The sequence below is a fragment of the Zea mays genome, chromosome 10, assembly GCF_902167145.1.
Source record: "Zea mays cultivar B73 chromosome 10, Zm-B73-REFERENCE-NAM-5.0, whole genome shotgun sequence".
Classification (NCBI taxonomy): domain Eukaryota; kingdom Viridiplantae; phylum Streptophyta; class Magnoliopsida; order Poales; family Poaceae; genus Zea; species Zea mays.
Window position 1 is genome coordinate 80,564,067 of NC_050105.1, and position 143,808 is coordinate 80,707,874.

The 143,808-nt window shown below is 48.1% G+C and overlaps 4 protein-coding genes and 1 non-coding gene across 5 annotated transcripts; 1 reads left to right on the forward strand and 4 right to left on the reverse strand.

The window, feature by feature from the left end:
• Nucleotides 1-11,729: 11,729 nt before the first annotated feature.
• On the reverse strand, nucleotides 11,730-14,134 carry LOC100286075 (60S ribosomal protein L34). Its single transcript, NM_001158963.2, has 4 exons — nucleotides 13,998-14,134; nucleotides 13,811-13,890; nucleotides 12,054-12,163; nucleotides 11,730-11,978 (listed from the first exon to the last, which is right to left on the reverse strand). The coding sequence occupies exons 1-4, from the start codon at nucleotides 14,074-14,076 to the stop codon at nucleotides 11,888-11,890; spliced, it is 360 nt and encodes a 119-aa protein (NP_001152435.1). The 5' UTR covers nucleotides 14,077-14,134; the 3' UTR covers nucleotides 11,730-11,887.
• LOC111590364 (small nucleolar RNA snR60/Z15/Z230/Z193/J17) lies at nucleotides 12,607-12,703 on the reverse strand. The gene has a single exon (XR_004853493.1). It is a non-coding gene; the product is annotated as a small nucleolar RNA snR60/Z15/Z230/Z193/J17 (small nucleolar RNA).
• Nucleotides 14,135-19,057: 4,923 nt separating the features above from the next.
• LOC100281074 (glycerol 3-phosphate permease) lies at nucleotides 19,058-22,223 on the reverse strand. Its single transcript, NM_001370688.1, has 3 exons — nucleotides 22,057-22,223; nucleotides 20,061-21,109; nucleotides 19,058-19,971 (listed from the first exon to the last, which is right to left on the reverse strand). The coding sequence occupies exons 2-3, from the start codon at nucleotides 21,016-21,018 to the stop codon at nucleotides 19,406-19,408; spliced, it is 1,524 nt and encodes a 507-aa protein (NP_001357617.1). The 5' UTR covers nucleotides 21,019-21,109; nucleotides 22,057-22,223; the 3' UTR covers nucleotides 19,058-19,405.
• Nucleotides 22,224-27,918: 5,695 nt separating this feature from the next.
• LOC118473515 (serine/threonine-protein phosphatase 7 long form homolog) lies at nucleotides 27,919-109,553 on the forward strand. Its single transcript, XM_035963253.1, has 5 exons — nucleotides 27,919-27,953; nucleotides 28,046-28,254; nucleotides 28,337-28,580; nucleotides 108,209-108,484; nucleotides 109,473-109,553. The coding sequence occupies exons 1-5, from the start codon at nucleotides 27,951-27,953 to the stop codon at nucleotides 109,551-109,553; spliced, it is 813 nt and encodes a 270-aa protein (XP_035819146.1). The 5' UTR covers nucleotides 27,919-27,950.
• Nucleotides 109,554-113,690: 4,137 nt separating this feature from the next.
• LOC100282755 (prefoldin subunit 2) lies at nucleotides 113,691-115,750 on the reverse strand. Its single transcript, NM_001155661.2, has 2 exons — nucleotides 115,621-115,750; nucleotides 113,691-114,442 (listed from the first exon to the last, which is right to left on the reverse strand). Exon 2 carries the CDS (start codon nucleotides 114,436-114,438, stop codon nucleotides 113,998-114,000), a length of 441 nt encoding a protein of 146 aa, NP_001149133.1. The 5' UTR covers nucleotides 114,439-114,442; nucleotides 115,621-115,750; the 3' UTR covers nucleotides 113,691-113,997.
• Nucleotides 115,751-143,808: the final 28,058 nt, after the last annotated feature.

Here is a 143,808-nt window from a genome sequence, read left to right on the forward strand (position 1 = left end):
ACACCGGACAGTCCGGTGAATTATAGCCGTACATCGCCGATGAATTCCCGAGAGCGACGAGTTCGCCTGTGAACGGCCCACCGGACAGTCCGGTGAATTATAGTTGTACACCGCCGTCGAAGTCCCGAGAACAGCCTTTTTCCTCGAGCCAGCCTGGCGCACTGGACACTGTCCGGTGCACCACCGGACAGTCCGGTGCTCCAGACTGAGCAAAGTCTTGGCTGCTCGAGCCAAGGCTTTTCCAATTGGTCTTTTCCTGTTTCCAGCACTTAGACACAATACATTAGTCTCTAAAACAATGTACTAAGTCTGAGAAACATACCTTTATCCTTGATTTGTACTTTGTCCACCATTTTACACTTAGGCACTTGTGTTGGACACTAAACCACCAAAATACTTAGAAATGGCCCAAGGGCACATTTCCCTTTCAATCTCCCCCTTTTTGGTGATTTATGCCAACACAACATAAAGCAAGTAGAACAAGTACAAAATCACTTCAAATAAGAACTCAAATTATTTTGATTCAAATTTGACATATATGGATCACTCTATGCCACCACTTGGTTTGTTTTTGCAAATCAAACTCAAATTCCTATCTCTAAGTCAAAACCACTTGTAGAGACATAAAGAGAGGTTTTCCAAAGAAATTTGATCAAGGATTCCAAAAACTCCCCCCTTTTCCCATAATCAACACTTCTCCCCACAAGAGGCCAACTTTTGACATAAGAGACAATAAAAGAGTTTTGACAAACCAAAAGCTCTAATCTACTATTTTCAAAATTTCTCAAGTGGTAGCTGATCCATCTATTGCTTTGGCCTTTATTTTCTCCCCCTTTGGCATCAAGCACCAAAACGGGATCAATCTTGGCCCTTTAACCCCATTGCCTCACCAAAATCATCAAATGAGAACACAAAGGCAATAAGAGTATAAAGATGAACTTGGAAAAGTTACTCTTTTCATCGAAGTGCAGTGGAAGTCTTGCATGTTCCAAGTCCACCTTTTCCCTTTCAATCCTCCTTTGAGGCTAAAACAACCAAACTCAAGTACACGGTTAGTCTCAAAGGGTCAAGTTGTAGCACAGCTCCCCCTAAATATGTGCATCACTTGCAAAAAGGACTTGTGAGGTCCAGGGAGTGTTTGTACAATTTGAGCACCACAATAAGCAACAAAATGCAGAATGAACATGATCAAAGGCATAAACACATGTATGCTACAATTCAATCCAAGTTCCGCGAATCTAGGACATTTAGCTCACTACGCAGCCTGCAAAAGGTCTTTTCATCTAAAGGCTTAGTGAAGATATCGGCTAGCTGGTTTTCGGTGCTAACATGAAACACTTCGATATCTCCCTTTTGCTGGTGGTCTCTCAAAAAGTGATGCCGGATGTCAATGTGCTTTGTGCGGCTGTGCTCAACAGGATTTTCCGCTATTCGGATAGCACTCTCATTATCACATAGGAGTGGGACTTTGCTCAGATTGTAGCCAAAGTCCCGGAGGGTTTGCCTCATCCAAAGTAGTTGCGCGCAACACTGTCCTGCGGCAACGTACTCGGCCTCAGCGGTGGATAGGGCAACGGAAGTTTGTTTCTTAGAATTACATGACACCAGGGACCTTCCTAAGAATTGGCACGTCCCCGATGTACTCTTCCTATCGACCTTACATCCAGCATAGTCGGAATCTGTGTACCCAATCAAGTCAAAGTTAGACCCCTTTGGATACCAGATCCCGAAACAAGGCGTAGCGACTAAATATCGAAGAATTCGCTTCACAGCCACTAAGTGGCACTCCTTAGGATCGGATTGAAATCTAGCACACATGCATACGCTAAGCATAATATCCGGTCTACTAGCACATAAATAAAGCAAAGAACCTATCATGGACCGGTATGCTTTTTGATCAACGGACTTACCTCCTTTGTTGAGGTCGGTGTGTCCGTCAGTTCCCATCGGCGTCTTTGCGGGCTTGGCATCCTTCATCCCAAACCGCTTTAGCAAGTCTTGCGTGTACTTCGTTTGGGAGATGAAAGTGTCGTCCTTGAGTTGCTTCACTTGGAACCCAAGGAAGTAGTTCAACTCGCCCATCATCGACATCTCGAATTTCTGCGTCATCACCCTGCTAAACTCTTCACAAGACTTTTGATTAGTAGAACCAAATATTATGTCATCGACATAAATTTGGCATACAAAAAGATCACCATCGCAAGTCTTAGTAAAAAGAGTTGGATCGGCTTTCCTGACCTTGAAAGCATTAGCAATTAAAAAGTCTCTAAGGCATTCATACCATGCTCTTGGGGCTTGCTTAAGTCCATAGAGCGCCTTAGAGAGCTTACACACGTGGTCGGGGTACCGTTCATCCTCGAAGCCAGGGGGTTGCTCCACGTACACCTCCTCCTTGATTGGCCCATTGAGGAAAGCGCTCTTCACATCCATTTGGTACAACCTGAAAGAATGGTGAGCGGCATATGCTAGCAAGATACGAATTGACTCTAGCCTAGCCACAGGAGCAAAAGTCTCCTCAAAGTCCAAACCTGCGAGTTGGGCATAACCTTTTGCCACAAGCCGAGCCTTGTTCCTTGTCAGCACCCCGTGCTCGTCCTGTTTGTTGCGGAACACCCACTTGGTTCCCACAACATTTTGCTTGGGGCGAGGCACCAGTGTCCAAACTCCATTGCGCTTGAAATTGTTGAGTTCCTCCTGCATGGCCAACACCCAGTTCGGATCTAGCAAGGCCTCTTCTACCCTGAAAGGCTCAATAGAAGAGACAAAAGAGTAATGCTCACAAAAATTAACTAATCTTGAACGAGTAGTTACTCCCTTGCTAATATCACCCAATATCTGGTCGACGGGATGATCCCTTTGAATCGTCACTCGAACTTGGGTTAGAGGTGCCAGAGGTGCTTCTTCCTCTTCAATTTGAACATCCTGTGCTCCCCCTTGATCATGCGCCTCCACTTGAGGTACCTGTTCGTCATCTTGGGTTGGGGGTTGCACCATAGTTGAGGAAGACGGTTGATCTTGCTCCAATTGTTCCTGAGGCCGTACATCTCCAATCGCCATGGTGCGTATCGCGGCCGTTGGAACGTCTTCTTCATCTATATCATCAAGATCAACAACTTGCTCTCTTGGAGAGCCATTAGTCTCATCAAATACAACGTCGCTAGAGACTTCAACCAAACCCGATGATTTGTTGAAGACCCTATACGCCTTTGTATTTGAATCATAACCTAATAAAAACCCTTCTACAGCCTTGGGAGCAAATTTGGAATTCCTACCCTTCTTCACTAGAATGTAGCATTTACTCCCAAATACACGAAAGTACGATACATTGGGTTTGTTACCAGTTAGCAGCTCATATGAAGTCTTCTTGAGGAGGCGGTGAAGGTAGACCCTGTTGATGGCGTGGCAAGCCGTGTTCACGGCTTCCGACCAAAAGCACTCGGGGGTCTTGAACTCTCCAAGCATAGTCCTCGCCATATCTATGAGCGTCCTGTTCTTCCTCTCTACCACACCATTTTGCTGAGGTGTGTAGGGAGCGGAGAACTCGTGCTTGATCCCCTCCTCCTCAAGGTACTCCTTCACTTGAAGGTTCTTGAACTCGAACCCATTGTCGCTCCTTATCTTTTTCACCTTGAGCTCAAACTCGTTTTGAGCTCTCCTTAGGAAGCGCTTGAGGGTCCCTTGGGTTTCAGACTTATCCTGCAAAAAGAATACCCAAGTGAAGCGGGAAAAGTCATCCACAATAACTAAACCATACTTACTTCCTCCTATGCTTAGATAGGCGACGGGTCCGAAGAGGTCCATATGTAGCAGCTCCAGGGGTCTTGATGTGGTCATCACATTCTTGCTGTGATGCGCTCCTCCTACTTGTTTACCTGCTTGACACGCTGCACAAGGTCTATCTTTTTCGAATTGCACGTTAGTCAAACCTATCACGTGTTCTCCCTTTAGAAGCTTGTGAAGGTTCTTCATCCCTACATGTGCTAAGCGGCGATGCCACAGCCAGCCCATGCTAGTCTTAGCTATTAAGCATGCATCTAGACCGGCCTCCTCTTTTGCAAAATCTACTAAATAAAGTTTGTCGTCTAATACACTCTTAAAAGCTAATGAACCATCACTTCTTCTAAAGACAGACACATCTACATTTGTAAATAAACAGTTATATCCCATATTACATAATTGACTAACAGATAGTAAATTATATCCAAGACTCTCCACTAAAAACACATTAGAGATAGAATGCTCATTTGATATTGCAATCTTGCCTGAACCTTTCACCTTGCCTTGGTTCCCATCACTGAATATGATTGAATCTTGGGAATCCTTATTCTTGACGTAGGAGGTGAACATCTTCTTCTCTCTCGTCATATGGTTTGTGCATCCGCTGTCGATAATCCAGCTTGAACCCCCGGATGCATAAACCTGCAAGGCAAATTTAGGCTTGGGTCTTAGGTACCCAACTCTTGTTGAGTCCTACAAGGTTAGTCACAATTTCCTTAGGGACCCAAATGCAAGTTTTATCACCCTTGCATTTTGACCCTAATTTCCTAGCAACTATCTTCCTATCCTTTCTACAAATAGCAAAGGAAGCATTCAAAGTATGATAAATTGTAAAGGGACCATTCATAACTTTCCTAGAAGCATGAACAAAATTTTTTCTAGGCACATGATGAACATTTTTCCTAGGTATATCTCTACCATGCATATAGGAAGAACTAGGAGCAAACATAGCATACGAGTCATGTGAATCAAAAGCATTGCAACTCCTATGAGACTGTCTTCTATCATTGTACATAAAGGCATGGTTCTTTTTAGTGCTACTTGCCATAGGGGCCTTCCCTTTCTCCTTGGTGGAGATGGGAGCCTTATGGCTTGTTAAGTCCTTGGCTTCCCTCTTGAAGCCAAGTCCATCCTTAATTGAGGGGTGTCTACCAATCGTGTAGGCATCCCTTGCAAATTTTAGCTTATCGAAATCACTTTTGCTAGTCTTAAGTTGGGCATTAAGACTAGCTACTTCATCATTCAATCTCGAAATTGAAACTAGGTGTCCACTACAGTCATCAATATCAATATCCTTACACCAAGTGCAAATCATAACGTGTTCTACACAAGAATTAGATTTATTTGCTACTTCTAATTTAGCATTTAAATCATTGTTAACACCTTGTAAAGTAGAAATGGTTTCATGACAAGTAGATAGTTCATAAGAAAGCATTTCATTTCTTTTAACTTCTAAGGCATAGGATTTTTGTGCTTCTACAAATTTATCATGTTCATCATACAACAAATCCTCTTGCTTTTCTAAAAGCCTATCCTTTTCATTCAAGGCATCAATCAATTCATTGATTTTATCAATTTTATTTCTATCTAGGCCTTTAAATAGACATGAATAATCTATTTCATCCTCATCACTAGATTCGTCCTCACTTGAAGAAGCATAAGTAGAGTCTCGAGTACATACCTTCTTCTCCCTTGCCATAAGGCATGTGTGACGCTCATTGGGGAAGAGGGATGACTTGTTGAAGGCGGTGGCGGCGAGTCCTTCATTGTCGGAGTCGGACGAGGAGCAGTCCGAATCCCACTCCTTGCCGAGATGAGCCTCGCCCTTTGCCTTCTTATAATTCTTCTTCTTCTCCCTCTTGTTCCCTTGGTCCTGTTCACTATCATTGTCGGGACAGTTAGCAATAAAATGACCAAGCTTACCGCATTTGAAGCATGAGCGCTTCCCCTTGGCTTTGGTCTTGCTTGGCTGTCCCTTGCGACCTTTAAGCGTCGTCTTGAATCTTTTGATGATGAGGGCCATCTCTTCATCATTAAGTCCGGCTGCCTCAATTTGTGCCACCTTACTAGGTAGCACCTCCTTGCTTCTTGTTGCCTTGAGAGCAAGGGATTGCGGCTCGTTGATCGGACCATTCAAGGCGTCGTCCACGTACCTCGCCTCCTTGATCATCATCCGCCCGCTAACGAATTTTCCAAGGACTTCTTCGGGCGACATTTTGGTGTACCTGGGATTCTCACGAATATTATTTACCAAATGAGGATCAAGAACGGTAAAGGACCTTAGCATCAGTCGGACGACGTCGTGGTCCGTCCATCGCGTGCTTCCGTAGCTCCTTATTTTGTTGATAAGGGTCTTGAGCCGGTTGTATGTTTGTGTCGGCTCCTCGCCCCTTATCATCGCAAACCGTCCAAGCTCGCCCTCCACCAACTCCATCTTGGTGAGCAAGGTGACGTCGTTCCCCTCATGAGAAATCTTGAGGGTGTCCCAGATCTGCTTGGCGTTATCCAAGCCGCTCACTTTGTGATATTCATCCCTGCACAATGAAGCTAGAAGAACAGTAGTAGCTTGTGCATTCTTATGAATTTGCTCATTAATGAACATGGGACTATCCGAACTATCAAAGTGCATTCCACTCTCTACAATCTCCCATATACTAGGATGGAGAGAGAATAGGTGACTACGCATTTTGTGGCTCCAAAATCCGTAGTCCTCTCCATCAAAGTGTGGAGGCTTGCCGAGTGGAATGGAGAGCAAATGTGAATTTGAACTTTGCGGAATACGAGAGTAGTCAAAAGAAAAGTTCGAATTAACCGGTTTCCTTCTCTCGTAGTCGTTGTGGTCATCGTCCTTTTGGGAAGAAGTAGACTCATCGCTGTCGTCGTAGTAGACGATCTCCTTGATGTGCCTCGTCTTCTTCTTCTTCCCTTCCTTCTGTCTATGGCCCGAGCCGGAGTCGGTAGGCTTGTCGTCCTTTGGCTCGTTGATGAAGGATTCCTTCTCTTTATCGTTGATCACGATTCCCTTCCCCTTAGGATCCATCTCTTCGGGCGGTTAGTCCCTTTGTGAAGAGAACGGCTCCGATACCAATTGAGAGCACCTAGAGGGGGGTGAATAGGTGATCCTGTAACACTTCAAAACTTAAGCCACAAAACTTGGTTAATTGTTAGCACAAAAAATTGCCAAGTGGCTAGAGAGGAATCCTCAACAAAACACAATAACCAACAAAGATCAATCACAGAGATGGCACGGTGGTTATCCCGTGGTTTGGCCAAGACCAACGCTTGCCTACTCCACGTTGTGGCGTCCCAACGGACGAGGGTTGCAATCAACCCCTCTCAAGTGGTCCAAAGACCCACTTGAATACCACGATGTTTTGTTTGCTTTACTCAATCCCGTTTGCGAGGAATCTCCACAAATTGGAGCCTCTCGCCCTTACACTTAAAGTTCACAAAGAAGCACGGAGCAAGGGAGGGATTAGCAACGCACTCAAGACAAGAAATCACAGCAACACCACGCACACAAGTCGCAATGAGAGCTCACAACACAACTCAATGAGTTCACCACTCAACTAGAGCTCTAATCGCTATCGCAAAGAATCAAAGGCGCGGAGTTGATGTCTTGGTGCTTAGGAATGCTTAGGAGATGCTTGGTGTTCTCCTCCATGCGCCTAGGGGTCCCTTTTATAGCCCCAAGGCAGCTAGGAGCCGTTGAGAGCAATCTAGGAAGGCTGATCTTGCCTTCTGTCGACTGGCGCACCGGACAGTCCGGTGCACACCGGACAGTGTCCGGTGCCCGATTTCCTTCCATAAATGGCGCAGTCGACCGTTGGCAGCCAGAGAGCCGTTGGCGCACCGGACATGTCCGGTGCACACCGGACAGTCTGGTGCCCCCTTCTAGCCGTTGGCTCGGCCACGTGTCCCGCGCAGATCGCGCGGCCGACCGTTGGCCCTGCCGACCGTTGGCTCACCGGACAGTCCGGTGAATTATAGTCGTACGTCGCCGATGAATTCCCGAGAGCGATGAGTTCGCCTGTGAACGGCCCACCGGACAGTCCGGTGCACCACCAGACAGTCCGGTGCACCACCAGACAGTCCGGTGAATTATAGCCGTACACCGCCGTCGAAGTCCCGAGAACAGCCTTTTTCCTCGAGCCAGCCTGGCGCACCGGACACTGTCCGGTGCACCACTGGACAGTCCGGTGCTCCAGACTGAGCAAAGTCTTGGCTGCTCGAGCCAAGGCTTTTCCAATTGGTCTTTTCCTGTTTCCAGCACTTAGACACAATACATTAGTCTCTAAAACAATGTACTAAGTCTGAGAAACATACCTTTATCCTTGATTTGTACTTTGTCCACCATTTTACACTTAGGCACTTGTGTTGGACACTAAACCACCAAAATACTTAGAAATGGCCCAAGGGCACATTTCCCTTTCAGCTCCGCTGGCACACCGGACAGTCCGATGTGCACGGACACTGTCCGGTGACTCACCGGACAGTCCGGTGAATTATAGCGGAGCGCCCTCTAAGATTCCCGAAGGTAGCGAGTTCAGCTTCAAGTGCCCTGGTGCACCGGACAGTCCGGTGCGCCAGACCAGGGTGCCTTTGGGTTATCTTTTGCTCTCTTTGTTTGAACCCTTTCTTGGTCTTTTTATTGGCTTATTGTGAACCTTTGGTACTTGTAGAACTTATAGACTAGAGCAAACTAGTTAGTCCAATTATTTGTGTTGGGCAATTCAACCACCAAAATCAATTAGGAAAAAGGTGTAAGCCTAATTCCCTTTCAGCGGTCAGCCGAGGGATCCCTGCATTGGAGCTTCCTAGAAACTGTAGCGGGTTTTCTAAAGCTAGTGGAACTTTGTAAAGGCCTCGTAGTGTTACCCTACCTCGCCTCCTTGGTAGAGGTGTATAGGATTCATGACCCCTTGGCAGATGGGTAACATGACTTGTGGGTAAAGATGTGCAACCTCTGCAGAGTGTAAAACTGGTATATTAGCCGTGCTCACGGTCATGAGCGGCTCGGACCCTCACATGATTAATTTATGGAACTAAATTCAAATTGTCATATGCATTGCATCGCGGGTGTTGTTATCAATTTTGATCTATTACTTATTTGGGTTGGTATCTACTTACACTTAGTAACTGCTAATAAAATTTTGACCAACTTTAAAAGCAATGATCAGCTTTAACCATCTTCTTTGGTAAGCCTTACATTTCACATGAGCTCCCACCTTTTGTAAGTTCATGCACACTATTCCCCACAACTTGTTGAGCGATGAACGTATGTGAGCTCACCCTTGCTGTCTCACACCCCCCACAAGTCAAGAATAGGTACCGCAGGATGAGGCGCATGGAGGATGTTGTGATGTGATCATGAGAGGTCTAGGTTGTCGTCTCCCAGTCAACTTTGGGTTGTTGGATCGTTGTCTCCATATGATGTAATTATTTATTTATTTTGTACATAACTCCTATTATATAGTGAAGATGTGACATTCGTTTCTGTACCATGAGTCATCATATGTGTGAGACTTGGTCCCAGCACACTTGGTTATTATTTCGCGTCCGGGTCTTGGTGCCCCTGAAACTTGGGTGTGACATCAAAAGGATTTAGAATTAGCAGGACCAAAACCGAGTATATGATATGTGATTTTGGTACTACAATTAGTGATGATGGAGATGTAAGTTTGGGGGGCTAGGTAGTAAGAAGGACACCTTCCGTTATTTGGAATCGATGCTACAGAGAGATGGTGATATTGATGAAGATGTTAGCCATAGAATCAAAGCGGGGTGGGTGAAATGGCGTCAAGCATCGGGAGTACTATGCGACAAGAGAGTGCCACAGAAGTTCAAAGGCAAGTTCTACAGGACAGCGATTAGGCCTACTATGTTATATGGGGCTGAGTGTTGGCCTACTAAAAGAAGACATATCCAACAAATAAGTGTCGCAGAGATGCGTATGTTGCGTTGGATATGTGGGCACACAAGATTGGACCGAGTGAGAAACGATGACATACATGATCAGCTAGGAATAGCGCTAATTGAATAAAAGCTTATTCAACATCGGTGGAGATGGTTTGGGCATGTCCACCGGAGACCCCAGAGGCACCGATGCATAGAGGCATCATAAGACGGGACAATAATGTGAAGAGAGGTAGAGGTCGACCAAACTTGACATGGGAGGAGGCAATCAAATGGAATATCCCAATGGAGTTGTGTTTGGATAGAAGTGCTTGGAAAGAAGCTATCCACGTGCCTGAACCGTGATTAGGCTTTTTTTTCCTTTTAGTGCCCTCAAAAGCTTTTCACCTCCCCTTTCTCTCTCTTTCTTCTTTCGGTGACATCTTGTTGGGTTTTACTCTAGACTACCCCAACTTGCTTGGGACTAAAACGCTATGTTGATGTTGATGAAGGTGGAGTCTGAATTTTGAAACATTCACTTACTTGTTCAATAACCAAACTCTACAACATTCTGACACCTCTGCCAATGTGGGACTGAAAGTTGCCTAGAGGACGGGTGAATAGGAGAAACCTAAAATTTGTCACAAATTGTAACAACTAGCACCTGATTAAGCATTAGAATGAGAATTAGGACAATCAGAATGAGGGAGAGATGTTCTTTTTGCTTAGGGTTGTTCAATTGATCGCGGAATTACTTTGGGAGCAACTCAAATACTATAGAATCTAACACAAGCAAGAGAATTAAGGGAGAGGGGAGAGCTAGAAATAAATCACAATACAAAATCAGCACAAAGAACGCGGACGATTTATTTCCCGAGGTTCGGTTCTGAAGAACCTACTCCCCGTTGAGGAGTTCACTAAAGACGAGTCTCTTTCAACCCTTTCATTCTCTCAAACGGTCACTTAGATCAGCTGGGTGTTTTTTCTCAATCTCAAAGGACACTAAGTCCCCGCAAAAATCACCGCACAATTTGACATCTCTTGCTAACTTTACTAAGTGTGAGAATGGGGATGGAAATGAGAATGAAACACAAGAACACAAGTAATGAATACAACAAGCTCAAATGAAACACTTCACAAGGCACTACTATTTCTCTAGTTCAATCCTGATGAATTTGGCACTTGGGAGGAATTGCAAGGCTTGAAGTTGTTGCAAGTATTGAATAGGAGTTTGGTGAAGCTCTTATGTATCTTGAATACAGGTGGAGGGATATTTATAGCCCCAATCACCCCATACGGCCGTTGTGAAAAGGCAGTCAAAAGTGTATCGGAGCACAACCCCAATTATGGGCCGAGCCAACGGCCCACAACTTGTGTGTCAGACCAGCCCCAAAAGCCCAAGATGTCGTAATGTGATAGACCGGCCCACATACAAGATACAATAATAATAATAATAATAATAATAATAATAATAATAATAATAATAATAATAATAATAATAATAATAATATACAAACTAAGGTACAAAGCATATATGACAAAATTAAACTAAGCTATTTTGCAGCTAAACAGAGGTACTGAACATATATGACCGAATAAAACTGAGCTATTTTGTAGCTACCTCGTTAAAAACCTTTGGTCAAAAGGAAAAAAGAGAACATCCAACTCAAAAATAATATCTAGTTTGATGTTTAGAGTTTAGTTAAGTAATACAGCCATACATACAAAATTACAAAATACAGTGATAAAATCCTACATGACCACAAGCACAATATGCAACAGGTTGAGCATCTTAATTATCATCACCATCAAAAGTGACGGTTAGAAACTTTGTTATTTTTTCTCCATATTTACTGTCACCTCACCAACAGTCATATTTTTTAAATTTTATTAAAACAAAGTCTATATAGAAACCATAGCAATACACATCCTCCAAGTAGTTTAAAGATTACGTACGATGAGGTTGTTTTTAAGGCGAAAATTGGAGCAAATGGGCAAACAACATTAACAAAAATATCTGACATCCACATAGACGAGTGATAAACATTGCACCGAGATTTTAAAAAATAAAAGGATCCGCAACTTCCGTTCAAAATTTAAACCATATCATCTCGCATATCTTGTGTAAGTATCAGGATTCCCCAAACCCACGAGAAAATTTCTTGCTGAAACAAATTCTAAGGGACTTAAACATTGTGGAAGATGCCTATATCGCCTAGTTCTTGGAGGCCTTATCCTTGGTTTTTTGGATCTTCAAAACCTTCTTCACGATCTTCTGCTCCTCGACCAAAAAGGCACGGATGATCCTGAGACATGCAGGTGACTTAGTATCACCATTAATCATTTCAATGGACGGGCATGAGTTGCGAAAGAATGGTCACCTCTCTCTCACTGCGGTACCAGACAGAACACCACCATATGGACGGTTCACAGTCCTGCGGTTCCTTGCCAACCTGGACCTCTTGTACTCAGCAGGTCTCAGGTGTGGAATCTGCAATTGAAGCATAGGAAATATTTATGAGCAGCAGTTAAATATTATGTAAATGACACAAACTTATACTGCAGTGCAAACTTAAGACTGCCTAATCTGATTAGTCAGTGTAGTGGCTGCACCTACGTGTCTTGTAGGAATAGCATGCAGCATACTGTTGTGCCTATAAGGTGAAGAATTCTTTGCAGATTCAACGGCCGGTGTGCAAAGAGAATTCATCCAAATAAAGTACGTATTAACAAATTACGTGTACAGTTGATGCAGTGAAGTACTCATACGGAAGCAATCTCTATGGACATGTGTTAATAAGGAAAGTAATAGAACTTCTGAATTAAATAAATTAACTTTTAAAAAATAGATAAGCATAACAAAGTCAGTATGTTCTAAAGATAAGTGATACACAAAAAAATCCTCCAAGATTACCATGCAAAATCAGGTGGTCCATAGGTTGTCAGTTAGGAGCGAAAGACAATTCAGTGTAATCATAGTCATTACCAAAGTAATCATTTGAACTATGCAACTGATCATCATCCAACCCTCACCGCCTCAAGAGTTGTACCAGCAAATATAGCATATAATAGAAGGTAGCAAAGGAGCAAACAGATTGATTGCCTTGAAATGAAAAATAAGAAAGCTAAATAGACAAAACAAGGTGGAGGGAGTATGCCAGTGCAAAGGGCCTCATAGAGAAGATTAGGCTTAATCGACATGAAAGTTCAGACATATGCTTGTCATGTTTCTCAGTAATCATAGGCCCAGTAGTATATGCCAGAAACTGAATCATAATAAAGATGCAAGCCAGCCATAACAAGAACTAAACACAATGAGTACGAATGCAAGTTAAAAGTATCTTTTGGGGGAAAACTTCAGACTTCAAAAGTAAGACAATGAGAAAAGAGACAACATTGGAAGGCCTCATAGAAGTTTAAGATTAATCAACATGAAAACTCAGACATGCTTGTCAATTGTAACTGTATAATCATTGTTCAACAAACTCAAAACAAAAAGGAAGATCTAGAGAAAGGGCACTTGGTACAACCTAACACTCAAGAAAAACTTGCAAAACACAATACATTGTGCTGAAATGTGTACACTGCCCTGGAATGAATAATAGAGTACCAGTACCAAAGATAGGTTGGCATGAACATCAAAACCAGCTACGGCAGCACATGTTACAATAACTCAATAAGCTAAAAGGCCTAAGGGTCAAACAAAAAACAAAACAAACATCAAACCTATGGTTTAAAACTACTATCAGAACAACACTCAGTTAAGACAAAGTAAATAAACAACGCAACGGCACAAATGTGAGGGATACGCTACAGGTACAGTTTGCTAAAAGCCTAGAGCAATCTTTTAGATCTAAGGATAATAAATTGTTCCAACTTCCAACCAAGAGCCCGAAACATGATTCAACAAGAAAAGGTGCATTTTAATCCCCAGTTTGCAATCACACATCATAAGAATATGAGCCTTAAGCTACACAAAATACAAAGCTGCGGTTCAAATACATGTTCCGTCAGGACCTCCTAGCCTAGGTTGACCACACTGCATTCAAATTGAAAATCCTTGAATAGAGCATGACGCAGCGACCTAAACCCTAAAGCAAGAATAAGTGGGTAAAATAGAAAGGTGGAAGGCTCATACTCCTTGGATCTTCTTCCCGGTGACCGGGCATTTCGGTCCGCTCGCGCGCTTCTTGGTGTACTGGTACACAAGCCTCCCACCTAATCAACAACATAAACAAATCAGCGGGAATCCTATTTCCACAACCCGCACGAACAGAAACAACGAGCGATCAATCGACCATGCGAGTGCGAAGCGCCGGTCTTACCAGGGGTCTTGACCACGCGGGTCTGATTGGATTTTGTGGCGTAGCTGTGGCGCTTCCGGTAGGTGAGCCGCTGCACCATTTTGCCGCCGGCCGCTGTTTCTCCCGGGCTCTCGCTCTCCGCGCGCTCTTCCTCTCTAGCGTGGCGGCGGAGAAGGGAGTGAGGAGGAGAGATGGAGGGGAGCTTTTATAGGATGGCTGATAGGCCTAGTGACCTAGATCTGACGTCGGGAGATGATTTGCCAAGCGAATGGGCGGTTCGGTCTGTGACTTGGGATTACCGGCTCCTTAGTGTATGGATGGTCTGAATTTGGTTTCAAGATTTATCGAACTGAAGTCCATTCTAGTGATTATAAATTAGATATAAATTAATTAAGCTAATATAATTATGTATATTATATATGTATACTCTACTATTGGTTTATAGAGAATATATTTTTGTGTTCTAACAAAAACGGCTTCACCGGGTTTAGTAGAGCTCAGGCTCGTTTAAAATAGCTCTAGTTATGTTTTTCGTTAAAATCATTTTTTGTTAACGGGACGTTTGGATCCCTTCATTTTAGAGGAATTGGAATTCACTCAATAAAGTAACTTATTTAGTTTGGAATTTGACATTCCACCACTTTCCAAAGTTCAGATATAAGTCTATCTCAAATTCATGGGGTGGATGGTGGGAAATGATTTTATTTATTAGTAGAATTGGTTTCTAATCTATAACTTACATGACACTCTTCGTCTCACTCCTCTATAGTAAAAATGTAGCACATAAATTTCTCCAACATCTTGCTAATAATAGTATACAAATATATTTTGCATAAAACCGAATTATCTTAATTGATATATCTGCCTAAAGTCATTTCGTAAATCGTTTGACAAAAACGACTTATCATGGAGCCAAAACCATTTCCAATATATTAAAGTGCTAGAGCAAAAGCCGATGGAACTAATATTTGTGGCTTCTTCTCCATAGTACAAAAACGGCTCTGACTTTTAGATATTTTTCGCATGAAACCGTTTAAACAAATGTTTGGTATGGATCTAGCTTTTTGCAGAGAAAAACCATAGTCGAAGCCCTGCCAAACAGACTCTAAGTTGTATAGTAGAAATATAACCGGCTATAAAATCAACTTTTACCTCAGTTTATAAATTTAAGAAAATCTTATACCTAAATTTTGAAATGTAATTGAATATTCTAAGCCAACAAAATAAAAAAAATCCAAACGGCATCTAACTTTCTCTAGTATTCTTCTATTAAAATTCATTTTGTAGTATTTTTTTAAATCTGCTTATATTTTACTACCTCCCGTTATAAAAGTTGACTTTTAGATTATAGTTCTGTTTCTTTCTCTTTTATCTTTATTATCTTGTATTAGATTTTACTTACTCTACTTTTTGTTATATCTCTCTCATTCATATAGAGTATAATGCTTGTGGGTTACGATAATACTAAATATTCGAGGGGAGCCACCACAATACAGCCTAAAAATGCATATGAATTCTAAAATCCAAGAACATGACAGGTTGGGGTAAAGAGGCGGCCAGCCTCTAAATTTATAGGACATAAGAGCGTCTTTAAGAGACTAGCTAAATAACTCGTCGAGCTAAATTTTGACTACTAAACAACAATATAACTCTCCAACGGACTAATCATCAAACTCGTCAAGCTATCCGACACTCTAAATTGGCTCCCTTACTAGCTAAAATTGGCATGTCACCCTGTCTAGCCAAACTAGATAGATAGTATGTTAGAGTGAGATGGTACATATAGAGTATAATATTTATGGAAAGATAAATATAGAGTCAAATAGAAAACAAAAAATAAAGAGTCATTTAAAGATGCTATAAGCCTAGATATATGTATATAGTAGTCAGACTATTAGTATATAGTCTAATAATTTGGTAGTAAAGTGTCGAATAGTTGGGGAACTATGATGTATTCGTAGCTCGATCTTGTTTAAATATGTTAGAGAGAAATTGAAAAATAATACAGTAATATGTACCTTTTATTTACTTTTATTTACTTGTTGTTTGATATAACTATTTTAAGATATATATTAAGTGTTTATATAGTTATATATAAAGATAATTAGAAAGGCCTCTATTTTAAACCTCGTCCTAGGTCGCTAAAATCTCAGGACTCGCTGAACATGATGTGGTTAAACAAGTCTTGGCATCAAGATTCAGAGCTTACATCTTGGTATATTACGAGTATCCAATGGACTTCTAAATTTAATATAAGGGTACAAACCACACCGAAGAATCAAACATGAACCGTACAAATATGTAAATACGTCAAAATGTCAGGCACAACTATGCCTCTCGTATTACTATTGTATCGTCGCGACACCCATCGACTTCCCCCTCCCACAGCCGAACACCTCGTTCCGACACCCATGGGACTTCCACGCGCAGTCTCCCCAGTCGCGTCATGGCCATTCCATTGCCATTTCTCCTCGCTTGTCACCGTCGCAGCGATGCTCGATTTGACACATCTCTGTTCCCAAGCCCATCTCGCTCCTTTCAGATATTTGTATATATATGTAGCAGCAGTCAAAAGTTTTAAGGTGTATTTGGTTTCCCTGACTACAATTTAATTTGTGTCACATCAAACGTTTGGATATTGGGTATAAGTAGAGCCTAGAAAACATTAGCCTAACGGGAAGTATCAATCCCAATCTCCATCCCCCATCCCCCACTACACAAGCGGCCATGCATCGACGAGAGGTGGCGCGACAAACAAATATCGCCTTGGCATGTTGTTGGCGTATGTCGCGTGACGTGACCGGTGTGGAAGACTTGTGGAACGATCAATACCTAGGGGGTGTTTGGTTTGAAGAATCAATCCATTCTAGATGAGGTGGTGTATCATTAGTTAATTCCATAAATTTAGTGGAATGAACTCATTCGTCTTATTATTACTAATTATTAGTACATGAGGAATGAAATGGTAATGGACCATCTCATTCTATTTCACAAACCAAATAAGAAAGTGAGTAGTGAGAAGATGATGGATCATCTCATTCCTCAAACCAAACACACTATCAGTTCATCTCCCTGCCCACCTGCACGCACATGTCGCCCCCGTGGCCTCCTTCGCCGCTGGACGGGCCCGTACGAAACGTGCTTCTCATCGGAGGACATGAGGGATGGCTTTTAAGGGCATGCACAACCCACATAATAACTCATATCTTATGTGGTATCTAAGGGGCACCTGTAAAAAACGTAACAGACGTATCTTCGCGAAGAAACGTCTCTGGCATGCTTCTCTAAGTTTATATATGGTTAAACATATACAACCAATATAAATGAGTCATATCTTGATGATTCTGGTGAATAAGATACATGTACTAGATATATTGGGTTGTATGAACAAATTTCTAAGATGTATCTAGTGTCTAGAGAACCACAACATAGTATCTATGTTGTACATGCCCAAAAGCAGAGGCAGTGCTATCTTATCTAGTCTATTTTTGTTGTCCTTATCCAATTATATGCATGGAAAGTTATCTGGTTGTTAGGCAAAGTGTGGAGGGTGAGAAATAGACCTAAGCGTTTCGCGTGGTGTTGGTGTTTCGAACCTTGTCTGACAAGTAAGTTTATTGTGTGCGTTCTGGTCTTCGGAGGGTATGAGCGATGTGCGCAAGATTTATATTGGTTCGGGGAGAACATCTCTACATCCAGTCATCGGCAGCTCGCGCTACATGCATCATTGATGATCAAAGCTCGTAGTAAGGGTTACAAGCAAGCGAGAGAGGGATGAGAGGCTTCCAAGTCTCTTGTTGGTGGTGGAGTTGGTTATAAAGTGTAGCCCTAGCTAAGTCTTGGTTTTGTCCGACGGGGCTCTGTTGATCTTTGGGCGTCGTCTTATCTCGAGGTCCGTCCTTCTGGGCGTGTGTTCGAAGAAGCCACCCTCTCGTGTTCGGCTCGGCTCGTGGTGGCTTCCACATTGTCGTAAAGAAAACACCAATCCCTGAGAGGAGGGTGAAGAGGCCTGGTAGCTAGGTGATATGGCTCTCAATCTCTGGGCTAGCTGTCTCTCTCCAAACTTGAAGGTCTAGAAGCCAGTGTTGTCTCAGAGTAATACGGGCTGTCCTCTGAGCAACGTAGAAGGACTCATGAGTTAGAGTGCTGAACTAATAAGGGTCGGCTATGGTGTCTCTCTGCTTAGGAAACCACTCTCCTATAGGCACATGCTTGAAACGACAAACTCTTGCAGCTGTAGCTCCGTGGAGGTCATAGAGACGAGGGTCTCCCTGAAGTGGCTAAACATGCTCAAGAACCACAGCCATGCTCTTGTTGGGCTATGGTGGATGAGGTGGATCCTCGCCATCTCCACCAACTGACGGTCTGACGGACCCAAGTTCTCTGTTTTTGCCATCTGAACTGAGTTGAGATGAGTTCTGTTCTAGAACAACTGACTGCTGATAGCTTACCACAGGGTCACAACCGGTGTTGCATTGCATTAGCCTCGAACACAACAGGGTCACAGAGATTAGAGAATGGCTTTGTTTTTTTGTTTCTCCCTCCAACGTCCAACCTGCAGAATGTCGATGCAGCCATGGTACCTGTGTGGCTCTGTTTCTAGCAAACGAGTGCCTATAACTTTCAAAATTTTCTAAACAATGTAATAAAGAAAAATTGAACTGAACAAAGATGCACGCCAACGTTTCTTGAGCCAACAGTTCCCTGGTGCTCCACTTCAAATTTCCCCCTAACCATCTTCGCACTGTTTTAACGTACAAAAGAAAGCCAAATTCTAAATTAAGCTGTTACAACTGTTCGAACTGCTGCGGCTACAATCTATAGAGACAAAATATTGTAAAAGTCGTAGCCGAATATTGTAAAAGTCGTAGCCGAATTAAAGCTGCAGCAAGTCACAGCAATATTGTACGAACCCCGACGGGCTGCGAGGTAAAAACCCCGACGGCCGACGCCATTAGCGGTCGAGGCTACTACGAACGAGGCCCCGCAAGACAGGCCCCGCTGTCTTGCGCACTGACGCCCTTGACAGGGCCGTTCGTCCTCCCTTCGATCTACCCTGATCTAACAACAATCACATACAATTACGTAACTGGCAATGCAGCCAGTGCAAGCCCGAGTTTATTGCCCAACAAACATATTTACAAGGTGCCTAAAATGTGCCTGTATTTGGGCTCTAGAGCTTTTGAGGTGTTTTCACCCCTATCTAGTAAGTAAAATCTGAAAACTAATCCAAGCACACACCTCTATCTTCTATTGTCTCTATACCAACACACACACGCAAAATCATCTGAACTGGCATTTGAGCAAGTCACTCAGCAGCCAAATCTGTTTCCCTCCTGAGTCTTCAGACTGGTAGCCATCATGAAAGACAGTGGAAGCAGCAACCGGCCACTATCTTAGATAGGCATTCAGCGCAACCAGCTTTGGATTTACACTTCATCCGAGTAATAAGTACCTTGCGCATCAGCAACGTCCTTGCTCGCACTGGTAGGTGTTTTCCCTTGCAGCTCGGCGCACACAAGCTTGGTCAAGAGGAGCCCGGCAAGGAGAGCCGCCGCCATCAGCATGGTGAACACAGCGCTCCAGCTCTTGGACGAGATGTACCCTGTCAGCAGCGGTCCAATGGCAGCTCCAATAGACCCCGTCCCGTCGATTATGGCCGTCACGGTGGCCAGCGCCCGGGAGTTGCCGTTCAAGGAGCTGTGGGTGCCGAGGTCGGCCGACACCGCAGTCGTGATCAGGGCGTACGGCCCGTTCACGAACATTCCGGTGACGAACATGAGGCAGACGTTCCACGCCATCGACGTGCTCCCGTACGCGCGGTACAGGAAGAGGGCGGGTATCGCGCAGTACATGAAGCTGGCAGCTGTGATCGCCCGCGCGTTTAGACGGTCGGAGATGTGGCCGGCGAGGACTCCTCCCAACACGCCACCGACGTCGAAGATCGTCGATAAGCTGCCGGCCATTGCATCGGAGAGGTACACGCCACCGATGCCTGAAACAAGGTGAAGCAGGGCTGTTAGAAAGCACATTCCTCCAATTTGTAGAGACATATTTGAAGGTCGAATATGGATGGAGACTTACGTGTATGGCTGATGTAGAAGGGTAGCCAGTACAGGAAGGTATATGCAACCAATTTAGAGAAGAAGAGGCAAAGAGCGAATGGCGCAACTCCAGGAATCCTCCATGCCTCCAAGAACCCCACTGCCTTATGCTTAACTTGTTGGCCTGGTTCCAAAAGGGGCTCCTTCACAGTGCCAGTGTCCTTCTCACAGTTCAATTCACCACTGCCAGCAATGTCTATCTCCATCACCTCAGGGCTAACCGGCAAGGAAACATACACCACCAACCCAACAAGAGCCATGACAAGGCTAGGGACGGCGAACGACCAGCCCCACCCGAACTCGAGGAGGAAGGCGGCAAGCAGCGAGCCAGCTATGTTCCCGATAGAAGTGTGCGCGTTCCATACGCCCATGATCAGCCCCCTCTTGCTCTTCCCGAACCAGTTACCGACAACCGCGACAACCGACGGCCACCCAACCGACTGAAACAGGCCGGAAACCATCTGAACGACCAGGAAATAGTAGAAGCTGTGGACGTTCAGCCAGTATCCAGCGCCGAAGAGAGCCGTGAACACGGCAGTCCCGACCATGCCGATCGTCAGAAAGATCCTTAGATCTATGCGGTCCCCGATGTGTCCGGCGAAGAACATCCCGATGGAATACGCAGCGAGGAACGCGACGTCTATCTCGCCGAGCAACGCTGAGCCGTCAGCGGTGTTGAACGGCAGCCAGCCAGTGTTAAGAGCCGGAGCCTCGCTCGTGTGCAGGTGCAGCCGTCCCCAGTGGGAGAACCCCATCTTCGTCTGGGGGTCCAGCGCGCTCTTGACGATGCTCGTGATCTTCCGAGTCATGTGGAAGCATGCGTATGCGAAGAATGTGAGGACCAGGACTAGCGTCTGGTAGGTTCTCAGCGAACCGGCACCTCCGAATAGCCTAAGGCCAGGAGGTTTCTTGCTCGCCATCTGTTGAGACTGAGCCATGAGGACACAAGTTTCGCTGAGAAAGGTCACCGCCGTGCAGCTAGCGCCGGCTGCAGGGACGCTTCTGGAACCAGCAACGATTACCTACCACCTGAAAGAAAGCAACCAAGGGAGATGTGATCAGGATAACAAGCCCGGCGCAAGGAGACACAAGATGATATGGTTGCTACTCTTAATTCGTAATAACAGTATGCAACCAACAATCATGCTCTAGAAGGTTGGAAAACAGTGATCTCAATCTCAATGCCGCCTCGTGCAGCCGTTTCATTTACATTACACCACAAAGATGCACCGAAATGATCCAAAGCATCTCAGCATATTTCGGGAGACAAATTGATCTGCTTATTTATTATTAGCCAAATTCAATGGTGACAGGTGCAACTGTGCAAGACATTTGTTGATCTTGTTCATTAGCAACCCTGACCCTGGATCAGAGACAATACAGCGATCAAATTTGCATGTCCCTAAACGCCCCACGGATCAAAATTTCATCGAATTCATGCTCATAACTCCTAATATTAGCCCAGCCGCATCTATACCAGCCGATAAACTAAGGATTATTCCCCCGAAGTCTCAACTCTGACTCCCTCAAGCAGCATATTCTCTGAAACCTGCACAGGGACAGGGAGGAAGTTTTCCAAGTGGACGCAGGTAAAAAGGTGATCTTGACACTCGGACGCCCAACGTCCCTGCAAATATTTCACAAGTCCAATCACGGGAGCCGTGCTGTGACCCCACCCTATTTCCAGCTCTCAACAGTCAACACGTATGATCTCACACCTGACGCAACGCACGACCCCAAGTCCAGGGCTGGGAAAACACAACCTTTTGCCCCAGAAACTCCCTATCGACCCGTCAGGCCGTCACCAAAAATTTCCCCACCCGAAACCCCTCCCCTGAACGAACCCATTGCAGCGGCACAAACCCACTGCACACACACCACCGTGAAAAGAAAAATAGCATCGGAGAAGCAATAGCACAAGCTGCGGATTCGGCTCAGAACCGCCGCGGAGATCAAGAACAGGACAGAGCACGGACCTGGTGGGGTGGGGGTGCTCCCGGAGCAGCGGCCGATCTTCGCCGGGTCGGACGGGCGGCCGATCTTCGCCGGATCGGATTGGGCGGCCGCGCAAATGCACACGCGACGCGGCGGAACCACGCAACGGGGACCGTGCGGTTCTTTCTTGTTCGTGGTGGTGTCCTCGAGCTCGGTTTGGGTGGTGCGAGTGCGAGTGGGAAGTCACCGAGCGAGGGCATTTATTGGAAGCTGTGCCGGGTAGATTTTACGGTGCTGCCCTTGGACGGAACTGGTAAGTTAGTAACGTGTTTTTTGGCCGTAGACCGCGCTCACTCACACGACGGTTTCCGCTGGCAGTTTGGTAAACCAAGGCGAGGGCAATTAGGTAAAGTGGGGGGGGGGGGGGGGGGGGGGGAACTACTAGCGTATGCGTATACAGAGTTCCCAAGTCCGGTTTGGAAACTCCACGGCCTCACTTTTTGTGTTATCTGGCGTCCATTGTCTCTTATCCACGTTGGAAGAAGCTGTTTATCCTGATTTCCCATGTGCAGTCCAATATCGTCATGTCCTTTTTAAAATATATACCTTCTAGATTTTATAAGTTAGATTATAGTTGAAGAGTAAGAGATAAAATATTACTTTGACATCATAAATAAGTTAGAATTGCTTGATTTATTTTAGCTTATTTGTGATGTTAAAGTGATATTTTACTCTTCTACCCTTATAATATAATCTAAACTAGAAAAAGAGTAAACGTATCCTAGGTCATTACAGTTTTTTATTTGTCATGGTCATGGATGAAACGCATGGAGCCAGGTGCACAGTGAGCGCAACGCCCGAATTTTTTGTATTTTAGCCCTTAAACAGAAGTAAAATCACGTTTAGACCTAAAAAATTTTTAAATGCAGTTTTGGACCCTTAGCTCGGCGCCATAGCCTGTGGCGCCGAGCTAACACAGCTCGGCGCCACAGCCTATGGCGCCGAGCTTCGTGACGTGGCAGCCCGCGTGGCACCTAGCTCGGCGCCACAGATCTTGGCGCCGAGCTAGGAAATATCCGCCAGACGCCTTTCTCTCTGCCCGTTTCCTCTGTTGTTCAGTAACCGCGCCGAGCCCACCGCCGCCGTTGGGAAAACGCCGCCGCCCCGTCGCCGTCGCCTTCTCTCCGGCCACCCGCACGCCCAGGTCCGGCGGCGCGGCCGCCCTACTCTCCGGCCTCCCCGCCCTCCCAGCGCCGGCGAGCTACGCCGAGCTCGCCCGCCCCGCCCGCCTACCTCGCCTGGGCCGGCCGCCGCCGAGCTCCCCGGCCACCGCACAGCCTGCTCGCCGAGCTCCGGCCCCGGCAGCTCCCTCCCCGTCCACCGCGCTGCCTGCTCGCCACCGGCCGGCCACCGCTCCAGCCCCGGCAGCTCCTTCCCCGGCCGCCGCGCGCTCACTGCCTGCCCACTGCCGCCCCTGGTATTTTTTTTTTAATTTCTTAGTTAGTAAACTCTTAGGGTTTGTTAGTGATTAGTAATTAGTTAGCTATCCAATTATTTATTGTTTAGTAAATAGTTAGCTTTTTTGTTGTTAGTGTTTATTAAAATAGTTAGCTAGTTTGTTGCGTAGTATATTGTTAGTGTTTAGTAAATTCTTAGTGATTATATAGCTACCATTTTCTTTAGGGCATTGATATTACATGTTGGTTTTTTTGTACGTAGGTGTTCGTCCGACTTGACCTTCTCCACCGTTACCTGGAGTTGTACGCGTTCTCAGGTATACATAGTTTTCGTACATTATTTATAGATTATGTAATTTCGTTTGATGTGTTCATTTAATATTTACTATATGGTTATTAGTTAATATATATTTATTACTTAGTAAGTTAGTAGGCTTAAGTATGTAGCCATTATTGAGTTAGTAATCCATTTTTGCAATAGATGGACAGCCTAGTAACACTATACCATGGAGGAAGGGTGGAGATAGATGCTTATGGGAGTGTTACTTTTGATGGTATGAAGATCGTGACCATGTTGTTCGTTGAAAGACCAACTTTTGACCAGCTTTTGGCTCGAGCTTGTGAGGAGATTAGTTGCGACATAAACGACCCTAGAATATCAATTCAGGGTTTGTTGTCCCATATTACATATGGAACAGTTGTCCGACGGTTGATCTCCATTACCTCAGAAGATGATTGGGTGATATATTTAAGAATTGTGAAGACGATGGTTCCACCATGTTTGGATGTGGTTGTTCAAAAGTTACCTGTTAGTCATTGCGGAGGTCCAGTGGGGTTGTCTCCACAAATGCCAAATGCATCTCGTATTGAAGCTCCTTTGGTAGAGCTTCATGAAGAAGTCGTTGTTGTGCCCGATGCTCAATCGGGTCCGCACGAGTATGGGATTTCTCGTCCTATTCCCGGCGTTTGTGGGGCTTCTAATGCGGTTGTACCCCCCCAAGAGATCCCATTGACCCAGGATCCAGTTCACGATCATCCTAGTAAGTGTCTTCGACACATTGTTCGTATCCATCATTATTTCGTTTGATTAGACTTTTTAATGTGGTTTTTCTTGCTCCGACCCGATGCAGGATCTCCACATATCGATAATGCTGATGTTCAGATTGATGTGCCTGTGTCATATAATATGGACAACATATGCAGGGCATCCAATAGTGTTGATGTTCAGATTGAGGATGAGGAGGAGCCATATGAGGCTGCACGGGCCGTAGATTCTGATGATGACCGTCCGGTTCAAGAAATGACCGAGCAAGAAATTGAACTCATAAGACGTTTGTGTCCGGAGCGAGACCCTGCAGTACATGAATTTAGCAGTTTAAGTCATTCCAGCCGTGCGTATGCTGAAGGACGTGACGATGAACTGCTAGAGGCTCCGGATAACGCCGACAGCATTGAGATTAAGGTTGGCTTACTTTTCAAGGATCTGCCTACACTGAGACGATGGCTACAGGAATATTCTGTGAACCGGAAGAGGCCGTTCAAGGTGAGACATTCGTATGCACAGCGTCGTTACACTGTTGTGTGCGAGATGCCAGAATGTAATTGGAGGGTATGTGCCCGAAGGCAGAAGGACACCGGAAAATTTAAGATCACCAAAATTGTAGGTCCACACACTTGTGCCCAGACAGAGCTGAGCTCTAAGCATCGTCAGTTGACATCTACCCTGATTGCGAAAAGGATATTGGGGATATTGAAGGGTCAGCCAAACTTGAAGGTGAAGTCAATTATGACCATGACTTCGGAGCTGTTTGGTTACAGGATCAAATATGGGAAAGCATGGAGGGCAAAGCAGCGGGCATGGAAGATGATATACGGGGATTGGGAGGAGGGTTATGAGAAGTTACCAGCATTGTTCAATGCAATGAAAGCAAAAAACCCAGGCATGCATTACGAGTACATCCCCAAACCTAATGAATGGAGGAACGGCAAAGAGATATTTTATCGGGCTTTCTGGTGTTTCTCGCAGTGCGTAGAGGCCTTCAGGCATTGTCGTCCCGTGCTCTCTATTGATGGTACTTTTCTGCTTGGGAAGTATAAGGGCACATTGTTGGTTGCCATATCATGCGACGCAGACAACTCACTGGTTCCTTTGGCATTTGCTTTGGTGGAGAGGGAGAACAGAGATAGTTGGTCTTGGTTCTTGCGGCTTGTACGCATCCATGTCGTAGGCCCTGGACGCGAGGTTGGTGTCATATCTGACAGACACCAAGGTATTCTTAATGCAGTGCAAGAGCAGATTCCTGGCTACGCACCCATGCACCACAGATGGTGCACTCGACATCTAGCAGAAAATCTTCTTCGAAAGGATCATAGCAAGGCTAACTTCCCCCTTTTTGAGGAGGTATGTCGTCAGTTGGAGGTTTCGTTTTTCGAGGATAAGTTGAAGGAACTAAAAGATGCAACAAATGCTGAAGGTAAGAACTGGATTGCTGGATTGCTGAGGGAACCACACAAATGGACAAGGGCCTACGACGAAGGTGGCTGGCGGTTCGAGTTTCAGACTAGCAACATGGCCGAGTCATTTAACAGTGTGCTCAAGGGTATACGGGGCATGCCAGTCAATGCTATAGTAACATTCACTTTTTATAGGCTAGTGGCTTGGTTTAATGATAGACACGCGCAGGCCAAGGCAATGCAGACCCGAGGGCAGAGATGGGCACCTAAACCAACATCACACCTTAATAATGCAAAGGAACGTGCCCATAGACATGAGGTACAATGCTTTGATGAGGAGCTGGGTAAATACGAGGTAACAACACTAGGCGGCATAACTTCCGACGGTGAGGTGCGACCTTCGAGGACACATGTCGTGTTACTTGATGCATTCTGGTGTGGATGTGGTAAACCTAGACAATACCATTTTCCATGTTCTCATTATGTTGCGGCCGCACGTCATCGTAACTTTGCATTTGAGAGCAGAATACCTTCTGAGTTCAGTGTAGAGAGCTTAGTACGTACCTGGAGCCCTCGTTTTGAGCCATTTCTTGATGAGTCACAATGGCCACCGTACACCGGTCCGGTATACGTTGCTGATCCAGCGCATCGATGGGACAAACGTGGTAGTAGGAAAAGGAGCCGGTGCAACATGGTTATGGATCAGGTTTCCGGTCGCAGTAGGAGAGGACGAGCGTCTCCCTTTCTCGTGGACCCAGAGCAGAATGAATGCGGAAAATGCGGTAGACTTGGCCACAACTCACGTACATGCATTTGGACACTTAGTCAGGTGTGATATATTTTTTTATTCACAAATTTTATTCTAATATGTCGATTTTTTTATACACAAATTTTATTCTAATATGTTGATATCTTAATTTGCAGGATGGCGCAGTTCCACTTGCTGGACCCTCACTACGACGAGCACCACAGGGGCCGTCTCACCGCAGAGGGAGAGGTAACATTTTGTACATAAATTAAATTTTCGAATTAATATGTGCGACCTATATTTGACTAATGAAAATTCTTTTGATTGCTAGGTGTTGCCCGTTCTGCGGGTCCGGACCCACGACCGGTTTCTGGAGGAGATGAGGTACGATGAGAGGTACACTCCTCTCCTACAGAGGGCTGGCTTGGACGTCTTATCGTACCAGGTCCGCCGTGGGCTGCCCACTTTCAACCCAGCGGCGTTGACGGCTCTGGTCGACAGGTAAAGACTTCTCTAGTTGTTTAATATTTACAATTATCAAATCTACTTTGCATACTAATGATTTTGTATTCTTTTGTCTTCCAATAGGTGGCGGCCAGAGACTCACACTTTCCACCTTCCCTGCGGTGAGATGACCGTGACGCTTGAAGATTGCCAGAAGATTCTTGGTCTCAGCATTATGGGTCGTCCAGTGACCGGTCAGGCATCACCAGGCGGTTGGAGGCAGAGGGTGGAGGCCTTTCTTGGGAGACTGCTTCCGGATGAGCTACGAGGTAGCCACAACACCGGAGTCCCACTGACCTGGCTTAGGCAGAGCTTTGGGCAGTGTCCACCTGGTGCAGATGAGCAGACGGTTGGATACCATTGTCGAGCTTGGATTCTCCATCTCTTTGGTTCAGTTCTTTTCCCAGACGCGACAGGCGACAGCGCTTCATGGATGTTTCTGCCCTGCCTGACTGACTGGGATACGACCGGAGGTTACAGCTGGGCTTCAGCAGTGTTGGCCTTCCTGTACAGGCAACTTTGCGAGGCTTGTCGTCGTTCGTCGAGGACCGCCAGCTTAGGTGGATGTGTCTACCTACTACAGCTGTGGATGTGGGCACACATACCCGTCGGGCGACCCAGAGAGTTTCCTCCTCGTGAGTGGTTCGTGGTAGCCGGACATCGGCTTAAGCCCACGGCTGCTTACCGCTGGGACCAGGTCGAGGAGCCATTCGCACGACACCAGCGTGCTTACGTGGAGTACTCAAACGAGCTCGACGCTCTTACTCCTTCGATGGTGAGTTGTCTCCTTTTTTCTTTTTACATGTCCTTTCTACTTTTATCACACGACACCAGCGTGCTTACATGGGCTTTCTAAAACTTTTGCAGGTGACTTGGCAACCGTATCTTGATCCATATTTCGCCAGCATACAGTTGAGCAGCATGTGCTCAATAGACGAGGACATCTACCTCATGAGGTGTCCCCTAATTTGTTTTTATGCTGTTGAGTACCACTTGCCCCACAGAGTTGCTCGACAGTTCGGATTGCGCCAGGAGTTTCCGGTGGAGCCATTCTCGACTTCAATAGAACTTCATAAGTGAGTTACTACATGCACTTGTTATTCTAACTAATAATTGAAATATCAGTTAGTCGCTAATATATGGTTCTACCTTTTGCAGGTTCGACAGACAGAGACAGAAGAAGGTCACGGACTTCGAGACGCACCATCGTGATTACATTGATGAATGGGAACAGCAGGGGGATCTTAACTATGAGAATGACCAGGCGAACACAAACTACAACTTCCGGAGGTATTTGATTTGGTATTCTGGTGTGACTAGGTGCAAGCTGAAGGGACAGTGGACAGCTGCAGACTACGCCGAGCAAGAATCGTCAGACGACGAAGACACATCTTTCGACATAGCTGCTCGGCACGGGTCCCAAATTGAGGCTGCTCCAATCCTTGATAGAGTGGTAACTATTTCTTTACTAAAATTAGAGATTTCAATTCAATGGGATATGTCTAGTTTTGAGCATCCTAATGTCTTAACTTGTGATAGGGAAACTCTATGCTCGTATCTGTTGTTGAACTCGAGCGTATCTCACAGAGAACTTCAGATACTACTACGCTATCGTTACTATCAGTGAGTATCAATGTCTAACAGAAAACTTGTTTATTTGTATGTTGTAACATATGTCTTTAACTAACATTTCGATTACAGAGGGTATCACGTCGTCTTCGTCGAGCAGCGGCTCGGTGTGGATGCCGGTCTCTAGCAGGCGTTGACGTGCAGCTGCCTGTGCCTCGTATGCAGCAGGACGTTCAGCCTCCCATTTGTGCAGTTGGACCATCTACAGCAGGACTCAGCTCGTCGAGATCGACGCGGGACACGTTTGAGAACGTGGCCCAGGACGACGACGACGACGACGATGACGACGACGACGACGCTGGCGCTGGCGCTGGCGCCGCAGGTCAGGTGGAGATTGGACCGTCTCAGTTGCAGGATGCTCCTACAACTCAGCCATCACAGCTGACACCACGTAGAAGGCGTCCACGAGACCCTTACACTCCAGGCACCGACGCTCTTGGGGCCAAGGGCAAGGGTAAGACTAGGAGGAAATGAATACTTTTGTGATATGGACTGTGTGATTTGGACTAATGCTGGAGACGTTGTAATATGAACTATGTTATGTGTTTTGGACTATGTGTTGGGGAACTTGTATTTTGGACTTTGTTTGTGGACATTATATGAAGAACTATGTTCTGTGGATGTTTTTATATTCGATGTTATTTTGTGATGTATTATATGTTGAAATGCTTATATGTCTTATAATATGTGATTATTTGAACTGTGGTTGTTAATAAAACAAGGGGAACTCTTGCAAAATTTTTTTGTGAACTGTAAAAAACATAATAAGCAATAAGTAACGCATCTTTAGAGTTCTAAATTATTTTTGATACGTAAATACTACATAATAGGCTACAATTCTTCAGTCTGAATCACAATCTATGAGTAACTCATCTTCGGAGTCATCCGTCGCGCAATCCTCAACAACAACCTCATTCCACTTGCTGCATTGTCCTGCATCACACTTGTCACCAGTTCTTTTGTAATAATTGGCTTCTGCTTCATCTGCAGCTTGTGAGAATAGCTCATCCTCAGCCTCAGCCTCATCAGACTTCTTCTTGTAATAAGCTGCCTCTACCTCTGCGGCGGCCTGTGACATAAACTCATCCTCTTCCTCTTGAGCACGTAATCCAGCCTCAGCTAGTGCTATGAGCTCACTCAACCTTGACATGTCGTCCTCCTCTTCTTAATGTAATCCTGCCTCTGCGAGGGCGATAAGCTCACTCAATCTAGATGTGTCGTCGTCCTCCTCCTCCATCAGCTCAACCGTTGCCATTTTATCCTGAACATATCTCGCATGCGCCTCATCGGCCAAATAGTTTACGCCGCTTCCAATCTCTGCAAATATAATGAGAAAATTAAGTTAGCAAAGTTAGGACAAATAAATTGTACTAACATAATTATAATATCATTTATCTCACTTACTTCCCTTGAGGCGATCAGCAAGATTATCCAACATCTGTTTCTCGGCTTGAGCCGCTTCCCATTCCCTTGCATCCTGTGCTCTCTTCTCATCTGCCGCCTTCAACCTCCTATACTCTGCACGCTTCGGGCTATCATAAAAGGCAGATTTTGCTTCCCTACGCATGTCGCGTATGCGATCGTTAATGTACGAATCGACGAGCTGAGATCCACAACGCATCTTCTGTCCCATTATTCTCTTGGACTCTATTGTGCGCATCACCTCTCCTTTGTCGTCGTAACTCTCCCAACTGCATTTCCTCGTCTCCTACAAAAATATAGTAAGTACCGCTATAACATTACATCTGGTGCAAAAAAAATACCAACCTCATCGTAATCGACCATATGTCCACAAAAATATCCAACGCCAAGCTCCGAAGGAACTAATCCATACTTAGCTTCAATACCACATTTGCAGAGTACTGGATCAAATTTCACCTCTTCTGCCGCCCACCCCATGTATCTCTTTTCCTTTACCTCTGGCTCTGGCCAATGGGACAAAGGACCATACAACCACTCTCTGAAACGACACTTACGCCACCCGTATGGCTGCAAGAGAAAAAATTAGTAATTTATTGTAAAAAAAACTAGTTTATACATTTAGCGTATCAATGGGCTCACATAATCAATGTTCGGACAACAGAACTGCTTGTCATAGTCTTCGTCGATGACAGCACGGTCTCCACAATCGCATCGAGGCGGTGAGTCCATCCGTCTTTCTGTTGCTACCTCCTTCTCCTCATCCGTCATTGGTGGAGGATTCGGGGGAGGAGGTACCCAACGCTTAAAACGCTCATGACTTGTCTTTCCACTCAACCAATTAACGAAAAGAAGATATCGAGGGTCAAATTTATCAGGACCATCGATCCACTGGAAAAAGAAACACTTCTGATGTCCCTAAAATAATGGAAAGATGCACTATTACATATCTACAAAAAAATGAATGCGAACAAAATTAAGTGATAAGTCATAAGCTACGTACGTCCAAAGTGCCACAAAGATAGTAGCAGCGAGCAGCCGTGTCTGGATGTTGTGATTGATGTACCCAAGCCAGTCTGCCACAGTCACAGTTAGGCACGGGGAGTTCAGGAGGAACAGGAGCATCCTTACTAGATACGTCCGGATATAACTCCCGAGGACGACCTCTCTTCTGCCACAACGCCTCTCGGTACATGTCTTTCATCTAATAAACGATTATAATTATCACTTGTACCTATTATGCTTTATAATAAGTTTACACAGACTAATAATCGAAATGATAATATAATAGGTGTATACAAATTATTCAACTAAAAACCTAATATACAAAACGAATCAGTTCGAAATCATACCTTGGTCTACGGAGTGAACCAACTCAAATCTTTGAATCCAGGAAATTTTTACGAAGTTTGGAAATGGGATGAAATGAGCTGCTCTCGGCCAGCCGCGCGGGCGTTTTTATAGGAATTCGTAGCTCGGCGCCAAGATCTGTGGCGCCGAGCTACGAGGCCGCGCCGCCGCCACGTCAGCGCCAGGTCAGCCCTGGACGCAGCTAGCCGTTGCGGCCACGTCACAGCTCGGCGCCATAGGCTGTGGCGCCGAGCTGTGTTAGCTCGGCGCCACAGGCTATGGCGCCGAGCTAAGGGTCCAAAACTGCATTTAAAATTTTTTTAGGTCTAAACGTAAATTTACTTCTGTTTAAGGGCTAAAATACAAAAAATTCGGGCGCAACGCCGGTATAAACGGCGACAGGGCAGGGGTAGAATGGGAAGGAGGATCGAAAATCCATTATCCATGGCCACCCACCCGACGGGGCGGCGAAGCAGCTCTCCGAATATTCCCTTCCCGCTCCCGCCATCCACTGGAATTATCCCTCGCGTGCCGTGCGGGTCATCCGCTTGCTTGCCCGTTGCCACTCGCTACCCCCGGTCGCCGCGTCACTCACGCCCGCCGCGCGCGGGCGCAGGACACAGCTCGGCCCAGGGCCCACACGGGTGCCGACCCACAGCCCGGACAAGGCCGCCGCTTCCCGAGTTCCCGCGGTGGTGCAGGAAGATGGGCCCGCGTCGCCAGTCCACGTCGATGTCCGTGGGCCCCGCTTCGAACTGTCCCGGAGAAAGCTGGGCCGCGCGAGCCGGCACGGCACCCGCACGGATCCTCTGTGGCACGCGTGTCTACGTCTAACGTCTTGCGCCGGGCGGCGCGCCACCGCCACAAGTTTGAGGGGTCTGCATGGTATACTCTCTCTCTCTATATATGCGAGATGTGTACAACCATTATTCATCAAAATCAAACAATTGGCTGTGGCTGTGGTAGTAGTATTTCTCCCGCCTCACATAAATGGTTCGAGTGCTACTGCTACTAGCAAAGGGTGCAAAAGGGTGACACTCAAAATTTCTCCGAACTACAGTTATTAGATGGAGTTTGGTTGTTATAGCTAAAGTTTATTACATGTTATATCCGATGTTTAAGTGTCAGTTACAAATATAGTCCAATTAAAAAAACTAATTACACAGATAAATACTAAACGACGAGAAAAAGACTATTAAGGTCAATTAATCCATAATTAACAAATGTTTTATGTAGCATCACGTGAGCAAATCTTGGTGTAGTTAAGCTTAATAGAGTCATCTTACCGTGTAGTCCTCATGTGTGTAATTATTATTATTATTATTATTATTATTATTATTATTATTATTAATTATACTATATTGAATACTTATAACTAGTATCAAAACATCCAAAGGAATGCAAGAATTCCAAAGGAATTCAATACTACAAATTTGAAAACTGAGGTCGAGACCTAAGGTCAGAATACCTTAAAACAACTACTGTATTTATAATACTTCAGTTTTAAAAACAGAGATTAGCTAGCTTGCCAAACATCATCTGTATATAATAATGCAGTATTTGAGAATTGATCAACAACTCTGCTAATCCTGAAGCTACAACTCCTTAGCAAGTTGTTGTAATGAATATGGTTGAGTATAGCCTCTCTTTAGCTGAACACATCTGCGATGTTTCGAACCTCGCTCCGATAAGTAATTTTTTGTGTGCATGTTTCGGGCTCGGGACGGTGTGCGCAGTGGGCACAAATTTTATGCTGGTTCGGGCAGAACGTCCCTACATGCAGTCATCGGCGGTTTGCGCTACCGGCACCATTGCTGATCAATGCTCGTAGTAGGGGTTACAAGCGGACGAGAGAGGGATGAGAGGCTCCCAAGTCTTTTGTGGTGGAGGAGGTGGAGCCAAAGGATACAGAGTAGAGTCCTAACTAAGTCTTGGCTTGACGGCAGGGCTCCGGTCTCTGGGTCCTCACGGTGCGTCATCCTTCCTCTCGTCGGTCCGTCGTCTTTACCTCTGGGTGTCCATCTAGGCGTCTTCTCGTGCGTCCGTCCTCCAGGTCATTCCTCCTCTTTGTGCGAGGACCGACCTCCTTCTTTTATAGGCCAAGGAGGGGGTCAGCCGTCGGTGGCTTCCTCCTTTTATATGCCAAGGAGCGTTCTAGCACTGGGTGAAGCCACGGGCACTCGTGGGCCCTAGGGCCGTTTGATTGTCTCGTGTTCTTTACAGCGGATGACATTGGTCGTGTGGGGCCCGAGCACCATCATTCGAGCTACGCCGACCCCTGGCCTCTGTAGCCTGGGGCTTGACGTGACTTGTCCTGTTGTGTCGTGCAAGCGAAATGTGCACTCAGGCCTAGTCCCGACACTATGAGTGCGCCGTAAGCTAGAGATGTGCAGGTCATTAGTGCGTTGTAGCTTGAGGGGCTCGTAGGCCAGGAGTGGGAGGCGGACCGGCGCCTCTATCGTGGCTCGGTGCTAGACACAGTTAATGCAGTTGATCACTTATGGTGGGACGGTCTTGGGCTAGGCGAGGGATCCACTCGAGTGATTTCCTTTCGGTCCATCTGGCCCCCTGTCTAGTTCCGCCACGCCCGACCCCGGGCTTTGTGCCGTGGGGTTTGTCCAAGGGCGGGGTGCTTCCAGGGTAGACGTTTCCTTTCTCCTCCAGCTAACCGACGAGCCCCAGTTGCCAGAGACTTTTCCCTAGTGCGCTCGTTGACCGATGGGCCTCAGGAACCGGTGATCTTATCCTCGACAGAAGCCCCGAGCCCTGAGGGTGGGAGTATCTCCCTCAGGGGCTTATCCTGGGTTGGGCGTCGCCTTGTCCCTTTTGTGCTGGTCATCATGTTTCTGGTCATTCGACTGGTCGTGTCATGTGTTTGGTGCCGACTCATCTCTTGGTTACGCCCTGTGTTTTTATAGATGATCCCTCCATTAGGCAGCCTCGTCTTGCCTTATCCTCTTTTTGTTGTAGAGTGGTTTCTTCGCGAACTTTCATGGACCCATGCAAGCGTCCAGCGGGGGAACGCCTCGTGGCATTGTGCCCTCTTAGGCAGAAGATGATCAAATCGGGGTACAAGTTTGTCGGTGTTTCAAGCCTCGCTCTGACAAGTAAATTTGTTGTGTGAGTTCCAGGATCTGGATGGTGTGCGCAGTGGACGCAAGATTTATACTGGTTCGAGCAGAACGTCCTTATTTTCAGTCATCGGTGGCTTGCGCTACCGGCACCATTGATGATCAAATCTCGTAGTAGGGTTTACAAGCAGGCAAGAGAGAGGAGAGGCTCCCAAGGCTCTTATCATGGTAGAGGTGGTTACAGAGTGGAGTCCCTAGCGAAGTCTTGGCTTGGCGATGGGGCTCCAGCTTCTAGGTCCTCCTGTTCCTCGGTCCTTCGGGGCGTCTCCTTGTCTAGGGTCCGTCCATGACTTCTAGGATCCTATGATGTCCTCGTGTGTTCGTGGGAATCCAAAATGGGAGGTCCAAAGTCGGGTCGTCCTCCTTTTATAGGCCAAATAGGGGGTCAGCCAGCGGTGGCTTCCTCAAGAAGGAGCCATTGGGCGATGATAAAATCGGGCGTTCTACCATGGGGTAAGGCCCCACGTGTTCGTGGCTCCCGGGGTTGTTTGGTTGTCTCGTATTCTTTATGGTGGACGACGCGGGCAGTGTGGGGCCCGAGCGCTATCATTTGGTCCATGCCGACCCCTGTCCTTCGTAGCTTGGGGCTCGATGTAGTTCATCACGTTGTGCCCTGCCAGAGGTATGCGCACTCAAACCTAGTCTCGGTAGGTCATGAGTGTGTCGCATGTCAGGGGTGTGTGGGCCATAAATGCTCTATGGTTCTAAGGGCTTGTAGGCTACAAGTGGGACGTAGACCGACACCTCCGTTGTGGCTCGGTGACAGGCGCAGGTAATGTGACCGGTCACTTATGATGGGTCGGTATTGGGCCTAGCGAGGGATCCACTCGAGTGGTTTTCCTTCAGCACGCTCGGCCCCCCTGTTAGACTCCACCACGCCCTAACCCCAGGCTCGGTGTCGTGGGGATTGTCTGGGGGCGAGTTCCTCCAGGGTAGACGCTACTTGTCTCCTCCAGCTGATCGACGGGCCCTATTTTTCAGTGGCTTTCCCCGAGCGCGCTCGCTGACCAATGGGCCTAAGGGACCATGGATCTTATCCCTGATAGTAGCCTCCGAGCCCTAGGGGGGAGAGTATCTCCCCTCGGGGACTGATGAAGGGTCGGATGCCACTTTGTCCTTTCGCCTTTCGAGTGATCATTGAAAGTCGCCTAGATAGGGGAAGTGAATAGGCAAATCTGAAATTTATAAACTTTAAGCACCACTACAAGCCGGGGTTAGCGTTAGAAATAAAAGCGAGTCCAAAAGTGTCGGCGTTTCGAGACCGGGGGGTCCCTAAGCCGACGAGTGAATGTCGCTGCGTGCCCCAGCCCAGATGGGTCGAGCGCGTGGGCGAGCGCGAAGGGGGGAAGCGAGGTGGCCGGAGACGGGCGTGAGAGAGGTGGAAATCCCGCGGCCTTCGTGTTCGTCCCGCGCCCAGGTCGGGTGCGCTTGCAGTAGGGGGTTACAAGCGTCCACGCGGGTGAGGGAAGCGAGCGGCCCCAAGAGAGCGCCTGTCCCGTCCTCGTCCCCGCGCGGCCAACCTTCTCTAAGAGGGCCCTGGTCCTTCCTTTTATAGGCGTAAGGAGAGGATCTAGGTGTACAATGGGGGTGTAGCGGAGTGCTACGTGTCTAGCGGGGGAGAGCTAGTGCCCTAAGTACATGCCGATGTGGCAGCCGGAGAGATCTTGGCGCCCAGCTGGTGTGATGTCGTGGCTGTCGGAGGAGCAACGGAGCCTGGCGGAGGGACAACTGTCGGAGCGGTTGAGTCCTTGCTGACGTCCTCCTGCTTCCGTAAGAGAGCTGAGAGCCGCCATCGTCACAGGGCTTGCGGGGCGCCATCATTGCCTATCTGGCGGAGCTAGCCAGATGGGACACCGGTCTTGTTCTCTGCGGCCTGAGTCGGCTCGGGGTAGGGTGATGATGGCGCTTCCTGTTGACGTGGCTGGCCTGCGCCCTAGGTTGGGCGACGTGGAGGCTCCTCCGAAGCCGAGGTCGAGTCTGTCTTCCATGGCCGAGGCCGATTCTGAGCCCCTGGGTCGGGCGAGGCGGAGGTCGTTCGGCAGAGGCCAGGGCGGAGTCCGAGCCCTGGGGTTGGGCGAAGCGGTGTTCGTCGTCTTCTGGGGCCGAGCCCGAGTCCGAGCCCTGGGTCGGGCGGAGCGGAGTTCGCCGTCTTCCGGGACGTAGCCCGAGTCCGAGCCCTGGGTCGGGCGGAGCGGAGTTCGCCGTCTTCCGGGACCTAGCCCGAGTCCGAGCCCTGGGTCGGGCGGAGCGGAGTTCGCCGTCTTCCGGGACCTAGCCCGAGTCCGAGCCCTGGGCCGGGCGGAGCGGAGTTCGCCGTCTTCCGGGACTTAGCCCAAGTCCGAGCCCTGGGTCGGGCGGAGCGGAGTTCGCCGTCTTTCGGGACTCAGCCCGAGTCCGAGCCCTGGGTCGGGCGGAGCGGAGTTCGCCGTCTTTCGGGACTCAGCCCGAGTCCGAGCCCTGGGTCGGGCAGAGCGGAGCTTCCTGTGGTGCCTTTGGCAGGGCCTGACTGCCTGTTAGTCTCACTCTGTCAAGTGGCACTGCAGTCGGAGTGGCGCAGGCGGCGCTGTCCTTCTGTCAGGCCGGTCAGTGGAGCGGCGAAGTGACGGCGATCACTTCGGCTCTGCCGGGGGGCGCGCGTCAGGATAAAGGTGTCAGGCCACCTTTGCGTTAAATGCTCCTGCGGTTCGGTCGGTCGGTGCGGCGATTTAGTCAGGGTTGCTTCTTAGCGAAGGCAGGGCCTCGGGCGAGCTGGAGATGTGTCCGCCGTTGGAGGGGGGCCTCGGGCGAGACGGAAATCCTCCGGGGTCGGCTGCCCTTGTCCGAGGCTAGGCTCGGGCGAGGCACGATCGAGTCGCTCGTACGGACTGATCCCTGACTTAATCGCACCCATCAGGCCTTTGCAGCTTTATGCTGATGGGGGTTACCAGCTGAGAATTAGGCGTCTTGAGGGTACCCCTAATTATGGTCCCCGACAGTAGCCCCCGAGCCTCGAAGGGAGTGTTAGCACTCGCTTGGAGGCTTTCGTCGCACTTTTTTGCAAGGGGACCAGCCTTTCTCGGTTGCATTTTGTTCCGGTGGGTGCGCGCGAGCGCACCCGCCGGGTGTAGCCCCCGAGGCCTCGGAGGAGTGGTTTCACTCCTCCGAGGTCTTAATGCCTTGCGTAATGCTTCAGCTGGTCTGGTTGTTCCCTCATGCGAACTGGCCGTAGCCTGGGTGCACGGTCGGGACCCAAGTTCTCGGGCTGGTATGTTGACGCTGTCAACGGTTCGGCCGGAGCCGGGTTTGCGAGAGCAGCCCCCGAGCCTCCGCACAGGGCGAGAGGACGATCAGGGACAGACTCGGCTTTTTTACATACGCCCCTGCGTCGTCTTTCCGCAAGGAGGAGGGGGGGAAAGCGCCATGTTACCCTCGATGGGCGCCGAACATGGTGTCTCCGGTGAGCTGCAAGCGGGTAATCCGAGTGGACGTCCGTGCCCCGTTCGTTAGGGGTCGGCTAGGGGCCCAGAGGCACGCCCAAAAGTACCTACGGGTGATCTGCCGGACCCGATCCCCTGGCGACGGGGTCCGAGGGCTCGATGCCTCCCTCTGTTGGGATTCCGTTACAAGATCGCTCCCGCTGGTCTCGGAAATGTCCTAGGGTACCTCGGGAGCGCAGCCCGAGCCTTGGTTATGTATCGAACGTACCCCTGGTCATCCCTCGCTCGGCATCTGAGGCGGCTGTGAACCCTTCGGGGGCCAGCCTTCGAACCCCTGATCAGTAATGGGCGCGGAGCCCGAGTAGCCTGAGGCGGCCGTGGAACCCTTCGGGGGGCCAGCCTTCGAACCTCTGACCAGTAGTGGGTGTAGGGCCCACGTGATCTGAGGCGGCTGTTGAACCCTTCGGGGGGCAGCCTTCGAACCTCTGATCAGTAGGGGGGCTCGGAGCCCGGTTCCTTCACGGGGAAGGATCCTTTTCGGGGTATCCCCCTTTCCCGGTCCCTGTTGCAAGAGATAGAGAAAGAGGAAAAAACGGAAAAAGGGTACGAAATCGAACGACGCGGCGTACCTTTTTTGGCGCGGTTATTACGGCGAAGGCGAAGCGTCGCCCGCATCTCCTGCCAGAAGCGCCGCCTGTCCCGCCGCGGAGTTAATGCGACGGGGCGAGTGGTTGGCGGGGCGGTCGTCGCGCGTGCGCGAGCCGTTCGAGGAACGGATCACGGGCGCGTCGTCTTCACGCCGTGAGAGGGGCTTCTCTTGCTGCCCCTGGATGGGACGTGAGCTTGGCTGACGACGTGACCGCTGCTCCCGCCCGCCTGCCATCGTCATTACTGCCGGCCCACTTTCGGCCGCATTGACCGTCGCGCCAGGCTGGCGCTGCTGGGTCGTGCGCTGGGTCGCCTCGAGTCGTGGTATTGGTTCCGCAACCGAAGAGGCGCGGTGGTGGCGCAAGTGGCAGTGCAATTGCTTGCATGCAGCATCCGGCGCGCCGGTTGCGTGACGCGTGTGCCTGGGCCTCCAGGCTGGGTGCATTGGGAGTCGGAGAAGCGCGCCCACTTGGCGCGGTTGCATGCCGCCTGCATGGCTGCCCGCCTCTCTCGCCCGTTGGTCTGGGCAAAAGTGGAGGGTCACTTGTAACCGCTGGGCGGTTGAGTGCACCGCGCGCGGCGGTTTGGCTTCTTCTGCTCCGAGCCGGTTTGCATGTCATGCGGGACCCAGCCCCCGCGCCGCAGGGGAGGGCCTTGGAGCATGTTGGAGAAGACTCAGCCCGTGACGGTTGGGGGCGCAAGTAGGGAGAGTTGCCTTTAAAAGGAGGGCGACCCCTTTCGGAAGGCGACCATGTCTTCTCGCTTCCTTATGCATCGCGTCTCTCCACCTTCCAAGCCCTCGAATGGGGGATACCCGCCATCTTTTCGCCTCATCGTTGGAGGAACGCAACTCCGTGGGAGTTGGTACCTTTCAGCCATCGTTCGGCTTCAAGGATTTTCATCATGCAGCCCGGCTGCGCCCCTCCACCGGCGGTCACCCAAGATGGTGACCTCCAGCTTGATGGTGGGGGCAAGCGAGCCGGGCTGCGGCCTCTGCCCCTCCCTCAGCCTCAAGGATTTTCGTCACCCAGGCCAAGATGGAGGATGAGGCGAGTCGGGGGGCTGCCTCCGCGTGGGTCGGTTACCCTTTTCTTCCCCTGGCGTCTGGGGGAGAATGGCATCCTCTAGCTTCGCGGAGACTTCCTCCAGCCATGCCGGGATAGGTGGGCCGCCGTCACTCAGCCAGGGCGCAACACTACGCCCTCCGTCCGGACGACGGTTGCGCCGCGCACCGCGAGGGCGGCGCCCACGCTCTGGGCGGTTCTGGCTAGGGCGAAGACCTGCCGGTGCGCTTCGAGGCGTCGGCAGCCGGAGATGGCTTCTCTACCGATGAGATTGCCAACTCCGCCAGTAGCCCTGGGTCTCCGTCTCCCGGCCTGAATGGCTGGCTCTCGTCCTCGGCGGGTGAGAGTTCTTCTGCCGTAGCACCTACCCCGAAGCCGCTGCTGAAGCTGCTTCGTCGCCCGGGGCGAGGGTGGTTGTCGCTGTTGCCGGATCGGGCGGCGGCGGGTCGCCCGTCGGCCCGCGATCGCTCCACGGTTTCCCCAATCTTGTGGGGTTGTTCGTACCCGCGGGGACGGAACCGGAGTTCCGTTTGTAATGGCACTTTGAATGCTAGTGTTTTTGTTCATTATGGCTGTCGAGGCCTGAACATGTATGTAATTTTGGCACGGAGCCGTGTTTTTTCCTCATTTTCGAGCACTAAGACTCGCCTGTTGATTATCTGAACCGCTTCACCAAGCATGAGTCGCCCCGTGTCAAGGTGACGAGTGAGGTATCCGTATCCCGGAGGCGTAGGAGTCCCTCGGCTCGGTCGGCCTTGTTGTCCGAGGCTCCTCTAGCTTAGTTAAAGGGACCCCTTGGCCGCTCTTCGACGAGCCGAGGACAGGGGTAGCGATATCAGCATGAACAGAGGCAGAGTTGGCTCGAAAATGAAAACCTGATTGGCCGGAGCCTAGCCGGGTTGTCCGTTAGCGGGACCGACGCCGGAGTTGACCAGCCGAGGCCTCTGGTCGGGCTGGCGCCCTTGGAAGATGGTCGGCCGAGGCCCTAGAGGTGACCGGCCGAGCCGCCTGCTCGGGCCGGATTCCCAGAGAAGGTCCTGGCGGCGATGGCCCGGGCGTGGTGATGACGTCGTCCTTCGGAGTGGAGGTCTTCGGACCGCGTCGCCGTCCGAGGCTAGGTCGAACCTCGCCGAAGTTGTCGTCGATGCCGAGGGTGCCGCTGCCCCCTTCCAGCGTCAGGACCCGAGCCTGCAGGACCAGATGGTCTTGTAGCGTGCGCCTTCCGCGGCCGCCGAGGCCAGAACACACACCCTTGCTGCGTTGTAAAGCTGCGTCTCTCTTCCTCTTGTTTCGAGTATCTGGACTTTTTTGTCGGTAACAGGGATGTTTGTGCGAGCGAGAGTTGCTTCTCGCGGAAGGTGATGAGTGAGGTATCTGTATCCCGGAGGCGTGGGAGTCCCTCGGCTCGGTCGGCCTTGCCGCTTACGCGTACTTTCACCCGTCCATGAGGCCCTGTCACCGACTCAGTCGAGAAGGCTCGAAGGATCGCTTCGGCAGAAGAGCTTCCGAACGTAAAGACTTGTTCGGTCCGCGGAATCACTTTATCCGAACGCGAGTTACTTATCGCAGAAGGTGATGAGTGAGGTATCCGTATCCCGGAGGCGTAGGAGTCCCTCGACTCGGTCAGCCTTGGCTGCTTACGTGTACTTCGTCGTTTTCAGGATCCACTTTTCGAAGTAGTCAGAAAGCACGAAAGACATTCTGGCGGAAGAGATCTTTTTTCGAGGAAAATTTCAACGCAGAGGGGGTTCCCCCCCTTTTAGCCCCCGAGGGAGGGTCGGGCTTTGCCGAGGCGAGGCCGACCCTTCCTTGATGACTAAACTTTGCGTGGGTGCGAGGTATATGAACAACTTGAAAATATCTTAAGGGTAGAAGCGACGTAGCTGTTGGATATTTCAAGCGTTGCCGTAGACCTCGCCTTGACTGTTGGCCAGCTTGTACGTTCCGGGCTTCAGAACTTTGGCGATGACGAATGGCCCCTCCCAGGGGGGCGTGAGCTTGTGCCTCCCTCGGGCGTCTTGCCGCCGCCGAAGCACCAGGTCGCCCACCTGGAGGTCTCGGGGCCAGACCCCTCGGGCGTGGTAGCGTCGCAGGGACTGCTGGTACCGCGCCGAGTGTAGTAAGGCCTTGTCCCGAGCTTCTTCCAGCTGGTCCAGCGAATCTTCTCGGCTAACTTGGTTGCTTTGATCGCTGTAGGCCCTCGTCCTCGGTGAGCCGTATTCCAGGTCAGTGGGCAAGACGGCCTCGGCCCCGTAGACCAGGAAGAACGGCGTGAAACCCATGGCTCGGCTCGGCGTTGTCCTCAGGCTCCAGACCACCGAGGGGAGTTCCTTCATCCATCGCTTGCCAAACTTGTTGAGGTCGTTGTAAATCTGAGGCTTGAGCCCTTGTAGAATCGTGCCGTTGGCATGCTCTACTTGTCCATTCGACATGGGATGAGCCACGGCGGCCCAGTCCACCCGGATGTGGTGATCCTCGTAGAAGTCCAAGAATTTTCTGCCGGTGAACTGGGTACCATTGTCGGTGATGATGGAGTTTGGGACTCCGAAGCGATGGATCATGTTGGTGAAGAACGCCACCGCCTGCTCGGACCTGATGCTGTTCAGAGGTCGGACCTCGATCCACTTGGAGAATTTGTCGATGGCGACCAGCAGGTGCGTGTAGCCCCCGGGCGCCTTCTGCAAGGGACCGACGAGGTCCAGACCCCACACAGCAAAGGGCCAGGTGATGGGTATCGTCTGCAGAGCCTGAGCGGGCAGGTGGGTCTGCTTCGCATAGAATTGGCACCCTTCGAAGGTGCGGACAATTCTAGTGGCGTCAGCCACCGCCGTTGGCCAGTAGAAGCCTTGCCGGAAGGCATTCTCGACAAGGGCTCGAGGCGCTGCGTGATGGCCGCAAGCCCCCGAGTGTATCTCTTGCAGGAGTTCCTGACCTTCGGTGATGGAGATGCATCGCTGGAGGATGCCCGAGGGGCTGCGGTGGTAGAGCTCCTTCTCATCGCCCAGCAAGACGAACGACTTGGCGCGTCGCGCTACACGCCGAGCCTCGGCTCGGTCGAGGGGTAGCTCTCCTTGGCGGAGATATTGCAGGTACGGGGTCTGCCAATTTCGATCAGGCGTGGCCCCGCTCCGCTCCTCCTCGACGTGCAGTGCCTCGCCCTCGGAGGCCGAGGGTACCTCGGGCTGAACCGAGGGCGCCTCGGGCTGAGCTAAGGGTGCCTCGGGCTGTGCCGAGGGTACCTCGGGCTGGACCGAGGGCGCCTCAGGCTTGGGCGAGTCGTCGATCTTGACGGAGGGTTGATGCAGATCCCGGGAGAAGACGTCCGGGGGAACCGTTGTTCGCCCCGAGGCTATTTTTGCCAGCTCGTCCGCCGTCTTGTTGTAACGCCGAGCGATGTGGTTAAGCTCGAGCCCGTAGAACTTGTCTTCCAGGCGCCGAACCTCATCGCAGTAGGCCTCCATCTTCGGGTCGCAGCAGTGGGAGTTCTTCATGACTTGGTCGATGACGAGCTGCGAGTCGCCGCGGGCGTCGAGGCGCCTGACCCCTAGCTCGATGGCGATCCGCAACCCGTTGACCAGAGCCTCGTACTCAGCCACATTGTTGGACGCCGGGAAATGGAGGCGTAGCACATAGCGTAGGTGTTTCCCGAGGGGCGAGATGAAGAGCAGGCCCGCGCCGGCTCCCGTCTTCATCAGCGACCCGTCGAAAAACATGGTCCAGAGCTCCGGTTGGATCGGAGCCGTCGGCAGCTGGGTGTCGACCCATTCGGCTATGAAGTCCGCCAATACCTGGGACTTGATGGCCTTCCGAGGGGCGAACGAGATTGTCTCGCCCATGATTTCTACCACCCACTTTGCAATCCTGCCCGAGGCCTCTCGGCACTGGATGATCTCCCCCAGGGGGAAGGATGACACCACAGTTATTGGATGAGACTCGAAGTAGTGTCGCAACTTCCGCCTCGTCAGGATCACTGCATACAACAGCTTCTGAACTTGTGGGTAGCGGATCTTGGTCTCGGACAGTACCTCGCTGACGAAGTAAACTGGCCTCTGAACGGGCAATGCATGCCCCTCTTCTTGCCTCTCGACCACAATCGCGGCGCTAACCACCTGAGTGGTCGCGGCGACGTAGACCAAGAGGGCTTCTCCATCAGCTGGAGGCACCAAGATAGGCGCCTTTGTGAGGAGCGCCTTCAGGTTCCCGAGAGCTTCCTCAGCCTCAGGGGTCCAAGCGAAGCACTCAGTCTTCCTTAAGAGGTGGTATAGAGGCAGACCTCTTTCGCCGAGGCGTGAGATGAAGCGGCTCAGAGCCGCGAGACATCCCATGACCCTCTGTACGCCTTTTAAGTCTTTGATGGGCCCCATGCTGGTGATGGCTGCTATCTTCTCCGGGTTGGCTTCGATGCCCCGCTCAGAGACGATGAACCCCAAGAGCATGCCCCGGGGGACCCCGAAGACACACTTCTCGGGATTGAGCTTGACGCCTTTCGCTTTGAGACATCGGAATGTCACTTCAAGGTCGGAGAGGAGGTCGGAGACTTTCCTTGTCTTGACTACGATGTCATCGACGTAGGCCTCGACCGTGCGACCGATGTGTTCGCCGAACACATGGTTCATGCACCGCTGATACGTCGCGCCCGCATTCCTCAAACCGAACGACATGGTGACGTAGCAGTACATGCCGAAGGGCGTGATGAAAGAAGTCGCGAGCTGGTCGGACTCTTTCATCCTGATTTGGTGATACCCTGAGTAGGCGTCGAGGAAAGACAGGTGTCGCACCCAGCAGTGGAATCCACGATTTGATCGATGCGAGGCAGAGGGTCGGGAACCTTCGGACATGCTTTGTTGAGACCAGTGTAGTCTACACACATCCGCCATTTCCCCCCTTTCTTTCTCACAAGCACAGGGTTGGCAAGCCATTTGGGATGGAATACCTCTTTGATGAACCCTGCTGCCATTAGCTTGTGGATCTCCTCGCCTATCACTCTGTGCTTCTCCTCGTCGAATCGGCGCAGAGGCTGCCTGACGGGTCGGGCTCCGGCCCGAATATCCAGCGAGTGCTCTGCGACATCCCTCGGTATGCCGGGCATGTCTGAGGGACTCCACGCAAAGACATCGGTGTTTGCACGGAGAAAGTCGATGAGCACTGCTTCCTATTTGGGGTCGAGCCCGGAACCGATCCGGATCTGCTTGGAGGTGTCGCCACTGGGGTCGAGAGGGACGGCCTTGACCGTCTCCACTAGCTCGAAGTTGCCAGCATGGTGCTTCACGTCGGGCACCTCTTTTGAGAGGCTTTCCAGGTCAGCGATGAGGGCCTCGGCGTACTCCACGCACTCCACGTCGCATTCGAACGTGTGTTTGTACGTGGGGCCAACGGTGATGACCCCGTTGGGGCCCGACATCTTGAGCTTCAGGTAGGTGTAGTTGGGGATGGCCATGAACTTCGCGTAGCATGGCCTCCCTAGTACCGCGTGGTAGGTTCCTCGGAACCCGACCACCTCGAACGTTAGAGTCTCCCTTCGGAAGTTGGAGGGCGTTCCGAAGCAGACGGGGAGGTCGAGTCGTCCGAGGGGCTGGACGCGCTTCCCGGGAATGATCCCGTGGAAGGGCGCATCGCCTGCTCGGATGGAGGACAGATCGACGCGCAGGAGCCCGAGGGTCTCAGCGTAGATGATGTTGAGGCAGCTGCCCCCGTCCATAAGGACCTTGGTGAGCCTGACGTCGTCGACCCCCCCGGGCTCGGCACGTGGTCGGGGTGGTCAGCTTGGTCGAAGGTGATGGGCTTGTCGGACCAGTCTAGGTAGACTGGCGCCGCCACCTTCACCGAGCAGACCTCCCGGCGTTCTTGCTTGCGATGCCGAGCCGAGGCATTCGCCGCATGCCCACCGTAGATCTTGAAGCAGTCGCGGACCTCGGGGAACTCTCCTGCTTGGTGATCTTCCTTCTTGTCGTCGTCGCGGGCCCTGCCACCCTCCGCGGGTGGCCCGACCCTGTGGAAGTGGCGCCGAAGCATGACGCACTCCTCAAGGGTGTGCTTGACGGGCCCCTGATGATAGGGGCACGGCTCCTTGAGCATCTTGTCGAAGAGGTTAGCACCTCCGGGGGGCTTCCGAGGGTTCTTGTACTCGGCGGCGGCGACAAGGTCCGCGTCGGCGGCGTCGCGTTTTGCTTGCGACTTCTTCTTGCCTTTCTTCTTGGCGCCGCACGGAGTAGACGCCTCGGGAGCATCTTCCGATGGGCGGCCCTGGGGCTGCTTGTCCTTTCGGAAGATAGCCTCGACCGCCTCCTGGCCAGAGGCGAACTTGGTGGCGATGTCCATCAGCTCGCTCGCCCTGGTGGGGGTCTTGCGACCCAACTTACTCACCAGGTCACGGCAGGTGGTGCCGGCAAGGAACGCGCCGATGACATCCGAGTCGGTGATGTTGGGCAGCTCGGTGCGCTGCTTCGAGAATCGCCGGATGTAGTCCCGGAGAGACTCTCCCGGCTGTTGCCGGCAGCTTCGGAGGTCCCAGGAATTTCCGGGGCGCGCGTACGTGCCCTGGAAATTGCCGGCGAAGGCTTGGACCAGGTCATCCCAGTTGGAGATCTGCCCCGGAGGCAGGTGCTCCAACCAGGCGCGAGCGGTGTCGGAGAGGAACAGGGGGAGGTTGCGGATGATGAGGTTGTCATCGTCCGTTCCACCCAGTTGGTAGGCCAGGCGGTAGTCCGCGAGCCACAGTTCCGGTCTCGTTTCCCCCGAGTACTTTGTGATAGTAGTCGGGGGTCGGAACCGGGTCGGGAACGGCGCCCGTCGGATGGCCCGACTGAAGGCCTGCGGACCGGGTGGTTCGGGCAAGGGACTCCGATCCTCCCCGCTGTCGTAGCGTCCCCCACGCCTGGGGTGGTAACCTCGGCGCACCCTCTCGTCGAGGTGGGCCCGACGGTCGCGATGATGGTGCTCGTTGCCGAGGAGGCCCGGGGCCGCAGGCGCGGTGTTGCGCGTGCGCCCGGTGTAGACCGAGGCTTCCCGCATGAATCGGGAAGTCGCGACATGAGGTTCCGAGGGGTATCCCTGCCTTCGGGAGGCAGAGCTCTCGGCCCGTCGGACCGCAGCGCCTTCCAGGAGATTCTTGAGCTCTCCCTGGATTCGCCGACCCTCGGTGGTTGATGGCTCCGGCATCGCGCGGAGAAGCATCGCTGCTGCAGCCAGGTTCTGACCGACCCCACTGGATGCGGGTGGTGGCCTGAGCCTGACGCCATCGGCGACGCGGTGCTGGAGACCCTGGGGCAGGTGACGTATTTCTCTGGCCGGGGGTTGGCCCGCCCATGCCTGCCTGACGTCCCGGCGGATCGGCTCAAGCGCTCCTGCTCCCTCGTCGAGCCTGGCCCGCGCCCCGCGGACTTGCTCGAGCTGTGGGTCGTGACCCCCCGCCGGAACGGGGACCACAGCTAGCTCCCGCGGGATGTCAGCCCGAGGCACCGGCCGAGGGAGATCACCGTCCTCCGGCATGCCGAGATGATTGCCTTCGGAGGGATCCCCTAGCTCGACGTGGAAACATTCGTGGCTTGGGCCGCAGTCCTCGTCGTTGAGGCTGCGGCTACCGTCGGAACAGTCGGAGAGGCAGTAGTCACATGCGGTCATGAAGTCCCGCATGTCACTGGGGTTGCCAAATCCAGAGAAATCCCAACAGATGTTGGGGTCGTCATCTTCCTCGGACCCAGAGGGCCCGTAGGTCGAGACGTCCGTCAACTGGTCCCAAGGCGATCGCATGCGAAACCCCAGAGGGTTTGAACTCGCCTCTACGAGAGCGCCCGCCAAAGCAAGGTCGCTAGGCGGGTTGAGGCTGAGTCGAAATGACGTAGGATGGGAATCGGTCGGTACCTTTTGGTCGACGAGCGGCGACATAGTCACGTCGGGGACTGATCGCACCGCCGTCTCAGGTACGAGGGCGACATCCTGCAAGCTCTCCGCGAGCGCACTGGCGTCGTCCACTTGCTCGGGATTGGCGTGTCGCGGGGAGACGGTGCTCGCCTTCGTCTCAAACGCGAGGTCGACGCCCGACGCGCCCCCCGTTGGGGCGCTGGGGACGTCGACTCGCTCGACAGCCAACGAGGCGTAGCCTCCCGCTTGGCCTTGGTTGCCCCGCCTCCTCCTCCGTTGGCGGGGGAGAGGACGGGGCGAGCTCGAATGTTGTTCTTCCACTACGCGGGGAAGACGTCGTCGATCCCGCCGCCGGCGGGCGGGCTGTCGGCCGCCATTGTCGTTGTCGCGCGGCGGTGGAAGGAGTATCATGTCGTAGCTGCCGTCGAAGGACATGAACTCAAGACTCCTGAAACGGAGCACCGTCCCGGGTCAGAGAGGTTGCTGGAGACTGCCCATCTGGAGCTTGACGGGAAGCTGTTCGTCAAGACGCAGCAGGCCCCTACCTGGCGCGCCAACTGTCGGCGTTTCGAGACCGGGGGGTCCCTAAGCCGACAAGTGAATGTCGCTGCATGCCCCAGCCCAGATGGGTCGAGCGCGTGGGCGAGCGCGAAGGGGGGAAGCGAGGTGGCCGGAGACGGGCGTGAGAGAGGTGGAAATCCCGCGGCCTTCGTGTTCGTCCCGCGCCCAGGTCGGGTGCGCTTGCAGTAGGGGGTTACAAGCGTCCACGCGGGTGAGGGAAGCGAGCAGCCCCAAGAGAGTGCTTGTCCCATCCTCGTCCCCGCGCGGCCAACCTTCTCTAAGAGGGCCCTGGTCCTTCCTTTTATAGGCGTAAGGAGAGGATCCAGGTGTACAATGGGGGTGTAGCGGAGTGCTACGTGTCTAGCGGGGGAGAGCTAGTGCCCTAAGTACATGCCGATGTGGCAGACGGAGAGATCTTGGCGCCCAGCTGGTGTGATGTCGTGGCTGTCGGAGGAGCAACGGAGCCTGGTGGAGGGACAGCTGTCGGAGCGGTTGAGTCCTTGCTGACGTCCTCCTGCTTCCGTAAGAGAGCTGAGAGCCGCCATCGTCACAGGGCTTGCGGGGCGCCATCATTGCCTATCTGGCGGAGCTAGCTAGATGGGACACCGGTCTTGTTCTCTGTGGCCCGAGTCGGCTCGGGGTAGGGTGATGATGGCGCTTCCTGTTGACGTGGCTGGCCTGCGCCCTAGGTTGGGCGACGTGGAGGCTCCTCCGAAGCCGAGGTCGAGCCTGTCTTCCATGGCCGAGGCCGAGTCTGAGCCCCTGGGTCAGGCGAGGCGGAGGTCGTTCGGCAGAGGCCAGGGCGGAGTCCGAGCCCTGGGGTCGGGCGAAGCGGAGTTCGTCGTCTTCTGGGGCTGAGCCCGAGTCTGAGCCCTGGGTCGGGCAGAGCAGAGTTCGCCGTCTTCCGGGACTTAGCCCGAGTCCGAGCCCTGGGTCGGGCGGAGCGGAGTTCGCCGTCTTCCGGGACCTAGCCCGAGTTCGAGCCTTGGGTCGGGCGGAGCGGAGTTCGCCGTCTTCCGGGACTTAGCCCGAGTCCGAGCCCTGGATCGGGCGGAGCGGAGTTCGCCGTCTTCCGGGACTCAGCACGAGTCCGAGCCCTGGGTCGGGCGGAGCGGAGCTTCCTGTGGTGCCTTTGGCAGGGCCTGACTGCCTGTCAGTCTCACTCTGTCAAGTGGCACTGTAGTCGGAGTGGCGCAGGCGGCGCTGTCCTTCTGTCAGGCCGGTCAGTGGAGCGGCGAAGTGACGGCGGTCACTTCGGCTCTGCCGGGGGGTGCGCGTCAGGATAAAGGTGTCAGGCCACCTTTGCGTTAAATGCTCCTGCGGTTCGGTCGGTCGGTGCGGCGATTTAGTCAGGGTTGCTTCTTAGCGAAGGCAGGGCCTCGGGCGAGCCGGAGATGTGTCCGCCGTTGGAGGGGGGCCTCGGGCGAGACGGAAATCCTCCGGGGTCGGCTGCCCTTGTCCGAGGCTAGGCTCGGGCGAGGCACGATCGAGTCGCTCGTACGGACTGATCCCTGACTTAATCGCACCCATCAGGCCTTTGCAGCTTTATGCTGATGGGGGTTACCAGCTGAGAATTAGGCGTCTTGAGGGTACCCCTAATTATGGTCCCCGACAAAAAGAGAGGGCGAAAACAAATCACAAGCAAATGAAGAGTGTGACACAATGATTTGTTTTACCGAGGTTCGGTTCTTGCAAACCTACTCCCCGTTGAGGTGGTCACAAAGACCGTGTCTCTTTCAACCCTTTCCCACTCTTAAACGGTCACTTAGACCGAGTGAGCTTTTCTCCTCAATCAATTGGGACACTTAGTCCCCACAAGGACCACCAAACAATTGGTGTATCTTGCTTTGATTACAAATGTCTTGGGAACAAGAAATGGGGAAGAAGAAAAGCGATCCAAGCGCAAGAGCTCAAAGAACATGGGCAAAAACTCTCTCTTCTAGTCACTAATTGCTTTGAGTGGAATTGGGACTTGGAGAGGCTTTGATTCAATCTAATTGTGTCTTATATTGAATGCACTAGCTCTTGTATTGAATGTGTTGGCTGAAAAACTTGTATGCCTTGAAGTGTGGTGGTTGGGGGTATTTATAGCCCCAACCACCAAATTGGTCGTTGGGGAAGGCTACTGTCGATGGGCGCACCAGACACTGTCCGGTGCGCCAGCCACGTCACCCAACCGTTAGGGTTTGACCGTTGGAGCTCTGACATGTGGGGCCACCGGACAGTCCGGTGGTGCATCGGACAGTCACTGTTTACTGTCCGGTGCGCCTTCTGGCGCTGCTCTGACTCTGCGCGCTCTATCCGCGCACTGTAGCGTTGTGAGCCGACCGTTGAACTCGACCGTTGCGCTGGCGACCGTTGCTCCGCTTGGCACACCGGACGGTCCGGTGAATTATAGCGGAGTGGCTCCCCAAAAACCTGAAGCTAGCGAGTTAGAGTTGATCCACCCTGGTGCACCGGACACTTTCCGGTGGCACACCGGACAGTCCGGTGATCCAGACCAGGGCAACCTTTGGTTGATTTTGCTCCTTTTTATTTGAACCCTTTCTTGGACTTTTTATTGGTTTGTGTTGAACCTTTGGCACCTGTAGAGCTTATAATCTAGAGCAAACTAGTTAGTCCAATTATTTGTGTTAGGCAATTCAACCACCAAAATTATTTAGGAAAAGGTTTGACCCTATTTCCCTTTCAATCTCCCCCTTTTTGGTGATTGATGCCAACACAAACCAAAGCAAATATATAAGTGCAGAATTGAACTAGTTTGCATAAGGTAAGTGCAAAGGTTGCTTGAAATTAAACCAATTTACATTTTCATAATATATGCAAGGATTGGTTTCTTTATTTTAACATTTTGGACCACGCTTGCACCACTTGTTTTGTTTTTTTCAAAATCTTTTGGAAATTCTTTTCAAGGTCTTTTTGCAAATAGTCAAAGGTAAATGAATAAGATTATGAGAAGCATTTTCAAGATTTAAAATCCAAAAGATCTCGAGAAGCATTTTCAAGATTTGAAATTTTCTCCCCCTGTTTCAAATGCTTTTCCTTTGACTAAACAAAAATTCCCCTCAATGAAATTCTCCTCTTAGTGTTCAAGAGGGTTTTAGACATTAATTTTGAAAGAGGTCATACCAATTTGAAATTATATAAAAAATAAGATACCAATTGAAGAACTTCTTTAATACAAATTGAAACACTTTTTGAAATTGGTGGTTGTGCGGTCCTTTTGCTTTGGGCTAATACTTTCTCCCCCTTTGGCATGAATCGCCAAAAACGGATACTTATGAGTGAAATATGAGCCCTTCTAAAGTTTCTCCCCCTTTGGCAAACAATATATGAGTGAAGGATTATACCAAAGTGGAGAGCGAGGCGGAGTGTCGGCGAAGAATAAATATTACGATGGAGTGGAGTGGAAGCCTTGTCTTCATCGAGGACTCCATTTCCCTTTCAATCTATGACTTAGCATGAAATATACTTGAAAAAACACATTAGTCATAGCAAGTGAAAGAGATATGATCAAAGGTATATAATTTTGCTATGTGTGCAAGGGATCAATCAAAGTTCCTAGAATCAAGAATGTCTAGCTCATGCCTAAGTTTGGTAAAAGTTTTCTCATCTAGTGGTTTGGTAAAGATATCGGCTAATTGTTCTTTGGTGCTAACATAAGCAATTTCGATATCCCCCCTTTGTTGGTGATCCCTCAAAAAGTGATACCGAATGGCTATGTGCTTAGTGCGGTTGTTCTCAACGGGATTATCCGCCATGTGGATTGCACTCTCATTATCACATAGGAGAGGGACTTTGGTTAATTTGTAACCATAGTCCCTAAGGGTTTGCCTCATCCATAGCAATTGCGCGCAACAATGGCCTGCGGCAATGTACTCGGCTTCGGCGGTAGAAAGAGCTACTGATTTTTATTTCTTTGAAGCCCAAGACACCAGAGATCTTCCCAAGAACTGACAAGTCCCTGATGTGCTCTTTCTATCAATCTTACACCCTGCCCAATCAGCATCTGAATATCCTATCAAATCAAATGTGGATCCCTTGGGGTACCAAAGACACAACTTAGGTGTATGAACTAAATATCTCAAGATTCTTTTCACGGCCCTAAGGTGAACTTCCTTAGGATCGTCTTGGAATCTTGCACACATGCATACAGAAAGCATAATATCCGGTCGAGATGCACATAAATAGAGTAAAGATCCTATCATCGACCAGTATACCTTTTGATCTACGGATTTACCTCCCGCGTCGAGGTCGAGATGCCCATTGGTTCCCATGGGTGTCTTGATGGGCTTGGCATCCTTCATTCCAAACTTGGTAAGTATATCTTGAGTATACTTGGTTTGGCTGATGAAGGTGCCCTCTTGGAGTTTCTTGACTTGAAATCCTAGAAAATACTTCAACTCCCCCATCATTGACATCTCGAATTTTTGAATCATAATCCTACTAAACTCTTCACATGTAGATTTGTTAGTAGACCCAAATATGATATCATCAACATAAATTTGGCATACAAACAAATCATTTACAATTGTTTTAGTAAAGAGAGTAGGATCGGCTTTGCCGACTTTGAAGCCATTAGCGATAAGAAAATCTCTTAGGCATTCATACCATGCTCTTGGGGCTTGCTTGAGCCCATAAAGCGCCTTAGAGAGTTTATACACATGGTTAGGGTACTCACTATCTTCAAATCCGGGAGGTTGCTCAACATAGACCTCTTCCTTGATTGGTTCCATTGAGGAAGGCACTTTTCACGTCCATTTGGTAAAGCTTAAAGCCATGGTAAGTTGCATAGGCAAGTAAAATGCGAATTGACTCAAGCCTAGCTACGGGTGCATAGGTTTCACCGAAATCCAAACCTTCGACTTGTGAATATCCCTTGGCCACAAGTCGGGCTTTGTTCCTTGTCACCACACCATGCTCATCTTGCTTGTTGCGGAAGACCCACTTGGTTCCTACAACATTTTGATTAGGACGTGGAACAAGATGCCATACCTCATTCCTCGTGATGTTGTTGAGTTCCTCTTGCATTGCCAACACCCAATCCGAATCCCTTAATGCGTCTTCCACCCTGTATGGCTCAATAGAAGACACAAAAGAGTAATGTTCAGAAAAATGTGCGACACGAGATCGAGTGGTTACCCCCTTATGAATATCGCTGAGGATGGAGTTCATGGGGTGATCTCGTTGTATCGCTTGGTGGACTCTTGGGCGTGGCGGTCTTGGACCCTCATCATCTTCCTTGTCTTGATTATTGACATCTCCCCCTTTATCATTGTCCTCCTCTTGAGGTGGCTCTTCTTGATCTTCATTCTCATCATTTTGAGCTTGATCCTCATCTTGGGTTGGTGGAGATGCTTGTATGGAAGATGAAGGTTGATCTTGTGCTTGTGGAGGCTCTTCGGATTCCTTAGGACACACATCCCCAATGGACATGTTCCTTAGCGCGACGCATGGAGCCTCTTCATCATCTAACTCATCAAGATCAACTTGCTCTGCTTGAGAGCCGTTAGTCTCATCAAACACAATGTCACAAGAAACTTCAACTACTCCAGTGGACTTGTTAAAGACTCTATATGCCCTTGTGTTTGAATCATATCCTAGTAAAAAGCCTTCTACAGCCTTAGGAGCAAATTTAGATTTTCTACCTCTTTTAACAAGAATAAAACATTTGCTACCAAAGACACTAAAATATGAAACATTGGGCTTTTTACCGGTGAGGAGTTCATAGGATGTCTTCTTGAGGATTCGGTGAAGGTAGAGACGGTTGATGGCGTAGCAAGCGGTGTTGGTTGCTTCTACCCAAAATCGGTCCGAAGTCTTGTACTCATCAAGCATGGTCCTCGCCATGTCAAGTAGAGTTCTATTCTTCCTCTCCACTACACCATTTTGTTGTGGTGTGTAGGGAGAAGAGAACTCATGCTTGATGCCCTCATCCTCAAGAAAGCCTTCTATATGAGAGTTCTTGAACTCTGTTCCATTGTCTCTTCTAATCTTTTTGATCCTTAAGCCGAACTCATTTTGAGCCCGTCTCAAGAATCCCTTTAAGGTCTCTTGGGTTTGTGTTTTTTCCTGCAAAAAGAACACCCAAATGAAGCGAGAATAGTCATCCACAATAACAAGACAGTACTTACTCCCGCCGATGCTTATGTAAGCTATCGGGCCGAATAGATTCATGTGGAGTAGCTCAAGCGGCCTGTTGGTCGTCATGATGTTCTTGTGTGGATGATGAACACCATCTTGCTTCCCTGCTTGACATGCGCTACAAACCCTATCTTTCTCAAAATAAACATTTGTTAGTCCCAAAATGTGCTCTCCCTTTAGAAGCTTGTGAAGATTCTTCATTCCAACATGGGCTAGTCGACGATGCCAGAGCCAACCCATGTTAGTCTTAGCAATTAAGCAAGTGTCGAGTTCAGCTCTATTAAAATCAACTAAGTACAGCTGACCCTCTAACACTCCCTTAAATGCTACTGAATCATCACTTCTTCTAAAGACAGTAACACCTATATCCGTAAAAAGACAATTGTAGCCCATTTTGCATAATTGAGAAACAGAAAGCAAGTTATAATCTAAAGATTCTACAAGAAAAACATTGGAAATAGAATGGTCAAGAAATATAGCAATTTTACCAAGTCCTTTGACCAAACCTTGATTTCCATCCCCGAATGTGATAGCTCTTTGGGGATCATGGTTTTTCTCATAGGAGGAGAACATCCTTTTCTCCCCAGTCATGTGGTTTGTGCACCCGCTATCAATGATCCAACTTGAGCCCCCGGATGCATAAATCTACAAAACAAGTTTAGGCCTTGTTCTTAGGTACCCAAACGGTCTTGGGTCCTTTGACATTAGAAACAAGCACCTTGGGTACCCAAAGACAAGTCTTTGACCCCTTGTGTTTGCCCCCAACATATTTGGCAACTATTTTGCCTGATTTGTTAGTGAGCACATATGAAGCATCAAAAGTCTTAAATGAAACAATAGGCTCATTTGATGCAATAGGAGTTTTCTTTTTATGTAATTTAACATGAGTGGATTGCCTAGAGCTAGATGCCTCACTCTTATACATAAAATCATGATGAGAGCCAGAGTGAGACTTCCTAGAATGAATTCTCCTAATTTTATGCTCGAAATAACCAGCAGGATATAAAATGTAACCCTCGTTATCCTGAGCCATGGGAGCCTTGCCCTTAACAAAGTTAGACAATCTCTTAGGGGCATTAAGCTTGACATTGTCTCCCTGTTGGAAGCTAATGCCATCCTTAATTCCAGGGCGTCTCCCATTATAGAGCATGCTTCTTGCAAATTTAAATTTTTCATTTTCTAAGTCATGCTCATTAATTTTGCTAGTTAGTTGTGCTATGTGATCATTTTGTTGTTTAATTAAAGCTACATGATCATGAATAGCATCAACATTAACATCTCTACATCTAGTACAAATAGTAACATGCTCAATGGTAGATGTAGAGGGTTTGCAAACATTTAATTCATCAATCTTAGCATGTAACATGACATTTTCATTTCTAAGATTGGAAACAATATCATTGCAAACATTTAAATTTTTAGCCTTAGTAATCAATTTATCATTTTCTATCTTAAGGCTAGCAATTGATTCATTCAACTTGTCAATCTTAGCAATCAAATTAGCATTATCATTTTAAAGTTTGACAAGAGAATCATCACAAACATTTAATTTCTCAACCTTAGCAATTAATTTAGAATTCTCATTTCTAAGGTTGAAAATAGTATCATGGCAAGTGCTTAGCTCACTAGTTAATTTTTCACATTTTTCTACTTCCTGAGCATAAGCATTTTTAACCTTAACATGCTTCTTATTTTCCTTAATAAGGAAGTCTTCTTGGCTATTCAAGAGTTCATCCTTCTCATGAATAGCACCTATCAATTCGTTTAATTTTTCTTTTTGTTGCATGTTTAGGTTGGCAAAAAGGGCAAGCAAATTATCTTCATCGTCACTAGAGTTATTCTCATCACTAGATGTTGCATATTTAGTGGAGGCTCTAGATTTTACCTTCTTTTTGCCGTCCTTTGCCATGAGGCACTTGTGGCCGACGTTGGGGAAGAGGAGACCTTTGTTGACGACGATGTTTGCGGCGTCCTCGTTGGAGGAGGAGTCGGTGGAGCTCTCGTCGGAGTCCCACTCCCAGCATACATGGGCATCGCCGCCCTTCTTCTTGTAGTATCTCTTCTTTTCCCTCCTCTTTCCCTTCTTGTCTTCGCCCCTGTCACTATCACTTGATAATGAACATTTTGCAATGAAATGACCGGGCTTACCACACTTGTAGCAAACTTTCTTGGAGCGGGGCTTGTAATCCTTCCCCCTCCTTTGCTTGAGGATTTGGCGGAAACTTTTGATGATGAGCGCCATCTCCTCATTGTCGAGCTTGGAGGCGTCGATGGGGAGCTTACTTGATGTAGAGTCTTCTTTCTTTTCCTTCGTTGCTTTAAAGGCAACGGGTTGCACCTCTGGTGTGGAGGTGGTGCCTCGCTTAATGATTTGTTTGGAGCCTTTGATCATCAATTCAAAGCTCACAAACTTTCCTATAACTTTCTCGGGAGACATTAGCTTATATCTAGGATCACCACGAATTAATTGAACTTGAGTAGGATTAAGAAAACGAGTGATCTAAGAATAACCTTGATTATTTTATGGTCATCCCATTTTGTGCTCCCGAGGTTGCGCACTTGGTTGACCAAGATCTTGAGCCGGTTGTACATAGCTTGTGGCTCCTCTCCTTGGTTGAGCATGAACCGATCGAGCTCCCCCTCGATCGTTTCCCTCTTGGTGATCTTGGTCACCTCGTCTCCTTCGTGTGCGGTCTTTAGTATGTCCCAAATCTCTTTGGCACTCTTCAACCCTTGCACCTTATTATACTCCTCTCGACTTAGAGAAGTGAGGAGTATAGTAGTTGCTTGGGAATTGAAGTGCCGGATTTGGGCGACCTCGTCCGCATCATAATCTTCATCCCCTACGGATGGTTCCTATGCTCCAAATTTAACAATGTCCCATATGCTTGTGTGGAGTGAGGTTAGGTGATATTTCATCATTTCACTCCACCTAGAATAATCTTCACCGTCAAACATAGGTGGTTTGCCTAATGGAACGGAAAGTAATGGAGTATGTTTGGAAATGCGAGGGTAGCGTAAGGGGATCTTACTAAACTTCTTGCGCTCATGGCGCTTAGAAGTGACAGACGACGCGTCGGAGCCGGAGGTGGATAGTGATGTAGAGTGGGTCTCATAGTAGACCACTTTCTTCATCTTCTTTTTCTTCTCGCCGCTCCGATGTGACTTGTCGTGTGAAGGGGATCCCTTCACTTTGTTGCCGGACTCCCCGGATGGAGCTTTCCCGTGGCTTGTGGCGGGCTTCTCGCCGATCACCATCTCCTTCTTGGCATGATCTCCCGACATCACTTCGAGCGGTTAGGCTCTAATGAAGTATCGGGCTCTGATACCAATTGAAAGTCGCCTAGAGGGGGTGCATAGGCAAATCTGAAATTTATAAACTTTAAGCACCAATACAAGCAGGGGTTAGCGTTAGAAATAAAAGCGAGTCCAAAAGAGAGGGCGAAAACAAATCACAAGCAAATGAAGAGTGTGACACGATGATTTGTTTTACCGAGGTTCGGTTCTTGCAAACCTACTCCCCGTTGAGGTGGTCACAAAGACCGGGTCTCTTTCAACCCTTTCCCTCTCTCAAACGGTCACTTAGACCGAGTGAGCTTTTCTCCTCAATCAATTGGGACACATAGTCCCCACAAGGACCACCACACAATTGGTGTCTATTTCTTTGATTACAAATGTCTTGGGAACAAGAAATGGGGAAGAAGAAAAGCGATCCAAGCGCAAGAGCTCAAAGAACACGGGCAAAAACTCTCTCTTCTAGTCACTAATTGCTTTGAGTGGAATTGGGACTTGGAGAGGCTTTGATTCAATCTAATTGTGTCTTGTATTGAATGCACTAGCTCTTGTATTGAATGTGTTGGATGAAAAACTTGGATGCCTTGAAGTGTGGTGGTTGGGGGGTATTTATAGCCCCAACCACCAAAGTAGCCATTGGGGAAGGCTGCTGTCGATGGGCGCACCGGACAGTCCGGTACGCCACCGGACACTGTCTGGTGCGCCAGCCACATCACCCAACCGTTAGGGTTCGACCGTTGGAGCTCTGACATGTGGGGTCCACCGGACAGTCCGGTGGTGCACCGAACAGTCACTGTTCACTGTCCGGTGCGCCTTCTAGCGCTGCTCTGACTCTGTGCGCTCTGTCCGCACACTGTAGCGTTGTCAGCCGACCGTTGAACTTGACCGTTGCGCTGGCGACCGTTGCTCCGCTTGGCACACCGGACAGTCCGGTGCTACACCAGACGGTCCAATGAATTATAGCGGAGTGGCTCCCCAAAAACCCGAAGCTAGCGAGTTAGAGTTGATCCACCCTGGTGCACCGGACACTGTCCGGTGGCACACTAGACAGTTCAGTGCGCCAGACCAGGACAGCCTTTGGTTGGTTTTGCTCCTTTTTATTTGAACCCTTTCTTGGACTTTTTATTGGTTTGTGTTGAACCTTTGGCACCTGTAGAGCTTATAATCTAGAGCAAACTTGTTAGTCCAATTATTTGTGTTGGGCAATTCAATCACCAAAATCATTTAGGAAAAGGTTTGACCCTATTTCCCTTTCAATCATGGTGTTCATTCTCCCTTGGAACTCAGGTCGCTTTCAAGGCATCCTGCTGCCCCTCGGGATGGAGTCGGTTGATTCTGCCTCCTTTATAAGCTCCAAGCGATCGTCCGCTTCTTGGTTACCTTCGCCCCACTTTTCTTAGGTCCCCTTTTCGAGCAAATCTCACAAACAAGTCGGTCGATGGATCTCGGGTCACCAGGATGTCACGCCACATGGGTCTCGAGCCGAGGTAGGTTTCTTTAAGTTTCCCTGGCTCCCTTCCTAGCCCTGATGTGACTCTCCCTTCCTCGTCCGTTGTAGGGCGGTTGCCGTCGATTAAGAGGTCGTGTCACCTTCCGTTGGGTTGCTACGGTTGGGCTCCTTGTCCCCTATCCCTTAGGTGTCTCAACTCTCAAGGGAGTTGTGACGCCTTCCACGCGACACAAGAAGCTACCAAGGCCGAGGCTGAGCTGCTTCGCACGCAGCTCTCTGAAGCCGATGGCCATGTAGTTGGTAAGGCGATCGCCCTTCATCCACCCCATGGCTTTCGTGCCTCTTTTCTCACCTTGTTTATTTTTTCTAGCAGCCTTGGGGGCCGAGCTAGAGAAGATGAGCTACCACCAGCTTTTGGACTACATCGGGGCCCACGACGCTTCCCTGGTGGAGCACCTAGACAATGCTTTGTGTCGCATCTCGAATATTCCTGACTTTGGCGTTCATCGAGAGTGTTGTTGTGGCACTGCTTATGGGGGAGATCTGCTCCGACTGTAGTCTCTAGGACAGCGTCGGCTCTCCCTCGTCCCTTTCAGATGAAGGACTCGAAGACCTGTTGGAGGGTTTTGACAGGGTGGCCAGTCGTGTCATTCTTAGGGTGTCGGCTCATGATGTTGTTCATGGCGTGCATTGATCTTGTTGTATCATGCCTTGGCACTGCTTCCCTAAAGTAGTATAAAGTAATCTTTGTTTCCTAGTTTTTCGTGTTATAGGCCCCTTGGGTATTTTCCTTGTGAGCTTTTCCACCTTCCCTCCATCCTTAAAAGCAAGAGAGGGGGCAGTGCGAGGGACCTTGCTCGTGAATTTCCTTATTAGCCAGCACCTCCTTTCACCTATGGATCGGGGCAGATCTCCCAGGGGAGAGTTTTCGAGGAAATGGTACGACCGATCCGCCCTTATGTCGGGGTTTCCTCTTATCTCTCTTATGATTAATCCTCGGTTCGCTCTCTAGGACAGAAGTTGCTTCTTCCGAGGCATGAAGGTGTTACAACCCTATGCCTCAGTCGTCCGCCTCGCCGGCCCCTTTAGGGTGGGTGATGCATAACTGAAAGGGAAATGTGCCTTTGGGCTATTTCTATAATGTTTTGGTGATTAAGTGTCCAACACATATTCTCTAAGTTCTAAATGTGCCAAAGATTGAAAAAGTGCAAATCAAGGCATGAGGTATGTTTATAGACTTAGTACATTTGTTTTTGTATACTAATATATTTGTCTAAGTGTTAGAAACAGAGAAAAGAAAAGAAATGCAAAAGACTTGGCTGGGTGCAGCAGAAGTCCAGCTCGACTTGGCACACCGGACTGTCCGATGGTGCACCGGACAGTGTCCGGTGCGCCAGGCCAGCCTCCAGTGCGCCAGGCCATTCTCGCGAAAAATCAGCGGCGTACGACTATAATTCACCAGACTGTCCGGTGGTGCACCGGACTGTCCGGTGAGCCAACGGTCGCCAGCGCAACTGTCGGTCGCGCAATCCGCGGGCGACGCGTGGCCCGTGCCAACAGTCGGCAGGGGGCACTAGACTGTCCAGTGTGCACCGGATAGTGTCCGGTGCGCCAACTACCCTGGAGCTGCAACGGTCGTCTGCGCCAGAAAAGGAAGGAGATCAGCACGGGACCGTCTACAGTGACTGTCTGGTGGCGCACTAGACTGTCCAGTGTGCCACCCGACAGAAGGCAACTTTGGCCTTCCTTGATTGGCCTCCAACGGCTCCTAGCTGCCTTGGGGCTATAAAAAGGCCCCCTAGGCGCATGGAGGAGCAATCGAAGCTTTCACTAATCATTCTAAGGCATCCAGACTCTGCTCCCACGCATTCGCTTTGTTGTGTTAGAGATTTGAGCTCTATTCGAGTCGAGAACTCCCTGTGTGTTATTTGAGCTCAAGTCTTCACTTGTGTGCGTTGGTGTGCTGCGTTTTTGAGTCTTGTGTGCGTTGCTCTTCCCAACTTTACTCTTGTGCGTTCTTTATGATCAATCTTGTAAGGGCGAGAGGCTCCAACTTGTGGAAATTCATCGCAAACGGGAAAAGATATAAGGAAGAAAAGCCGTGGTATTCAAGTTGATCATTGGATCACTTGAAAGGGGTTGAGTGCAACCCTCGTCCATTGGGACGCCACAACGTGGAAGTAGGCAAGTGTTACTTGGCCGAACCACGGGATAAAATCGCGTGTCTCTTGTGATTGTTCTCTCATTGATTGTCTGTGTTCACAAGAACTCGCTTCAAGCTACTTAGTTGTTCTAACTTTCATAACTAAGTTTTGTGGCTATTAGTGTTGAATTTTACAGGATCACCTATTCACCCCCTAGGTGCTCTCAATTGATATCAGAGCCGTTCTCTTCATGTAAGGGACTAATTGCCCGAAGAGATGGATCCTAAGGGAAAGGGATGGTGGTCAACGACAAGGAAAAGGAGTCCTTCCTCAACGAGCCTAGAGACGACAAGCCAACTGACTTTGGCTTGAGTCACAAGAAGAAGGACGGGAAGAAGAAGAGGCGCATCAAGAAGATTATTTACTACGACAGCGACGCCTGCTCTTCTTCACCAAGAGACGACGACAACGACGATGACTCGTCTAAAAAGAAACAGGTTAATTAAAACTATTCATTTGATTATTCTCGTATTCCATTCAATTCTAATGCTCATTTGCTATCAATTCCACTTGGTAAACCTCCACACTTTGATGGAGAAGACTACTCTTTTTGGAGTCACAAAATGCGTAGTCACTTATTTTCTCTCCATCCTAGTATTTGGGAGATAGTTGAAAATGGAATGCATTTCGATAGTACGGATAACCCGATGTTTATTAATGAGCAAATTCATAAGAATGCACAAGCTACCACTGTTTTGCTAGCATCTTTGTGCAGGGATGAATACAACAAGGTGAGCGGCTTGGACAACGCCAAGCAAATATGGGACACCCTCAAGATATCGCATGAGGGAAACGACACCACCATGATCACCAAAATGGAATTGGTGGAAGGAGAACTGGGAAGATTTGCGATGATCAGGGGAGAGGAGCCAACACAAACCTACAACAGGCTCAAGACCCTCATCAACAAGATTAGAAGCTATGGAAGCACAAGATGGACGGACCACGACGTCGTCCGACTTATGCTAAGGTCATTCACGGTAATTGACGCCCATCTTGTCAATCTCATTCGTGAAAACCCCAGGTACACCAAGATGACGCCCGAGGAGATACTCGGAAAATTCATGAGCGGGCGCATGATGGTGAAGGAGGCTCGATATGTGGACGATGCTCTAAACGGTCCACTACCCGTCCACGAGCCTCAAACCGTTGCCCTCAAAGCAACCAGCAGCAGGAAGACGCTACCAAGCAAGGTGGCACAAGTGGAGGTCACTGGCCTCAACGAAGATGAGATGGCGCTTATCATCAAGCGCTTCAAGACCACACTAAAAGGACGCAAGGAGTACCCCAACAAGAATAAGACAAGGGGAAAGCGCTCCTGCTTCAAATGCGGTAAGACTGGTCATTTTATTGCTCAATGTCCCGATAATGAAAATGACCAGGGGGAGGAAAGACATGGGAATAAGGAGAAGAAGAAAAGCTATAGGAAGGCGAAAGGCGAGGCTCATCTTGGCAAAGAATGGGATTTAGACTGCTCTTCATCCAACTCCGACGATGAAGGACTGGCAGCCTCGGCCTTCAACAAGTCTTCGCTCCTCCCCAACGAACGCCACACTTGCCTCATGGCCAAGGAGAAGAAGGTAAGTGGTCGAGATTCCCCCAAGTACTCTACTTCTAGTGATGTGGATTCTAGTGATGATGAAGTAGATTACTCTAGCTTGTTCAAAGGTTTAGATAGAGCTAAGGTAGAAAAGATCAATGAATTAATTGATGCTCTAAATGAAAAGGATAGATTGTTACAAAAATAAGAGGATATTTTATATGAGGAGCATGATAAGTTTGTTAGTGTGCAAAAATCTCTTGCTTTAGAAACTAAGAGAAATGAAATGCTATCTTCTGAGTTATCTGCTTGCCATGAAACTATCTCTAGTTTAAAGATTTTGAATGATGATTTAAATGCTAAGCTAGAGGTAGCTAATAAATCTAGTTCATGTGTAGAACATGTTGTAATTTGCAATAGATGCAAGGATTTTGACATTGATGCTTGTGATGAACATCTTGCGTCCATTACTAAATTAAATGATGAGGTGGCAAGTCTTAATGCTCAACTTAAGACTTGCAAGGTTGATTTTGATAAGTTAAAATTTGCTAGGGATGCCTACACCGTTGGTAGACACCCCTCAATTAAGGATGGACTTGGCTTTCGAAAGGAAGCCAAGAACTTAACAAGCCAAAGGGCTCCCATTCTCAACAAGGAGAAAGGGAAGGCCCCTATGGCTAGTAGTACTCAAAGGAATCATGCTTTCATTTATAATGATAGAAAATTTTCTAGGAATGCTCATTATAATAGGAGTTATGATCATGATGCCTTTAATTCACATGCTATGATTGCCTCTAGCTCTACTTTTGTGCATGGTAGAAGTAGGCCTAGGAAAAGTAATGTTGTGCATCATGTGCCTAGGAGAGTATGTAATGAACCTTCTACCATTTACTATGCTTGCAATACTTCATTTGCGCTCTTATGTAAGAATGAAAAAGTAGTTGCTAGGAAGTTGGGATCCAAATGCAAGGGAGACAAGACTTGTATTTGGGTTCCAAAGGCTATTGTGACTAACCTTGTAGGACCCAACAAGAGTTGGGTACCTAAAACCCAAGTGTAAATTACCTTGTAGGTTTATGAATTTGGGGGCTCAAGCTAGATTATCGACAGCGGATGCACAAACCACATGACGGGGGAAAAGAAGATGTTCACCTCCTACGTCAAGAATAAGGATTCCCAGGATTCGATCATTTTTGGAGATGGGAACCAAGGCAAGGTCAAAGGTTTGGGAAAGATAGCCATCACCAGCGAGCACTCTATTTCAAATGTATTTTTAGTAGAGTCATCAGGTTACAACCTCCTGTCTGTAAGTCAATTATGCCACATGGGCTACAATTGTTTGTTTACAAATGTTGATGTATCTGTCTTTAGAAGGAGTGATGGTTCATTAGCGTTTAAGGGTGTATTAGACGGCAAACTCTACTTAGTTGATTTTTCGAAAGAGGAGGTCGATCTAGATGCATGCTTAATAGCTAAGACTAGTATGGGCTGGTTGTGGCATCGCCGTCTAGCACATGTTGGGATGAAAAACCTTCGTAAACTTCTAAAGGGAGAACATGTGTTAGGACTAACCAATGTATGTTTCGAAAAAGATAGACCTTGTGCAGCTTGTCAGGCAGGGAAACAGGTGGGAAGCACACATCACAGCAAGAATGTGATGACAACATCAAGACCACTGGAGCTTCTTCACATGGACCTCTTCGGACCCATTGCCTACCTTAGTATCGGGGGGAGTAAGTATGGTCTAGTAATTGTTGATGATTTTTCCTGCTTCACTTGGGTGTTCTTTTTGCAGGATAAATCAGAAACCCAAGGGACCCTAAAGCGCTTTCTAAGGAGGGCTCAAAACGAATTTGAGCTCAAGGTGAAAAAGATAAGAAGCGACAACAGGTCCAAGTTCAAGAATCTTCAAGTGGAGGAGTATCTTGAGGAGGAAGGCGTCAAGCACGAGTTCTCCTCTCCCTACACACCACAACAAAATGGTGTGGTAGAGAGGAAGAACAGGACGCTTATCGACATGGAGAGGACGATGCTTGGAGAGTTCAAGACGCCCGAGCGGTTTTGGTCGAAAGCTGTGAACACAACCTGCCACGCCATAAACCGGCTATATCTGCATCGCCTCCTCAAGAAGACTTCCTACGAACTCCTTACCGGTAACAAACCAAATGTTTCTTACTTTCGTGTATTTGGGAGCAAATGCTACATTTTGGTGAAGAAAGGTAGACATTCTAAATTTGCTCCCAAAGCTATAGAAGGGTTTTTACTAGGATATGACTCAAATACAAAGGCGTATAGGGTCTTCAACAAATCATCGGGTTTGGTTGAAGTCTCTAGCGACGTTGTATTTGATGAGACTAATGGCTCTCCAAGAGAGCAATTTGATCTTGATGACATAGATGAAGATAATGTTCCAACGACCGCAATACGCACCATGGCGATTGGAGATGTGCAACCACAAGAACAACAAGAGCAAGATCAACCTTCTTCCTCAATGATGATGCATCCCCCAACTCAAGATGATGAACATGTTCATCAAGAAGAGGAGTGTGATCAAGGGGGAGAACAAGAAGAACAAGTTATGGAGGAAGAAGCACCACTGGCCCCTCCAACTCAAGTCCGAGCGACAATTCAAAGAAACCACCCCGTTGATGAGATTCTGGGTGACATAAGCAAGGGAGTAACAACTCGCTCACGTTTAGCTAATTTTTGTGAGCATTATTCGTTTGTCTCTTCTATTGAGCCTTTAATGGTAGAAGATGCCTTGCAAGATCCGGACTGGGTGTTGGCCATGCAGGAAGAGCTCAACAACTTCAAGAGGAACGAAGTTTGGAGCCTGGTGCCACGTCCCAAGCAAAATGTTGTGGGAACCAAGTGGGTGTTCCGCAACAAGCAAGACGAGCACGGGATGGTGACAAGAAACAAGGCTTGACTTGTGGCAAATGGTTATGCCCAAGTCGCAGGTTTGGATTTCGAGAGACATTTGCTCCCGTGGCTAGGCTAGAGTCTATTCGAATATTATTAGCCTATGCCGCTCACCACTCTTTCAGGTTGTTTCAAATGGATGTGAAGAGTGCTTTCCTCAACGGGCCAATCAAGGAGGAGGTTTATGTGGAACAACCCCCTGGCTTTGAGGATGACAGGTACCCCGACCATGTGTTTAAGCTCTCTAAGGCGCTCTATGGACTTAAGCAAGCCCCAAGAGCATGGTATGAATGCCTTAGAGATTTCTTAATTGTTAATTCTTTCAAGGTTGGGTAAGTCGATCCCACTCTTTTCACTAAGACTTGTGACGGTGATCTTTTTGTGTGCGAAATTTATGTCGATGACATAATATTTGGTTCTACTAATCAAAAGTCTTGTGAGGAGTTTAGCAGGATGATGACTCAAAAGTTTGAGATGTCAATGATGGGTGAGTTGAACTACTTCCTTGGGTTCCAAGTGAAGCAACTCAAGGACGACACCTTCATCTTCCAAACGAAGTACACTCAAGATCTTCTCAAGCGGTTTGGGATGAAGGACGCCAAGCCCGCGAAGACACCTATGGGAACCGATGGACATGTCGACCTCAATAAAGGAGGTAAGTCCGTTGATTAAAAGGCATACCGGTCTATGATAGGGTCATTACTTTATTTATGTGCTAGTAGACCAGATATTATGCTTAGTGTATGTATGTGTGCTAGATATCAATCCGACCCAAGGGAATGTCACCTTGTGGCCGTTAAGCGGATTCTTAGATATTTAGTTTCTACGCCTTGCTTCGGGATCTAGTATCCAAAGGGGTCTACCTTTGACTTGATTGGACATTCAGACTCCGATTATGCTAGATGCAAGGTTGATAGGAAGAGTACATCAGGGACGTGCCAATTCCTAGGAAGGTCTCTGGTGTCTTAGAGTTCGAAAAAACAAACCTCTGTTGCCCTATCCACCGCTGAGGCCGAGTATGTTGCCGCAGGACAGTGTTGTGCACAACTACTTTGGATGAGGCAAACCCTCTGGGACTTTGGCTACAATCTGAGCAAAGTCCCACTCCTATGTGACAATGAGAGTGCAATCCGCATGGCGGATAATCCTGTTGAACACAGCCGCACTAAGCACATAGACATCCGGCATCACTTTCTGAGAGACCACCAGCAAAAGGGAGATATCGAGGTTTTCCATATTAGCACCGAGAACCAGCTAGCTGATATCTTTACCAAGCCATTAGATGAGAAAACCTTTTGCAGGTTGCATAGTGAGCTAAATGTCTTAGATTCGCGTAACTTCGATTGATCTATAGCATACATGTGTTTTATGCCTTTGATCAGGTTACTTTATGCATTTATGAAATTTGTTGCTTATTTATGGTGCTCAAGTTGTGCAAGGGATCCCCTGACCTCACAAGTCCATGTGTGAATGATGCACATATTTAGGGGGAGAGTGATACAACTTGACCCTTTGAGACTAACTCTTGTGTTTGAGTTACTTGATGTAGTCTCAAAGGTGCATTGAAAGGGAAAGGTGAACTTGGACCATGCAAAGACTTCCACTGCAATCTAGTATTAGTGTACTCACCTCCAAGTTCATTCTTATGCTCTTATTGCCTTTTTGCTCTTAATTGACATTTTTGGTGAGGCAATGGGGTTAAAGGGCCAAAAATGATCCCGTTTTGGTGCTTAATGCCAAAGGGGGAGAAATTAAGGCCAAAGCAAATGGATCAGCTACCACTTGTGAATTTTGAAAACAATAGAGTTAGAACTTTTGATTTGTCCAAAATACTCGTATTGCAAAATTTGGTCTCTTGTGGGGAGAATTTACGATTATGGGAAAAGGGGGAGTTTTTGGATCTTGATCAATTTCACTCTTGGAATATCTCTCTTTATGCCCAAACAAGTGAGTTTGACTTAGAGATAAGAAAATGAATTTGATTTGCAAAACAAACCAAGTGGTGGCAAAGAATGATCCAAATATGCCAAATTAGAGTCAAAAACAATTTGGTCCTTATTTGCATTGATATTGAACTTCTTTTGGTCGCTTTTGGTTGTGTTGGCATAAATCACCAAAAAGGGGGAGATTGAAAGGGAAATGTGCCTTTGGGCCATTTCTATAATGTTTTGGTGATTAAGTGTCCAACACATATTCTCTAAGTTCTAAATGTGCCAAAGATTGAAAAAGTGCAAATCAAGGCATGAGGTATGTTTCTAGACTTAGTACATTTGTTTTTGTATACTAATATATTTGTCTAAGTGTTAGAAACAGAGAAAAGAAAAGAAATGCAAAAGAATTGGCTGGGTGCAGCCGAAGTCCAGCTCGGCTTGGCACACCGGACTGTCCGGTGGTGCACCGGACAGTGTCTGGTGCGCCAGGCCAGCCTCCGGTGAACAGGCCACTCTCGGGAAAAATCGACGGCGTACGACTATAATTCACCGGACTGTCCGGTGGTGCACCGGACTGTCCGGTGAGCCAACGGTAGCCAGCGCAACGGTCGGCCGCGCAATCCGCGGGCGACGCATGGCCCGCGCCAACGGTCGGCAGGGGGCACCGGACTGTCCGGTGCGCCAATTGCCCCGGAGCTGCAACAGTCATCTACGCCAGAAAAGGAAGGAGATCGGCACCGGACCATCTACAGTGACTGTCCGGTGGCGCACCGGACTGTCCGGTGCGCCACCCGACAGAAGGCAACTTTGGACTTCCTTGATTGGCCTCCAACGGCTCCTAGCTGCCTTGGGGCTATAAAAAGGTCCCCTAGGCGCATGGAGGAGCAATCCAAGCTTTCACTAATCATTCTAAGGCACCAGACTCTGCTCCCACGCATTCGCTTTGTTGTGTTAGAGATTTGAGCTCTATTCAAGTCGAGAACTCCGTGTGTGTTATTTGAGCTCAAGTCTTCACTTGTGTGCGTTGGTGAGAGCACCTAGAGGGGGTGAATAGGTGATCCTATAAATTTCAACACTAATAGCCACAAAACTTAGTTATTAAAGTTAGAACGGCTAAGTAGCTTGAAACGAGCTCTTGTGAACACAGACAATCAAAGAGAAAGCACACAAGAGACACATGAATTTTATCCCGTGGTTTGGCCGAGTAACACCTGCCTACTTCCACATTGTGGCGTTCTAATGGACGAGGGTTGCACTCAACCCCTTTCAAGTGATCCGATGATCAACTTGAATACCACGGTTTTTCCTTTCTTAGTCATTCTCCCGTTTGCGAGGAATCTCCACAACTTGGAGCCTCTCGCCCTTACAATGATGATCACAAAAGAAGCACAGAAGTAAGGGAGGGAGAGCAACACACACAAGACTCAAATCACAGCACAATCACGCACACAAGTCACAACTTGAGCTCAAAACACAACCCACGGAGTTCACAACTCAAATGGAGCTCAAGTCACTATCTCAAAGAATCAAATGCGCGAAGTTGGAGACTTGGAGTCTTAGAATGTTTCTTGTAAGCTTGGGTATTTCCTCCATACGCCTAGGGGTCCCTTTTATAGCCCCAAGGCAGGTAGGAGCCGTTAGAGGCCAACAAGGAAGGCCATCCTTGCCTTCTGTCGAGTGGCGCACCGGACAGTCCGGTGCGCCACCGGACAATCACTGTAGATGGTCCGGTGCTGATCTCCTTCCTTTTTCTGGCATAGGCAACCGTTGCAGTATAGGGCCAGTTGGCGCACCGAACACTGTCTGGTGCACACCGGACAGTCCGGTGCCCCCTGCCAACCGTTGGCGCGGGCCACGCGTCGCCCGCAGATTGCGCGGCCGACCGTTGCGCTGGCAACCGTTGGCTCACCGGACTGTTCGGTGCACCACCGAACAGTCCGATGAATTATAGCCGTACGCCGCCGATTTTTCCCGAGAGTGGCCTGTTCACCGGAAGCCAGCCTGGCGCACCGGACACTGTCCAGTGCACCACCGGACAGTCCGGTGTGCCAGACCGAGCTTGACTTCGGCTGCATCAAGCCAAGTCATTTGCAATTCTTTTCTTCTTTTCTTCTCACTGTTTCTAGCACTTAGATAAAACATATTAGTACTTAAAAACTATGTACTAAGTCTAGAAACATACCTTCTCTTTGATTTGCACTTCTCTCTTCATTTAGCACATAAGAACTTATTTAAATGTGTTGGGCACTTAATCACCAAAACATAATAGAAATTGCCCAAGGGCATATTTCCCTTTCAGTTGGTGTGCTGCGTTTTTGAGTCTTGTGTGCGTTGCTCTTCCCAACCTTACTCTTGTGCGTTCTTTGTGATCAATCTTGTAAGGGCGAGAGGCTCCAACTTGTGGAGATTCCTCGCAAACGGGAGAATGACTAAGAAAGGAAAAACCGTGGTATTCAAGTTGATCATTGGATCACTTGAAAGGGGTTGAGTGCAACCCTCGTCCATTAGGACGCCACAACGTGGAAGTGGGCAAGTGTTACTTGGCCGAACCACGGGATAAAATCGCGTGTCTATTGTGATTGTTCTCTCCTTGATTGTCTGTGTTCACAAGAACTCGCTTCAAGCTACTTAGCCGTTCTAACTTTCATAACTAAGTTTTGTGGCTATTAGTGTTGAATTTTACAGGATCACCTATTCACCCCCCCTAGGTGCTCTCAATAACTTCATGAGGAATTTGGGCATGGCTCACACAGCTCTAGAGGTGGCTAATGCCAAAGTCCGACATCTTCGATCGCAGCTAGTGGCTCTTATTGATTCAGGGATAGGTAGTATTTCATGGTTTGGCCTTTGGGCTCTCGATCTCTTAGGCTCCTGACTGTTTGCAAAACCTTTTTCTAGAGTTGGGTCTCGCAATGTCGAGCCTTTACCTGTGCGTAGATCAGGCCATAATATTTGTTCGTGCACGGGGGAGGAATCATGAATTGCGCCTCCTTGACATCCTGGAACGTGTTCGCGAGGTCGTGGAGTTTGGAGTTCACCGAGGCGCAGCAGAGGCTCTTGCCATTGTGCAGCTACACTTTGGTGGCAAACTCCATGTTGCTATCGGTCTGCCTACTGGACCTATGGCGGTGGATTTAGACCTTCTAATAGGTGACTTTGATGCCACCACGAACGCTGTACTCGAGGTAGTATCGGTGGAGGAAATAATCCATGGTCTTCCGTAGCTTCGTCTCGTGGCTCAATTGCTTTTGCAACGTGTATGGATTTCGTCTTGGGATTGTTTTTGGTTTGGGGGGCGCTTCCCATGCGACTTTTTCCCATCTGCCATACTCGTGCGGGACGAACCCCGAGTCTCTGCTTGGTGCAAAGATCCGTCTGGGGGTCGTGCCGTCTTTTTGTTTTACTCTCCCGCGTGCATCCCCTTTTGCGGTGATGGACGGAGGTGAGCCGAACCACGCTTTTCTTGATGGGCTAGCAATGACGGTCGATGAGTTACAAACAGGTAATTCGAGTGAGGCCCTAGGCCCCTGGTCCTTTGCGTATGATTCAAGTGCGGGGTCCGCTGGGGACCGTCCTCGCACCGACTTATATAGTTGTCGATCTCGTTCGACCGAAACTAATATGATGACCGACTCCAATCACAACCAACCATCTTCATATAAAAACTCCATCTCGTCGAGCTAAAGACAACATGGATCCAACTTGAACTAAGAAATCCAGTCTTAATAAGAGACGACATGAATAACGATGAAGAACGTTAGGACAGGAGAAGAAGCCTTTCGCTTTGTCATTGTTTGCTCTACATGCAACAAATATTTGGACCTGGTGGGCATAAAACGTTGATTGGATGAAGATTCGAAGCCCTAACAATCGAGGAATGATCTGATCTTAATTAAAGATACGGACACGGTGGTTCAACGATTTGACCGATCTGATAACGACGCCATTATTATCCGTTCACAAGCACTAAATAGAAACCATGAGTTTTCCATCCATGGAGTTTTAGCAACAAAATACTAGACAAATTGACTTAGCAACTAAATCAACCTAGTTAGATTCACCATTTATGCTTCTGGACATCGATTTTACACATGCAACCTTGGGGATGCATCCCTCAATGAGTGCAAATAAGACCGCTCCTCGACCTTCGAGGTACACATACTCCATGAATATGATTTTTCAATACTAATATTATATACATACGCAATGAGGGCCACAAGAAATGTAACACTAGTACACAGAAGCTCTATAGTGACGGTTCTAGAACTATTTGTATTGGCGTTTTTCAGTGCCGCTAGTGCTAGGGGCCAGTGTAAATCGACATTTTCACTGGCGGTTTTGTTATAAAACCGCCAGTGAAAATATTATGTCCAATGGCTATTATGTTAAACAACCCGTAAGTGAAAATGATATTTTAACTTGTGGTTTTGTTAAGTAATCCACTAGTGAAAACACACTTTTCAGTGAACCGGCAGTGGAGTTTCTTAAGCCGGACCCACCTATTTATTTTCACTGGTACGTGGTAACTGAAACTGTCAGTATAAATTTCCGCGTGCCGTCAGCTTAGAGCTTGTTTCTTACTAGTGTAAAGGTTCTCCTCTAATATGATCGGCGAAAATGTTTCGTGTAGTCTATCATTGTCTGGCTATATCTCGAACTGGTAGTAATATTATCGTTGTCCGTTCTAGCCACGAACCTACATTGACGACCCAATATATTATTGTCGGTTCGTGGATAGAATCGGCAGTAATAGGAACCGACAGCGATGATCACAATATCACTAATGGTTCTAGCTACAAACAGATAATGACAAATCAACAGACATACTGCTGATTCATAAGCTAATAGCTAGCAGTGATAGACTGATCGATAGTCGGGCTGTGACTATACACTATATCCTATTTCATTTCTTTCCATTTCAATATATATACTCCATGATACGATATGATACGCGTTGTGGCGCTTTCTCGTGCATGGTGACGACGGTCTCGATGGCGACCGGCCGGGGAATGTAACGTACGAACGTACGTGGCGACTCAAGTCATGACCGGAGAAAGAACGAAGAAGCAAATGCACTGCAAGGGTATACGTGTCGTCGCGGGCCATCGGTCAACAGTACGTCTACTACTACAGGTGCAGTGGGGGACGTGTTTTCTCTCTCGTGCTGTCGACCACACAGTACGTGTGAGTGTGATGAGTGATGACTTGGACTGGACAGCAGAGAGATGCATGCTTGGCTTGGCTAGCTACCATCTGGGGAAGGTTACCATGCATGCAATGACAGCATCACACGGCCGGCCGGAGACGAGCTAGAGCACGCGGACACGCAGATCGCGTCGTTTACTAGCGTCCATCCAACTCACCCATGCAAACAGTGCTGCTAGACTATACTACTACCTGATCATGCATGTGGAGTGTTGAATAATGATGTGCAACAAGAAGACAGCAGCAGAAGAAAAATCATCGTTTGATGAATCATTGTAATTAAGCGAGGACAAAAGGACACGTTACACGTAATGACGTACGACGATACACAACATACCACGCGTTTAAGTCTTTTGCGTGTTCTCTCTCGAGAGAGAAAATGGAAGGAACGCCACACTTCTCCACACGTTTCCAGTTACAGAATAGGCGACAAAAGGGCACCATATCATATCATGGCACATTTTGTGGCCGTTTAAATAAGGCAACGACTAATATACAAGTAGTTATTAAGTGCAAGTCAGTCTTTTGGTCCGTTAGATCTAGATCTAACCGTAATACTATATTTAGCATTTAAAATCCTCCCACTACCACCTAGTGTAGCTTTATAAAAAAAAAACCTAACAAACCACGATCATACATGCGGCTGGATCTAGATCTAACGAACCAAGAGAGCTGCTTGCATGCTTGCACCTAACAACTGATTGCATATTAGTCATTGCCGTTAAATAAAGAGTGTACAATTCATTGATCATCCACTCATCCTTAAACTTGTTTTTTCTCTTTTCAGATCGAGTGGATTCCTCATTGTTGGAATATATGGTTAGAATATAGTATAAGTGAATTGCTCATCTCTTACTATCAACTTAATATTTTGGGTTGAATTGTTGGTGCATGCAACTTAATATGGTATATAAAAAACAAGAGGTCATGAGTTCGAATTCTAGTTAGCGCAATTAAAATAAAATAATTATTGTCCGCTCATATTGCACATTTGAGACCCCAAGAGAGGCTCGAAGTAAGGTGGAGAGTATTGGAATATAATATAAGTGAATTGTTCAACTCTTCCTATCAACTTAAGCTTTTGGTTTGAATTGGTCGATGCATGCAACTTAATACTTATTTCCATTGTAGCAGAGTTTAAAAGAAAATAGCAATAGTGACCCAATTTACTTTAGCAACAGATCAGAAGCAATAGTTGTCCAAGTTACGGTCTCAAGCTGATTACATAAAACTCTTAATTTTGGCAGGAATCTTCCCTTTTCAAATATAAAATATGTAGGACCTTCTTTATAGCTAGTTAGATCTTACTATGAATTTACCCTTGTTTTCTAGCTTCATGTAGATATTATCTTGGTCTCGGGGCATAATTGAATTCACAGAGTATATCTAACAATAGTTTTCCCGTCAGATTTAATTTGCATCATCGATATCAACTATCAACGTACATGAAGTGATCTGTGTCTCATCACTAATCACGTGAGAGACCGAGATGTTTTGTTGGTGGCAAAGCTTAAAGTGGTTGGAAACAGAAAGGTATAATAGGTTCTTATTGAGGCAAGAACAGGTTGGACTTGCCATTCTAAATTTTTATACTCCTACCCTAAAGATAGATATTTTTTTACTTTCAATAGATTAGCCCATACAGAAGAATCTGTTTGTTCGTGTTTCACGGTAGAAACATAGTCCCTTCTCAAGTATTTATGTGTGACAATGTCTTGACACATGTCATTTTTCTTATGTCTTTAATCCTAAACCTCCTTTTCGCACCATACAAATATCAGTCCATTTGACTAGATGCTATTTTCTCTTTGAATGACCCCCCTAGAAAAAATGTTCTCCTGACTTTATCAAGTTCTTTGATCATTGTCTTAGGATGGAGGTAAATTGAAATGGAGATGTGGTATATATAGGAGCATTGTTAAAGCTAGATGATATTAAAGTTGATATGCCATCTATTGATATAGAGGGTCCTTTTTCAGATATCAAGTCTTTTGGCATTCTTATTGAGAGGATGCTAATCAAGCACATGTAAGCTACTATGGCTCACTAGTACCCCTAAATCACTACCGGAATCCGGGCCTTTGCCGAGTGCCAGGCTCTTTGCTGAGTGCTTCGGGCACTCGGCAAAGTCCTGCGCTCGGTAAAGAGCTTGTTTACCGAGTGCGGGACACTCGGCACAGAGAAACACTCGGAAAATACTGCTTTGCCGAGCGGCAAACACTCGGCAAAGATGGCGCTCGGCAAAGGGCCGTTAGCGGCCGTCTACAGCTGACGGCCGTCAGCCTTTGCCGAGGGCCGAAAGCCAGCACTCGGCAAAGCAGATTCTTTGTCGAGTGTCAAATATCTGGCACTCGGCAAAGAGGGTCTTTACCGAGTGCCTTCTGTGGACACTCGGCAAAGCATATTTTTATTTTTTTTTATTTTGGCCACCAAACTTTTGTGGTATGTTCCTACACTATGTAGACCTACATGTACCATTTTGGGACAATTATAACATTGTTTTCAATAGCTAGTAGATTTAATTCGTTTATTTGAATTTCTTCGGAAAATTTAGATTTGAACTACAAGTCACTCGAAACTTGGATAATCGTGCATGCAAAAATGATACACATGTTATTTAGCACACGTTACGACCGATTTCAGGAGCGGACTGGAAACTTCGAGCAACATGCTCACTAAACATGGCCGTGAACTTGCCATCCACATGTTTAAAAATGTATAAAACACAAACAAAGTCAGAAAATCATGAAACTTGTCCACGTGTCATGATATCATATGTAGAGGCTGTGATAAAAATTTGAAAAGGTTTCGAGAAAACTGTGACGCACTATATGTAGAAACCTAAGAGATCCACATTGAAACTCTATGATTTCATGTGTAGATCTCTTAGGTTTCTATACATAGTGAGTCACAGTTTTCTCGAAACCTTTTCAAATTTTTATCACAGCCTCTACATATGATATCATGACACGTGGACAAGTTTCATGATTTTCTGACTTTGTTTGTGTTTTATACATTTTTTAAACATGTGGATGGCAAGTTCACGACCATGTTTATTGAGCATGTTGCTCGAAGTTTCCGGTCCGCTCCTGAAATTGATCGTAACGTGTGCTAAATAACATGTGTATCATTTTTGCATGCACGATTATCCAAGTTTCGAGTGAATTGCAGTTCAAATCTAAATTTTCCGAAGAAATTCAAATAAACGAACTAAATCTACTAGCTATTGAAAACACTGTTACAATTGTCCCAAAATGGTACATGTAGGTCTACTTAGTGTAGGAAAGTACCACAAAAAGGTTGGTTGCCAAAATAAAACAAATAAAAATATGGTTTGCCGAGTGTCAAAAGGCACTCGGTAAAGACTTTCTTTGCCGAGTGTCAAATATCTGGCACTCGGCAAAGAGGGTCTTTACCGAGTGCCTTCTGTGGACACTCGGCAAAGAATCTAGAACACATCTTTGTCGAGTGTCTGTCAGTTGCCACTCGGCAAAGATGTCTTTGCCGAGTGCCCGCGATCTGGCACTCGGCAAAGAATATTTTAAAATTTTTTAAAAAACTTTGTCCAGTGCCACATCGCGGGCACTCGACAAAGATTAAAAATAAACCAGCCGACACGGATCCTTTCTCCTTCTTCCTCTCCTCTCACTCTCTATCACTCTCTCTCTCGTCCGCCACCCGCCGCCGCCGCCGCTCACCTCGCCCTCTCCCTCTCCGCCGCTGCCGCTCACCTCGACCGCTCCCTCGCCCTCTCCCTCTCCCTCGCCCTCTCACTCTCCCTCGCCCTCTCTCTCTCCCTCGCCCTCTCCCTCGCCCGCGCCGTCCGCCCGCCGCCGCACCGCGCCCCTCTCCCTCGCCACCGCCGCGCCGCGCCCCCACTCCGCCACGCCCCCACACCGCTGTCGCCGCTCCCCGGCCTCAACCGCCGTCTCCACACCTCGCCCTCAACCGCCGTCGCGTCCGGCACCACACCGCCGCTTGGTAATGTGATTGTTAATTCTCTATATATGTGAGCATGTGATTTATAATGTGATGGATAATTAGAGTTATATTATCTCTAGCCACTAGGTACTTAGAATTTGCATTGTGTGGATAGTTAGAGTTATATGAATTATGCCATTGAATTATGCGTGGATGTCTCATGGATTGAATATATATATATATTATATGTGTGTGTGTGTGATTGTCGGCCATCGTGCCGTTGAATTATGCGTGTATGTCAGCCATTGTGCTGATAGTTTTATTTGCAGGATTTCGAAACCTCCCCGTGCAGGGGAGGTGCTGCCGAAATTTTCTTTTGCTAGGCTTCTGTTAGAGGATGGAGGACCGTAAGTGGATGTACACAGGCCGTAGAGGAAGGAACGATGTCACCCCTGAATGGATTAGAAAGACCGATGATTTCGTGGAACGAGCATATGATGAAGCTGCTAAAGGAGCGAGTCTAGTCCCATGCCCGTGCAGCAAATGTACCAACCGAAAAAGAAAACCAAAGAAGACCATGGTAGAACATATTTGGAAGAATGGATTTACGCCGGGCTATACTTGGTGGATCTTTCATGGTGAAGCGCATCGTACGAGAGAGGAAGTGCTGAGACAACGTGTCGAGGATTATGACATGGATGCGAGGGTAGCGGATATGTTGAACGACTATCAGGAGGCACAGTACACAGGAGGATGTATGGATGACGAGCCAGAGCCGACTACAAAGGCGTTCTACGACATGTTTGACGCGGCACAGAAGCCCCTTCACGGCCAGACAAAGGTTTCTCAACTGGATGTCATTGGGCGTGTAATGGCGTTCAAGTCGCAATACATCACGAGTAGAGACACATTCGATGGCTTGTTGACGGTTATTGGGAGCCTGCTTCCGGATGATCACGTTCTGCCAAAGAGCATGTACGAGGCACATAAACTCCTTCGTGCACTCAAGATGACGTATGAGTAGATTCATGCTTGTCCGAAGGGCTGCGTGCTATTTAGGAAAGAATACACAGAGGCAAAGTACTGTCCCAAGTATAAATCGTCTAGGTTCATGGAGGTAGACTCTGGTGATGGACAGAAGAGGCAGCTCGACATCCCCTTGACAATCCTACGACACCTTCCGTTCATACCGAGGATCCAGCGCCTGTACATGACAGAGGAATCCGTGAAACAGATGACATGGCACAAAAATGGAAAACGATACAATCCTGACAAGATGGTGTACGCATCCGATGGTGAAGCATGGAAACACTTTGATACCATTCACCGTGAGAAAGCCGAAGAGGCTCGTAATGTACGTGTTGTGTTGGCCACAGATGGGTTCAATCCCTATGGAATGAGCGCTGCCCCGTACACATGTTGGCCCATGTTTGTTATCCCAATCAATCTCCCCTCTGGTGTGTGCTTTCAAAGGCAGAATATATTCGTGTCGTTGATAATTCCCAGACACCCGGGGAATAAAATGGGCGTGTACATGGAGCCTTTGATCGATGAATTGGCACGTGCCTGGGAGGAAGGGGTATGGACGTATGACCGAGGTACGAAGACAAACTTCAGAATGCATGTTTGGTACCAGTACTCCATGCATGACTTACCGGCGTATGGGCTATTCTGCGCCTTGTGTGTTCACGGTAAGTTCTCATGTCCAGTTTGCAAGGAAGCTCTCAGGTTCATTTGGTTGAAAAAGGGTGGCAAATATTCGTCCTTCGATAAACATCAACAATTTCTCCCTCCTGACCATCCATTCCACCTAGACATCAAAAACTTTACGAAAGGTGTCGTAGTGACAGACCGCCCACCTGCAACGATGACTCGTGCCAAAATTCGTCAACAAATAGATGGGCTCGTGGCCAATACAGAAGGTGGTTTTGTGGGATATGGTGAGCAACATATGTGGACACATAAGTCTGGCTTGACTCGGCTCCCCTATTATGATGGCCTGCTCCTTTCACACAACATTGACGTGATGCACACTGAAAAGAATGTTGCCGAGGCACTGTGGGCAACAATTATGGACATTCCTGATAAGTCAAAGGATAACATAAAGGCAAGAGTGGATCTGGCAGCGTTATGTGATAGACCAAACCTAGAGATGAAGCCGCCAAGTGGCTAGAATTATGGACATTCACAAGTTTCTAGAATTATTTTTTTATTAAAAATCAAATTCTGTAATTAATTATCCATTTTCATTATTCCCTGGACCAAGCACTAATTACAGAGAACTCCGGGGCAAATCCAGAAGTTTTCCCCAGACTCATATTCACCCCACGTGGATGGCGGGTTGATTGTATAAAACTGCAGGGGTTCTTTTATAATTTGTCACGGCCGAAGAGGTATCGATTAATTCTGGCCATTGGATCAGAGATCTAGGATTCAGATTAAAATAACCCACATCGATTCCTGATCGCTGGATACGAGATCCATGATCCATATTAGATGGCGCAAGAGGTAAGTGCGCACCAATCTGGACCGCCCGTAGTCCGATCAACGGTCCAAGGTTACCAAACGGAATCAGACATATCTATCAGATCTGGTCCGCCCATCCATATCTTAACGGCTGTGATCACAATACGGAAAGGCGAGTTGACGTTTAAATCGTGATCGTCCATTTGAATCGGACGGCCACTAGCGTGCTTCTATACCAGGTAGCAACTCATGGTGGAGCCGCCCACCACCCGCGGCGGGCCATCGCCGGAGCAATCCCCATCAAGAGTCCCCGGGCACAAAACGTTGATCCCGACCGAGCTACGCAAGGCGAGAATCAAGGAGTGTATTATGAAGGGCCTTACCAGCGGCTATGTCGCAGTGCGGTCAGCTTATAGTGTATGGGTGGTTTCCCGGTGGAGTTTTGCTCCGATGAGTAATCAGGAGCGCGCAGAGTGGTGTTGAGGCACGACGGTTCTCAGGACGATACTTGCTTCTCTCGCAGACGCAGCAGCAACACCCGCGGCGCCAGAGGAGGGTTGAGCACCATTAGATCGACGCCGGCGGCTTGAGTTCCTCCACGATAGCGTAGACTGGAGTCAAGCACAAAGGCGGCACAAGTTCTAGCTGACCCGGAGAGCGAAGGGAAAGGTCGGGGATTTATATCAGAGCAGCGTCCGGATTGTGAGGCCGGTTGGCGCGGTTAGTTGTAATAGCTCACGATTCACGCGCATCTGTTGAAGCTTTGCAAGCGTGGATGAAGAAGATGACCAGTGGGGCCTGGGCGACAGTGACATTAGGGTTCACGAGTGTCAGGCCAGTGGTCCAACGGTGAGGCCCAACGCTTAAGGTGTCGCGCGCCATGGAGACCGAGCTGGGGGTACTGTGTGGAGGAGCCGCCCGACATGCACTATTTATGGGCACGAAGAGAAGAAGGATGAGCAGGGAGGCTCCCAGCACACACAACATCATCCGTTCACAACCTCCCGGCGAGATCCGCTCGAGCCCGCCGTTTGCGCGCGGTCTATTGCGCGGCTCCACGGAAGAGATGACAGCGTGAGCCCACCGTTCAGCGACCAGGCGCGTGTGACCAGAGACCGACACAGGTGGCCCACTTGCCAGCTAGCGCGAAAGAAAAAGAAAAGGGGAGGGAGTGGGCTGGCGCGGGGGTTGAAGGGGGAAATGGGCCATAAGTTTGACGGTTGGCCGAGTTGCACAGTTCTTTTTTATTATTATTCTATTTCAGATCCTTTTCTATTTGTTCAAATTCTAATATTCGAATTTCAAACTTGATTTGCAGATTGTTCACTAATTATATTGTACAATTAAAAGTGCCAATTTTGGAGATATATTTATATATTTTTTATATTTTATACCCTTTCCCCTTTTTTTCTTTTTTTCATTTCCATTTTCAAACCCTAATCTCCTTTTGGGTTCCAATTCAATTTTCTTATTAGTATATTTTGATTAATAGTGTTGTTATTATTATTATATGCACAACAAACAAAATTCCAATATGATGCACAAGTTGACATTAGTCATCCCATTAAACGTGGTTGTTCTCATGCTTAGTTAAATTGAAACAAAGCAATAGGGGAATTATCTCCATTACCATGGTTTACAAATTTGGGTATTACAAATCCTACCCCCTTAACAGAAATCTCGTCCTCGAGATTTGTAAGAAAAGGGATACTGATGGATTGGTTTGTAATTCAGTTTTTTAATCTATAATTGGTTCCAAAAATCTAGAGTCTCAATTTTTTTGTCAATGGTGGGTGATTAGGTGAGCATTATAATCATGTTTCTTGCTATTAGCAAAGAAAGTTGAGGTAGGAAAGATCAAGGCAAGTGCAAGAAATATTTTGGCAAGGGAAGACTTCATCCAAGTTTGTGGCTCTTGATTCTTTTTGAAGATTTGGCTTGAATCTTATCCTTGATTTGATGAGGTCGATCATCTTCGATATTCGTTCTTGAAGTTATTATCTGAATTAGAGACATGTAGTTAAGATAAAGTAGTAGGTGGCTATGAGTTAAATGAGATTAGTCAGAATCTGGTTGGGTTAGCTCTTCTGCTCATGGTTGGGTTGATTTAACGTGCTAAGTTAAGTTAACACATGGTTAGTAGGGTCCAATCTATTTCACTAGTATTAACTAATCCGATAAGGATCTCACTTTAGATTGGATCATATTAGATTAAATGGGATCTATATTAGATCGATATAACTAGGTTAGACTTAGGTAATATCTAATTACTTTGGATTAGGTCATGATCAGGGTGCGATAAGTCGTGTGGTTTTAGTTAGTCAAATATAACTTAGATCTGATATCATTATTTTGGATTAGATCCTGGTTATTACTTTAGGATAAGATAAATATAATAATTAGGGCAAGATGAATCCATAAGGATATGGTAGAATCTTTTGAGGTCAGTTAGATCTATTAGGATAAGATAAAATCTTTTCAAGATAAGATGAATCTATTAAGGTAATAGAGTATCTTTTAAGATAAGATGGATATTGTTTAGGCTAGATACTTTAATGAGGGATAATCTAGTTTATCTAGTTATTTTTATAAGCATTTTTCTGATATGTATATGCAGATGTAATTGTGGGCATTACTCCACAACTCATCACACTCAATCAAAGATTCAAATCAGACAAGTATCATAAGAACAAACACTCTAGCATATAGATACCTATAAAAATAGTTTTGTTTTTGTTCCTAAGAGTAGGTCTCCTATTCCTAAAGGTCACTTTAGGTACGAGATTTCAAAGTATGAAATCCACATTTGTCTTTAGAAGGAAAAGGTAAGAATAATCAGAGTAAAGCGGAAATAGATGAGAAAAGATTAAGAAGAGTTTAGAAAAGATCAGAGTAGCAATGGTAAGTAAGTATTGGTTGTCGAGTTCTATCTAGGTTTCGTCCTACAGTCAACATTCCTCTGATACCACTTCTGTCAGACCCGGGTTTCGGGGCACCAAGACCCGGGCGCGAACATAATCACCAGGTGTGCTGGGACCAAGTCTCACACATATGATGAATCATGGCACAATATCGAATGTCACAACTTTACTATATAATAGGAGTTATGTACAAAATAAATAAATAATTACATTATAAGGAGACAACGGTCCAACAACCCAAAGTTAACTGGGAGACGACGGCCTAGACCACTCACGAACTCATCACAGCATCCTCCATGCGCCTCATCCTGTGGTGCCTGTTCTTGACCTGGGGGGGTGAGACAGCAAGAGTGAGCTCACATACGTTCATCGCTCAACAAGTTGTGGGGAATAATGTGCATGAACTCGCCAAAGGTGGGAGCTCACGTGAAGTGTAAGGCTTACCAAAGAGGATGGTTAGAGCTGAGCATTGCTTTTAAAGTTGGTCAAAATTTTATTAGCAATTACTTAGTATAAGTAAATACCAACCCAATTAAGTAGTAGAACAAAAGTAACAACCTCACCTGCGATGCAATGCATATGACAAATTGAGTTTAAGTTCCATAATTTAATCATGTGAGTGTCCGAGCTGCTCATGACCGTGAGCACGGCTAGTATACTAGTTTTACACTCTACAGAGGTTGCACATCTTTACCCACAAGTCATGTTACCCATCTGCCAAGAGACGGCCAATCCCATACACCCCTACTGAGGAGGCGAGGCAGGGTAACACTACGAGGCCTTTACAAAGTTCCACTAGCTTCAGAAAACCCGCTACAGTTCATAGGAAGCTCCAGTGCAGGAATCCCTCGCCTGACCGCCATCGCAGCAAAATCAACCAAGGACCTCCCTACATTGACCACTCCCCTACTGCACTTGCCCCTTTCGGGTAAGGTAGTCATCCACTAGCTTTCCTAGTTAATCAGCCAAGGGCGTCCCATTAAACCCTTGTGGTAGCACTATTTTCCCGGGTGGTTCTCCATGTTCCCATTAACATAATGATCTTATCATGAACAGTAAATAATGAACAGATAATAAAAATATAATCATGAATAATATGTATCTCTATACCCAAAACCACATAAAGCAATAGCATGTACTACCCAAAAAGTTTAGTGGTAATCAAGGTATAAAGATAATCAAACTAGGATAACATGTTGGGTCCCATCAAAATTAACCTATGCAGATCATTATGATTAATAAGAACATGACTGGGTAAAAAGAAGTGATCAAGGGCACAACTTGCCTGGCACTTGAGATTCCAGGTACCAACTTGCTCTTCAGGTGACACGTAACCTCGCGCTAGTCGTAGCAATACAAAAAAACACGGTATAGGCAAAATTAATATCACACCAAACATAAGAATCAACTGAGTAATAGTAATCTAGACGTCGCTACGAGATCATAGGAACAAGAATCACTAAATTCGGAGCTACGGTTACCGAGTTATGATTTTTCGAAGATCCACGTGGTTAAATATGGAATAGACTAAGTGCAACATTTTAATCTATATTTCATGACAAAACAAAGTTATCAGATGATAATAAATATTATTGTGAGACTAATGCAACTAGAATGGATCAAAACGGAGTTACAGTTATTGAGTTATGAATTTCTAAAATTATCTAGCACCTAGAATAGATTAATTCGAATAAAACATTTTAATTCAAGTTTCATGGTTAAAAAAAGGTACTAGGTGATAAACAATATTAATACAAAATTATTGCAACTAGAATAACTTAATTTGGAGTTAAAATGAATTAACTATGAATTTCACAAGTTTCTAGAATTATTTTTTTATTAAAAATCAAATTCTGTAATTAATTATCCATTTTCATTATTCCCTGGACCGAGCACTAATTACAGAGAACTCCGGGGCAAATCCAGAAGTTTTCCCCAGACTCATATTCACCCCACGTGGATGGCGGGTTGATTGTATAAACTGCAGGGGTTCTTTTATAATTTGTCACGGTCGAAGAGGTATCGATTAATTCTGGTCGTTGGATCAGAGATCTAGGATTCAGATTAAAATAAACCAGATCGATTCCTGATCGCTGGATACGAGATCTACGATCCAGATTAGATGGCGCAAGAGGTAAGTGCGCACCAATCTGGACCGCCCGCAGTCCGATCAACGGTCCAAGGTTACCAAACGGAATCAGACATATCTATCAGATCTGGTCCGCCCATCCATATCTTAACGGTTGCGATCACAATATGGAAAGGCGAGTTGACGTTTAAATCACGATCGTCCATTTGAATCGGACGGCCACTAGCGTGCTTCTATACCCGGCGGCAACTCATGGTGGAGCCGCCCACCACCCGCGGTGGGCCATCGCCGGAGCAATCCCCATCAAGAGTCCCCGGGCACAAAACGTTGATCCCGACCGAGCTACGCAAGGCGAGAATCAAGGAGTGTATTATGAAGGGCCTTACTAGTGGCTATGTCGCAGTGCGGTCAGCTTATAGTGTAGGGGTGGGTTCCCGGTGGAGTTTTGCTCCGATGAGTAATCAGGAGCGCGCAGAGTGGTGTTGAGGCACGACAGTTCTCAGGACAATACTTGCTTCTCTCTGCGCGCAGACGCGGCAGCAACACCCGCGGTGCCAGAGGAGGGTTGAGCACCATCAGATCGACGCCGACGGCTTGAGTTCCTCCACGACGGCGTAGACTGGAGTCAAGCACAGAGGCGGCACAAGTTCTAGCTGACCCGGAGAGCGAAGGGAATGGTCGGGGCTTTATATCAGAGCAGCATCCGGATTGCGAGGCCGGCTGGCACGGTTAGTTGTAACAGCTCGCGATTCACGCGCATCTGTTGAAGCTTTGCAAGCGTGGATGAAGAAGATGACCAGTGGGGCCTGGGCGATAGTGACATTAGGGTTCACGAGTGTCAGGCCAGTGGTCCAACGGTGAGGCCCAGCGCTTAAGGTGCCGCGCGCCATGGAGACCGAGCTGGGGGTACTGTGTGGAGGAGCCGCCCGACAGGCGCTATTTATGGGCACGAAGAGAAGAAGGATGAGCAGAGAGGCTCCCGGCACACGCGGCGTCATCCGTTCACAACCTCCCGGCGAGATCCGCTCGAGCCCGCCGTTTGCGCGCGGTCTGTTGCGCGGCTCCGCGGAAGAGATGACAGCGTGAGCCCACCGTTCAGCGACCAGGCGCGTGTGACCAGAGACCGACACAGGTGGCCCACCTGTCAGCTAGCGTGAAAGAAAAAGAAAAGGGGAGGGAGTGGGCTGGCGCGGGGGTTGAAGGGGGAAATGGGCCAGAAGTTTGACGGTTGGCCCAGTTGCATAGTTCTTTTTTATTATTATTCTATTTCAGATCCTTTTCTATTTGTTCAAATTCTAATATTCGAATTTCAAACTTGATTTGCAGGTTGTTTACTAATTATATTGTACAATTAAAAGTGCCAATTTTGGAGATATATTTATATATTTTTTTATATTTTATACCCTTTCCCCTTTTTTCTTTTTTCCATTTCCATTTTCAAACCCTAATCTCCTTTTGGGTTCCAATTCAATTTTCTTATTAGTATATTTTGATTAATAATGTTGTTATTATTATTATATGCACAACAAACAAAACTCCAATATGATGCACAAGTTGACATTAGTCATTTAATCCCTTTAAACGTGGTTGTTCTCATGCTTAGTTAAATTGAAACAAAGCAATAGGGGAATTATCTCCATTACCATGGTTTACAAATTTGGGTATTACATCGATCAAGGGACCCCACTCCACAGGAATATGACACTCTTCTTAGAAAGGGTGCGAGAAATGGGTTGTCCGATTTCATTTCCTGGTTCAAACGTAAGGTACATGCTTAGTTTGTAAAAGAGATACGTCTTTGAACTCAATTTAGCGTCTTTTACCTTGCGAATACTTGCAGGGCCAAAGAGATCCGTCTATGAGTGCCGAGTTGAGACAAGTAGCCAACGACTTTGCTTATAGGATCAAGAAATATTCTGGGTATGACGTCAATGGATACCGTTTTCGCTCAACAAACTACGACAAAAGTCAGCCCAACCGGAAAACAACGTGTTCCGTCTTTACGCCCGGCCTTGACGATGTCTATTATTTTGGACGAATCAAAGAAATATATGAGCTCAATTTTATGGTTCCAAACCTCTTACTCCAGTGATATTCAAATGTCATTGGTTTGACCGTCAAGTGACGAGACGTACACATTCTAATCTTGGGATGGTCGAAATTCGACAAGATTCCACCTTACCAGGAGACGATGTCTATATCGTGGCCCAACAGGCCACACAAGTGTATTATCTCCCATATGTGTGCCAAACGAAAGAACATCTTAAGGGTGGGATGTTGTGTATAAGGTATCGTCGCACGGGAGGTTACCTGTTCCTAACGATGAAGATTACAACTTAGACCCGGACACATATGATGGAGAGTTCTTCCAAGAAGATGGGCTAGAAGGGCGATTTGAGATAGACTTAACCGAAGCTATCGGAATGGACATAGATATTGAAATGGTTGTTGATGAGGAGGAGGATGAGGTGCAAAATGATAATGACTTAGTAATCCTTGAAGGCAATGACATTAATGACGAACTTGCGTCTTCCGATGGTGTTGACTATGAAATGGTTGATAGTGATGATGATAGTTATGATCCGGCTAACCCCGACACATATGAAGATTATTTTTAATCGATGTAATGCTATATGACTTTTTATTTCGCACCTGTTTTTAAATATACCTTTTTGTATGTGCTTATTTGTTTACTCTTAATTGCAGGTTTTTAGACAAATATTGTGGGCGGTTGGCTGAGGAGGAGGAGGGGGAGGGGGAGGAGCAGGACGGCGAACGAGGCAGAGCAGGACGAGACACAGCAGGCGGCGCAACAGGACGACCTTGTTCAGCAGCAGGCGGCGCAGCAGGACGATTACGACCAGCAGCAGGACGACGACGAAGCTCAGCAGACCGCCTTAGGTTCTGGCGCCTCAGGTTCGAGGAGCATCTACCTGCGAGGTCCCGCGAGTCTGCCTCAGCATCCCATACTTCGGGACAAGCGACCGCTGATTCGGCCGGATGGGGAGAGGCATGTAACTTTATGTTCTTCATTCTTGTTCAAAATCATAATATAAACTAATACTTTTTATTTATCACTTGGACAGGTCTTGGATGGTTGTGGATTATGCTGGGGGTCATCGTCGCCTCCCCAATGGCATCCTCGGCCTGTTGTGCAGGGAACACTTCCCTGGACTAGTTGAGTATGCTGGAGTGACGGGCCCAGCCTACACCTTCGACCACTACGCCGTCGCCCCTGATGCAGTAGACTGGGACGGCCGAGAATTCAATAACAAGGCGGAGCAGGTGAAGCAAGAGTTGTGGGTAAGTCTTAGTATAATGTAAAATATGTCGCATTCGTTGCAAATTCTTGAAATAATGTATGGATACATCATTTTTGTATACATGATTTCTTCAGATGCGAGGCTGGATACGAGGCTAGGGCGGATGTGGTGGCCACCACGAGCTGTAAAAAGCTCGTCGTGGACATGCACTATGAGGCCTGAATCTAGGCCATCGTCAGCTACCACGGCTCCGTCCTTGGGGAGAGAGTGACCAAGCAGCAAGTCCGAACCATGTCGTTAACCAGGGACTAGTACCTGCAGGTAAAGTCATGCATGTTTGGTACCAGTACTTCATGCATGAGTTTTATTTTATCTTCTGATATGCACTTTAAGTGTTTACTTTGTAGATGATTCCACATTGGTGCGCCGCACATCCCACCACCAAGGCAGCCGGAGCCTGGGCCAATATGCAGAAGAATGGGTGCACCCTCTTTTTTATTTAGGTATATAGCACTGGATTAGATATTATTTCTAACTATCTCGTTGGTTTTCTTGCAGTCAGCGTCACATGGTGGCCGGCCTTGCTCCACCTTCTCGGCCTATGCTATGGCCCATAAGGGCAAGGCGACATCCGACGTCACCTACAACCCGAATGACGGGCCCGAGGCCTACACCAACCCCGCCGTCTACAGCCACCTAGATGACTATACCGCCATGGCGCAGGAGGTCCATGGCCTAGAATATGATCCGAGCACCAAGCCGATTGACCCCGATGTGCTCATGAGGGTCGGAGGAGGCAAGAGACATGGGCGGTACTGGATTGCCGACGGGGCAATCGACTCGTCCTCCACTCCCACTCTGTCTCAGGTGCGAGCAAGGAGCACGGGCTCGAGTCCAGCCATACGACCTCGGCACGTTAGCTCACAGCATCGCATACAACAACTCGAGGTTAGTGCTTCTGTAACCCGTCCTTCCTTGAGTTATATACCTTCTCTTTTAGTTACTATAATGTTGGCTTGTAATATTACAGACCCAACTAGAAGAAGAGAGGAGGGAACGTCAAGAGATGGAGGCGAGGATAATGGCGGAGCGGGCGGCGGCTGATCAGAGGATGGTGGAGATGTTCCAGTACATGCAGAGCCTTGGCGCCGCACAGGGTTTCGCTCCGCCACCTCCATTGTTCCCTGCAGTTGATCCTGCTCTGTTCCATACTCATGTGAGTATCAAAATTGTAGTTACATGTTGGTAATGCATCTGGTATAACACATGCAATCTCTTCTCTGTGCAGGGCCAATCTGGGGCGGCATCCAACAACCCTCATGAAGGGTTCAGCCCAACACAACACCAGTCCAACCGCCCACCTCCATGAGAGTTATGTTTTTAGTGTTTTGAACATAAAACTTATGTTGAATACTTGTCAGAGCTTGTGAACTTGTGTTGATACTTCTGAACTTCTGTTAATACTGTTTGTGTTGAGAACCTCTCAACTTATGTTGAATACTTATGTCAGAATTTGTGTTAATACTGTTTGTGTTGGCTATATATGTCTGTGATGATCTGTGATGTATATATGTGATATCTGTGAAATATCTTTTGTTTGTTTGGATGGAATAGGGAAAACAAATAAAAAAGGTGTGTACTGATCACTTTGCCGAGTGTTACACTCGGCAAAGCACCTCTTTGCCGAGTGTCAGAACCATAACACTCGACAAAGAACCAAGACCTGGGCACCGGTATAGGTTCTTTGCCGAGTGTAATGGCTCTAGCACTCGGCAAAGTACCTGACATGGGGACCCCTCTGACGGATTCTTTGTCGAGTGCTGTCAGGCAGACACTCGGCAAAGGTAACTCCTTTGTCGAGTGTCACCTGGGGCACTCGGCAAAGACGCCATCTCCATCAACCGGCGCCGTAACGGCTGCTTTTTTTGCCGAGTGTTCTCTGGCACTCGGCAAACCACTTTGTCGAGTGCCCGAGAAAAAGTATTCGGCAAATAAGGCTTTGCCGATGCACTGTGTGCCGAGCCCTCTTTGCCGAGTGCGACACTCGGCAAAGACTTTGCCGAGTGTTTTTAAGGCTTTGCCGAGTGCTTCAGGCACTCGGCAAAGTCGTCGATTCCGGTAGTGAATGTTTAACAACAAAATAGCCAATTTGGTAGTTGCAGATATTAGCATAGGTCTAAGCCAAGTCACCATTGTACGTAGTTACTCATCACTATTTCACTTTTGTTGAAATTAATTTTCATCCCAACCGTCATTTCATATAAGTATAAAAGCAGGCCTTTCTAACTCCAGAAATGTCATGCTTTAAACAAATAATTGTGTCATCGGTACTTGAAAGGGAAATGTGCCCTTGGGCCATTTCTAAGTATTTTGGTGATCTAGTGTCCAACACAAGTGCTTAAGTGTTAATCTATGCAAAGTGATGGATAAAGTGCAAATCAAGTAAAAAGGTATGTTTCTAAGACTTAGTACATTGTTTTGGAGACAAATGTATTGTGTCTAAGTGCTGGAAACAGGAGAAATCAAGTTGGAGAAGAGATGGCTTTGTTCAGCCAAAGACATCTCAGTTTGGGTGCACCGGACTGTCCGGTGGTGCACCGGACAGTGTCCGGTGCGCCAGGCCGGCGTCTGTCAACTGACTCCTCTCGGGAAGAAATTAACGGCGTACGGCTATAAATCACCGGACTGTCCGGTGAGCCAACAGCCGACCGAGCCAACGATCGGTCGCATAATCCGCGCGCGACGCGTGGCAAGAGCCAACGGTCAGAAGGGGCACCGCACTGTCCGGTGTGCACCGGACAGTGTCCGGTGCGCCAACGGCTCCAAAGCGCCAACGGTCGGCTTCGCCAAAGAAGGAAAGAAATCCGCACCTGACAGTGTCCGGTGGTACACCGGACTGTCCAGTGCGCCATACGACAGAAGGCAAGAATTGCCTTCCTGGAATGCTCTCAACGGCTCCTAGCTGCCTTGGGGCTATAAAAGGGACCCCTAGGCGCATGGAGAAAAACACCAAGCATTCCTTGAGCATTGTTGATCACTCACACTTCATTCTTGTGCACTTGTTCGACATTCTTAGTGATTTGAGCTCCGTTCTAGTGAGAACCTCGAGATATTGTCTTGAGCTCAAGTCTTGGTCTTGTGTGTGCGTATTTGCTGTGGATTTGAGTGTGTTGCTTCCCTCCCTTACTCTTGTGCTTCATATTGATTCTTATTGTAAGGGCGAGAGACTCCAAGTTGTGGAGATTCCTTGCAAACGAGAAAAGAGTAAAGTAAAGAAGAACACCGTGGTATTCAAGTTGATCATTGGATCACTTGAGAGGAGTTGAGTGCAACTCTCGTCCGTTGGGACGCCACAACGTGGAGTAGGCAAGTTTTGTACTTGGCCGAACCACGGGATAAATCCTCGTGTCTCTTGTGCTTGTCCTTATTGTGTCTATTGTGCTTCACTAGAACTCTCCTCTCTACTCACTTGATTTCATTGTTCTAACTCTTAATCAAGTTTGTGGTGGTAAGTTTTAAGTTTTTACAGGATCACCTATTCACCCCCCCCCCTCTAGGTGCTCTCAATTGGTATCGGAGCTGTTCTCTTCAAGAAAGGGACTAATCGCCCGAAGAGATGGATCCTAAGGGCAAGGGGATGGTGGTCAATGATAAGGAGGAGTCCTTCGTCAATGATCCAAAGGATGACAAACCTACTGACTCATGCTCGGGCTACAAAAGAAAAGATAGGAGGAAGAAGAAAACAAGGCGCATCAAGGAGATAGTCTACTACGACAGCGACGAATCTTCCTCTTCCCAAAAGGATGACGACAACGACTACGAGAAAAAGAAAACGGTCAATTCAAACTTCTCTTTTGATTATTCTCGTATTCCGCAAAGTACAAATGCTCATTTACTCTCCATTCCACTTGGTAAACCTCCTCACTTTGATGGAGAGGACTACGGATTTTGGAGTCACAAAATGCGTAGTCACTTATTCTCTCTCCATCCAAGCATATGGGAGATAGTAGAGAGTGGAATGCAATTTGATAGTACTGATAGTTCCATGTTTATCAATGAGCAAATTCACAAAAATGCACAAGCTACTACTGTTCTTCTAGCTTCATTGTGCAGGGATGAATACCATAAGGTGAGCGGCTTGGATAACGCCAAGAAGATTTGGGACACCCTCAAAAACTCACATGAGGGGAACGACGTCACCATGCTCACCAAAATGGAGTTGGTGGAGGGCGAACTTGGGAGATTCGCAATGATTAGGGGCGAGGAGCCAACCCAAACGTACAACCGGCTCAAGACCCTCGTCAACAAAATAAGGAGCTATGGAAGCACGCGATGGACGGACCACGACGTCGTCCGCCTAATGCTAAGGTCTTTTACTGTCCTTGATCCACATCTTGTGAACAATATTTGTGAGAATCCTAGGTACACCAAGATGACGCCCGAGGAGATACTTGGAAAGTTCGTAAGCGGGCGGATGATGATCAAGGAGGCAAGATATGTTGACGATGCGTTGAACGACCCAATCCATGAGCCTCAAACTGTTGCTCTCAAAGCAACGAGGAGCAAGGAAGTGTTACCTAGCAAGGTGGCACAAGTTGAGGCGGCAAATGAGGAAGAAATGGCCCTCATCATTAAGCGTTTCAAGACGGCGCTAAGGGGTCGCAAGGAGCATCCAAACAAAACCAAGACGAAGGGGAAGCGCTCATGCTTCAAATGTGGTAAGATTGGTCATTTCATCGCTAACTGTCCCGATAATGATAGTGACCAGGAACGAGGGAACAAGAGGGAAAAGAAGAAGGCTTACAAGAAGGCTAAGGGCGAGGCACACCTTGGAAAGGAGTGGGACTCGGATTGTTCGTCGTCCGACTCCGACAACGAAGGACTCGCCGCCACTGCCTTCAATAAGTCGGCCCTCTTCCCAAACGAGCATCACACCTGCCTCATGGCAAGGGAAAAGAAGGTAAGCAGTCGTGATACTAGTACTTACGCTTCCTCAAGTGATGAAGAATCTAGCGATGATGAAATAGACTATTCATGTTTATTCAAGGGCCTAGATAGAACTAAGGTTAATAAAATTAATGAATTAATTGATGCCTTGAATGATAAAAATAGGTTATTAGAAAAGCAAGAGGATCTTTTTTATGAAGAACATAATAAGTTTGTAGAGGCACAAAAATCCCTTGCTTTAGAAATAAAAAGGAATGAAATGCTTTCTTGTGAATTGTCTACATGTCATGACTCTATTTCTAGCTTAAAGAGCATAAATGATGATTTGAATGCTAAGTTAGAAATAGCTAATAAATCAACATCTTGTGTAGAACATGTTGTAGTTTGCAATAGGTGTAAAGATTTCAATGTTGATGCTTGTTGTGAACACCTAGTTTCAATTTCTAAATTGAATGATGAAGTGGCTAGTCTTAATGCCCAACTTAAGACTAGCAAGAGTGAATTTGACAAACTGAAATTTGCAAGGGATGCCTACACGATTGGTAGACACCCCTCAATTAAGAATGGTCTTGGCTTCAAGAGGGAAGTCAAGAACTTAACAAGCCATAAGGCTTCCATCTCCGCCAAGGAGAAAGGGAAGGCCCCTATGGCTAGTAGTGCTCAAAAGAACCATGCTTTCATGTATCATGATAGGAGACATTCTAGGAATACTTATAGAAGTTATGATGCTTTTGATTCTCATGCCATGATTGCTTCTAGTTCTTCTATGCATGATAGAAATGTGGCTAGGAAAAATGTTGTTCATCATGTGCCTATAATAAATATTGTCCATGCTCCTAGGAAAGTAATGAATGAACCTTCTACAATTTATTACGCTTGCAATGCTTCCTTTGCTATTTGTAGAAAGGATAAGAAGGTAATTGCTAGGAAATTAGGGGTCAAATGTAAGGGAGACAAGACTTGCATTTGGGCCCCTAAGACTATTGTAACTAACATTGTAGGACCCAACATGAGTTGGGTACCTAAGACCCAAGCCTAAATTTGCCTTGCAGGTTTATGCATCCGGGGGCTCAAGCTGGATTATCGACAGCAGATGCAGAAACCACATGACGGGGGAAAAGAGGATGTTCTCTTCCTACGTCAAGAACAAGAATCCCCAAGATTCAATCATATTCGGTGATGGGAACCAAGGCAAGGTGAAAGGGTTAGGAAAAATTGCTATTTCACCCGAGCACTCTAATTCTAATGTGTTCTTAGTTGAGTCGCTTGGATAGAACTTGTTGTCTATGAGTCAACTTTGTAATATGGGATATAACTGTTTATTCACAAATGTAGATGTGTCTGTCTTTAGAAGAAGTGATGGTTCATTAGCTTTTAAGGGTGCACTAGACGGCAAACTTTATTTAGTTGATTTTGCAAAAGAGGATGCCGATCTAGATGCATGCTTAATTGCTAAGACTAGCATGGGCTGGCTGTGGCATCGCCGTTTAGCACATGTGGGGATGAAGAACCTTCACAAGCTTCTAAAGGGAGAACACGTGATAGGTCTAACTAATGTAACTTTCGAAAAAGATAGACCTTGTGCAGCTTGTCAAGCAGGTAAACAGGTGGGAAGCTCTCATCATGCCAAAAATGTGATGACAACATCAAGACCCCTGGAGTTACTTCATATGGACCTCTTCGGACCCGTCACCTAAGTATAGGAGGAAGTAAGTATGGTCTTGTTATAGTTGATGATTTTTCCCGCTTCACTTGGGTATTCTTTTTGCAGGATAAATCTGAAACCCAAGGGACCCTCAAGCGCTTCCTAAGGAGAGCCCAAAACGAGTTTGAGCTCAAAGTGAAGAAGATAAGGAGCGACAATGGGTCCAAGTTCAAGAACCTTCAAGTGGAGGAGTATCTTGAGGAGGAAGGGATCAAGCACGAGTTCTCCGCTCCCTACACACCACAGCAAAATGGCATGGTAGAGAGGAAGAACAGGACGCTACTAGACATGGCGAGGACGATGCTTGGTGAATTCAAGACGCCCGAACGATTTTGGACGGAAGCCGTGAGCATGGCTTGCCACGCCATAAACCGGGTCTACCTTCATCGCCTCCTCAAGAAGACTTCATATGAGCTTCTAACCGGTAACAAACCCAATGTGTCTTACTTTCGTGTATTTGGGAGCAAATGTTACATTCTAGTGAAGAAAGGTAGAAATTCTAAGTTTGCTCCCAAAGCTGTAGAAGGGTTTTTGTTAGGTTATGACTCAAATACAAAGGCGTATAGGGTCTTCAACAAATCATCGGGTTTGATTGAAGTCTCTAGCGACGTTGTATTTGATGAGACTAATGGCTCTCCAAGAGAGCAAGTTGTTGATCTTGATGATGTAGATGAAGAAGATGTTCCGACGGCCGCAATACGCACCATGGCGATTGGAGATGTGAGGCCACTGGAACAAAAGGAGAAAGATCAACCTTCTTCCTCAATAACGGTGCATCCCCCAACTCAAGAAGATGAACATGTTCATCAAGAGGAGGCGTGTGATCAAGGGGGAGCACAAGATGATCATTTAATGGAGGAAGAAGCACAACCGGCACCTCCAACCCATGTTCGAGCGACGATTCAAAGGAATCATCCCGTCGACCAAATATTGGGTGACATAAGCAAGGGAGTAACTACTCGTTCTAGATTAGTTAAATTTTGTGAGCGTTACTCCTTTGTCTCTTCTATTGAGCCTTTTAGGGTAGAAGAGGCCTTGCTAGATCCGGACTGGGTGTTGGCCATGCAAGAGGAGCTCAACAACTTCAAGAGAAATGAAGTTTGGACACTGGTGCCTCGTCTCAAGCAAAACGTTGTGGGAACCAAGTGGGTGTTCCGCAACAAACAAGACGAGCACGGGGTGGTGACAAGGAACAAGGCACGACTTGTGGCAAAAGGTTATGCCCAAGTCGCAGGTTTGGACTTTGAGGAGACTTTTGCTCCTGTGGCTAGGCTAGAGTCAATTCGCATATTGTTAACCTATGCTACTCACCATTCTTTCAAGTTGTTCCAAATGGATGTGAAGAGCGCTTTCCTCAACGGGCCAATTAAGGAGGAGGTGTACGTGGAGCAACCCCCTGGCTTTGAGGATGAACGGTACCCCGACCACGTGTGTAAGCTCTCTAAGGCGCTCTATGACTTAAGCAAGCCCCAAGAGCATGGTATGAATGCCTTAGAGACTTTTTAATTGCTAATGCTTTCAAGGTTGGGAAAGCCAACCCAACTCTTTTTACTAAGAGTCTAAGACTTGTGATGGTGACTTATTTGTGTGCCAAATTTATGTCGATGACATAATATTTGGTTCTACTAACCAAAAGTCTTGTGAAGAGTTTAGCAGGGTGATGACTCAAAAGTTTGAGATGTCGATGATGAGCGAGTTAAGCTATTTCCTTGGGTTCCAAGTGAAGCAACTCAAGGATGGGACCTTCATCTCCCAAACGAAGTACACGCAAGACTTGATCAAACGGTTTGGGATGAAGGACACCAAGCCCGCAAAGACTCCAATGGGAACCGACGGACACACCGACCTCAACAAAGGAGGTAAGTCTGTTGATCAAAAAGCATATCGGTCTATGATAGGGTCTTTACTTTATTTATGTGCTAGTAGACCGGATATTATGCTTAGTGTATGCATGTGTGCTAGATTTCAATCCGATCCAAGGGAGTGTCACTTAGTGGCAGTGAAGCGAATTCTTAGGTATTTAGTCGCTACGCCTTGCTTCGGGATCTGGTATCCAAAGGGGTCTACCTTTGACTTAATTGGATATTCAGACTCCGACTATGTTGGATGTAAGGTCGATAGGAAGAGTACATCGGGGACGTGCCAATTCTTAGGAAGGTCCCTGGTGTCATGGAGTTCTAAGAAACAAACTTCCGTTGCCCTATCCACCGCTGAGGCCGAGTATGTTGCCACAGGACAGTGTTGCGCACAACTACTTTGGATGAGGCAAACCCTCAGGGACTTTGGCTACAATCTGAGCAAAGTCCCACTCCTATGTGATAATGAGAGTGCTATCCGCATGGCGGACAATCCTATTGAACACAGCCGCACAAAGCACATTGACATCCGGCATCACTTTTTGAGAGACCACCAGCAAAAGGGATATATCGAAGTGTTTTATGTTAGCACCGAGAACCAGCTAGCCGATATTTTTACCAAGCCTCTAGATGAGTCGATCTTTTGCAAGCTGCGTAGTGAGCTAAATGTCTTAGATTCGCGAAACCTGGATTGATTTATAGCATACATGTGTTTTATGCCTTGATCATGTTCCTTAATGCATTTTGTTGTTTATTTATGGTGCTCAAGTTGTACAAGCACTCCTCGGACCTCACAAGTCCATTTGCAAGTGATGCACATATTTAGGGGGAGATGTGCTACAACTTGACCCTTTGAGACTAACTGTGTACTTGAGTTAGCTTAATTTAGTCTCAAAGGAGGTTTGAAAGGGAAAAGGTGGACTTGGACCATGCAAGACTTCCACTGCACTCCGATGAAAGAGTAACTAATTCCAAGTTCATCTTTGTACTCTCATTGCCTTTTTACTCTTAGTTGAAGATTTTGGTGAGGCAATGGGGTTAAAGGGCCAAGATTGATCCCGTTTTGGTGCTTGATGCCAAAGGGGGAGAAAATAAGGCCAAAGCAAGAAATGGATCAGCTACCACTTGAGAATTTTGAAAAAGTAGAGTTAGAGTTTTTGTTTGTCAAAATACTCTTGTTTGTATCTTATTGTCAAAAGTTGGTCTCTTGTGGGAAGAATATTTGATTATGGAAAATAGGGGGAGTTTTTGAAATCTTTGATCACTTCCTCTTTGAACAACTCTCTTTATGTCTCAACAAGTGTGTTTGACTTAGAGATAGGGAATTGAGTTTGATTTGCAAAAACAAAATCAAGTGGTGGCAAAGAATGATCCAAATATGCCAAATTTGAATTAAAACAAATTTGAGTTTTCATTTGCATTGATGTTGCACTTCTTTTAGTTGCTTTTTATTGTGTTGGCATAAATCACCAAAAGGGGGAGATTGAAAGGGAAATGTGCCCTTGGGCCATTTCTAAGTATTTTGGTGATCTAGTGTCCAACACAAGTGCTTAAGTGTTAATCTATGCAAATCAAGTAAAAAGGTATGTTTCTAAGACTTAGTACATTGTTTTGGATAAAGTGCAAATCAAGTAAAAAGGTATGTTTCTAAGACTTAGTACATTGTTTTGGAGACTAATGTATTGTGTCTAAGTGCTGGAAACAGGAGAAATCAAGTTGGAGAAGAGATGGCTTTGTTCAGCCAAAGACAGCTCGGTCTGGGTGCACCGGACAGTGTCCGGTGCGCCAGGCCGGCGTCTGTCAACTGGCTCCTCTCGGGAAGAAATTAACGGCGTACGACTATAAATCACCGGACTGTCCGGTGGTGCACCGGACTGTCCGGTGAGCCAACAGTCGACCGAGCCAACGGTCGGCCGCATAATCCGCGCGCGACGCGTGGCAAGAGCCAACGGTCAGAAGGGGCACCGGACTGTCCGGTGTGCACCGGACAATGTTCGGTGCGCCAACGGCTCCAAAGCGCCAACGGTGGGCTTCGCCAAAGAAGGAAAGAAATCCGCACCGGGCAGTGTCCGGTGGTACACCGGACTGTCCGGTGCGCCAGGCGACAGAAGGCAAGAATTGCCTTCCTGGAATGCTCTCAACGGCTCCTAGCTGCCTTGGGGCTATAAAAGGGACCCCTAGGCGCATGGAGAAAACCACCAAGCATTCCTTGAGCATTGTTGATCACTCACACTTCATTCTTGCGCACTTGTTCGACATTCTTATTGATTTGAGCTCCGTTCTAGTGAGAACCTCGAGATATTGTCTTGAGCTCAAGTCTTGGTCTTGTGTGTGCGTATTTGCTGTGGATTTGAGTGTGTTGCTTCCCTCCCTTACTCTTGTGCTTCATATTGATTCTTATTGTAAGGGCGAGAGACTCCAAGTTGTGGAGATTCCTTGCAAACGAGAAAAGAGTAAAGTAAAGAAGAACACCGTGATATTCAAGTTGATCATTGGATCACTTGAGAGGAGTTGAGTGCAACTCTCGTCCGTTGGGACGCCACAACGTGGAGTAGGCAAGTTTTGTACTTGGCCGAACCACGGGATAAATCCTCGTGTCTCTTGTGCTTGTTCTTATTGTGTCTATTGTGCTTCACTAGAACTCTCCTCTCTACTCACTTGATTTCATTGTTCTAACTCTTAATCAAGTTTGTGGTGGTAAGTTTTAAGTTTTTACAGGATCACCTATTCACCCCCCTCTAGGTGCTCTCAGTACTGGAGTACAATAATAACCCCATTAGGAATAATATGAGCAATTAAGCTAGTGAACAAATCATTACTTTGTCCATTATGTATCGTTCTAGTTATGCAACATGCCACGAAGTTGAAGAGAATAGGTGATAAATGATCTCCTTTCCTGACACCTTTATAGCTCTTAATGTAGAGGATAGGTGATAAAGAGTCTCCATGTCTAACACATTTACAACTATTAATATATAGGCTCATTAGATTGTTAATCTTTTACAGACTGTCCCACCATAAACAACTTGTTTGATCCAACTACACCGAATCTCACAAAATCCTTTGGCTTTAAGACACATGTTAACAAAAGATTATAGTTCCCCTTGTCGTATGTATTTACTTTCAGTTCTAGATCCCGCGATCTATACCTTTAATTCACCGCCGAATAATCAACACAAGTAGCAACGAGTCTCCCGCCGAGAAGAAGAACATGATGGAGAAGCTATGTAAGGTCAACGATAAGACGACAGATCAATCAAAACTATACAAGCACTCCACCGAGTTGCTCCATCAATCCACGGCTAAATCGGATGATATATAACGTGAAAAAGGCCCACATGGTGGCCCTAAAAAATGGTCAAACAAATAAAACTAGACGGGGAAGAAAATAAGGAAGCGGTGAAGGAGGAGGATGAGGACGATGAGAAGTAGCTGTATTTATTTTGCATTTATTTGTTTCGTTTGAATTACGGAAAAAATTCCTTCGATTATGTGCCACGCACGATGATTTTTTTTGACAAGCAAAACGTTGTGTTTCATTTAAAATAAGAGTTGTGTTTCATTTAAAATAAGAGTTTGTGAGAAAATATTTGGTGACGTGACGCTAAAGTGATTGTAGGCCGATGTAAATGTTGTACACTGAAGTGTTATATATATGGTAGACAAGAACTGCCGAAGGTCGTGTTGAATAATTAGACAAATTCCAGTTTAAATTCTGAATATAAATCATGACCAAATCAGAAGAACTGAAATAACAAGCCAAATCAGATGATGCGTACTGATTAGACTTACTGATAGATGGCACGCGCCGGAATCAGCAGGGTCGACGATGTCGAAGTAGCGAAATCAGCAGGGTCAACGAGGTGAGCAGATCACGAGCAGTCGCGTGAAGACGCTTCCCAAAAACCTTATTCGCCCTCTCCCGGTGCAGGATCTAGAAGACGAAGGGTTCCGGAGACCTGCTCTCCTGATCGCAGATGCACCTCTGCGGTCGGGACGAAGGGAACTAAAAGGCGGCTCAGTTATGAAGAGAGGCGAAAGCGAACTGGGATCTGGGGATGATTTGGAGGCTGGCTGCCGGGCTCCTTTTATAGGGCCGAGTCCGCGACCCCCCGTGCTTATCCGCCCACGAAAATCTCGCAATCAGTTGAGATTTTATAGCGATCGGTTAGGATAAGCGTAACAGCCAAGAAACCAAAAAATCAAACGGCAAAAGGTAGCCGCGCCCCCGCAAGGCGAGGGGCCGGATTTCGGCGGACCATTCACACGCATGTCATGCGCCCGCGCCCTTCGCCCCGCCCGGGCCCGGCCAGGCGAGGCGAGGCGAGCGCGCGCGCGTGTGGCTCTCCACACTCTCTCCTCTCATCCATGACTTGGTGAGTGAGTGTGGATTCCATATTTAAGCTAGCTCTACTCCACTAGAGCTAGCAATATGGTGCTAATGGTTCCACCTATCCTCTAGCCATCCTCTTGTATGGGCTTTTGAGATTTTCTGGGATTTATTTGAATTTCTTAATTGGGCCAAGCCCATAAATCCTAACAATCCCCCACCAGATCTCAAATGCCCATTTGCAGTTTTCACCACTGTTCACTACTGTTTAATATACTAGTTTTTCAGCAGAGACTGTTAAGTTGAACTTCCGCCTAGAACTCCAAGCTACACCAACCCACAACTTGGACAATGGACTATGCCTTGAATTGCAAGTTTTGCGTGAATGGGTTTCACTTGAAATCATGACCAGTACTTGGCTACCAGTAGTCCCCTTCTCGGGTGGAGCATATACGTCGTACTCCAAGGTCTCTTCATGAGTTTACTAGAGATCACCCAAATCTCATAGACTGTGACGTTAGACAGTCTAACTCATATAGGTGTGTTCTTTCAAAGAATGTTCTGCAGGACAACATCTTCGCTAATACAAGCCAACAGAACACATTAAGGCACAAAGCCAACCTGCCTTACAGCATTTGAGAGTATTGCATCTTTACTTAGAGAGGGTCAAAGGTTACTCTCCTCAGTTCACCAATGGCTTGTTCTTCCCAGGACCTAATTCACGGGATTTCTGATCACATAGACTGGGTTTCCACCATGGCAACTTTATTCGGGTCTCATACTCATCTCTCTCGATGCGATTTCTATCACATTACGTGGTAGTCCCTTGGTAAAAGGATCTGCCAGATTTTTATCTGTTGAAATATAAGTCACACTTATAACTACGGAGTTTCTCAACTTTCTGACAGACTTCAATCGTCTTTTGACATGTCTTGATGACTTTCCATTATCCTTAGAACTCGTCACTTTAACAATCACTGTTTGATTGTCACAGTTCATAAGGATAGCTGGTATTGGTTTCTCAACCACCGGCAAGTCCATCAAGAGTTCACGCAACCATTCTGCCTCAACGGTTGCTGTGTCAAGTGCAGCTAGCTCGGCTTCCATGGTTGACCTCGTCAAAATGGTCTGCTTGCATGACCTCCATGATACTGCACCTCCACCAATAGTAAAGACATAACCACTGGTGGCATAAAGCTCGTCTGCATCAGATATCCAGTTCGAATCACTATATCCTTCAAGTACTGCATGCTGACCAGAATAGTGAATCCCATAACTCATTGTACCTTGCAGGTAGCGCATAACCCGCTCAAGTGCATGCCAATGATCAGTCCTGGGGTTTGACATGAACCTACTCAATTTGCTCACAGCAAACGAGATATCGGGCCTTGTTGCACCAGCAAGATACATGAGTGAACCGACAATCTGAGAGTATCTCAATTGGTCTAAACCAATTCTCTTGTTCTTTCGCAGTGTCACACTGGGATCATAAGGTGTTGGAGAAGGTTTGCACTCAGAGAAGCCAAATCGCTTCAAAACCTTTTCAACATAGTGAGATTGCGAGAGAGTAATCCCACCATCTGCCTTAATCAGCTTCATGTTTAGAATCACATCAGCTTCTCCCAGATCTTTCATATCAAAACTCTTTGATAGAAAAGACTTGACTTCATTGATCACATCAATGTTTGTGCCAAATATCAATATATCATCAACATATAAGCACAATATAACTCCTTCGCCCCCACCACAGTGATAATATACACACCTGTCTGCCTCATTAATGGCAAAGCCTGCAGACGTTAGAGTAGTGTCAAACTTCTCATGCCACTGCTTTGGTGCTTGCTTCAGACCATACAAAGATTTCAATAACTTGCACACCTTGCTTTATTGACCCTTTACTACAAATCCATCAGGTTGTTCCATATAGATTTCCTCGTCCAGCTCTCCATTAAGAAAAGCTGTCTTTACATCCATCTGATGAACAAGGAGACCATACGAGGCAGCCAAAGAAAGTAGTACTCGAATAGTGGTCATTCTAGCAACAGGTGAGTAAGTATCAAAGAAGTCTTCTCCTTCTTTCTGAATATAGCCTTTAGCCACAAGCTTAGCCTTGTACTTTTCAATTGTACCATCAGGCTTGAGCTTCTTTTTAAACACCCACTTACAACCCACAGGTTTGCATCCATATGGTCGATCAGTGACTTCCCACGTACCATTTGAAAGAATAGAGTCCATCTCATTATGAACTGCTTCTTTCCAATCATCTGCATCTGGAGATGCAAATGCTTCTGCAATGGTAGTAGGAGTATCGTCCACAAGGTACACAATGAAACCATCACCAAAGGATTTTTCAACCCTTTGTCTCTTGCTCCTTTTAGGAGCATCATTGTCATCCTCCTCTAGGACAATTTCATGTGTCTGTTCAAAACTCTCAATAGGTGTATTATGTTCAGGAATTATCTCAGAAGAGTATCTAGAATTGCTATGAATGTCTTTCATTGGAAATATATGCTCAAAGAAAGTAGCATCACGTGATTCCATAATAGTATCAACATACACATCAGGAACTTCAGATTTAACTACTAAAAATCTATATGCTATGCTACACGAAGCATATCCAAGAAAGACACAATCCACTGTCCTTGGACCAAGCTTGCGCTTTTTATTAATTGGTACATTGACTTTCGCCATGCACCCCCAAGTGCGCAAGTATGAAAGTGATGGTTTTCTCCCAACCCACTTCTCATAAGGGGTTTTCTCTTCTTTGCCCATAGGAATTCTATTCAGAACATGACATGAAGTCAGGACTGCCTCCCCCCACCATGCCTTAGATAAACCACAAGTGTCTAACATGGCATTCACCAGGTCAGTCAACGTACGGTTTTTCCTTTCAGCAATCCCGTTTGACTCGGGTGAATAGGGAGGAGTCCTCTCATGAATAATGCCATGTTCTGCACAGAAATCATCAAAGACTTTGGGAAAGAACTCGCCACCACGATCTGATCTAAGACGTTTGATCTTTCTCTCTAGTTGGTTTTCAACCTCAGCCTTATAGATTTTAAAGTAGTCTAAAGCCTCATCTTTAGTTTTTAGCAAGTATACATAGCAAAATCTAGACGCATCATCAATCAATGTCATGAAGTATCTCTTACCACCTTTTGTCAACACACCATTCATCTCACAAAGATCAGAATGTATGAGTTCTAGTGGTGCTAGGTGTCTCTCCTCAGCAGCCTTATGAGGCTTTCGAGGTTGCTTCGACTGCACACAACTATGGCACTTAGAACCTTTGACTATGGTGACATTCGGAATTAAACTCATGGTTGCAAGCCGAGACATAGAGCCAAAATTAATATGACACAAACGAGAATGCCAAATACTCGCAAGATCATCAACATTAGCACAAATATGGTTCACAGACTTATTATTGAAATCTGACAAAGAAAAGCGGAACAAGCCTCCGCAATCATAGCCTTTACCAATAAATTGTCCAGACTTGGACACAACTAATTTATTGGACTCCAAAACTACCTTGAACCCATCTCTACATAGAAGGGTTCCGCTAACGAGATTCTTGTGTATAGAAGGGACATGATGCACGTTCTTCAACTGCACGATCTTTCCCGAAGTAAACTTCAGATCCACCGTGCCAGTGCCATGAACAGAAGCATGTGACCCATTCCCCATTAGCACGGAAGAATCCCGGACGCCCTGATAAGAAGAGAACAAGTTAATGTCAGAACACACATGAACATTAGCACCAGTATCAAGCCACCAGCTAGGTGATTGAAATACTGAGAAGATGAAAGGTAAATTATCATACCCTTTGTCTTCCTCATTGCTAGCGACCACTGTGTTGACATTGCCCTTTTTGCCACGGCGATCCGCTCGATCGGGACAATCCTTGGCAAAATGACCCGCCTCGCCACATGCGAAACATGTCAATTTAGCCTTGTTCTTCTTCTTCTTGAAGTTGGTAGTTTTGTTGGGCTTGTTAGATTTTGGCTTTCCTTTCCCCTTGTTGTGGTTCCTTTGAACCATGTTGGCGCTGGAGTTGCCCTCGCCTCCTTTAGATCCCGTGTCCTTAGCCCGAGCTTTCTCCTCAACATCCAGAGACACTATCAGATTTTCAACTGATATCTCCTGTCTCTTATGTTTCAGAGTTGTGGCGAAGTTCCTCCATGTAGAAGGCAACTTTGCAATAATGCACCCAGCCACAAATCGGTCAGGAAGGACTATCTTAAGGTGGTCGAGCTCCTTGGCTATACACTGTATTTCATGAGCTTGCTCTACAATAGAGCGATTATCAACCATCTTATAATCATGAAAGCTCTCCATGATATACAGGTCACTGCCAGCATCTGATGCACCATACTTAGTAGTAAGTGCATCCCACAACTCTTTCCCGTCTGTGTACTGCATATTCGCATCAACCAGACGGTCAACAAGGGCGCTAAGAACGGCTCCCGTGAACATAGTATTGGCATGGTCGTACTCTTTCTCCTATTCAGGAGTCAGTGGACCCTCAGGTCTGCCTTTACTAACATGGAAGACATTCATAGCAGTAAGCCAGAGCGTGGCCTTGACTTGCCATCTCTTAAAGTGCATACCATTAAACTTTTCTGGCTTCAGCGCGTCGACAAAAGCAGCCATAGAAAAACTAGGAAATTGTCTACAATAAGGTTTTTGGATTGTTGAATAATTAGACAAATTCTAGTTTAAATTCCGAATATAAATCATGACCAAATCAGAAGAACTGAAATAACAAGCCAAATCAGATGATGCGTACTGATTAGACTTACTGATAGATGGCACGCGCCGGAATCAGCAGGGTCGACGATGTCGAAGTAGCGAAATCAGCAGGGTCGACGAGGTCAGCAGATCACGAGCAGTCGCGTGAAGACGCTTCCCAAAAACCTTATTCGCCCTCTCCCGGTGCAGGATCTAGAAGACGAAGGGTTCCGGAGACCTGCTCTCCTGATCGCAGATGCACCTCTGCGGTCGGGACGAAGGGAACTAAAAGGCGGCTCAGTTATGAAGAGAGGCGAAAGCGAACTGGGATCTGTGGATGATTTGGAGGCTGGCTGCCGGGCTCCTTTTATAGGGCCGAGTCCGCGACCCCGTGCTTGTCCGCCCACGAAAATCTCGCAATCAGTTGAGATTTTATAGCGATCGGTTAATCAAACGGCAAAAGGTAGCCGCGCCCCCGCAAGGCGAGGGGGCGGATTTCGGCGGACCATTCACGCGCATGTCGTGCGCCCGCGCCCTTCGCCCCGCCCCGCCCAGGCGAGGCGAGCGCGCGCGTGTGGCTCTCCACACACTCTCTCCTCTCATCCATGACTTGGCGAGTGAGTGTGGCTTCCATATTTAAGCTAGCTCTACTCCACTAGAGCTAGCAATATGGTGCTAATGGTTCCACCTATCCTCTAGTCATTCTCTTGTATGGGCTTTTGAGATTTTCTGGAATTTATTTGAATTTCTTAATTGGGTCAAGCCCATAAATCCTAACATGTCGATAGCGCAGCCGGGTCAGTAGCTGACGTAACTGGGCGGTGTGTAGATCGCCGGAGCTGGATGGGTCATGGATGAGCTTTTGCATTGGGTTTCGTTTCTTTTATCCGTCGATCTCTACTGTTTTCTTTTTCTTTTATTTAACTGTGTGTGTATTATATAATTAAGCAAAAAACAGTGGCCATATGCGTAGCAGGCACACAGATGGAGAGGTACGCGCCAAGAGAACCAAAAGCTAGCGCTACGTTTTGCGAGTGACTGTACATGCATGCAAATGCAATGCAGCTCCGACCCTTTCTATCGTCGTTCTCTCTTGCTTTTGCATGCTTGTGGCTGCTGTTGCTTTGCTAGCAGCTTCGTTCGCTCTCATTTTGTTCTTTATATGACCGATTGTTCCTGTGGTGCTCCTACACACGAGGGGGGTGGGGGCTCTGGCTGGGGCCTCTTGGCGATTGAGGCGGCCTCTTTTTTTTTGGACCCCCCTGCGTCGACCTCAGCGCTGCGCTGCTCAAACCTACCGCCCGCTTTTTGACGATTCACCGAGGTAATCCGCTGGTGCTGCATGCTCCGGCCAGATTCACCGAGGTAATCCGCTGGTGCTGCATGCTCCGGCCGTGGAGGTCGCCTTCTTCACCTCCACCTGCCGCACTTGCTTTGCTTTGCCCAAGGCTTACCATTCCCTGGACCCAGCTTGCTCACTGCCGCTGGACGCACTACCGAAATACAGCTTTTTACTAAGTGCTCGATGCTTTGTCGAGTGTTTTTTATCTGACACTCGGTAAAGTTCTGCACTCCTTAATGACCGCGTTTAACTAGATCAGGATTCTCGGCAAAGAAACCTTCGCTGAGTGTCAAACACTTAGCGAACGGTGGCGAACGGCAAAGGGTCATCAGCAGTCGTCTATAGCTGATGGCCGTTCTTTACCGAGAGCCGGGCTTTGGCACTCGGCAAACAAGTTTTTTTTGCCGAGTTCCTCGCGTCTGACACTCGGCAGAGCAATGCTTTGTCGAGTGCTATTCTTGGACACTCGACAAATTCTTTTTTTCTTTTTCCAGCCAATCTTTTTTGGTATGTGCTTACACTATGTAGATCTACATGTACCATTTTTACACAATTATAAAAGTGTTTCCTATAACTATTAAATTTAGTTCGTTTAATTGAATTTTCTCGGATAATTAAGATTTGAACTGCAAGTCACTCGAAACATGAAAAACCGTGAATGCAAAAATAATATCCATGTTATCTAGCATAAGTTACGACCGATTTTAGAAGCAGACCGGAATCTTCGAGCACCATGCTCACTAAACATGACCGTGAACTTACCATCAAATTGTTTAAAAATTGTATAAAACACAAACAAAGTCAAAAAATCATGAAACATGTCCACATGTCATTATATCATATATAGAGGTTGTGATAAAAATTTAAGAATGTTTCGAGAAAGTTGTGACACACTATGTGTAAAAACCTAAGTGGTCTACACATGAAATTATAGAGTTTAAATGTAGACCGGCTAGGTTTCTACACATAGTGCGTCACAACTTTCTCAAAACATTCTCAAATTTTTATCACAGCCCCTACATATGATATCATGACATCTAGACATGTTTCATGATTTTCTGACTTTGTTTGTGTTTTATACAATTTTTAAACAACTTGATAGCAAGTTCATGGTCATGTTTAGTGAGCATGGTGCTCCAAGATTTCGGTCTGCTCTTGAAATCGGCCGTAACTTGTATTACCTAACATGAATATCATTTTTGCATGCATGGTTTTCCATGTTTCGAGTGACTTGCGGTTCAAATCTGAATTATCCGAGTAAATTCAATTAAAAGAACTAAATCTAATAGTTATAGCAAACAATTTTATAATTGTGCCAAAATGATACATGTAGGTCTACATAGTGTAGAAACATACCGTAAGAAAGTTTGGTAAGAAAAATAAAAAAAAATAAAAATATACTTTGTCGAGTGTACAAGATTGACACTCGGCAAAGTAATCTTTACCGAGTGTCAGACGGGGGCACTCGGCAAAGGTTTTTAAAAACCCAAAAGCCATTCTTTGTCGAGTGCTTGTCAGCGGGCACTCGACAAAGAGGTCTTTGCCGAGTGCTTGTCAGTGGGCACTCGGCAAAGACGTCTTTGCCAAGTGTCGGATCCAGGGCACTCGGCAAAGTATATTTTTTAATAAAAAAATCTTTGCCGAATGCCAGATCATAGGCACTCAGCAAAGACGTTAAACTTAAACAACAGGCCCGCGCTCGGCTTCTTCTCACTTACGCCCGCGCCGCCGGTTTCATTTCTTACTCTTACGTCGTCGGTTTTCTCACCTGCTTCCCAGCGCTGCCGCCACCGCGGCCCGCCTCCCCGCGCCACGCCTCCCCGCCCCACCGTCGTCCCGTCGCCTCCCCGCGCCCGCTCTTGCCTCCGGCGCCGGCGCCCGCCTCCCCGCGACACCACCACCGGCCCGCGCCTGCCACCGATGCCACGGCCGCCACGGCCGTCGCCCCGACGCCGGTAAATAAAGTGGTAAGTTATGTTCTCTAAATTTGTTATAGTGATAAAATATAGTGGTAAGAATTCTTTGGATTAGAATGATTACCATTACTGTGAATAGAATCATATAATGTAATGGTGGATATGTTTAGTAAAATATAGTGATAATGATGATTGGATGTTGATTAGATGTGATTCACGACCATCGTGTCATTTGTATATCTATGTGTCGGCCATCGTGCTGAAACTTTTATTTGCAGGTTTTAGAAACCTCCCCGTGCAGTGGAGGTGGTGCCAAATTTTTCTATTGCTAGCCTTCTGTTAGAGGATGAAGGACCGTGACTGGATGTACACGGGCCATGTAGGAAGTAAAGATGTCACCCCTAAATGGATTAGAAAGACCGATTATTTAGAAATCGCCTTCATGACTACACCGCCATGGCACAGGAGGTCCATGGGTCAGAATACGATCCGAGGACCGAGCAGATCGGCCCTGATGTCCTCCTGAGGGTCGGAGGAGGCAAGAGACATGGGCGATACTGGATTACCGATGGGGCAATCGACTCGTCGTCCAGTCCCACTCTGTATCAGGTGCGAGCAAGGAGCACAAGCTCGAGCCCAGCCATACAACCTCGGCAGGACAGCTCACATCAACACATACAACAACTCGAGGTTAGTGTTTATGTAACTCATCATTCCTTGAGTTATATACTTTCTCTTTGAGTTACTATAACATTGGCTTGGAATATTATAGACCCAGCTAGAAACAGAGAGGAGGGAACGTCAGGAGATGGAGGCGAGGATGATGGCGGAGCGGGAGGCCCTCCTGGCAGATCATCAGAGGATGGCGGAGATGTTCCAGTACATGCAGAGCCTTGGCCCCGCACAGGGTTTCACTCCACCACCTCCATTGTTCTCTACAGCTGACCCTGCTCTGTTCCATACTCCCGTGAGTATCAAACTTCTAGTTAGATGTTGGTAATGCATCTGGTATAACACATGCAATCTCTTCTCTGTGCAGGAACAATCTGAGGCGGCATCCAACAACCCTCATGGATCGCCCAGCCCATCACCACACCAATCCAGCCGCCCACCTCGATGAGATATTATCTTTCTTAGTGTTGAGAATTGAGACTTATGTTCTTACTGTTGGTAATGCTTTGTGAGATACTTGAGACTTATGTTCTTGAGTGTTGGATACTTATGTTTGTGTCCGAACATGTTGGTAATGTCGTGAGAACTTGTTTGATTTATGGTCTTTATGAGATATGTGATGTATATGTGATATCTGTGATGTATATGTGATATCTTTTGTTTGTTTGGATGAAATAGAAAAAACAAATAAAAAAGGTGCATACTAGTCACTTTGCCGAGTGTAACACTTAGCAAAGAACCTCTTTGCCGAATGTCAGGGTCATAGCACTCGGCAGAGATGGAACACCTGGGCACTGGTAAAGTTTCTTTGCCGAGTGTTGTGACCCTGGCACTCGGCAAAGAAGCAAGCTTTGCCGAGTGCCTCCTAGCGCATTCGGCAAAGAAACTGACAAAGGGCACCGCTGGTGGCCCCTTTGCCGAGTGTAGGCCGTCGGACACTCGACAAAGAAGTAATCTCTTTGCCGAGTGTATTAGGTGACACTCAGCAAAGATAATATCTTTGCCGAGTGTCACCTAGAACACTCGGCAAAGGCGCCGTCTCCGTTACCAGTCGTTGTGATGACGGCTTTTCTTTGCTGAGTATCGAGTGTCTTGCCGAGTGTCCGATAAAAAATACTCGGCAAAGAAACCGTTGCTGATGTACTTTTCGCCGAACTCTCTTTGTCGAGTGTCACACTCGGCAAACACTTTGCCGAGTGCTTAAGGCACTCGGCAAAGCGCCCGATTCCGGTAGTGACGATGGTATACTCAGGGGCGAACGAACACAGAACGAGGACACTCTTGGCGGTTTTCTTTAAAACCCAGTAGTAGAAATAATTTGAAATCAATTACTTATAAAATATTATTTACTGTCATGTGAAGGTTGCATCGGCAAAGATAAGCTTCTTAAAATTATAATTATTGAGGAAGTATTTGAGGTCAACAATGACGCAAGAGAAGTTAAATGGTTTGATGATTTTATGTGTCGAGAAGTTGTTGGATGAGGTTGATTAAAATGATATAATCAACAAGTTTTGCAACACAAAATGTTAGAAGATATTTTTAGAGTAATATCAAGTAACTAGTAAGTGTTTATGGCTATATTTTATATTTGTCATCTTATAAACTTTTATACATTAATAAAATGTTTTTTATTTATGTTTATGGCCTAGGGTGTATGCAGTGTCGGACTTAGGAATTAAAGACAGCGTAGACGAGATTATCAAGTACTAATAGTTATAGCTAATTTTATATAAAAAGACATGTATATATATTTAGACTTGAGGCGTACTTTTGGCTGGCAAGGCAGCCTAGGCCCTAGGTTGTAGCCTGCAGTGCCTGAATGGTGGATCTGTCACTGGTTTAATGGGGTATCTATATCGGATTTCAGCTGAGTCCCTAAAAAGTCAGGAATGACATGGTCAAACATATTAGTTTCGAAAATAGTTTTTGTATATGTTGTTTTTAAAAAAGGTTATTTTTTTCTTCTAAAATATGACATCATGGTTCCCAGTGGCACCAGTAGTGCCCGGCCGTTTGCGTTTAATTTCCTGACAAAGCTGAAGAAAGGAAACACACGACTACACGAGCCTACCTAGTAGTAGTAAAGCAAAGGAACTAGTAAAGCATGAGCGAGGAGCTAGTAGGAGAGCCGGCCTCTACGGACGCAAACGCAAGTGAGTGGGCCATGAAAAAGGAAGCGTCGGGCGCCCGGACCATGGAGATGGCCGGCGAGAAGAGACAAAGAAAACAAACCAAGGCGATGGATGATCGGATGCGTGACCGTGTGATGAGTGTGACGCGCACCGGTGGTCCTGCCCCTTCCCTTTTCCAACGGTTGTTGCTGTCGTCGTGCTCTCCCTCCCACCCTCCCATCCGCTGCTTTCCCCGTTTCCATCCACGAGCCGATGAGCGGAGCAGCGGCTGCCGGCACCGGTCCGCCGCCGCCCACCGGAAGGTTTCCGCGGAATGGGGGCGACCGCCGACCAGAATTTCGATCCAGGCCCATCCTGCGCGCTTTATTTACCAAGGCGCGAATCGCATCAGTCTCATCACATATTTTAAACTTCACTCTGCAAATAATATTATCTACATTACAAATTTCTATCTTATATAATCTGTTATAGACAGCCTTAACACACTATGTATATGATCATACAAAATAATATTTTAGATTAAATATATAATAATTTAGGGTTTAGGGTTTATAGTTTACGACAACGAAAACCACCGAGGATGGTTTTTTTTTTGTCTTTTCACTCCCCCTATCTTCTCGGCCAACGGCGACCGGAGGTACAGGGCGTGCGTGGCCAGGTATTTAGTATTGGCGCAAAATGACCCACGTCAATTTTGACAAATGACAGCTACAGGTACTCGTGCTTGTGCACACGTGGTTGCTGTTTGTTTTTCTTATAAGAAAATACAAGCCGCAAGCAGATATTAAACTTATCTATCTTTGTTTATTTTTCCGGTTAAATTATGTTTCTGCTAAAAAGCTCGCATTATCTTGTTGTTCGTTTGCCCAGAGACAGAGAGAGATGGAGAAGATGCTTTCACCGGGGAGGCAAAATGAAATCCATCCGAGCCCAGAAAAGGGATGGGCCTGTCAGTGGCCCAAGAGATAGCTACGAGAGTCGACCGGATAAAGCCCACTGCGGCTTAGGCCCATCATGGCAGCCAGCCCTGTGGTCTTCTACTCCTCCAACTCACATGTTCCTTCCATATTTTTACATCTAAAAATACTCAAAATTTCAAAACTATACTCCAAAACTGAAATATTGCAGAAATGGATGCCTACCGTCTTACTAATAGAGATCCAACTATAAATATTTCTGAACTTCTTTTTTTTGCACTGAGGTCTCTATAGGGCGTCAAGCCTCTCCTCCCCTATGCTTTTCTACTTAAAGGGGTGTTTAGGACTGCCAGAAAACTTGTGAACCAGATCATTAGATACCCCGGAAAATTATGAAGCTAAAGTTATAAACCTTTAGATGACATATAGATAAGTCAATTTGTTTCTTATTTACCTGAAATATATTTTTAAAACTATTCAAATTCATATTATAAACCATAAATCCACGCTCGAGCTAGAACTTGTAGTAGTACAAACACCCCCTTATCATTATTAAATAGAGGGTGTGGTATATTTTATATGAGAAATTGTCACAAGTGGATTGATTTGAGTAGAGAGATGTAAAGCAATTAAGAAAGACATATCAAATTCAATCCCTCCTTATTACATTTTTTTGTTTTTTCTCTTAGATTCTTGTATGGCTGATTTGTGGGTGTTGTGCTTGTGATCCACAATGTTGCTATTTAGTTTTTTTCCCTCAAAATCCAACATAAACAGAGCTCAGAAATCCATCAAGTCCAGCAGGGAAGGAGAGTCAGACCTGTCAGTGCCCTATGCAGCTCGCGCATATGCATCCTCAGATCGACACTACGGTGACATTTGGTTCATAAAATATAATATAATTGGCAACAGGAATGATTCACAATTGAACACCGACGGTAATAACTTTGAATATACTAGTATTAATCTGTAGTGTGATATTTAATTACGGTTGAATTTAAATAAATATTGTTTAATACTATCAATTAACCATTACATTACAAATATGTAAACCAACCAAACAACACGCACATGTGCCTCAACGAGCTACTATGGTGATGCTTTGTGACAGGAATAGGAGACAGAATGGCCTGTAGCTTTAAACGGTCGTATGAGCGATGGGGAGAAACACACGTGTCGTAAGAGATAGAATAGCAGTGTCGAAAAACATGTGTGGCCATTCTTGAACTCCTTTTTTCTTTTCTTTTCAAATTCATACTTCAACTCCAATCTACAGAATCGCAGAGTGACGGGACAGCTGAAACATTCATTTGTATTATTCCGGCCGTTTATATGCTTCCGCTGAAACTGGAAGGTATGGCCAATGACAAACTAAACTAGAGCACCACACTATCTTCCACATGTTGAGTACTCAATTAATCCTCAAAACCATTAATAGCAGCTCAACTGTCAGGAGTTCACCAACCTCCAAGCACTGCATATTTTCTGCACCAGTTAAGTCCAAATAATCATAAAGACGACTTCCGAGGAATTATCTGAAAAGATAATAAAAAGGGGCCTCCAGACACAGACTGCAGCCCTGCGAAACTAGAGATGTGCCATCATTATCAGCAAGCAAGAAATACATTTGGTTAACCGAAACACCTGAACCTGAAGAACAAATGCAGAAACACATCGCACCTTGTCAAAACCATTCCAGTTTAAACACAAAATCGCTGGTTCTACAGAAGCATGTCGTCACCCCCTAAACACACACATTGGCAGAGAGGAGCAACAACCACCTTACTGTGGTCCAAGCATAAATAGCTTGTAGCACGCAGGTCTCTCTAATCAACTTAGATTACTGTCCGGCAGGACCAACAAGGACTCCCTGCGCAGTGCCTTCCTTCTTGCCGCCTTCATCCTCAGCGTCGCTATCAGCCTTCCGGATCCTGATCTTGTACTTGAGCTCAAACTCGGTTATCTCCTTCTTCTTCCTCTCCAGCGCCTCGTGCATGCGGGCAATCACCTCTTCCAGGCCCTCCTTGTTGCGCTTCACGGCAGGCATGACCTCCCTGATGGTCCTCTCCACTAGGACGCCGCCGATCATCCTGTAGCATCGCCTCGAGGGGTCCAGCGGCTCGATCGCGCCCATCACGAGGGAGTGCTCGCTGACCTCCATCTCCAGCTCCGTGATCTTTGTGTAGAGCTGGTTCATTTCGGTGCGCATGTTGGCGTAGGTGTTGGCGATTACCTGCTCGTTTATGGCTTCCTTGCCATCGCCACCTGCTCTGCTTGCCATTTTCCTAGTGATGCAGATAACCGGAGAACAAAATCACTAACGGCAAAAGCCCATGAAGAAAATTGCAGCTTTTAAGCACAGGTGCAAGACTGCAAGCTAAGAGTTCAAGATAAAACAATTAAAGCCAAACACATCGACATTTCCGTAGCACTAAATAGAGAACTATCATAAACATCACCAAGCAAGCAATATAATCAAACAAGCAGTAACCAAGGATAAGGAAGTTTTTTTTTTTAAAAAAAATAGCGTTACAATTTAAGAAATATGAGCAAATGGGGAAAATATTTTATATGCTATGCTGCGAAAAGTAATGTTCAGCACTTTGTAATCACCTCATCAACTATTTGAGTAAACTTGGTTGCCTGCCTCTCGTAAATCATACTACCAGAATTTGCCTCAGTTTTTGCAGGCAGTATTGGGCTGTGCACAACTAAATAACAGTCTTGCCTATTAAGTCAGTAAATTTGTCCTCGCAAAAAGAAAAAAAAAACTAAGTAGATTTACAGCTTGCTCGAGATGTAAGGAGGAATTTGTTATAAGAAAGCGATGCAGATCCTAGCTGCTAACCGTTTTATGACCATAACGGTATAATAAGCATTCAAACACAGGCTTCATGCTCCCTGCTGTAACGGGAATGGAGGAAGAGTAATAACATATCGAAAAGGATAGTTAACTGGCATAAACATTTAATGAGCATAGCAAATCCTATTCACGTAGCCCAGAAACCAATAATAAAAATAAAAATACTACCGCATAACACAAACTGGCCAAGAAAGAGAGAAAACTTGCATAGCAGAGCAATTCATCAGCCTAACATCTACTGGCACCATTCTCCGTTACTAATGACGCAACTTTACTGGCACATGATCGATAATCCAAGAAATAATAAAAACAGTGATTCCTCCCGGACACAAGCACTAGCATCACCTCAAAGCGGCACTATTATTTCTGGATGTAAGTGGGAGATGTCAAAAGCTAATACAGGACATACATTCATCACAGGGTTTTATTCAGCAAATAGTGACCCAGACGCAAATTCCCGAAGTTGGTAGGCATAACACTTGTAAATTAGTAGATCAGAAACAGATCCGAGTACACATACAGATAGTAGACAAATGGGTCAAGTTAGGGTTACGAAGCTCGGTTTCTCACAGAAGTAAGGGGGAGAAGGGGTGAACATACCTGTGGGTGCTAGTTCGTCGCCGGCGAAGGTACTGCCGAAGACCTGGGCGCCTGGCGTAGGGCGGCGGCGGTCGCGCAGCTGTCCCCACGAGCGAGAGAGAGCACGGCGCGCGCACGCGGCGTGTAGGGGAGAGAACTAGAGAAGGCAGGTAGGCACTAGACTGGGCAATAAAAAAAAATTGCCTGGGCCTGAGGCAGGCCTGGATGGGCCATGGGGCCTTTTTTTCCATCAGTCCAGGTCTCCAGGAGATGCTTCTGCGTAAATACTCTACGAGGGAAAAAAAAGACTAAGGGCATGTACAGCGCTCTTAAATGAGTCGTCTGTATGATGCCATGTCACAGAAATTTGCTTACGTGGACTATAATAAAAAGAAGGAAGAGGAGCTTGCCGTCGTCTCGTGCTCACATGCCAAGCGACGGCCTCATCTACCGTTGTACGAACAGGAGCATCTTTCACCAGAACTTCTCATCTCATATAGAAACCATTAAGGGCCTTAAATGAATTATAAATAATATATACATGATGTAAATAGACAGGTGATTGTACGAGCTGTCTATTCATCCGTCTGCATGTACTTTTCAAAAAAACTTGTAGATGGTAGCCGTCTGTGCACTGTACGTGCCCTGAATTATCCGTCTCAACTGTTGTCCAATTTTTCTGATTAAAAAACAGCTATTTTTAAGAATTAAAAGCATCTCCAACACACTAGTCAAATGATCCATTAAGCTAAATTTTAGCTGTTTAATATCAAAATAATCATCAACTCGCTAAACGATCCGGCTCAAAGTTAGCTCTCTCGCTAACTAAACTTGGCTAGCCACTCCAGCTAACCAAACTAACTTGTCTGTCTATTAGAGAGTCTATTGCAATAAATTGTGACATATAGAGTTTAATCTTTCTCAAAGGTAAATAGAGAGTCAAATAAAGTGTCAAAAATAGAGAATCCCTTAGAGATGCTCTAAGCCTACATAACCCCTTACCTTTAGAGAATGGTCAACTTCACACCATTATCTTCAAAATCAGTTGTTTAGCACCTTCAAATTAATAAAAACCACACAAATAACAACCTAGTCAGTTTAATAAAAACCACACAAATAACAACCTAGTCAGTTTTAGTTGACGATCATTCGACACTGATTTAATTGGTACCCGTTTTGTCTTTTCAATTATGTCTTCTACTAATATCCAAAATTTATATAATTCTATACAAAAATTAGTAATCATATATCATATTCGTACCATTTTTCTAAAATTTTAGGATTACCATATCAATTACTAAAAATAAAAAACTACAATAAAAGAGCTTAATGTTTTGTCTCTGGTTCATTTCTTATCTTATGAGGCTAAACATTTTACTAGAGCAAAAATAATATTGCCGGTACCCCATAAATGGGGTCTTCTACTGTGTCTAAGACAGAGACTTGCGTGGTTAGCCTTTTAACCACACGCTAAGGAACTGAGCAGCCAGGCCCACGGGACCAGACTCGTTTGTTAGGATCGCTGGCCTCAGGACCTGCTCCAGGTTCAGGAGTAGGTCCGGTGCTGCCACGTGTCTCGAAAGAGGAATCTAGAGACTACACCAACGGGTCCGGATCCCACGTATGCCATCTAGACACAAGCCGACTGTAACGCCATGAATTTGGGGGTAGAATTTTTTCTTCTTTTTACTCACCAAATTCAGGCGTTACTCTCTTTTCTTTTCCCGTTTCGCTCCCATATTGCAGAAGTGTTATTTGATACTGGAGCAACACATTCATTTATATGAGTTCACCAGTTGAGAGGATCCAACGTGTTCTCAAAGATAGATCTAAGGTCAGGTTATCATCAGCTCAGGATTCGACCCTTAGACATTCCGAAGACGACATTCATTACCAAGTATGGGTTGTATGAGTTCACTATGATGTCTTTTGGTCTAATAAATGCACCAGCCTTCTTCATGAATCTGATGAACAGTGTATTTATGGATTATCTTGACAAATTTGTGGTGGTATTTATTGATGATATTCTGATATATTCTCAAAGTGAAGCAGAGCATGCAGATCATTTGAGGATGGTTTTGCAGAGATTGCGAGAGCACCAGCTGTATGCAAAGTTGAGCAAGTGTGAGTTCTGGATTGATGAAGTCCTGTTCTTGGGTCACATAATAAACAAAGAAGGATTGGTTGTGGATCCGAAGAAAGTGGTAGACATTCTAAACTAGAAAGCGCCAACAGATGCTCGAGGAATCAAGAGCTTTATTGGAATGGCCGGATATTATCGGCGATTCATTGAATGGTTTTTGAAGATTGCGAAACCGATGACAGCTTTGCTAGGCAACAAAGTTGAGTTCAAGTGGACCCAGAAATGCCAAGAAGCCTTTGAAGCGCTGAAAGAGAAGTTGACTACAGCGCCTGTCTTATTCTTACCTGATGTGCACAAGCCCTTCTCAGTGTATTGCGATGCTTGTTACACTGGTTTGGGATGCGTGTTGATGCAGGAGGGAAGAGTTGTGGCTTACTCGTCCCGACAGCTGAAGGTTCATCAGAAGAATTATCCAATCCATGACCTAGAGTTGGTAGCAGTGGTTCACGCACTGAAGACATGGAGGCATTATCTGTATGGGCAGAAATGTGATGTTTACACAGACCACAAGAGTCTGAAGTACATATTCACTCAGTCGGAGCTGAATATGAGGCAACGAAGATGGTTAGAGTTGATCAAGGACTATGAATTGGAGATTCATTACCATCTAGGCAAAGCAAACGTAGTGGCAGATGCTTTGAGCAGGAAGATGCAAGTCAACATGATGGACGCTCATCCGATGCCTTATGAGTTGGCCAAAGAGTTTGACAGGTTGAGCCTCGGATTTCTGAACAATATGCGAGGAGTGACAGTTGAATTAGAGCCTACCCTAGAGCGGGAAATCAAAGAAGCGCAGAAGAATGATGAGAAGATCAGTGAAATTCGACAGTTGATTCTGGAAGGCAGAGGTAAAGATTTTTGGGAAGATGCAGAAGGTGTGATATGGTTCAAAGACCGTTTGTGTGTTCCCAATGTCCAGTCCATTCGGGAGTTGATCCTCAAGGAAGCTCATGAGTCAGCTTATTCTATACACCCTGGAAGTGAAAAGATGTATCAGGATTTGAAGAAGAAGTTCTAGTGGTACGGAATGAAAAGGGAGATCGCAGAGCATGTGGCTATATGTGACAGTTGTCAAAGGATCAAGGCAGAGCATCAGAGGCCAGTTGGATTGTTGCAACCGTTGCGAATTCCTCAGTGGAAATGGGATGAAATCGGGATGGACTTCATAGTCGGATTGCCTCGCACTCGAGCCGGCTACGATTCCATTTGGGTAATGGTGGACCGCTTAACCAAGTCAGCCCACTTCATACCTGTCAAGACCAACTACAACAGTGCAGTGTTGGCAGAGTTGTACATGTCTCGGATCGTTTGTCTTCATGGTGTGCCAAAGAAGATAGTGTCAGACAGAGGAACGCAGTTCACCTCTCATTTCTGGCAGCAACTGCATGAAGCCTTGGGTACACATCTGAATTTCAGTTCAGCTTACCATCCACAGACAGACGGCCAGACTGAAAGAACTAATCAAATCCTGGAAGATATGTTGAGAGTCTGTGCGTTGCAAGATCAGTCCGGATGGGACAAGAGATTGCCTTATGCAGAATTCTCCTATAACAACAGTTACCATGCCAGCTTGAATATGTCACCATTTCAGGCGCTATATGGGAGGAGTTGTAGAACTCCGTTGCAATGGGATCAGCCTAGAGAAAAACAAGTGTTCGGGCCAGACATTCTGCTCGAAGCTGAAGAGAACATCAAGATGGTTCGAGAGAATCTAAAGATAGCACAATCTAGGCAACAAAGCTATGCAGACACAAGGAGGAGAGAGCTAAGTTTCTAAGCGGAGATTTTGTCTATTTAAAAGTATCCCTGATCAGAGGAGTCAGAAGATTTGGAGTCAAAGGCAAGCTAGCACCCTGCTATGTTGGTTTGTACCAGATTCTCGCAAGGCGTGGAGAAGTGGCCTATCAGCTCAGTTTGCCAGAAGGTTTGTCCGTAGTGCATGATGTCTTCCACGTGTCTCAGTTGAAGAAGTGTCTGCGTGTGCCAGAAGAGCAGTTGCTGGTGGAAGGTCTGTAGGTCCAGGAGGACTTGACCTATATAGAGAAGCCAGCGCAGATTCTTGAGATGGCAGACAGAGTCACCCGGAGGGAGACTATCAGAATGTGCAAAGTCAGATGGAGTCACCACTCTGAGGAAAAAGCAACCTGGGAGCGTGAAGATGATCTGATGGCCAAGTACCCTGAACTCTTTGCTGGCCAACCTTGAATCTCGAGGGCGAGATTCTTTTAAGGGGGATAGGTTTGTAACGCCCTAAATTTGAGGGTAGAATTTTTTCTTCTTTTTACTCACCAAATTCAGGCGTTACTCTCTTTTCTTTTCCCGTTTCGCTCCTTCTTCCCAATTTCAAAGCAATATAACGACTGGTGTCCGCGTCATGTGTAAACAAAACCTAAGTTGACATGAGTGTTGCATCATGCCGAATCATATTTCTTTGTCTGATTTTGTGCTTAATCGCGTGCGTTGCTTAGTTTCGTTTCAGATTTTTGTCCGATCTGTGGTTGTGCGTGCCACAGATTTTTGACCCGCGGTGCAGCCCAGCCCAGCCCGACCCAGCCCGGCCCGGCCCAGCTCGGCCCGCGCGCCCCTGGCGCCCGTGCCCTTCCCCATGCGCGTGCCCCCTGGTTCCTTTCTCTCATTTGATTTCTCATGCGCATTAACCTCTCTCTCTCTCTCCGTGGTGCCCTAGGTTTTGGAGACGGTGATCGCCGGAGTTGGATCCCCGAGGTGAGCTCCCCTTCCCTTCTCCTCTCTCTCCCTCTCCCTCCCCTTCCCTTCCCTGCGCGCGCCCTCCTTCTCCCCTGCGTGCGCGCCCCCTGCAGCCCCTGCGTGTGCCCCCCTGCGGCCCCCGGCGCGCGGCCTTTGGCCCCCTCGGTGCGGTCCCGGCCCCCTGCACGCGGTGTCTCGGCCCCCGGCGGCGCGGCTCCCTGGCCCCCTCGCGCGCGGCCGTCCCGGCCCTGGTGCGCGACCCCTGCCCTCGGCAGCGTGGACCCCCGGCACGGTTCCTCGCGCGTCCCAGCGCGGCTCGCGTGGCCTCGGCGTGGCCTGCGCGACCTCGCATTTTCCCCGTTTACCCAACGCGTTCACGCGCGCGCAGCCCCCGCACGCAGTGATTTATTCTTGTTTTTTTAATTTATTTTAAACTCTGTTTAGTTAGCGTGCTGCGTCGCGCGATAAATTTGTTTAATTTCAGATTCTATTAATGTGCTGCGTCGCGCGCTTCGTCGCGCGACGATCCATTTTAATTTTAGGTTGTTTAATATATGGCGTCGCGCGTCCAGTCGCGCGACGTTCCATTTTAAATCCAGTTTGGTTGACGTATGCTGTTGTGCGTTTCATCGTGCGCCGCTTAACGTCTCTTTATAATTAATGCCAGTGTCTCGTTGCGCGCTCTGTCGCGCGACGAGTCGTTTATTTCTTAATTTCATTTTAAGTGTTGTGTCGCGTGTCTCGCCGCGCGACAATCCTTTTAATTTACCTTCATCTGCTTATAATAATTAAATATGGAACATGACTTTATGTTATCCTTAACGAGATGGATAAGTTAATACTATTATGTTTAAACGAGTATTTTAATTTATAATCATCTAACGTGATCGCTCTCCGACCGTAGCCTCGACCGTTACTTTCTCTTTCTCGCTTAGCCGTAGGTGTGAGCCCTGCGTTGAACGTCTGTTTTTTTTATTGCATTCCATTGTATGGTGTACTGTTCTTTTGTATTAAATGTGTGGAATGAATGTTTAAACTCGTATAGATAATGGTTAGTTGGCGGAATCCGAAAGAGATGCAGGTGAAGACCCTGAGCAACAGCTGGTTGGTGAAGGCAAGTGTCCCTTGACTCATCTATGTCCTACTAATTCTTATATTTCACTTCCCGCATTTACACATTTATACCTAAGGATTGACTAGCTTTTGTCTATCTTGTCCTTGCTTACCTATTCTGGTAGAGTTATTTCAGTTTAGCTTTATGCTAGCGCTTCACATTAATCAATGAGCATGATGAGATTATCTATGATATGTTGTTTTCCCTTTTGATTATGATGATGATACTTGTGGCCCTTAAGGGGACTCGAGCTGTTTCTCGTGTGCCTCTCTGTAAGGACCTGTTCGTTGGATGACCGCCCGGGAAAATAGTGCAACCATGAGGGTGGAATGGGACGCCCTTAGCTGAGTAATTAGAGGAACTGGTGTGTAGTTCGCTTCACCGTCGTGCCGTTAATGGGGCTCGGTGTATGCGGCTCGCTATGCCAAGGTTGGTTCGCCCCTTGGGGAGGAGTTCAGTGCATTTAGGAAACCTAACAGGCGGCTACAGCCCCAGGAAATCTTTGTAAAGGCTACGTAGTGAGACCCTGTCTATTCACCTTGGTAGTGTTTAAGGGTTTGATCGGCCCGAGACAAGAGGGAATCACTGCTTGTGGGTAAAGTGCGCAACCTCTGCAGAGTGTTACAAAACTGATATATCAGTCGTGCTCGCTGTTATGAGCGGCCAAGGGAGCTCTATTGATTAGAGATACTTGATCAGAGATGTTTGGTTTACAGGTGGTGACAAGGATGATGGTTATGATTATGCTTATGGTACTGGTAAGTGGTATTCTTTCCGTTTGAAAAGGATACATCGGGTTAATAACTTGGGTTAATGCTAAAATCTGGCTTTCTACTAGTAAATAATAATCTGACCAACTAAAAGCAACTGCTTGAATTAACTCTACATAAAGCTAGTCCACTACAGCCAAAACAAGACATTTGCTGAGTATGTTGTTGTGTACTCACCCTTGCTTTAGACACCAACCCCCAGGTTGTCAGCGTTGCAACCACTGCTCAGGTGAAGATGAAGTCGTGGAGGAGGACTTCCAGGAGTTTCAAGAGTACGATGAGTTCTAGGCGTGGGTTAGCGGCAAACCCCCAGTCGGCTGCCTGTGTAGGCCGTGTGTATCTACGTTTCTTTTCCGCACTTTGATTATTGTTAAAGACTATGTGGATGTCTCGTACATCATGATGTAATCGACTATTATACCCTCTTTTATGTCATTATTTGAGCACTGTGTGATGATTTCCAGTTATGTAACTATTGTGTACGTGAATTGTTGATCCTGGCACGTACATGGCTCGCATTCGGTTTGCCTTCTAAAACCGGGTGTGACACCGGCAAAAGGGGCGGAAGACACGCCTAGTCAGAAGATCGGCACGACGAGCGTGGAGAAGATCTCTGTCCACCGTAGCCTTTACTGCTCCATGTAGTATATATTTAACACTAGTTCGCTGGGGATCACATGTTGGTGCTTCTTAGCACCCTTGTAAGGTGCCACCCTTGAACTATAAAAGGGATGACACATATGATATAAGGTGACAACTTCACTTAGACTCAACTTCATCCTCAGCAATACACCTCACATTGGACCTAAGGTATTAAGCTCTGGCAGCCCGAACCACTCTAAATCCTTGTAATCTTACATCTCCATAGATAAATCCTAGACTTCCCCCTAGTTCTTAAGATTAGGCGGGTGCATTCCGCCACCGGCTGGAGTTTACCTTCGACAATTACTATTACTAAACTAATAATTTTTTTGTTGATTTTATTAAGCAAGTTAAATGGTCTTTCTTCTAATTACTTACTAGATAATTTGGCATTTGTTTTTTATAAAATCTTACTAAACAATAATAAAATGACCTCCAATTTTTACACAAATCTTCTTCTAGCTAAACTAACATACACAAATATTTCTAGAATTTTTGAACTGGTCCTATGCCAAAGGTGATGGTGGAGGCGGGGAGCTCATCGATGCCCTTAGGGAAGTCGATGGGGGTTGTGCCGAGCGCACCGAGGTGGTGGGGAAGCCAGGGAGGTGGCCTACGCTCGTGGGGAAACCAGAGAGGTCGAGCGCGTCGAGGACATGGGCAATGCCCACGGGGAAGCTAGGGTTGTCAAGTTCACCGAGCCATGCATGACGGCCTAGTCGGTGGCCAGTCCTAATAGGGCGAGGCGCACGTCCATCGCGACCAGTGGCTAGGAGCAAGCGACCACACCTGGAAGTGAGTCATGGGCGGTGGCGGCGGACAGGCAGAGCTCACTAGAGGATGAGAAAGGGGCAGCCATGTCTAGGCATAGCCAACAACGCTGAGGTAGAACAATGGTAGGAAAGGGAGCTGGGAGGCACGAGGAAGGGAGGCAGTCAACGGTGGGGGTGGCTGGCCAAAGGCAGGAGGGGTGGTTGGTGGCTAGGGATGGAGGCCGACTGAGAGAGGGAGGGAGCGAGGAGAAAGGTTGTGGTGGAACTAGTTCTTCATCTTCTGGTAGTGCACCCATGAGATCATGTTGAATCACTTCACATTGTGTAGTCTGTGAAAAACCTTGGAAATCTTTTGAGTCATTGAATACAATAAATTGTGGAACCTTTTCTATTGAAGTAACACGGGCACGAATGAGGAGTCTAGTAAGGTTAGCATGATCTAGTTCCCACATAATTAGATGCCCAAAAGAGCTAATATCATTTCATATGTGCTCTTGAGACTAGAAATATAGAGGAAACCCCAATAGCATAAGGCAACACTCTCTATTAAAGTTTAGAGCTAGAAGATTCTAGGTTTCATTATGCATGATGATAGTGAAAGTGAATCCAATAGTTTGATGTGGGCCTAGCACAATCATGTGGTCTCAGTCAAAAACATATTGGAACCAAACTAGTTCTTGACCCAGCTGTGTACGTTGGATTTCTCTGATACTCAAATGGCATTGGACCACTAGGTATTGTTTGACAGTTTCCACATTATCATCAAAGTGAATCACATGCTCAGGTAGGGGGTTCACTAGGACTACTGCCCAATCCTCATGAATAGGTGGTTGATTGCGGGTAACGACACATACCATGTGAAAGTCGTCTAGAGGGGGGGGGTGAATAGGCGGAATCTGAAAATTATAAACTTAAGCACACTCTACAAGTAGGGGTTAGCGTTAGAAATGAATCCAAGTCTGAAAGAGAGGGAGGAAAATAAATCAAGAGCGAATTAAGCGGATGAACACGGTGATTTGATTTACCGAGGTTCGGTTCTAAAGAACCTAGTCCCAGTTGAGGTGGTCACAAAGACCGGGTCTCTTTCAACCCTTTCCCTCTCTCAAACGATCACTTAGACCGAGTGAGCCTTTTTCTTAATCTCTCGGGTCACTTAGACCCCACAAGGACCACCACACACTTAGGTGTCTCTTGTTTCGATTACAAATCACTTGAGAAAAGAAATGAGAAAGGAAGAAGGCAATCCAAGAGGCAAGTGCTCAAAAGAACACAAAATCTCTCTCTCTCTCTCACAAGTCACTAAGTGCTTGAGTTGAATTTGGGACTTGGAGATGCTTTGATCTTTTGAATTGTGTCTAGGAGTGAATGTTAGAGCTCTTGTAATGAATGTGATACTCAGAAATCTTGGATGCTTGGAGTGGTGGTGGTTGGGGGGTATTTATAGCCCTTAACCACCAAACAACAGTTGGGGCAGGCTACTGTCGATGGGCGCACCGGATAGTCCGGTGTGCCACCGGACACAATCCGGTGCACCAGCCATGTCACCCAACCGTTAGGGTTCTGGAGCTTTTGACCGTCGGAGGCTTTGTCCTCTAGTGGCACCGGACAGACACTGTTTAGTGTCCGGTGCGCCTCTGGCCCGTGGCTCTGACTCTGCGCGCACTGTTCTTCACTGTAGCTCTCGTCAGTCCGCTTTTGTAGTCGACCGTTGCGCGAAGTAGCCGTTGGTCCGGTGACACACCGGATAGTCCGGTGAATTATAGCGGAGTGCGCCTAAAGAAACCCGAGTGTGGCTAGTTGGACTCTGTACGGTCCTGGTGCATCGGACACTGTCCGGTGGCACACCGGACAGTCCGGTGCGCCAGACCAGAGCACACTCGGTTTCTTTGCTCCTTTTAATTTGATCCCTAACTTCAATCTTTTATTGGTTTGTGTTGAACCTTTATGCACCTATAGAACATATAATCTAGAGCAAACTAGTTAGTACAATATTTGTGTTGGGCATTCAACCACCAAAATTAATACTGGGAAAAGGTTAACCCTATTTCCCTTTGACCATGGCCTCATAATGTTGAATAGACGTAGTGACAAAACCTTGATGAGGGAATGGCATGGGTCGACCCTATGGTATGCCATTGAAGAACCGCTTGAGCATGCACACTAGTGGAAACCTTCGAATGACGCAATCTTGGTAGAGATAATGGCGGTTTTGAGTAATCAAGTGCACCAGTGGGGTTTGGAGAACAATGGAAGTTGATGTGGAACTATAGAGGTGGGAGACTGAAAGTTGCCTAGAGGGGGGTGAATAGGCGAAACCTGAAATTTATAAACTTAAACACGAACTAAGGTCAGGGGTTAGCGTTAGAGTTAAACTTAAGTCGCAAAGAGAGGAAAAACAAATCAACCAAGAAATAATGCGAGTGAACATGGTGATTTGTTTTACCAAGGTTCGGTTCCAAAGAACCTAGTCCCCGTTGAGGAGGTCACAAAGACCGGGTCTATTTCAACCCTTTACCTCTCTCAAACGGTCACTTAGACCGAGTGAGCTTTCTTCCTTAATATCACGGGTCACTAAGACCCCACAAGGACCACCACACACTTGGTGTCTCTTGCAAGCTTTACAAAACACTTGGAGGTTTTAGAAGGAGATGTAGAAGGCACGATTGCAAAAGCCAAGCAACAAGTGCGACAAATAAAACATGGATCACTCTCTCTCAAGTCACTAATCACTAATGATCACTTGTCTCAATTGCGGAACTTGGAGAGATTAGAAGCTTTGATTGTGTCTTGGAATGGATTGCTAGCTCTTGGATTGAATGTGAAGAATTGGAGTGCTTGGGTGAAGTGAATGGAGGTGGTTGGGGTTGTATTTATAGCCACCAACCACTTCCTAGCCGTTGCTCCCTTTATGCCGACCGCGGACGGTCCGCGCCCCTAGTTCCGACGGTCCGCCCCTGCACATCAACGGCTGAAATCGCAACGGTCAGCAGTAACGACTATATCAACGGCTACTGTGCATTAAATGCGTCGTCAGATGTCAGGTACCGCAGTCGTGGACGGTCCGGCCGTTCACACCGGACGGTCCACGAGGACGCTTAAAATTCATTTTACCAAACCCGTCACCTTCGGGGTTTTCTGGTTTTTCACCGACCAGACGGTCCGCCCCTGAGGTCGAACAATCCGCGCTTGGTCTTGGACGGTGCTCGCTTCTCCATTCGACGGTCCGTAGTGTTGACTTGTGTTTATGCAGTGTTCCTGTCCGAGGGTCACCCTGGTGTCACGAACGGTCTGCCGCAAGGGCCCGGACGGTCCGTGCTTAGGTGTTTTTCCAAAAAAACTTCTCCTGTCTAGAATAATCTACGGTATTCCAGACAGTCGACTTAGAATAGTTGTAGATGAACTTATGTATCTATAAAATGATCAACTAGGCAAACTGGTTAGTCCACAAGGTTTGTGATGGTCGTCAAACACCAAAATCGATTATAGGAAATGTTGAGGCTATTTCCCTTTCAGAGACGAATGGACATCCCTAGAAAAGGACTACCTTCACAAAATTAGAAAAGGTATGAAACTATGGTGGCGAAGCTAGCCCACCAAGCAGTGACATAGGGTCTGACCGAAACCAAAGGTTGGGAGATTCCAGGATATGCCCGAGAACTTGTTTGTAAATGAATCCTTGATTGTGAGCCACGATTGGAAGCCAATCCCTGTGCGGCCCACAACCAATTTGGGCCACCAAACTTGTCTCGGAGTTTTCAGCAATGAAGAACGTGGGCCAAAATTTCGCTCGAAGATTGTGCCAATCATAGCCCCATTATAAATACCTGGTTGGTTCTTATGATTTGAATTATGTGATCCTGCGATCTGTGCCGGAGATGAAGCCAATCCTTCTAAGTTCTTCGCTCTGGTCTGCAAGTGATCAAACTAATCAATCCGATCAAGATCCCAATTCAATCTGCTAAAAAATTTAGATCTCGAGATGACTATAGTCGACTTTTACTTCATATAGGATAACCTTTGAAAGGTAGACAACCGATGAATGTGCTTATTCTTTAGAGAAGAAAGATGTCTTCGTGCGGGATTCTTAAGGGGAATAGCATTGGCCCTAGTACACAGAATATCGAACCGTATTGGGAAATGTTGTATGTAATATTTTCCGATTGGAGACCAAATTCCATGAAGAGGATTCCTCCTGATTATAAGCATTGAGTTCTCAAAACCAGTTAGGTCCACCCTCACTCCACAAATGAAAATAAGTTTTGAAAGAATCAGTCCACCCTCACTCCACAAATGCAAATAAGTTTTGGAAGAATCACATTCATATGGTCGAAGCTTGTAAATGGAAAACCCACTTATTAAGATAAGATCGAGAACCAAAAAAATTCCAATTAGAAGAGGAATGATCCTAAATGTTCCCATAGATCCACCAATTGAAGCTTGTAGGCGAAAACCAACCAAATGCGCGAAAAGCCGAATCTTGCAGCGACCAAATGAAATCACTAAAAAAATTCTGAGCGATCGTTATTGATTGGTTGCCCGAGGCAATTTCAGACATATAATCCTTGAAGAAAGAAATCAACCCTTGCACTTTATCAATAGCATCTCCAATGAGCATATATTTGGCTTGCAAATGCTTGCTTACTGTATTAACAACATATAATACCTCATACCAAATGACTATTGCCACTATAAATTTATACTCTCCAAGTTCGTTATTAGCCAAATGTTTAGCCTCACTACTCGTTTCTGCATCATTATCAACATCTGCTACCTGCTATTAGAAAAAATATGTGTTATAATTGGACAAATAAGAAAATATTAGGTACCTAAAGTAGAGCCTCTCGAATATTCGCACATTGAAATATAATATCTTTAACACATTCAATACGACTCTCCCAACGTGTAGCTGACATTGACTTGAGAGTCAATCCTATTATGTTATCAATAGTTTCATCCTTTTCCAATGGATTGCCCAACTCATACCAAGTGGTCATACAAAAAATATGATCAGGACTTGTCTCATGCTCTTTAAGTCTAGTGCCAAGATGTATCCAATCATTATACCCCCTCATTTGCCAATTGACCTTTATGATGCCCTTTCGTAAACAATTTACAACCAAAGCAGAAAACTTTGTCAAATTCATTAGAATAAACAAGCCAATCCCTATTACAAAATCTCCCCATTTGGTAAAATTCTATTATAGAATAATGCAGAAAACCTTGTAGAATGTTTATTCCTAGGACCTTTCTGAATTGATAAGTCCTTTCAAGGGCCTTTTCGTGCTAAAATATCAATTTGTTTGGAAACAAGAGAATCCCAATAACTTGGATCAAATATATCAGATTGAAAAGAATCATCAGTATTAACATCATCAACCTCAACATTAGTCTCTTCCTCTGTATGACCATCTATAGTACCATGGACAATATCATTATTAGGTGAGCCTCAATATTAGTCTATGTTTGCATCGAACCATCTCTAGCCTCATTATCAGCATTATTAGTGCAGGGCTTTGAACAATTATTAGGCGGCACTTGTGATTATTCTTTTATAATAAATCTATCCATAGCTTCTTTTGAGACTGAGTTAAATCATTTATTCTTTATTTTTTCTTACGCTTTTCTTAACCAGATTCATATTTTCTAGATCTGATTGGTCGAAGACATGATATTCGATAGTTGGATCCTGAAATACTAGACGTCTAGTAAATTAATAAACATGCACACAAAAGATGAAAAAAACAATTAAACTATTATAATTATTAAAGGATATATTAATAGAGGATTTTTTGGTAAATCACCTTGATGCTTCGTGCTTTCTTTCTTGAAGCTTGAGTGATCACGTCACCTGGTGGTGGTAGTATGGTACGATCAGGATTCAGGAATTCCAAGAGTAGCAGAGCATGCAACCCAGTAGCAGACTAGCAGCTATTGTCGTTACGCCACTGTGATTAGGGAACAATCGAATAGGGATAGGATTGGTTATTGGGATTGGTTATTAGGTTGGGGTGCTGGGCGCCTGACGGCGCAGGCCGGCTGAAACGTCGTGAGCGCTTGCAGTTGCAGAAGATGAATTTGGAGGCACGAAAGATTTTGACACCAGTACCACACGCTTGCATGTGTGCACAACAGTCATCGTCCATCCATTTAATCATGCATACCTAGAAAGATCCACATGTGACGTACACAGACAATAAAGTCAAACTATTGGTCCTTGTTTGATGATGAAGTATCCTTCTTGACATAATCTCTACTGCTATAAAGGTGCTTAGTTCAACTTTTTGAACTAACTTCTGCCTTTTCAAAGCAGAAACCGAATAAAAGGTTTCATCTTTTCGGTACTTTAAAAAAAATCAGTTTTTTCTGCGGTATAAATTTGAAAGCAGCTTAGGTACTATTTTTATTGGTTATCCAAGTTCATTATATTAATAAACAGATGCAGCAAATAGTAACTAAAATACAACTAAGAATAGTTAAGTGTTATAATAAATAAAATAATTTTTTTAATAAAAATACTAAAAATAGAATTGTAGAATAGAATTATTTGTAAAAATATTGTCGGCGTTTTGACCCCGGGGGGTCCCTGGACCGACGAGTAAATTGTCGCTGCGTGTCCCAGCCCAGATGGGTCGGCGCGAGACGGAACACAAGGGGGAACAAAAAAAGGGGAACCGCGGCTCGTGTTGTCCTGTGCCCAGGGCGGATGCGCTTGCAGTAGGGGGTTACAAGTGTTCATGAGGGAGAGGGAGAGAGAGACTGCCTGTCAGCCCATCCTCCCGCGCGGCCACCTTCTCGTACGAGGGCCCTGAACCTTCCTTTTATATATGTAAGGAGAAGGCCCAGGTGTACAATGGGAGGTGTAGCAATGTGCCAACGTGTCTAGCAGAGAGGAGCCAGAGCCCTATGTACATGCCGACGTGGTTGTCGGAGAGGTGTTGGCGCCCTGTTCATGTGATGTCGTGGCCGTCGGAGGAGCGCTTGAGCCCTGTAGAAGCATAGCTGTCGGGGCTGTCGGGTCCTTGCTGACGTCTCCTTGCTTCCGTAGGGGGCTGAGAACTGCCGTCGTCATGGAGCACGCGGGGTGCCATCATTACATGTTTACCGGGGTGAGCCAGATGGGACGCCGGTCTTGTTCCCTGTAGCCTGAGCTAGCTAGGGGTAGGGTAATGATGTACCCCCCTGTAGCGTGGTCGGTCCGAGCCCAAGGCCGGGCGAGGTGGTGACTCCTCCGAGGTCGAGGTTGAGTCCGAGCCCTGGGGTCGGGCGAGGCGGAGACCGTCTTCCGAGGTCGAGGCTGAGTCCGAGCTCTGGGGTCGGGCGAGGCGGAGACCGTCTTCCGAGGTCGAGGCGGGGGCCGAGCCCCGGGGTCGGGCGAGGCGGAGCTTCCTATGGCGCCTGAAGCTGGACTCGGCTGCTGTCAGCCTCACCCTGGTGGGTGGCACAACAGTCGGAGCAGGGCAGGCGGCGCTGTTTTCCTGTTAGGTCAGTCAGAGGAGGGGTGAAGTGACTGCGGTCACTTCGGCCCCGTCGACTGAGGAACGCGCGTCAGGATAAGGTGTCAGGCGATCCTTGCATTGAATGCTCCTGTGATACGGTCGGTTGGCGAGGCGATCTGGCCAAGGTTGCTTCTCTGCGAAGCCTGCCCGAGCTGGGCCTCGGGCGAGTCGAAGGTGCGCCTGTTGCTTGAGGAGGCCCTCGGGCGAGGCGTGAATCCACCTGGGTCTATTGTTCCTGCCCGAGGCTGGGCTCGGGCAAGGCGAGATCGTGCCCCTAAAGTGGACGGAGCTTTGACCTGTATTGCGCCCATCAGGCCTTTGCAGCTTGTGCTGATGGTGGTTACCAGCCAAGTTTAGGAGTCTTGGGGGTACCCCTAATTATGGTCCCCGATAGTAGCCCCCGAGCCTCAAAGGGAGTGTTGGTACTCGCTTGGAGGCTTTATCACACTTTTTTGCAAGGGGACCGGCCTTTCTCGGTTACATTCTATTCCGGTGGGTGCGCGCGAGCGCACCCGCCGGGTGTAGCCCCCGAGGCCTCGGAGGAGTGGTTTGACTCCTCCGAGGTCTTAGTGCCTTTCGTGACGCCTCGGCCGGTCTGGTTGTTCCCTCATGCGATCTGATCGTAGTCCGGGTGCATGGTCAGGTTCCGTGTCCTCGGGCTGGTATGTTGACGCTGTCAACGGATTGGTCGGAGCCGGGTTTGCGAGAACAGCCCCCGAGCCTCCGCACAGAGCGAGAGGACGGTCAAGGATTGACTCGGCTTTTATCATACGCCCCTTCGTCGCCTTTCCGCAAGGAGGAGGGGGGGAAGCGCCATGCTGCCCTCGGAGGGCGCCGAACATGGTGTCTCCGGTGAGTTGCTAACGGGTGATCCGAGTGGACGCCCGTGCCCTGTTCGATAAGGGTCGGCTAGTGGCCCAGAGGCGCGCTCCAAAAGTACCTGTAGGTGATTTGCCGGACCCGGTCCCGTTTGATAGGGTCCGAGGGCTCGATGCCTCCCTCTGATGGGATTCCATTACAGAATCGCTCCTGCTGGTCTCGGAAATGTCCTAGGGTACCTCGGGAGCGTAGCCCGAGCCTCGACCATGTATCGGACGTACCCAGAGTCATCCCTCGCTCTGCGTGTTCTGAGGCGGCTTTCGAACCCTTCGGGGGGGCAGCCTTCGAACCCCTGATCAGTAGTGGGCGCGGAGCCTGAGTGGCCTGAGGCGGCTGTCGAACCCTTCCGAGGGGCCAGCCTTCGAACCTCTGACCAGTAGTGGGCGCGGAGGCCTAGTGCTTTGAGGCGGCTGTCGAACCCTTCCGAGGGACCAGCCTTCGAACCTCTGATCAGTAGTGGGCACGGAGCCCGAGTGCTCTGGGGTGGTCGTCGAACCCTTCCGAGGGGCCAGCCTCCGAACCCCTGATCAGTAGGAGGGCTCGGGGCCCGCTTCCTTCGCAAGAGAAGGATCCCTTTCGGAGTATCCCCTTTCCCGGTCCCTGTAGCAAGAGAGAGAAAGGGGAAGAGGAAAAGGATACGAAATTGAACGATGTGGCGCACCTTTTTTGACGCGGTCATCATGGCGGAGGTGAAGCATCGCCCGCTTCGCCTGCCAAAGGTGTCGCCTGCCCTGCCGCGGAGTTAACGCGACGGGACGAGTGGTTCGTGGGGCGGCTGTTGCGCGAGCCGTTCGAGGGACGGAACACGGGCGCGTTGTCTTCACGCCGTGGGAGAGAGCTCCCCTACTGCTCCAGGAGGGGACGTGAGCCTGCAGATGATTTGACTGCTGCTTCCGTCCGCCTGCTGCCGCAATTACTGCCGGCCCACTTCTGGCCATATCGACCATCGCGCCTTCTCCCGCGGCTGACTGACCCGTGACCGATGCGCTTGGTTGGCACTGTTGGGCTGTGCGCAGGGTTGCCTCGAGTCACGGCACCGGTCCTGCAGTCAAGAAGGCGCGGTACTGGCGCAAGTGGCGGTGGAGTTTTTCGCACACAGTAACCGGCGCGCCGGTTACATGACGTGTGGGCCTGGGCCTCCACGCTGGATGTGTTGAAGTCGAAAGGGTGTGTCCCCGTGGTGCAGTTGCATACCGCCTGCATGGCGGTCCGCCCTTTCACCCGCTGGTTTAGGCGAAGATGGAGGAGTGCTTGTAACCGCTGGGCGGTTACACGCTCTGCGCGTGGCGGTTTGGCTTCTTCTGTCCCAGGCCAGCTTGCATGTCGTGTGGGACCCAGCCCCCGTGTCGTAGGGGGGGGACCCTGGAGTGCGTTGGTGAAGACTTAGTCCGCGACGCCTGAGGACGCGAGTGGGGAGAGTCGCCTTTAAAAAGGGATCGACCCCACGAGTGGTAGCCATGCCTTCGCACTCTCCTCATGCATTGCGTCTTTCCGCCTTCCGAGCCCCCAGATGGGGAGCGCCCGCGTTGCCTTCGTCTCATTGTGGGAGGAGCGCAACCTCGTGGAGGTTGGTACCTTTCAGCCATCGCTCGGCTTCAAGGATTTTCATCAGGCAGCCCGGCTGCATCCCCTCACCAATGGTCACCCAAGACGGTGACCACCAGTTCGATGGTGGGGAGAAGCGAGCCGGGCTGCGGTCTCCGCCCCGCCCTCAGCTTCAAGGATCTTCATCATCCTTGCTGGGGAGGAGGGCGACGTGAGCCGGGGCCTGCCTTCGCGTGGGCTGGCGTCCCGCTTCTTCCTCCGGCTTCTGGGGGTGGAAACCATCCTCCAGCTCTGCGGAGGAGGCGTCCTCCAGCCATGTTGGGGAAGGCGAACTGCTGCTGCCCAGCCAGGGTGCAGCATTCCGCCCTCTATCCGGCGACGGTGGCCAGCCACACCGGGGGGTCTCACAACACGTCGTAGGCCGCGAGGGCGGTACTCGTGTTCTGGGACAGTACCATTCTCGTTTTTGTGGCGAGGACGGGAGTGAGGACCTACCGGTGCACTTTGGAGCGGCCGGCGCTCGCTGGTGCGGTGTTGGTGGGCAGGTGGACGCCACCGTCGGTGCTGAGGTGGTGACAGCTGGAGAAAGCTTCTCCGTCGATGAGATCGTCAGCGCCACCCGCGGACCGACCTCCGGCTCTTTGGCTTTAATATCTGGTTCTCGTCCCTCGAGTGGGGACGCGAACGAGAGCCTTCCAGCAGTAGCGTCTGCCCTGGGACCATCGCTGCTGCTGCAGAGGTCGTCGGCGAGTCACCCGGAGTTTGTCGTCCCGCAGGCTCTCCGATGTGGAGGTTGTTCATACCCACGAGAGTGGAACCAGGGTTTCGTTTGTAATGGCATCTTGAGTGCCGGTGTCTGTTCATTGTGGCTGTCGGGGCCTGAACATCTTGGTATTTGAGTGCAATACCGTGTTTCTTCCTCATTTTGAGCACCAGGACTCGCCTGTCGGCTAGCTGGACCGCTTAACCAAGTGTGAGTTGCCTTGTGCGGAAGGTGACGAGTGAGGTATCCGTATCCCGGAGGCGTAGGAGTCCCTCGGCTCGGTCGGCCTTGCCACTCAAGGCTTCTCTTGCTCAGTTAAGGAACCCTCGGCTGCTCTGCGATGAGCCGGAGGTAGCGGTGTCAGCATGGACAGAGGCAGAGTTGGCTCGAGAAGAAACTTTGTCGGCCCAGGAGCAGGGGACTTCCCAGGCCGAGGAGGTGTAGCAGCGGCGGCTGGAACCTAGCCATGTTGTCCACTGGCGAGACCAACCCTGGAGTCGGGCTGCCGAAGCCATGAGCTGGGCTGATGTCCTCGGGGGACAGCTGGCTGAGGCTACGGAGCGGCCGGTCAAGCCGTCTGCTCGGGCCGGGTTCCTGGAGGAGACCTTGGCGGCGATGGCCCAGGCGCGGTGCTGATATCTTCCTTCGAGGTGGAGATACTCCGACCGTGTCGTTATCCGAGGCCGGGTCGGATTCCGCCGAAGGTGTGGTCGATGCCGAGGGTGCTGCTGCTCCCCCTACTGATGTCTGAACCTGCAGGAACAGTTTGTCTGTAGTGTGCGTATGTTTTTTGTGGCCACCGAGGCCCAAACATATCGTTGTCGCGTTGTAAAGCTGCGTTTCTTTTCCTCTTGTTTCGAGTATTAGGACTTGTTTGTCGGTAGCAGAATCGCTTATCCGAGCGAGAGTTACTTATCACGGCAGGTGATGAGTGAGGTATCTGTATCCCGGAGGCATAGGAGTCCCTCGGCTCGGTCGGCCTCGCCGCTTACGTGTACTCTTACTCGTCCGCAGGATTCTGTTATCGATATAGTCGAGAAGGCACGAAAAATCGTTTCGGCAGAAAAGTTTTCGAGCGTTAAGACTTGTTCGGTCAGCGGAATCGCTTATCCGAGCGGGAGTTACTTATCGCAGAAGGTGATGAGTGAGGTATCCGTATCCCGGAGGCGTAGGAGTCCCTTGGCTCGGTCGGCCTTGCCGCTTATGTGTACTCCGTCGTTTTTAGGATCCCACTATCGAAGTAGTCGAAAAGCGTGAAAGATGTTCTGGCAGAAAGACTTTTTCCGAGGAAAATTTTGACGCAGAGGGGGGTTCCCCCCTTCTAGCCCCCGAGGGAGGGTCGGGCTTTGCTAAGGCAAGGCTGATCCTTCCTTGATGGTTAGACTTCATTTGTGTATGTAAAGAGAACGAGGTATATGAACGACTTGAAAACATCTTAAGGGTAAAAGCGACATAGCTGTCGGATGTTCCAAGCGTTGCCGTAGACCTCGCCTTGACTGTTGGCCAGCTTATATGTTCCAGGCTTCAAAATCTTGGCGATGATGAACGGCCCTTCCCAGGGAGGTGTGAGCTTGTGGCGCCCTCAAGCGTCTTGTCGTAGCCGAAGCACCAAGTCCCCCACCTGGAGGTCTCGGGACCGAACCCCTTGGGCGTGGTAGCGTCGTAGAGACTGCTGATACCGTGCCGAGTGTAGTAAGGCCATGTCCCGAGCCTCTTCCAGCTGGTCCAGTGAGTCTTCTCGGTTGGTTTGGTTGCTTCGGTCGTCGTACGTCCTTGTCCTCGGGGAGCCGTATTCTAAGTCTGTGGGCAAGATAACCTCGGCCCCATAGACTAGAAAAAACGGCGTGAAGCCCGTGGCTCGGCTTGGCGTCATCCTCATACTCCAGACCACCGAGGGGAGTTCCTTCATCCATCGCTTGCCGAACTTGTTGAGGTCGTTGTAGATTCTCGGCTTAAGTCCCTGCAGAATCATGCCATTGGCACGCTCTACCTGCCCAGTCGTCATGGGGTGAGCTACAGCGGCCCAGTCCACCCGGATGTGGTGGTCCTCGTAGAAGTCCAGGAACTTCTTGCTAGTGAACTGGGTTCCGTTGTCGGTGATGATGGAGTTTGGGACCCCAAAGCGATGGATGATGTTGGTGAAGAACGCCACGGCCTGCTCGGACCTGATGCTGTTTAGGGGTCAGACCTCAATCCACTTGGAGAATTTGTCGATAGCGACCAGCAGGTGCGTGTAGCCCCCGGGTGCCTTCTGCAAGGGACCGACGAGGTCCAGACCCCACACAGTAAACGACCAGGTGATGGGTATTGTCTGCAGGGCCTGAGCGGGAAGGTGTGTCTGCCTTGCGTAGAATTGACACCCTTGGCAGGTGCGTACAATCCTAGTGGCGTCGGCCACCACGGTTGGCCAGTAGAAACCTTGTCGGAAGGCGTTTCCAACGAGGGCTCGAGGCACTACGTGATGACTGCAAGCCCCCGAGTGTATTTCTTGCAATAGCTCCTGACCTTCGGCGATGGATATGCATCGCTGGAGGATGCCTAAGGGGCTACGGTGGTAGAGCTCCTTCTCGTCACCCAGCAAGATGAACGACTTGGTGCGCCGCGCCAGTCGCCGAGCTTCGGCTCTATTGAGGGGTAGCTCTCCTCGATGCAGATATTGCAGGTACGGGGTCTGCCAGTTTTGATTAGGCGCGACCCCATTCCGCTCTTCCTTGACGCGCAGTGCCTCGCCCTCGGGGGCCGAAGGTGCCTCGGGCTGAGCCGAGGGTGCCTCGGGCTGGGCCGAGGCCTCCTCGGGCTCGGGCATGTCGTCGGTCTTGATAGAGGGTTGATGTAGGTCTCGGGAGAAGACGTCCGGGGGAACCGTTGTCCGCCCCGAGGCTATCTTAGCCAGCTCGCCCGCAGTCTCGTTGTATCATCGAGCGACGTGGTTGAGCTCGAGCCCGTAGAACTTGTCTTCCAGGCGCCGAACCTCGTCGCAGTAGGCTTCCATCTTCAGGTCGCGGCAATGGGAGTTCTTCATGACTTGGTCGATGACAAGCTGCGAGTTGCCACGAGCGTCGAGGCGCCGTACCCCTAGCTCGATGGCGATGCGCAACCCGTTAACCAGAGCCTCGTACTCGGCCACGTTGTTTGACGCCGGGAAATGGAGGCGTAGCACGTAGCGGAGGTGCTTCCCGAGGGGTGAGATGAAGAGCAGGACCGCGCCCGCTCCTGTTTTCATCAGCGACCCGTCGAAAAACATGGTCCAGAGTTTCGGTTGGATCGGAGCTGCTGGAAGCAGGGTGTCGACCCATTCAGCCACAAAGTCCGCCAAGACTTGGGACTTGATGGCCTTCCGAGGGGCGAACGAGATTGTCTCGCCCATGATCTCCACTGCCCACTTTGCAATCCTACCCGAGGCCTCTCGGCACTGGATGATCTCCCCCAGGGGGAAGGATGACACCACAGTCACCGGATGAGACTCGAAGTAGCGTCGCAACTTTCGCTGCGTCAGAATTATCGCATACAGTAACTTCTGAATTTGCGGGTAGCAGATTTTGGTCTCGGACAGTACTTCACTGATGAAGTAGACCGGCCTCTGGACAGGCAATACATGCCCTTCTTCTCGTCTCTCGACTACGATCGCGGCGCTGACCACCTGAGTGGTTGCGGCTACGTAGATCAAGAGGGCTTCTCCGACAGCGGGGGGCACCAGGATGGGCGCACTTGTAAGGAGTGCCTTTAGGTTCCCGAGGGCTTCCTCGGCCTCGAGGGTCCAAGTGAAGCGCTCGGTCTTCCTTAAGAGGCGGTACAGGGGCAGGCCTCTTTCGCCGAGGCGCGAGATGAAGCGGCTCAGAGCCGCAAGGCATCCCATGACCCTCTGTACTCCTTTCAAGTCCTTGATAGGCCCCATGTTGGTGATGGCCGCGATTTTCTCCGGGTTGGCCTCGATGCCCTGCTCGGAGACGATGAACCCCAGGAGCATGCCTCGGGGGACTCCGAAGACACACTTCTCGGGATTGAGTTTTACGCCTTTCGCCTTGAGACACTTGAATGTCGCTTCAAGGTCAGAGAGGAGGTCAGAGGCTTTCCTCGTCTTGACTACGATGTCATCGACGTAAGCCTCGACCGTTCGGCCAATGTGCTCTCCGAACACGTGGTTCATGCACCTTTGGTATGTCGCGCCTGCATTTCTTAAACCGAATGGCATAGTAATATAGCAGTACATGCCAAAGGGTGTGATGAAAGAGGTCGCGAGCTGGTCGGACTTTTTCATCCTGATTTGGTGATACCCTGAGTAGGCATCAAGGAATGACAGGGTTTCGCACCCAGCAGTGGAATCCACGATTTGATCGATGTGAGGCAGAGGGTAGGGAACCTTCGGACATGCTTTGTTTAGACCAGTGTAGTCTACACACATCCTCCATTTCCCACCTTTCTTTTTCACAAGCACAGGGTTGGCTAGCCATTCGGGATGGAATACCTCTTTGATGAACCCTGCAGCCATCAGCTTGTGGATCTCCTCGCCTATGGCTCTGCGCTTTTCTTCGTCAAATCGGCGCAGAGGCTGCTTCACGGGTCAGGCTCCAGCTCGGATATCCAGCGAGTGCTCGGCGACATCCCTCGGTATGCCAGGCATGTCCGAGGGACTCCACACAAAAACCTCGGCGTTCACGTGGAGAAAGTCGACGAGCACTGCTTCCTATTTGGGGTCGAGCTCGGAGCTGATCCGGACTTGCTTGGAGGCGTCGTTGCTGGGATCGAGAGGGACGGACTTAACCGCCTCTGCTGGCTCGAAGTTGCCGGCGTGGCGCTTCGCATCTGGCACTTCCTTGGAGAGGCTCTCCAGGTCGGCGATGAGGGCCTCGGATTTGGCGAGGGCCTCAGCGTATTCCATGCACTCCACGTCGCATTCGTACGCGTGTCGGTACGTGGATCCGACGGTGATGACCCTGTTGGGGCCCAACATCTTGAGCTTGAGGTAGGTGTAGTTGGGGACGACCATGAACTTGGCGTAGCATGGTCTTCCCAGCACTGCGTGGTAGGTTCCTCGGAACCCGACCACCTCAAACGTGAGGGTTTCATTTCGGAAGTTGGAGGGAGTCCCGAAGCAGACGGGCAGATCGAGTTGCCCAAGGGGTTGGACGCGCTTCCCAGGGATGATCTTGTGAAAGGGCGCCGCACCGGCCCAGATCGTGGACAGATTGATCTGCAAGAGCCCAAGGGTCTCGGCGTAGATGATGTTGAGGCTGCTGCCTCCGTCCATGAGGACCTTGGTAAGCCTGACGTTGCCGATGACGGGATCGACAACGAGCGGGTACTTCCCTGGGCTTGGCACGCGATCGGGGTGGTCGCCTTGGTCGAAGGTGATGGGCTTGTTGGACCAGTCTAGGTAGACTGGCGCCGCCACCTTCACCGAGCAGACGTCCCGGCGCTCTTGCTTGCGTTGCCGAGCCGAGGCGTTCGCCACTTGCCCACCGTAGATCATGAAGCAGTCGTGGACCTCAGGGAACTCCTCTGCTTTGTGGCCCTCCTTCTTGTCGTTGTCATGGCCTTTGCCACCATCTGCCGGGGGTCCGGCCTTATGGAAGTAGCGCCGAAGCATGACGCACTCCTCAAGGGTGTGCTTGACGGGACCCTAATGATAGGGGCACGACTCCTTGAGCATCTTGTCGAACAGGTTTGCCCCTCCGGGAGGCTTCCAAGGGTTCCTGTGTTCGGCGGCGGCGACAACATCTGCGTCGGTGGCGTCGCATTTCGCTTGCGACTTCTTTTTGCCCTTCTTCTTCGCGCCACGCTGAGCGGACGCCTCGGGGACGTCTTCCTACTGGTGCCCCTGAGGCTGCTTGTCCTTCCGGAAGATGGCCTCGACCGCGTCCTGACCAGAGGCGAACTTGGTGGCGATGTCCATCAGCTCGCTCGCCCTGGTGGGAGTCTTGCGACCCAGCTTGCTCACCAGGTCGCGACAAGTGGTGCCGGCGAGGAACGCACTGATGACATCTGAGTCGGTGATGTTGGGCAGCTCGGTGCGCTGCATCGAAAATCGCCGGATGTAGTCCCGCAGGGATTCTCTTGGCTGCTGGCGGCAGCTTCGGAGATCCCAGGAGTTCCCAGGGCGCATGTATGTGCCCTGGAAGTTTCCGGCAAAGGCTTTGACTAGGTCGTCCCAGTTGGAGATCTGCGCATGAGGCAGATGCTCCAGCCAGGCCCGGGCGGCGTCAGAGAGGAACAGGGGGAGGTTGCGGATGATGAGGTTGTCATCGTCTGTTCCACCCAGCTGGCAGGCCAGTCGGTAGTCCGCGAGCCACAGTTCTGGCCTTGTTTCCCCCGAGTACATGGTGATGGTAGTCGGGGTTTGGAACCGGGTCGGGAACGGCGCCCGTTGTATGGCCCGGCTGAAAGCTTGCGGACCGGGTGGTTCGGGCAAGGGACTCCGATCCTCCCCGCTGTCGTAGCGTCCCCCACGCCTGGGGTGGTAGCCTCGGCGCACCTTCTCGTTGAGGTGGGCTCAACGGTCTCGGCGGTGGTGCTCGTTGCCGAGGTGGCCCGGGGCTGCAGGCGTTGCGTCCCGCGTGCGCCCGACGTGGACCGAGGCTTCCCACATGAATCGGGAAGTCACGGCGCGATGCTCCGGGGGGTACCCCTGCCTTCGGGAGGCAGAGCTTTCGGCCCATCGGACCGCGGCATCCTCCAGGAGATTCTTGAGCTCTCCCTGGATACGCCACCCCTCGGTGGTGGATGGTTCCGGCATCGCTCGGAGTAGTATTGCTGCTGCAGCCAGGTTCTGGCCGACCCCACTAGAAGCCGGGGGCAGCCTTGCCCTGGCGTCGTCAGCGATGCGGTGCTGGACGTCCTGGGCCAGATGACGCGCTTCTCTGGCAGGCGCTCGGCCTGCCCACTCCTGCCCGATGTTCTGCCGGAGCTGCACAAGTTGTCTTGCTTCCTCGTCGAGCCTGGCCTGCATCTCGCGGATTTGCTCGAGCTATGCGTCCTGACCCCTCACAGGGACTGGGACCACAGCTAGCTCCCGAAGGATGTCAACGCGAGGCGCAGGCCTAGGGGGATCGTTGTCCTCCGGCATACCAAGGTGGTTGCCTTCGTCGAGACCCCCTAGATCGACGTAGAAACATTCATGACTTGGGCCACAGTCCTCGTCGCCAAGGCTGTGGCCACCATCGGAGCAATCGGAGAGGCAGTAGTCACATGCGGCCATGAAGTCTCGCATGGCACTAGGGTTATCGAGCCTGGAGAAATCCCAACCATAGTCGGGCTCGTCATCTTCCTCGGAACCCGGGGGCCCGTAGGTTAAGACGGCCGTCAGTCGGTCCCAGGTTGACCACATATGGTACCCTGGAAGGTTAGGATATGCCTTTATGAAAGCGTCCACCGAAGCGGGGTCGCTTGGTGGGTCGAAGCTGAATCTAAAAGGCACAGGGTGAAAAACGGACGGTACCTCTTGATCGACGGGTTGTGACGAAGTCGCATCGGGGACGGACTGCACCGTGATCTCAGGTACGAGGCTAACGCCCAGCAAGTCCTTCGCGAGCATTCTGGCGTCATCCGTCCGCTTGGGGTTGGCGTGTTGCGGGGAAACGACATTCGTCTTCGTCTCAGACGCGAGGTCAACGCCCGACGTGTCCCCCGCTGGGGCGCCGGCGCCGTCGACTCGCTCGACAGCCAACGAGGTGCCGCCTCCTGCTTGGCCATGGTTGCCCCGCCTCCTCCTCCTGCGGCGGGGAAGGTGACGGGACAGGTCTGGATGCTGCTCTTCTGCCATGGGGGGAAGATGTCGTCGATTCCGCCGCCGGCGGGCGGGCTGACGGCCGTTGTCGTTGTTGCGCAGCGGAGGAAGGAGTACCATGTCGTAGCTGCCGTCGAGGGACATCAACTCGAGACTCCCGAAACGGAGCAGCGTCCCAAGCTGGAGAGGTTGCTGGAGACTACCCATCTGGAGCTTGACGGGAAGCTGTTCGTCAACACGCAGCAGGCCCCTACCTGGTGCGCCAACTGTCGGCGTTTCGACCCCGGGGGGTCCCTGGACCGACGAGTAAATCGTCGCTGCGTGTCCCAGCCCAGATGGGTCGGCGCGAGATGGAACACAAGGGGGAACAAAAAAGGGGAACCGCGGCTCGTGTTGTCCTGCGCCCAGGGCGGATGCGCTTACAGTAGGGGGTTACAAGCGTTCGCGAGGGAGAGGGAGAGAGAGAGACTGCCCGTCAGCCCATCCTCCCGCACGACCACCTTCTCGTACGAGGGCCCTGGACCTTCCTTTTATAGATGTAAGGAGAAGGCCTAGGTGTACAATGGGGGGTGTAGCAATGTGCCAACGTGTCTAGCAGAGAGGAGCCAGAGCCCTATATACATGCCGACGTGGCTGTCAGAGAGGTGTTGGCGCCCTGTTCATGTGATGTCGTGGTCGTCGGAGGAGCGCTCGAGCCCTATAGAAGCACAGCTGTCGGGGCTGTCGGGTCCTTGCTGACGTCTCCTTGCTTTCGTAGGGGGCTGAGAACTACCGTCGTCATGGAGCACGCGGGGTGCCATGATTACATGTTTACCGGGGCGAGCCAGATGGGACACCGGTCTTGTTCCCTGTAGCCTGAGCTAGCTAGGGGTAGGGTAATGATGTACCCCCTGTAGCGTGGTCGGTCCGAGCCCAAGGCCGGTCGAGGTGGTGACTCCTCCGAGGTCGAGGTTGAGTCCGAACCCTGGGGTCGGGCAAGGCGGAGACCGTCTTCCGAGGTCGAGGCTGAGTCCGAGCCCTGGGGTCGGGCGAGGCGGAGACCGTCTTCCGAGGTCGAGGCTGAGTCCGAGCCTTGGGGTCGGGCGAGGCGGAGACCGTCTTCCGAGGTCGAGGCGGGGGCCGAGCCCCGGGGTCGGGCGAGGCGGAGCTTCCTATGGCGCCTGAAGCTGGACTCGGTTGCTGTTAGCCTCACCCTGGCGGGTGGCACAGCAGTCGAAGCAGGGCAGGCGACGCTGTTTTCCTGTCAGGTCAGTCAGAGGAGGGGTGAAGTGACTGCGGTCACTTCGGCCCCGTCGACTGAGGAACGCGCGTCAGGATAAGGTGTCAGGCGATCCTTGCATTGAATGCTCATGTGATACGGTCGGTTGGCGAGGCGATCTGGCCAAGGTTGCTTCTCCGCGAAGCCTGCCCGAGCTGGGCCTCGGGCGAGTCGAAGGTGCGCCTGTTGCTTGAGGAGGCCCTCGGGCGAGGCGTGAATCCACCTGGGTCTATTGTTCCTGCCCGAGGCTGGGCTCGGGCAAGGCGAGATTGTACCCCTGGAGTGGACGGAGCTTTGACCTGTATTGCGCCCATCAGGCCTTTGCAGCTTGTGCTGATGGTGGTTACCAGCCGAGTTTAGGAGTCTTGGGGGTACCCCTAATTATGGTCCCCGACAA

Excerpts from the sequence above, each read along its gene's own strand:
- LOC100286075 (NM_001158963.2), bottom strand. The coding sequence starts at position 14,076 with ATGGTGCAGCGGCTCACCTACCGGAAGCGCCACAGCTACGCCACAAAA. Across the intron at positions 12,164-13,810 it reads CCGGGAAGAAGATCCAAGGA|ATTCCACACCTGAGACCTGC; the intron begins GTATGAGCCTTC and ends CTTCAATTGCAG. Across the intron at positions 11,979-12,053 it reads GGTACCGCAGTGAGAGAGAG|GATCATCCGTGCCTTTTTGG; the intron begins GTGACCATTCTT and ends TGCATGTCTCAG.
- LOC100281074 (NM_001370688.1), bottom strand. The coding sequence starts at position 21,018 with ATGGCTCAGTCTCAACAGATGGCGAGCAAGAAACCTCCTGGCCTTAGG. Across the intron at positions 19,972-20,060 it reads CTTCTACATCAGCCATACAC|GCATCGGTGGCGTGTACCTC; the intron begins GTAAGTCTCCAT and ends ACCTTGTTTCAG.
- LOC118473515 (XM_035963253.1), top strand. Across the intron at positions 28,581-108,208 it reads AAGACACATCTTTCGACATA|GCCCGCGCTCGGCTTCTTCT; the intron begins GCTGCTCGGCAC and ends CTTAAACAACAG. Across the intron at positions 108,485-109,472 it reads CGACGCCGGTAAATAAAGTG|GAACAATCTGAGGCGGCATC; the intron begins GTAAGTTATGTT and ends TTCTCTGTGCAG.
- LOC100282755 (NM_001155661.2), bottom strand. The coding sequence starts at position 114,438 with ATGGCAAGCAGAGCAGGTGGCGATGGCAAGGAAGCCATAAACGAGCAG.